Source organism: Drosophila persimilis, unplaced genomic scaffold (genome assembly GCF_003286085.1).
Source record: "Drosophila persimilis strain 14011-0111.01,24,50 unplaced genomic scaffold, DperRS2 tig00000652-arrow-arrow-pilon, whole genome shotgun sequence".
Classification (NCBI taxonomy): domain Eukaryota; kingdom Metazoa; phylum Arthropoda; class Insecta; order Diptera; family Drosophilidae; genus Drosophila; species Drosophila persimilis.
The window spans coordinates 1603834-1718595 of NW_020825329.1; the positions used below are offsets into that span (position 1 = coordinate 1603834).

Consider the following 114762-nt stretch of genomic DNA (forward strand, 5'->3'; position numbering starts at 1 on the left):
TACCGCAATTCTGGACTCTCGAGCCTCAGCACCGTCGAAGCGGTGGTCGCGAATCGCCGATGTCTTTGGAGCGGCACAGTGGGACCTTTGGCCGTCTCAGCTTGCTAAATTAGTTAGTGAATATGAGTTCAATAAATATTTGCACGCTGAAAAAATGTTAAACTTTGAGTGCTTATATCTTCTAAACTGAAACTATCTTGAAAATTCGATTGGAAAATTCTCTATTAGATGCGTACATTAAATTTATCTAAAGCACTCATACATACACACCGACTCGACGCTGACCGAGGCATTGACGAAGCCGAGTAGCATTTCGGAGGCGAAGGTAGCGTAAAAGAGAATTGAAGTAATAGACCTGCGCGCCCGTACCATGAAGCGTCAAATGAAAAAGAATTTGTTCCTCATGCAACATCTTGCAACATGCATTGTATTTGATTTTAGTCACACTACAGTATTGCACATTCACATATGAAAAAATGCCGAAACGTCTTATAATCAAAATTTCCACAATTTCTGGTTAAATTTTTATGAATTTAAGGAGTGTCTACGCAATGTGCCAACTGACCCCACAAAATCGTACTGCAGCTCTTATAAAGCAAAAATTTGGGCCAAGTTGTGCGAATTACGGCTGTCGAATAAAAATTACACAAGAAAAGTTTATCGACAAAATTAAAGTATCCATTATTTTGATATGTGTGTTTATGGCTAGCTTATTTTTAAACTTTTTTTTTATTTTTAGCTTATTCTAGCTTATTTTTTTCAATCTAGCTTATGGTGACTCTATCGAGCTTTTATCTACTTTGATTTTGAAAAGTGCAGTGGTGTCAACTTAAGCCAACTCATTGCGAAAGGGTCTAGGTGTTATTGTAACTAGCTGCAACCCGGAGCGCAGAGAACGTTTCACAATGATGGCGAAAGCCATTTCTCTCCAAGATAATGCAGCAAAATGAATTAGTTATTTTGATTTAGAGTTGTCAAACCATCGATGGCACTATCGATAGTATTGATGGTTTTGCTACTATTCATGATACTATCGAGCTCTTATAGGTCGCTTCCCCTTCTCTACTTTGATTTTGAAAAGTGCAGTGGTGTCAACCGAAAAACTTGAAGATCCCTTTAGCCAACTCATTACAAAAGGTTCTGGTTAAGTGGGTGTTATTGTAACTGACAATGCGCATGCCATGTTTAAGGCATGTGACATTCTTCAAAAACGACACCTACTGCTTAAATTTAGCGGTGCAAGACTGCTTGAGCCAAGAAAATTTGAAGTTAGGGCTGAGAAGATGGAAGCGCATGGTTACCTGTTTTAAAAGTAGCACGATCGCATATAAATAGTTCAACGTTCAAATGCTGGCAGGCAGGTCTGCTTTTTTTTGGTTTTGATATTTAAACATCGCTCAGCAATCAGCCTTGCCACCATATATGATACCCGATATAAAAAACAATTATTTATTTAACTTAGCTTGAACTCGAATTTCTACAAGATCTGCGTAGTTTAGGGACTCCTTGCTATTGGACTGTGTTTAAAGCAAGGTTTAAGTAAAAAAGTTCAACAAAATGTACAAGAAAATGATCGGTAACAGAGCGGTAAATTAACTTTATTGTGAAATTGAGCCGATTTTGTGATTGCCATTTTGAAATAACAATCACACACGGAATAGCCGTGAAACATCGGTTGTTTTTAGGAGTACCCTGTGCCATCTGGATTTACCGTCATTTGAAGCCACTGTAGGCAGACGCACAAGGCCCTTTTGCTCAAACAACAGTAGCCTAAGCAAACGAGTATCGTTCCAATTGCTCAATTTAGATAGAACTACCCAAGCGAGCACCATATGGAGGTTCCCCGTAAGGCTCTTCTTGCCACTTACGCGGACGATATATCACTGCTATACAGCTCCAAATGCCGCCTTGAGACAGCAGATGGACTCCAGAGTGCGTCCACTCCTTGGAAGCTTGGTGAAGGAGATGGAATTTAAAAGTCAATCCACTGAAGACCACCAATCCATGCTTCACCCTGAAAGCGGCCATAGACCACACCTCACCCATAAAGTTTGAAGGCATAACTTTGGACCAACCAGAGCAAGCAAAATATCTCGGAATCACCCTTGATAAGCGTCTCATATTTGGTCCACACCTGAACGCTACGGCTCGTAAATGTGGGCAAAGAATGCAGCAACTGCGGTGGCTGATTAACAGAAGAAGCACCATGTCAGCAAAAAGAGCGGTTTATGTACACTGTGTAGCCCCGATCTGGCTCTACGGTTTGCAGACTTGGGGTATTGCTGCAAAATCTAACTATAAACGGATACAGGTCCTGCAGGTCCTTTGCCATGCTCCCATAATTTTATACGATTAATAAATAAATTTTCTATTTGACTGGCTTACTTTAAATAATTTCTATTATTGCATTTTGCATAAAAAAGGCTTTAGCGAAATAGGTCAACCAAAAAAAAAACGGGTTTAGCGAAATAGGTCAAAACAAAAATTTCTACAAAATTGGTTAGATTTTTAGTCCTTGCTTTTATTGTATTTTGACTAAAACAAGGCTTGAACAAAATATTTCGTTAATTTTCTATGAAGATAAAACGTAATTTATAAAGACCTTTTCTCAAATTGATATGTTTATATGTTTATATTTATGTATTTTATTAGTATCTTGTATATATTTATCTCGATCCTGATAGAGATAGAGATATACAATTTTCTCAATTCTATAACATCCGTTTCCCTAGGGTATGAAAATCGGTGTATATTTGCTGTCGGCTTGTGATATAATAGAGACTCTTGCCACCTTTTATTTTTTCATTATTCTGAGCCCATTAATGGTATTCCTAAAAGCGAGGTGGACTTGTGTAATTAATATCTGTGACTGTTTTAGGCGTAGAAAATATATAAAACTCGAACGAAACTAAACTAACTAAAAACGAAAATTCGTAAACTAAGGAGTAGGCGAAATCAATGGTGTAAACAGCTGACTGGGTTGCCACCCAAAGTATTTTAATTTGTATAGACGATTTAATTATGATTTAATCAAGTGTGTCATATTATTCCACACTCCCCTCTCTTGGCTTGGTTTGTTTTGGTGCAGCCAAAGTTGAGGAGCGATAAGAAAAAAATTTGTTATCAGGCAGGCTCCGGTTTTCACTTTCTCCGGATTTTACAAAAGGCAAGATTTTCCCGTTTTCAAAATGGAAATATTTGGTCATAGCAACAAAACTATGAGTTTTCGTGCTAACAGCTGACGCAGGCCAATTTGGTTAACGGAACGCTGGCAAGAAATACCGCGTGTTCCGCTGCTGTAGCTAAAGACGTCCCCGGCAGCAGGCACGGCCCCGGGGACATTACTGCGGCTCGTTGAATGACTTGGAAAAATAGTTGGGGGCCATCCGGATGGGAAGGGTGTTTGATATTATTGTCAATACTGTATATCCATATAATTAAGGAACTCTTCATGAGTCCCGCGAAATGCCTTTCGCGAGTCGTACACATTTTTCTTGACCCAAATTCGCAGAAGCTTCGAATTCAAATCTTATTTACTTCTGTATTTACGTATATTTTGGCTATTAACTTTACGCTTTGCCCAACTCACTAGTCAATATACTCTTTGGATATAAAATATAAAATTCGTTGGTAACTTATCTGGCACACAAACTCACTCAAAGTCTCTCTACTTACCCACACCAAATGGAAGCGATGAGACGTTAGAGACACGTTACCGTGACGTCAAGAAAGTGCCCGCGGTCTCACGGCTTCAAAATTTACCCAAGAAACTGACGTTTGCAAGAAAATTAATTCAATCTCCTACGCACGTCGTTCACTTGACCTATGCTGAGGTCCGCACGAGCGGACTGATGCAAAACCGAACAAAAGCTTACAGGTCGATGTATGTACATATGTAGCTTTATCCACTTAAAATATGAGTAGAAGGCATAACCTAAATTGCCCTGTTAAATGTAACAACAAACAGTAAAAAACATCAATCAGTCATCTGTTGTGTACCTTTTACAGTTATGATTTGGTTTGTTGTATAAAAAGCCGTTAACTTTTCATTTCGGCGATGAAATGCGTTTTGTGAAAACGAGATCACTATTTTTGGCGTTTTCAAAAGTAACTGGATAATTTATGCGAAAGTGAAAACCGCGTCCTGGCTGAATGACTTCTAAGGATGTTAAAAATGCGCTGCTAGAAGTCTGCAGTCCAGGCTGCCCGCCATCGATTTTAAATTACTGCAGGAAATTCGACGTAGTGGTGAATTGCTTGGCTGCTAGCTCGAGGATAGATCCATGCAAATGTCACGGAGCCCAAATTATAGTTTAGTCCAATTTTACATCGCCCTGGCGTGGAGAAGCCGGCGGAGAAACAAAGAACGGACTAGGCTGAGGTCCAACGTAAACGGCTGAGAGACTATAAGTAGTCGGTTATGTGTCTGCAAACCATCGATTAAAAAGCGGTTTCAAGAAGCTATCCAGCGCAGATGCAGGTGTTAACCCAGTTACCAGCGAGTTGCCTGGTAAAAAATAGTGTACGGTGGCCTTTGCTAATGCAAAATCCTCGGGTTTCTTAAGCCAACAATCCAAGACTTTGTCGAAGTTGGCCCATGACCTGCACTCAGTGTCGCCCCTGCGCTCGACGTTTCTAGGAGGTTCCTATGTCCAACCAGAGAGAACACTTCATCGACCGAAAAGCCATGCTAAATACTATCGCAGCTGCAAGGACATGGAGGAAAGGAGCATTCCTGAGAAGGCGACACCGGATACTCGGTGGATTCCGGATACTCTTTTTAAGAAAATGTATCTTAAAATGCAAAATTGTTCTTTATAAAATACAAGAAATTATCGGTCCAAATCGACCAAACTCGTGCAATTAAGGTAAATAAAAATGTTTAAACTATTGAAATTAGGCAAGTTAGATATTTATTGCAATGCTTTCGTTAATACCTCTTTTATTACAATAGAAAAAAATAATGATTCACATGGACTTTTTGTGCATGTGAAGTATCTTTAACAAATATTTCAGAATTACCAATTTATATTTATACAGGTACTTATTTACATAAATAGGAATGTGCGTGTGAGTGTAATTCAAATGTACAGATGATTATGAAGCCATTAACAGTTGTTAACACATATGTATTTATATCAGCAGATTTGCCGCATTGTCATAAATATATATGTTATATATATGTATAGGGTAGTGGGCTCCGTCCCCTGCTCAGTTTCGCTCTACACCCCTCAACAACTCTCAAACAACATTTTTATATCAAAACATACATGTATGTATGTATTTGGCCATCGAATTGAATCAGCATTGGCTGCAAAGTGTAATTTTTTTTTATATTTCTTTTCTCTTCTTTCTTTTATTCTAACATAACATAAATTATGTCATCTGATAACAAAGTCTAATTTAAATATTTGAGTGATGTTGGTTTCTGAGGTTAGGGGAACGACAGTGAGTGGCGTTGTGGAGTCTCATAGGTATATATATACATATAATGTACGTGAATGTATGTATGTAGTGTATGCTGGTTTTTTAGGTTTAAAACATAATTTCGGTCTGCAGAAATGTTAAGTACATTTTGTATGCCACAGAGTAAATAAAATGCAGTTGAATTGTTCTTGTACGCTCGTACTATTTCCATTTGTTGTATGTAATTTTTGTGAATTCGATAGATAATTCAATAACGATCACTTATAATATCATATCATTTAGAGAAATATTTATATTTGTAATGTATTTTCTTGTATATGATGGGTTATATTTGCGATTGATAGGTATGCAGGTATTATTATGTTCTGTATTTCTGTAGTTTTACGAAATTATATGGACTTCTTTAAACTAAGGAAATTATTATTATAAGGTCCATTTATAGAGATGTATGTATATATGTTTGTATTTATATGTGTAGAGTTGATTCTTAGCCAGTCTGGATACTTAAGTACCCACTGTTGGTTCCTGACGTATTTCTGATTTCAGCTTAACAAATTCCTTGGCGACTTCATCATTATTACGTTGTGATAGAATCCGTAAAATTGTCCAACCCGTCTCGTCCATTTCTATGCGTCTCTGCAAAGGTAACCAACAGGCGACAGATCCCTAAAAAGAGTAATAGTTTGGATATTTAATACAATCATGTATTTATATATATATTATAACGCATTATGAAAACCTTTTCCGATATGTCTTTGAGCGGGATAACTGCCACGCCGACAAGTCGATCATCACGGGCAAAACAATAGTCCTTAACGCAAATATGCAACTCGAAAAAGTCCAGCTGTTCCTCATTACCAATAGCGCTAGTGTTATAGACAAAGTTACAAAATTGTTGATCAGCTGATTTAAAAGCGCTTACAAGCTAAATGATTCATTGTATTTAGGCGACCAGTTATTTGACTTTGACTTGGTTGCAAACTTCCTCTTCTTTTCCTGTAGATGCGGCCCAATCAAGTTGATCTCAACAAATGGTCGGAACATTCCAGATGGTATTTGCCATTTCAGATCATTAGCAGCCACCACTACGCGAAGAAATACAAATATTTGTGTAAGAAGTGTTCAAATATAGAATCTTACATTTAGTTATTTACCTTTCACATTCACCTTGTGTTCACCTGTGCCTGGGTGGGAAAATAAGTCTATTTGTACTGAAATTTCGCCGACACTTTCCTCTGCATTTTCAGGATCAACTACACAATAAAATGTCAGTTTAAATATATTTATGTAGTAAAGATTATTAACCGGTTACACAATGAAATCAGAATAATAAAAAATGTTATATATAAGAAATTGTGTATACTAGATTTTTAAACTTGCAAAGAAGATGTGATGCTTTCTTTTGGTGAAAAATTAGTTCTATCTCAGCAAAAAATCTCTTTTAAGTATCAAAAGTATCGGTAAAACCAAACAATGACTTACCTTCGTGAACTTGACTAGATATAAAGGTTTTGATAAGTGTGTCGGTCATTTGCGTATACAAACTGAGTGCGTATCGTAGACTTTGAAGCTCTGAAGATTTCTCAAGAAACGTCTTTTTCAGTCCATTGCCACCGGCGTGGAAATATTGTTTTATAGTATCTAAGGCAACATCGAGTACAGCACATTGTTTAGGCGATAAATTTTTTTCCACTTCCTTTGATATGTCCATGACACCGCTAAGCGCACTTTTAACATCCTGTTTTCCAGCCATATGAGACTTAAACAAACGACCCATATCTTCTATTTTTGCGTTGGATGCAAGGTTTTTTGCATTGTCAGTAAGATGCTTAAACATCATCTAATTGGAAATGAGTTTAGAAGAGATTCATTAGAATGAACGGGATGCAATGCTTACAGTTTTATCAGTCATTGGTGGCAAAACAATAGTTTTTTCCAATATTCGCATTACGATTTTCCAGAGTTCTTTTAAAAGTCGTTTTAGTACCGTCTTTTCACAAGACTGCGCATAAAGTGTCAATGAACCATCAAGCAAGTCCATAAGCGGCCTCAAAACGTCATCGGCCTCAACGGCGACAGCGTTACGCTGTGCGGCTTGGTTACCAGCTGTCAGATTTCCACAGCCTCCTTTAATAGACAGCAGCATGTCACCTAGTTCACGCACCGACTGAGTTATTCGAGGCTCCAAACTGAAGCAATTGGTAGAAATGTAGCAACAATACAGTATTAGAATGCTATAACATACCTAATGGCAAACTGTGAGGCCAAATCGTCCAGTGCAGAATTAAGATTCTGTTGAAGCTCTTTTAGTATATTGGCTGCGTCCTCTTCCAGCTTATCCCCACCCATAGACTCAAACATTTTCTCCAACTGTACTCTTAATTGCTGTATGTTGTTCATAAGTATGCAGGCCTATTTATAGTGTAAAATTTTGAATATGGAGGAGAGGCAGACAAGAAAACAGCAGAATAAGGGCGAATCAAGAGTAAATTTATTAAAAATTCCGATCTAATGAGTTTCCTAACTCGAAGAAGCTCGTTAGGTCGTAAATTTTTAGTACTCACAATTCTTTCATCCCTCATATGCTCTGGAAACTCAATTTTCACAATATCTGCATAGGCTATTAGCACTTTTACGATTGTTTTAGCAAAACGCCTCATGTAACGTTTCCAAATTTCTGGATCAGGACACTCGAGCTTGCTAACAACATCGAAACATTGCGTCAATTGCGTGAAAACGTCGACTACCGAATTTGAAAACAAAGCGTGCTCGCTGCTCTTCGTAAACTGTACCATTAGGGCGCAATGAAAAAAGTGAGTGGTTTACGATTAATAAATTAAAAAAGGATAACATATATTTATATTTTATATTTTAGGGATAAGCCTGTTAAACCTTTGGCTTCGGCACGCCGAGGTTAATGTTTTAACCATATGAGTTAAGGATTAAAATGTAAAGAGATTGATACACGGACATGCATATAGCGTCCGTCAAAAGAAAAGTATGGGTACACACAAATAAATAATATGTACATGGGTAATTCAAGATTCCATGCCTAAGGTCATTTGCATTAAACATACATTTTAGTTCCAAAAGATTTAGTATACAAATTTGGTAAAATTATATTCAATCATGAACAGCTACATACAACATTTGCATAGAACCCCATCTTCGAGTTGACTAGACGGCTTAGTTCGGACAGACATTTAACAGTGAAATAACAGTTGTTCGGTTCGAAATGGACAGACGATGATGATAAAAAATATAAATAGCACAGTACAGTACAAGATCCTCCCGCCGGAGCAGAAGTAAATAAATAATATTTAATTTAATAACAAAAAGAAACTTTAAAAAGCATGCTTCTTATCTAACTTAGCCCTTGTATGCTTACCCCGTCCTTTTTATCCCGATTGAACGCCCCGTGAAGGTATTCCAATGAAACATCATCGTTCTCATTTAACCACTGCATCACAAAAGGCTCGAACCATGCTGGATAGTCAGGTACGGCGCCTTTGTAGGGCGGAACCTCCTTGACATAGTTGCTATACAGCCATTTAACGCGAAAATGGAGATTCATGTACGCCGAAGACTTGCAGAGACGATGTTGTTCGTGCTCCTCCAATGCGTACTTCATGTCCACAGCAAAAAGATGCCACATTGACGATGCAGACAGCTAAAATCGTTCAAAAATATACATATTTTAATTTTGAAAGGACACTTACTTAATTTATTTGTATTATTAATGTATGGATTTTGTATATATTTTATGAAAAAGTTTAAACTTATTATTATTGCGCTAGTACAATATAATTTAAAAATCTGTTGTGCGGAAGCCGTTATTCTTACTGATCAAGAATATACGTATGGTGGCGGAAACTCTATGAGTACCGGGTATAAAAAACAAAATTTAATAAGTAGGATTATTGGGTTGACATATAGCACATGCACTGTTAATCTTACCTGTCCAATATTAAGTTCCTGGGGAAATTGATTTAGCACAGTGCCATAGCTGTTTTTGTCCTCATCGATGACCGATACAATAAGTGCAATTAGCTTGTGCCAGAAGTCTACGCTGTCCAGTTTTGGCTCATGGTCGTCTGGAGCACGCTTTGCTTCGTTTGGATCCACCTAAGATGGAAAGAATGAATAGGTTCGGAAAAAACAACATAAATCGACTCTTACCTGGAACTCTCTGTTGTAAAGTTCGTAGCAGTTTTCAAACAGGAATTGATACGTGGATCTTAGACAAGCCTTCACACAATCTTTAACAACAGTACTCGCTCTCGGTGGGCTGGACAACTCTTGTACCTTGGTGATTATATTCGTAATTTGATATCAAATTCTAATTGAAACACATACCTTCATGCGGAAAAATGTTATGCTGGTCAGTAGATCGACAGTAGACTTAAGGTCCATTAACTTTTCAGGACTCGAGGCAGGAAAGTTATTTCTATACATCGACAGGTCAATTCTGAGAGAATTATGTAGTTGGTCCAACAATTTGACAAATTTCTCTTTCTGAAATGAGCGACACGAATATAATTTGTCTACGATATGACCTTTTAATATATATGTACCCCAAAATTGCTAGCTGCAAACCGATCACTAGCAGAGACAGCAGAAGAAGCTGTGGTATGAGCGTAATACGCATTGATGTTGGCCAACAGTGTGCTCATCACGGCGGGTACACCAGGGCAAAGATACTTCGCAGAAAGGCAATGAAAATGCGTCATTCCTTGATAGATATTTTCGATACCGTAGCGCATTGAAAACTCATCGACAATTTCCTCGGGGATCTCATCGAAATAGAGTTTCCATGCATCGTCACCCTTTTGCGTTGGCAATTTAACCTACAATGATAAATTTATATACATATAAATATGTACGTATTTATCTAAAAGACAAAAAGGATTCGTAAGAAACTTACCATTCCGCTATTTTCTTCACACAGATAATGAAACAGGTTCTCGTGCAGACATGTATATTGGACATGGTATGGAGCAACCTTTTCTTCACCCTTTATTTCAACGGATATGTGAAGTCTAATTGCACCTGAAACTGCTGACTTATCCGTTCGTTTTTCTAAATTATACCAAACATCCATTTCCCCGGAGAGCGTACGAACTTCAATTATGGTTTGTCCCAAAAAATCGTCTGATTCTCGAGTCAATTTTTGACGAAGTTTCGATTTAAGGTCATTGTCTTCATCCCAAACGCGAACTTTTATGCGGTCAGAGGAATTATGGCACTCGCTGCATATCCATCCAATCAACAATTTTGACATCATTAACATATTAATAAAATTATTCTACGAGCGAACACAATAAGACATGCACATGTACCTCCATACATTTGCAGTTTATATTAAAGTATCATTGAGCTGAAACACTAAACCCATTTTCGAATAGCGTTTTGGTTCGCATGGAATCGGTTAATATGGTACCAAGAAGTAAGTAATGGCAGATTTTATTATGTGATTTTTTCTTCAAATTTATGATTTGATAATCATCATTACCTTTCCAGATTATTTAATCGACATGTAAACTTATTTGTCATTTACGATCTGATCATCGGAAAAGTTGTAGCCTTTATTATTTAATAGATTTTTTACTAGTTGTGGAAAAAAGTGGTTTTTATTTACTGCGTTTAAGCGTATTTAGTGCTTCAGCTCGGTGCATTGAGTTACGCTTAAGTGCATACAACAGCTTATCAAAATGATAGAGACAATTTCGCGGATAATAGAATGAACAATTTAAAAGATTTATCCGAAAGAGAAATAGTGATAGAGAAAGAGAGAACCATTCTACAGTGGAACATAAATAAGTATATTTTTGCATATACAAATCTTATGCAAACAGATTAGGCAGGCACTTTGTTCTCAGCTACATCTTAGCTGCAACCAAAACAGAAACATAATGTCTGGGAAAAGTGAAGAGTTTTTTCATCAGAATTATCGCATTGTAGCTCTGATGGTTCCGTCATTTTTAAACAGATGTACATATTTTGAAGTAAAACGGATGGAAATATATTTAATATATTTTATATATATTTAACCAAAAGAAAATATGTACATATGTATTGATTTGAAATTAGTGAAATTTGTATTAATATAATATCGAATTTAATGGGTCTAGATAGATTATTTGAAAACTTAAGTGTATACAGAAGGAGCATTAAGTCAAGCAAGCCGGATTGTGCGCTTTTCATGTGCTTGATTTATGAGAAATAGCACACGGTTCAACAAGTCCCCGACTAGTCCCCCAAGTAGGTTTCAAATAAACTAGAGGTAACATTTTTTATAAGCTATAGCAAAAACGTGGCTTAATAATAGGCTCTTGCCCAGGAAAATAACCAATACAAATGAGAATGTTACCTCAGAAAACATAACAAATTGGCGTAAAATGATCAAAAAATAAAAGTAATTCAAATAGAAGAGACCTCAAGGATGTCCAGATTTTTCTTTAAAATTGTACACAATCATTTTGGCATTTAAACGTTTAGGAGCGCTGTATACATCTTTTGGTGTTTCTCAAGTTCATAGCAAAAAGGGATAAATTAAATGTGGAAATGCTAAGAACACGTTTGACCACAGGAATCACTCAGAATAGATCTATGTTTAAAAGTTTACCTGTTTAAATTTATATTTTAACCAAAGTCGGCAGAAGTCGGGGGACTTTTTGAACCATGTGGTACGCATTTAAACGTTTACATATTAAATCGCTAAATACGTATTTCAAAAACATTTTTCATTCAGCAATAAGATAAAGGAATCTTGGGGACAAGTACTCACAAGTGAAACTTCTCGTTCCACACAGGGTTAAGTTCCTGCGGCATTGTTCGCGTTCGTTTTTTCACCTTGCTAACCTGCACCGTCACATATGGATCACTGGTACCGCTTTTATCCTTCGCTATCAGGCCTTGAGCACAAATCACTGCATCATATCAGGTCAAATAAGTATATATATGGCAATTCGTTCGTTTCCAACACCACATTCCACAAATTTCCCACAATTTCGGGTGTTTGTTAATCCGATTTTGGACCGATTTTATCATTATAATGTTGCAGGTAATTTGTAGAATTATTTAATTTATAATTTTTTGTAGTGTTTAGGATTTTTTGTTTTTTTTTTTTGTTTATTGGGAAGTTTTTGATGATATTGAGGTTGTAATTTGGTTTTTGAATAATTTTGGTTTTCAAATTAATTTTTTGGGGTTTGAAACGAAGAAAATCGTTTGAGATTTACATTATGTGCATTTGAAAATTTATTTCCAATTTTTTTTTCAGTGTTTAGTATTGATTTTCAAGGGAGAAAGAAGAAGAGAAAAAACGGAAGTTTTTAAATACATATACGATTTTATAAAATCAGTTCAGCAGTAAGAATGCCGTGCTGCTGACTCCACTGTATTTGTATATGTACATATATGCATGTACATACATTACGCTCCATCAGTTAATATAAGTATATACAAATATGTACATAAGGTTACTAGTCAGTAAGATGCAAGTGACAACGGTATAGTGTTTGTGGTAAATACTGATCACAATAAAATATTTAGTTCTGTACATAAGTACTATACATATATGCAAAGTAAATATAAAGTCCAAAACGATGTACAGAATAGAATAGAAAGTGTTTGGTTTGTCATCAATTATGTATACATACTTACACATAAATATGTCAACCAAAGGATAGACCAAGTAAACTGTGTAGTTTTTGATTGGCTTTCCATATTAAGCATGTATATTTTTATCTATAAATATAGTACATACATACTCGTACGAATGGTTATAGTGCAGGGATCAGGCAGGATAAGTTATATTATTCAAAACTTAAAAAACTACGGCTTCAGTCCCTAAACCGCCTTTCCACGAACATATGTCGTAAACATTTCATCGCTCAAATCATCAAATATTATTTTGTGAAAGCTAAGCAGTGCGTACGACAGAGAGAAAGAGCGTCTAATGAGTTCCTAAATGTTTTTAACTACCTAAAAGAAAAGATGACCTTTTTAAAAAATATCTCCCTATTCTAAAACTAAACTAAATTTAAACAACATTTTTAGCAGTTCACTGTTGAATAGATGTTAAGTAGAAATTTCAACAAAACTTTGCGTACATTATTTCTTTCCTGAATAAATGGGAAGAAATTGGAAATTGTAGTAGTTTACATTGTATATAGTAAAGCTGCAATAAAAGAGTACACGGAGCTGAAGGGTCAGCTAAACTATGAAATTTACCTTATTTGCTATAGTTATTGGGAATGTCGACATACAAGACAAGATCATTCTTTATGATTACAGCTAATTGATTTACGGGTTTCTCATAACTTCAAAAAGAGACGAATGGGGGAAGTGGCAAAAATGTGAAGTACACTCAGCCAAATGATACAAACTGGATCACTACTATATCATATTAAAAAAACGGTCCAAAACGATTCAGAACGTTTCAAAAGAACGGTGCTATACTAACTAAAGCTTTGGCTAACGGTGCTACACATTTTTTCATGTTTTACGTTTTTTGCCACTTATTATAATATGTTCTTTTGCTGGTCTGATTTTCTTGTACCATTTATACTACAAAATTAAAAAATTTAATTTAGATTACAGATTACGAATACATAAACACGTCAAGCAAAAAACGGTTTGTATTACCTTCCTGAAGCATTATTAATAAATATTAAATACATTTTTTTTTGAGCCCAGCTTAAATCAGATTAGTAGTCAGATTTTTGGCTTGTAAAAGGAGATTTTTCGGTCGTCAAACTGCCAGATTTGTACATTTAGGCACTACTTCCCGCCGAAGACAGCTTTCATGCAATAACTTAATCAGACTAACGCTTCACTATCAGAGCATTTTTATACCCGATACTCAAAATGAGTATTGGGGTATATTAGATTTGTGGTAAAAGTGGATGTGTGTAACGTCCAGAAGGAATCGTTTCCGACCCCATAAAGTATATATATTCTTGATCAGCATCAATAGCCGAGTCGATTAAGCCATGTCTGTCTGTCCGTCTGTCCGTCCGTCCGTCTGTCCGTCCCCTTCAGCGCCTAATGCTCAAAGACTATAAGAGCTAGAGCAACGATGTTTTGGATCCAGACTTCTGTGATATGTCACTGCTACAAAAATATTTCAAAACTTTGCCCCGCCCACTTCCGCCTCCACAAAGGGCGAAAATCTGTGGCATCCACAATTTTAAAGATACGAGAAAACAAAAAACGCAGAATCGTAGAGAATGACCATATCTTTTAGACTGCAGAATTTGAATTGGATCGTATTACTATTATAGCCACCATCAAGAAAACAATTTCATTTTTTCTCGCCCTGTCTCTCTCTAACACACAGGTAGCATAGGCGGCTTTGCTTAGAGTAAAACATTAGCGCCTAGATCTCAGAGACTAAAAAAGCTAGAGCAACTAAATTTGGTATCCACACTCCTAATATATCGGACCGAGACGAGTTTGTTTCAAAATTTCGACACACCCCCTTCCGCCCCCGCAAAGGATGCAAATCTGGGGATATTCACAAATCTCAGAGACTATTAAAGCTAGAGTAACCAAATTTGGTATCCGCACTTCTGTTAGATCTCACTATAAAACCTTTATCTCAAAATTTCGCCCCACCCCCTTCCGCCCACACAAAGGACGAAAATCTGTTGCATCCACAATATTGCAGATTTGAGAAAACTAAAAACGCAGAATCATAGATAACGACCATATCTATCAGATTGCTGAGTCTGAATCAGATCAGATCATTTTTATAGCCAAAGGAAACAAATCAATTTGCAGTGGCTACACAGCGCGTGACGTCACGCTCAGACTGATTTTCTGTCTCTCTCGCACGCACTCTTTGTCGTGTCGTTTAATATTAGCGGCCTCTGCCGGAGGAGAGCCATACTGACTTAGTATCGGGTATAACTCTAGAGTTGCGGTGTCCGCAGCAACTCACAACGTTCCCCCTCGTTATTATTAAAAGTATTAACCAGACCACCGAATTTTATTTTCAAAAACTATTCATGCAAAATAAAGTTAAAAAATAAACTAATTTGTATTTTAAAATATCTGTGCGTATAGCAGGCCTTTAATCGCTTTGTGAATCAGTGTAATTTCGAAACGGAAGTACTTGGAAGAAGATTCAAAACATGCGCCGTGCTGGATTCTTAGATTCTGTGTGGAATATAAAATTTGAGTAGGAAGATACTATTTTCCGGTCTAATGTTTGATTTATAATATCTTTGGGGTTTGTTTTTAGATACGTAATTACACTTTTTCTATCTATGTGCAACTGATCTTCGATTATAAGTAGTTTCAGTTTCGAAGCTTCAGATCTGATATATAACTTTGACAGAGAAAATATGTACAGAGAAATATGTATTTTGTATCTTCTTTAAATTGTATTATAATCCGTACATATACATATAGTTCTTATGATATTCTCATTTTTTTTTAAAGTTTTTTTTTGCTCTTAGGTCCAAACGAACTTAAAACAAAATTTGATCCAAGGGGAAACACACATAAAATGTATTTGAACGACTGAGTCTACAGTTATCAAGACTTTTGAACTTTGTTAGCATAGAAAGGACAGATTTTATTAGGATGCAACAAATAGGATCCATGCATGAACCAGAGCTTCAGAGCAAATCAAATACTCATGAGCACTGGTACCCCTATGAAGACACTTCATGTCGTAACTATGTAAGAAACATCTGAAAGGGATACATAGCAACTATCTAGATAGGAGTATGTGGAGAGCCATCGATCGTTAATAGTTAATCGGCTGCGAAAGTTATATAGGCATTGCGAATAGTGCAAGAAATTTATTTAAATATTTACATATTGTATATATACATTATTATGTTTAATCAATGAATTAAGTATGTATATATGTTCTGTGCAAAATTGTGAATGATAGCTTGAAACTAATATTATCTTTTCACTTAGTAAATTCAGTACATTGTACTATGAAAAATGCTGTTTAATAAACATATTAAAGCAGTTCTTCCTTCGAAAGATATTGCTTTGGCTATAATTTTACTTAATTCATAACTCGATCTAAATCGGATAACTACATTATATTGACTGGAGGATCGATTAGAGGTTTCACAGCTTTGGTTTAAAAATAAAACCAGAAAGGTACAAATGGTACTTTCACAACTTCAAAGATTGTTAAAAATACGAGAAATATAGGGGAGCACAAAATAAAAGCCTCCCTGATACACACGTACTCGGACCTACAACATTTTAAATATTGTATGAATTAAGTTACATATATTTAGTCATATATAGTATATGACGTACAAAATTCAAATCTTCCATTTGGTCTGAACTTAAATCTAATTTAAGCAGGAATACTCTTTCATCAGTTAGATCTAAGAACGATCTTTAGTTGTAAAAAAAAACTAAAGACGGACAACTACAATAAAGACGGACAAATGTTTCAGTGTCGAAGAATTTAAATTTTTCTTTTATTCCCAATGGAGTATGAACAAATGGGTATGGGTCCAATTGAAAGTGGCGAAAAAAAAAATATTTATTACTAAATGAAAAACATAAATTGTTGTTTAAAAGCGAAATGGCTTTAAAAGTGTACCTGTAATTGTTAGTTTGCATGACCATTTAGATGTTCCCTCAACAGTTGCGTGCTCAGCCTGTTCTAATGAATCTATGTGTGTATCTGGATCCACACCGAATGTCATCCTTAAATTAAAATCGATTACATATATATGATTCGTTAAATTCGGCATTAAAAATATCAACACGTTAAGTGATTTATTGGTTTGGCTATTGGCTAGGCGGGTCATTTCATATTTAAAGTAATGATGATTTACGATAATCAGAAGCGGTACTGGTACTGGTGCTGGTTCTTCCTTATTCAGTTTCTTACTATAACCCAATGAACATCAAATTCGATCTAATTAAAAAGTCTATTTGTCCTTTATGGTGTTCTCACTCTGATCCCAATAGTTCTATAGGTCGGGTATTAGCGACCTGTACAATATTTAAATGTCTGTGTGTGACGAGTACAGTCGCTGAGTATTCTTTTGTAACATTAAGCCGTGTTCCCAAAGTCAAAATGTACCTAACTTAGGTGGGTCTTAGCACAGGCAGAAGAGAAAACAGTATTCTTCATTTAAGTCATATAAATATTGTATATATATATATATAAATATACATAAATAATACATAATATATATATATATATATTTTTTTTTTTTTTCACATACATATACATATAAATGATCTATACAAATATGTATATTTATTTTGCGTACATGCATGTTACACATTTTGCACATACATAATAAAACACAGTTAAATACAATCACACGTACATTATTAGTCATTACAGTAATAGTAACACAGCTGTGTCATTCGAATGCAAAATGCGACTGCAAATAAATTCACATACATTTAAATTTAATTTGAAACAGAAAAGGATGACGTTTATCAGTTTTATTTTGTGTAGAATCTATCTCAAACCTGTGATTGCTATTTTGGCCGACCATTTGCTTGTGCCATCCAGGACGCTCTGTTTTACAGCCTTCATATGACCGGTGTGACTCTTTTCCTCAACGCTGAATACGGCTCTGGTGGATGAACGCCAGGGTAGAGTTTACTATCTTTTTTTTTAAAATAGGTTTGCCCGCTTAAATAATTTCGCGTTTCCGCTTACATAGAAATACATAAATGTAATTCTACCCCCTTTGAAGCTAAAAAAGTCTTTCGAGTAGTGAAGGTAAACTAGACACTTGTGAGTGAGTCCGTGTCCCCACTACACATATCCGCACTAGTCAAAACCATTTTTTAGGGAAAACCTTACCTAATCAACTCAAAAATTTCGGGCTTTTCTCGCTCGCGTTGCTTCATGCGCTCTTTCATAGCGGTAATAATGGAATTGGCTTTATCTTCGGCACCGTGTTTTGAACTCTTCTCGGCAGCACCTATGCAAAATTTTACCTTCATTTTACTCTCATCGCTATTATAAGAAACACTTACGCTGAAGACAGTCGGCATTTAACAGGTCTTTACATTTCTCATGGCACTTCACACCACATTCTGTGCATCGCACTCCCTGACGTGCTATTCCCCAAAGAAGGCCTTCACACTCGTAGCAATATGTTGGTGACGTGGCCGTCCATAGTAAAAAGTTGTGCGGTGTTGTAGATGATATGGGATAGATCAGAGCCTGAAGTGCTTTTTTGTACACGTGCATTTTCTGTATCGAAATTGAAAACAGATCCGATTAAAATGAAAAATTGTATTCTTGATCTGTATTTTTGTATACCAAAACATTTGATAAACAAAATTATATCAGTAATAATAGCAGTCGTAGTATGACTACTTACCAGCTCTTCATCATTAAGCGTTGCCCGGGGAACAGCTGATGTGAGTCCGGCATTTCGTTTTGTGGCAGCCATAGTCTGCAGTCGGGCAATACAGAAAATTCAAATTAGGATTTTATGAGTGCACAGGATTTTTGATATTTGCATCAAGCTGAAAGTTTGTGTAGAACTATTGCGCTTTAAAACATTCAAAACAAAGGTATCAATGCTACTTCAGCCGATATCTACTACATATACTTAGGTAAGTATAAGTGAAAGTCTGTGTATTTAATTATAAGATCCAAGAAGAATACGAAGCTTTAACAGGCAGAATGCAAATTCAAACAAAATTAAATGAAAATGCTCATTTAATCAGTTTAATATTATTTAAGTATTAATGTAATTTGTATTCATATGTATCAGAATAACTATTTCGATACTAATCTATTTTTCAAGACTTTTTTGTTTCATTTTATTTTTCTGTTTTTCTTAATGCGGGCTTATCTGTTGCATGTGTGTATTTTTGTGTTCTACCAACCGTGTTCTGGTTATATTTATGCAAATTCAATAGAATACATTTCTCCTTTACTGTATGCGTCTGCTGTTGCTGATAACAATAACAGTTGATCAGAAGAGTCAAAAATCAATTATTTCATACGTTTCTTAAGTATCGCACTTTCAGCAGAAAGACTATGGTCTAAATAATACACCCCGATTCGCTATTTCCACATTCCAGTAACAATTATAACAAAATACACCTTGCAGAGTTTTGAATACATTTATAAGCACAGCCGCACAAAAAAAATTCATCATGCGCGTTTTCAAAAATTCTAAATGTCGGATTCACTTAAAACGAATAACTCTCCGACCTTGCTGCATCTAAATCTACGTCTTCCTCCTTTAAATAGATATTTTCACGAGAAAAGAACTCGAGACATCTCGAAACAGGAAAGTTGACTTCAAATTTGTAATCAGCGACCCCAAAAACAGGCAATGTGAGTGCTATTTTAAGTTGTAGTATTTTACACAAAAAGAAGCTTTCGTAATCGTTTTATCCATTATCTATACTAGAGAGCGATCGTGTCTCTTCGTGCGTGCTCGCCTAATTAAATGAATATTTTCGAAAGCACACACTATAGATCAACAAATATTTTTTCATAGGATGTACATATGTATATTTTTCGTGTATAGTAATATATGGGATGCTTTCTAACGCTGCAAACACAGCTATGAAATTAAATACATATCAAGAATGGGAAATCTCTGGAAATAGCCAATAGGGGTTCATGAATTGTTATGTATTAAAAATTGTAATATTAATAGATACAAGTTGGTTTGATAGTATAGATACTATTATATACTGATCGTTTCTAATATTATATACTATATATAGACCCGTATAGTTCTCAAATATAATATAAGATATGCGAGTCGAGTTGAGTTGCTAAACGAAATTCCCATAAGTCCTTTGATACGAGTAACTATGTTATTTTTACGATGTAATATTTGCAAATTCAATACACATCTTCATAAATCATAAAGTGATCTAAGCGTTAAAGAAACAAATGTATGATATTTGATATCATGATATTCACAATTTTTTTACTCTTTCGTTCTTTTCTTCAATATCTTATGAGTGGACTTCAAGTTCAGTCTATAACCTTCCTTACCCAGTATATCACCGGTTTTTAAATTTCAATACAAAATTATAGATCTACTGTTTTTAAGTCTGGTTTGTAGCTTAGTGTTGTAGTGAAGTCTTAGGAGTAGCTCATGATCTACTGTGCATAACTACATTAAAAAACAAACAACAACAAATTCTCCACTTTGTGATTTTTTTATTTGTATGTGTGAATTGCAAATACTTTTAAATTTAATAACTGCTAGTGGGAACTTGTTAAAATCTAATTTGAAACAAAAGTCTGTAGTTCTATACCTTGAGCACCTGCATTCCATCATATCATTGTCGAAAGAAAATGAGATTTATTTGTAAATAACAGTATTTAAAGTGGCATTAGTGGTAAGTAATTTTTAATTTGTTTTCTGGATTTTCATCATTAGGAAGGATCCAAAAAACCCTACAAACATATCCACATATCTACATGTATGCATTGTATGTCATACATTTGATAAGAGTGGTACAAGTACTCACCAATTCAGAAACAAGGGGAATAGACTTTCGACGGGGCCGTATATCTGGCATACTGTCGATATTGCTATAGAAAGGGTTATCGCCGGGATGTCCATTGGCACGTATTCCAACATCTCCAGTTCCACCACCATTCTGTAAAAGATATTTTTGTATTATAATATTTTTTGTTTATTATATATACATATTTATTATATTTCCAAAATAGAAAGCTGTACACATACATTTTTCTTAACATGGGAACATTATTTTCATAAACCTAAACAGGAAACATTGGTAAAGCATCGAAGGGCTTAGTCTGTTTTACACCCCTGGGCATAGTAAGCATATATCGATCGATATTGTATTGTTTTTAAGGCTTTAGGAATGTTTATAACAATAATAACAACATTTGTAAAATAATTTAAAAAAACCAAAAACTTATCAAATAAAAGTATCTGCTAGCTTAAAAAAATTCGACTTTATATACGTATAAAAAATATATATTGAAGATATTATAGATGGGTGTGTATTTGAATTAAGGAAAATATTTCAAAGGTGAAAGATTACCTCTTATATTCAAAACATTGAAAATTGAGAACATTATTTGAGATATAACAATGTGTATTACGGTTAGCATTACCTTCTCCCGGTCTTTGGTCATTTCTTCTTCTTTAATTTTGTCCTGATTGTTTTTCTCCTCGATCTTACGCTCCTTTAAAGTTTTAAGCAACTTCCACTTACTGCTGCCAAGACCTGCCGTGGCGCCATTACTGCCTATCACCTGGGATCCCTCGACACTTGATTCTTGACTTATTAACTTCATTGGGCGCGGCTGAGACGAAAATGATCCCCGATCACTCTGAGGAGACGATGTCTGTTTGTTGCATTGATCAATTGGTTGAGCAAGTATGGTTGTGGTTACTGACACTGGGTCATGTTCATTTGGGGACATAGTATTGAACATGTCCCCCGATTGTCGGTGTTCTATTGTAAATACACCCTTTCCAGACATACCACTGCTTCTGTTATGACTCTCTCCTTCAATGATCAAGTCCTTTTCCATGTCATCACTCAACTCTGCTGGCGTATCGGGCCCTGATGTCGCGCTAGATGCCGATGATCCTTGAAATATTTCTATGGAAATATGTTTGTCTGATACTGATACCGCGTCAGTGATATATCGTTGATTCTGCTCGGACTCATTTTCGGAAGCAGAGGATGAACTTGTGTTGGCCTTATTATCATGTTTATTTGTTTTTGGGACACGTTTCCGCTTCTTTAATCGCTTCAATTGCTGTGTTTTTTCTTTTTCACGAATCAAAGTTGCCACTTCCCCTTCCTTAGCAGCCATCTCGGTATCCTCTTGAGATTCCATATCAGATGTTGCTTGCTGAAAATCACCGTTGACATCCTGCCAAGCGCTGTGCATGTCACAGACAATTTCGAACCTGTCCCGTACTGGTTTTGACTTTGTTAATGCTTCCCCTGTGTTGGCTGCTGTATTCAAATAACTGCCATAATTAATTTCTGGCTCTAATTTAACTGAGTACTTCAGTTCATCTAATACTTTAGACATCCGCAGCTTTACACTTTCATCTGGTGAATAAATATGGGATACCTCCGCTTCTGCAAAGTCAAAATGTTCCCCGGGCACTTCGCTATCCAACAGCTGTCCAATCTGCGAGAAAACCACTTGATTGTCGGCACTTTGCTTGCTGGTTATGTTATCAGCATGCGCTGTTCGTTGATGCTCCAGTTGCTCGAGCTGGCGAAGCTCATAGCAAAAGTATTCATCGTCTGTGTCGATGCTATCTTCGGTGCTTTGGCGACGAGAAGACGAGAGTGTGCGACCGGAATGCTGACTACGACAGTCGTCATCTTCTCGTGACCCATAACCTAGATTGCTTGGAATGTCCAAGGATTGCTGTGCAACCCAGACTCCCCCACCTCGGCTGTTAGTCGCTGTGGTTTTGGTAGGCGTGCCTGCTGTAGAAGCTAGTGTAGTTTCGATTTTGGCCATTTTCGAGGTTGGGACATTTGTTTCAGTATTATCGGATACTTCGATAAAGGGAGAAACGTCGTAGATCTCATCATCAATATAGATTGAGCTTATTTTCTGAAGGCTTGCCTGTGGCTGAGCTGTTGAATATTTGTCTGTTGAAGTGCATATTGGCATCTCACTGGTTTCCAAGAGAATCTCTGGCATCTTTATAAATATTTCCACATTATTACGCATTTTGTCACGTTCTAAAAGCTTAGACGACGTGGATGGGGTGGCCTCCGTTGGTGTAAGCTGTAACTTTTTGAGGTTCCCAACGACAGCGAACAGATTGGGACTATCAATTTCAATTCCGAGGCCAACATCATAGATGCCAGAGTGTTGGGGTGGCACATCAAAATCATCATCAAAATCTTTATGGCATTCAGTTTGATTTGTTCTCGGATTAACCCCAATCCCCTTAGATATATCTTGTTGATTCATTTGACACTCATATAAAGAACAATCCTCGTTATCCGATGAAGTAAAGCCTGGCACATCTAGTTCGGTATCTGACATATTAGAGCCGCGGCGCAGGACACTGCTGTTCCGTTTATAAGTCTTTGCTTTTTGCATTAAATTGTTCATCTTAGATGAAAATGAGCGCTTCTTCGGTGCTCCAGTACTAGCGTCAGCTGCACCTTCAGCTGAGTCGGAGTCTGACAAACGCACAGAGTGCGTAGCCGCCGCTTTTTGCATAAGACGCATCGGGAGCTTCTGTAAACGTTTGGATAGCTGTCTGTGACTTCCGTTTCCAGTAGGACGCTTATATGAAATTAACGGATACGAGCCTGCCTGGCCACGGGCTTGTCTCTGATTGCCTTGACTTTGTACATCACCGGGTAATGACTGTGATCGATTGTACTTAGCTGAGCGCTTGAACTTTAGATTTTCTGGCAAAAATGTATTTAATTTATGCCATACCCTCGGTGACTTTATGGTGACAGGTGGGACTGCCGAGATTTCCTCACATTCGAACCGTTTCGCACCATTAATCTGCGCTAAAGCACGCTGACTGACAGTATAATCAACTGCTGGAACAGGAGCAGGAACTGTAACTGAAGAGGATTGAAGCTTGGGAAGGGGAAAATTGGTAGCTCTATGCTGCGTCATATATTGTGATTGGTCTTGCTGCTGATGTCCTAAGTAGTCTAAATTGTTGCTGCTGTTGTAGTCGGTGATACTGTTCGAGGATGGATAGTAGACAAGTCTATCTGTCAAGTGTGGCTTGCGGGATTGTTCTTGCATTTCCACACGATCTGTACCATTTCTTTCAAAACTATACTTAGATCCATTCCCATTTATACTACTGTTTATTTCGGAGTCCGTTCTTGAATTCTTCCTGAAGGTTGACTTGGGCGTAGTACTCGGAGTTTGGTTAGTTAACAGGTCCGGCATACGGTCATTATTAAGTAATTGTTGCGTAGAAACTTCCTGTTCATCCCGTTGATTTTTTTGGTCCCATTCTAGCATTTCATCAACAGTGGAAAATTTTCCGACTTGTTTAGCAGCCTCATTAATATTGAATATGGATTGGTTTTCATATGCAGAGCAAATCGGAATATTTTTTGAAAGCTCGTGAATATAATTCAAGTTCTCTTCGGAAAATTTATAATCACATTGTTTTGGGCTTAAATTGTCGTCAGTGCTATTAAAATTGGAATCTGTTGCTGAGGCCTTTATAGGATATGTTAACTGGAAAGTTTCCGAACTTCTTTCACTACTTTTGTTAGCAAACAGATTACAGTTCTGGATGCCAACGGTTACTGGGGAATTCGGCGACCAGCCGCTCATCGAAGATAGCCCTGAATCGGATTTGGCCTGTTTCTGTTGATGGGCTTCAATTCCTCCTCGAAATGTATTCTCTGTCACCGACGCATGGATCCCCAGACTATCGTTCGGTGCTGGTGGTGGAGGACTGGGACTCGATCGACTTTGGTCCGTTAATATATCGGTAAACTCAGCCGTAACCTTATGTTTATCAGGATTTTGCAAATGAAGTAGAAACAGCATACTATTGTGACGTTCCAGGCTTTTCTTTAAGGACTGGATGTACTCATCCTGATTGTAAATATTTCTCGATGAATTGGACAAATTCTCATTTTCTCCATGAGCAACACTTAAATCCCAATTGCTGTTATGCTGTAAGTGCTTGTCGATATGGTCCTTTTCCACTTCCGCTCCATGACTCTGAACTATTTTAACTATTTTTTTCTTTCGATTAATTTCAATCTCTTGCGTCTCCAAAAGCTTAAGTTGTTCGTCAAGATCAGAATTATTTCGGAGCAGCTGTGCACTAACATTGCCCACATTTAGTTTTGCTGTGAGATCTTGAATGGACGATGTTGAAATTTTATCTACCTTGTCCTTTTCATCGTCCAATGAGTTGCCAACTAGTTTTTTGAGTGTGTCAATATTTTTATTGAATTTCTTCATTACAAGAATAAACTTTTTATCGGCATCAGTGATGCGAAGGCGTCGCATCTCCTCAGCCAAGGTGACGGGGTTGAGTAGCAGTAGAGTCAACTTCTTATCGACGTGGTTAAGCCTTTGGAAAAAAGTTTCCTCTGCCCAAATAGTCTGCCGTATTTGACCGATTTGTAAAGCACTTAGTGACTGAAGATCAGAAATTTTATTGATTTCCCCTATCAAGGTCTCAGTTATGCTGTCTAAAATAGTTACATTGTCCTCAAAGAAGCAGCCAAAGCTGTTTGTCTCACGCCGATTGTCACTTGCACTTTGAGTTGTATTCTTATCCGACTCCTCTCTAACTGTATCGTTCAATGCACAGATTTTGTCGAATTTAGTCGAAAAGGTGGTATGGATACTTCTTGTTGATTGGGACTGCGCAAGAATGCACTTTAAATTATTTATCATTTCCATTTCATTCTTATGATGCTTCTTTTTCCGATGCTTCCTCGAGTCTCTATTAATATGAATGGTTGATTGAGTATTGGAGTCAGTTGTCGCTTCCTTTATTGCGGCTTTAATGGTGCATGTGACAACGTCCTTCTTACCATCGTTGATCATCATTAAGGAAGATGTTGAGTGCTCGTGAGCCTCGGAATTTTGTAATAATGAGTCCATCTTGGAAATCTCTGAACTCAAGTCATTGTCGCGATATGCTTCATTGAGTGTTTTATAAAAGGTTTCATTCATTTCATTGTTAGCTGTTGTTAGCAGAATCTGTGTTCCTCCAGTATCCTCAATAGGTAGGACTTGGTTTCCCCCTTCCCCTGTTTTAGAGGCTGCCAACCGAAAAAACTCAACTTCCTCTATAAGATCATCGAGTTCGTTGGAAACATTGGTGGTCTGTCTGATGGGTTCGCCTTCCTGAACTCTTTGGCTATATGAATGGGTCTTTTGGGGCCCCTCCGTATTAACCATTTGTGGTAAATTGAGAAAGCTGTTCGGAGTGGATAATACTGCTGATGATGAGGCCGATGCAACCTCAGTTAAAACACGTTGTCCATTGAGAAATTCTTGTAGTAATTCTGCACGTGCGTTGTTTGCTAGTGTTTGCTGTTGCTCATAAAGTATTAAATCCGAATCAGAATAAAGTTTCTTTCGGGGTTTTTTGCGGTGAATGTCAACATCCGATAGCCAAACGTTTGCGGCTCTGTCGGTTTTCACGAAATTGATTGCCATTTGTTCGATATCCAGATTTTGGTCATCCAATGGTCCACTGTCGTAGCTAAGAAAAAGTTCATCTTGATTGTGTTCTAATGCGCAAGCTGCATTCATAAATATATTCGAGTCACGATGTCCTATCAAAGCTGTAGGATGAAGTGCATCCAAGCTGATCATTTTGTCATAGTCATGGTTAGAAGGCAGCGCTCTCATTTCCATTTCAATATTGACATTTTCGTCCATTTCCAATGGCAGTGAAAGCAACTGCTCATCTGCGAGAAACGTTTCTGGCCCTTCCATGTCCTCCTGATGCTGAAGCTGTTGTTGCTTTGCGGCTCTGATCAAACCCATCAAATTACTAACCACCGACTGATGTTCTACTGATATGTTTTCAAGCTTCTCCAAACGAATCCAAATTTTGCCATATTCTGTAGAAAGTAAATCCAATGCCCGCCACGCGAACTTCAACTCTGTCTCGAGCAAACTAATGCGCGTTGAAATTTTATCCATATAATCGGAGATTATATAATCCGAGTGTTGCTGCGAGTTATATATCTGACACAGCTGCTGCTCACTTCTAATTGACAGCATGCTGCCAATTCCAGTGGGGTGAGATTGAGATGCCCCCAGGCTTAGCGGCGACTTGCTGCACTGTTGCTGTAATTGAGGTTGAGCGGTGCCCAAGATTAGATGATTTTGACGGTACTTTGACATTTGATCTACCTTTTGCAGTAGCTGGCTCTGGTCCTGTCCCTCAGATTGCGAATGCGAGTGCGAGTGGGAGTGGGACTGAGGTCGGGATGGCGATTGCGACTGAGATTCTGTCAGGTGCGGCATCGCATACTTCGTAGATTGATGGTTCTGATCTCTCAGTTGTTGTTTTATCTGGAACTGACTCTTAAGAGCATTTTCTGCTACAGTGTGCTGAAGCTTTTCAATGGCCATCTCAGATATCGTATTCTGGACTTGATGTTGGTAGTGACTAAATTTGTCCGGGACCCCAGCATAGTTTTCAGCTAATGGCGTCACTTTTTGAGATGCATTCATCATATTGGTCCGAGATGCGAATTTAATATTCGACGTTGGCGATTTTGATTGTGTTCGATTCAAAGACATAATGGAAACGAAACTAGTAGTCAAAATCCACCTAAATTATTATAACTTTAAAAGACTTCGATCTTGGATATATTACATAATACATACGTTGATTCCAGAATTCAATGTCGACTTAGCTGAAAGTCGTAATCCATATACATATCTACAGTAAGGACAGTAAGACTTAAAGTAAATACACATACATATTTTTGCATGTACATATGTATGGACTTTTACAGATCTAAATCATGTAGCTATGGGATTGAATTCACTTGAAAGTGACAGCAACTTAATTTTTCATTTTCTTTTTAAAGTATATTGTAGTACAAACTGTGTGTATTGGAACACAAGTATGGGACAGTAGAAAGGTCAATATATGTATAATTCAGTACAAAATTTGGTTTATCTTTTTGAATATGCAATTTGCGGCATTTCTATTTCTAAGTTGTCTAAGATAGCCGTATAGAAGGATTCACACGACCATTATTGTTGCTCGTCGCACGTTGCTGACTGAAAGTATAAATGCTCTGTTCTCCTCTTCCGAATAGGGAATTTAAAGCTTTTCTAAGGATGCACTGCACAGAAGGATTCACCCTACTAAACATGATTTGTAATTTTGAAAACTAATTTTAAGAATTATAAGGGGATAGGTAGGTAGATTATTTTAACAGCATTTTCAGCTGAGAAAGAAGTCTTTTATTTTTTCGAGTCTTATATTGGACTCATTTCATCTTTTGCACAAAATTCTGTATACGCATATCGTTGATTATTTGTATCCCATCCTATTGTTGCATGTTAGTTGGGTAAAGTTAGTTGCCAGAGAATATCATTTAATATTCGAACAAAATTTGGATTTTAATGCCATTAGTCCTAGCACACACTTTTGAAAGGGAAAAAGCAATTTACTGCGCACAAATTTGTGTGTCCCGATGCGAATTGAAAAGCGTTAAAATGTGTACTACAATTTTGTAAATTGTTCTATGTTGGTGCGTTTCAGTTCACCGTATTGATGGAGTTGCTGCTACTAACTAAGGTAGTGTGCGTGTTCACGCACGTATACTCTCTTGTAAGTGTGTGTAAAACACCCTTAGAACTTTGTTTTTAGTACACATACAAAAGGCAAAATGCCAAAATACTTGTGTATACTGACGAAGCACACATGCTCAGAGAGCGAGATTGACAGCAAAAACGAGAGAATGAGAATTAAGTAGAAGTGTCTACTGCGCATGACAGGTTATAAACCATTCATTTCCTAAAAGTATTTACAAAGATAAGATATGAAGTATTTGTGGGAGAGTTGTTTAGTTACCCCTGCAGCTCGACAGCGTGAACATTTGTTAATCTAATTAAAGTTAAAATGAGTATATTAGCCCGCTTTTCAATGAACTCTGCTGAAAAGCAGATTTATAGATGGCGCCACGAACCAGCACATAGTTTTCTATTCCAATACCCTTGCAGAGGTTATCATTTATACAATTTTTGCCATATGTTAGCCTATAAGTAAATAAATTCCTGATCAGAATGACTTGCGCATTCCGTATAGTATGTCTGCCTCTTTCTCTATACAAACTTTTATCGAAACCCTTGCCAAATATTGGCAGTCAAACAAGTTGACAAATTAAATACCATTTATTTTCCGAGGAGTGTGCTAAGTCCTAAAACTTTGATTCTTTTTATACCCGATACTCAAAATGAGTATTGTGATATATTAGATTTGTGGTGAAAATAGATGTGTGTAACGCCCAGAAGGAATCGTTTCCGACCCCAGAAAGTATATATATTCTTGATCACCATCAATAGCCGGGTCCATTGAGACCTGTCTGTCTGTCCGTCTGTCCGTCCGTCCGTCTTTCCGTCCCCTTCAGCGCCTAGTGCTCAAAGACTATAAGAGCTAGAGCAACGATGTTTTGGATCCAAGCTTCTGTGATATGTCACTGCTACAAGAATATTTCAAAACTTCGCCCCGCCCACTTCCGCCCCCACAAAGGACGAAAATCTGTGGCATCCACATTTTTAAAGATACGATAAAACCAAAAACGCAGAATCGTAGAGGATGACTATATGTTCTAGATTGTAAAATCTTAACCAGATCGTATAATTATTATAGCCAGAAACAAGAAAACAATTTCATTCTTTCTCGCTCTGTCTCTCTCTAACACATAGGTTTCATGGTCGGTTTTGCAAATTGCAAAATATGAGTTCAAGGATCTCAGAACCCATAAGAGCTAGAGCAACGAAATTTGGTATCCACACTCCTGTGATATCGGACCTAGACCGTTTTGTGTCAAAATTTCGCCACACCCCCCGCAAAGGACGAAAATCTGGGGCATCCACAAATCTCAAAGACTATTAAAGCCATAGCAACCAAATTTGATATCCACACTCCTGTTAGATCTCACTATAAAACGTATACCTCAAAATTTCGCCCCACCCCCTTCCGCCACCACAAAGGACGAAAATCTGTTGCATCCACAATATTGAAGATTCGAGAAAACTAAAAGCGCTCAATCATAGAGAATGACCATATTTATCAGATTCAGATCGGATCACTTTATAGCCAAAAGGAACAAATCAATTTGCAGTGGCTACGCAGACTACGCAGACTGCGTTTAATATTAGCGGCGTCTGCCGGAAGAGAGCCATACTGACTAAGTATCGGGTATAAATGTAGAGTTGCGGTCTCCGCAGCAACTCACAACGTTCCGCCTCGTTTATTTTTGAGTATATTTCAGTTCATTATAGTTCACTGTGTTTCTTGATAGATAATATCTATAAAAATTATGTGACGTGACTGTTCATAAATATAGAGACAGGAATGATTCATCTATCGAGCTTAAAATGTAATCATAAAATATCTCTCTATTTCCACATACAGACTCACCTGTGACGCTTGACTTTGATATTTCAAAAGTATGCTTAACTTGCGGGTCCGTTCCGCCACAGATGGACTCATGTTTATGTAGTTTGAATAAACCAAATTTTCTACACTTTTTTTCTTTCGAGTACATATCATCTTGATTGAAATTCGTTTAGCGTGTTGAAAGTGTAGCGCAGAACTGTGAAAGCCGCCACTACTAAATTGTTCCTACTCAATTGCGGTATCAGTGTTATTTGTAATGGGCTCATGCTCGCATGGGCTGCTTTTGGGGTAACATGACATACAAACGGTGCAACATCAACTCACCGATGTGTGTGTTAGATTATAAACAGGTTACATTACCCTAAATTACGAATAAATTACGAAGAAGCGGGTAACCGAGCGCTCACATATTACGACTATTACAAGTAGAAAAGTGGTCGACATTTCGACTAAATAATTCCATCTACTCAGATACCTTTCTCTGTGGGGGGGGAGTTGTCAAGGTGTTATTTTATACCGATTATGGTGTACCCATAAAGCTCGTATAATCTTCCTGCTAATCACACCGGGCCATCTATATTTCGACTGTATCTTTATAAACAAACAGATTTCCTGCAACGAGATGTTTTTTTACCAATCATTTCTACAGCAACTATATAATATAGTGGTCCGATTTCCGATTCTGATAATGGATTTTCTTTAATAGACAAGTTTCATATAAACAGACGGATATCACTGCGTCGACTTGGCTTGTAATCCTGGTCAAGAATACGTATATGTATGTATCTTACTTATGAGGTCGAAGGTGCTATCCTCTGCTACCCTCTTTAAGGGTAAACAAAATAATGAATAACATTTAAACTTATATTCACATTTGACATTGATTTCAGATAAATTATCAGCGAGCAAAACCGGAGGTGGTTAAATAATTCTTGTTTATACAATATTATGTAAAAATAAAGGATATAAGAATTTATATTTATTTTTTACTTACATTAAGCTGCATGATAATTTTGTTGTAAGCCCAATGCCAACGTTGCCGAGCTGTTATTTCGGCCTGTCGTATCACTTGCATATGACCACCAACTACTTCCTCGGTTTCACCCCGCATGAGTGGCTTTCTCTTCAGGGACTTCAGTCTTTTTAAGTCAGCGAGATCAGACAATTGATCATTTATATCTTCATCTCCTGTGACTAGGTCAGGTGACACCTGTTCTTCACATCCAATTAAAATTGATTCTGATTCTTGAAGAATGCTGTCCTGCTTTTGAACCGGACGATGTGCTGGCGTCAGTTGCAACGAAATATACTCCTGTCTAAATTTGTCTGTTTTTTGTGTCTGATTAATAGCCTCTTCGGTGGTGTCTTGTCGGGCTCCGACGCCAGTAAGGTCGATTTTATTAGCCTTGCTCCCTTCGACGATACCAACGCTCCCACTAGAGCTTTCATCTAGATAATTGCCACTGTCTTCTTCACTTTGGTAGTGTTCGTAAAGAAAGTCATCGTCCTGTCCTTCGTCAATGAAATCTAATGATGATTGATTGTTCGATAGCATCATTTTGGTTTGGTGCTGCTGTCTTTTGTTGCTGTTGCTTGGTTGCTGTTGTTGCTCTTGCTGTCTCTGTTGTTCAAGATACTTATATTCATCCTCCTCATTAAAATAGTCCTCCCGATAGTCATAACCACAATTGACGTGTTCATAATAACCATTCGGCTGACTTGACGGTGTCGTCTGCTGATGACCCATGTAGTAATCACCCTGCTCACTATCAATGCAATAACTCGGATCTTTACCGATCGGTATATCCATATCATCTATATCGGATTCATCATCAAAGATCTCAGTAGGCATTTGTTTGATTAGCAGCCCCGACTTACCATTGATGGTGGGCAGTTTTTTGCCGGTGGATCCTGCTGGCGGCACCGTCGGCAATATTTTTGCCCCATTTCCAACAATTTGGGATTGCCCGGCTCTTACCATATCTTCACGCTGGCCTTGATTACCATTCGAATATAAGTTAGCAAATAACTTGTTATTGTCAGGGCTGAAGTCATGCACTTTGATATTACTATTCTCATAATCTTCGCCAGTATTTGAGTAATGGCTTGACAGTAACTCCTGATTAGTCAGCTGATTGTTGTAATCGCTATTCACGATTGCATCAAATCCTGCGGATCCCATTTCAGTCTTCGGTGGATTACTTGCATTAGGCGAGGACATAGCAGACACGTCACTCATATTATTGGGACGTGTCGCTGAAGGTGGCACTAATGATTTTTGTGTTACAGCTGATGCTACCGAAGAGGCGCCTTGGTTAACTGCTTGTGTTGCTGATTGCACAGCAGCCGCAGCTTTTCCGAAAATGGATCCAAGCATTCCACCACCGCCAGCTGTACCAGAAGACGCACTTGTTTTTGTCGGAGCCTCATTGGGATGTGATGGGATAACAGAATCGGTGATTTTCGATTTTGAAGCCAAGTAATGAAATGCTTCGGAAGCTCTTCCGAGCTTCATATCACTGGGTATGTCTTTATATGACTCATTGTAGCTGTAACTAACGTCGCTGTTACCTTCGACTGATGTTGGGTACGAATAGGGATGCTCTGTGAAGCCATACTCTTCATCATGGTCCAGCATTACCACGCTCACTACTTCGTCAGTTAAATTGATCTCATCATAGGTTTCCACATAACCATAACCAGGATTAGTATATGTTGTTGAGCTGGGTGCAACGATTGCATTATTGTATACATGAGACTCGTTTATGGGGGTTAGTGTCGTACTACCGGCTGTGTATGGCTCCCCTAGCTTATATTCGTAAAGATTCTCTTCAAAGTTAGTTCCCATACAGACAGCACTAACTTCCAAAACGTTTTCTGTTGTTGTGGGCGTTGGTAAAGCAGCAGCCACACATGTTTCAGGTTGTGTTTGCTTGCTGGAGCTGGGGCTGGAGCTGGAAAGTAACCCACCCACAGCCGGTACAAACTTAGATGCTAGGCCAAATCCAAAACCCTTTTTACTGGTTATGTTAGCCTGCTGCTGTGTTGTTTCCACGGTTGAACTGACACCACTAAAAACGCCATCTAGTCCTCCCTTGAGACCTTTGGATAGGCCGCCTAGCACACTCGTTGCCGCTGAAGCAACAACTTTGGCCTTTTGTTGCGTAGGCGTGGGTGACTTTTGGACAGGCTTATAATATCCACCCTGACCAGAGTTCAGGTTTGGTTCAATTAAGCCAACGTGATCCAACTTTTCGTTTGTTTTGCTTATAGAAATCTCCTTTTCTTCTCCGATGGTCATTTCTAAGCTATTGTCTCTGTTTGACTTTGGCGCGGCAGTTGAGCAGGTTTCACTTTCAATATGGGATATGGCTGCAGTCAGTACTGTTACGTCGACATTGAAGCTGTCGTAAAAAGTATCATCGAACTCAGTAGCTATGAACACTGTTTCCGCGGGTTCGACGCTATTGATGGGTCGAAATTGAGTGTCTACTGAACATTCTGTGGTGGCAGTCGGTGCTAATGTTATTGAATTGTCCGAATCGTCAATTTTGACGACACTTTCCGATATAACAAAATCTGTTTTAGATTCCTGGCATACTACAGGATAACTGAAATCTTTATATGTGTCAAAGTTAGACGGTGTTAATTCGGTTAAATAAGACTGCGATGGAAGCGTGCTTGTGATTGTGACCTTTCTTGAAATATCAAATTCTGTATTTTCAGTCGGAACAATGACATCGTTAGCCACGGAAATGTTGGCCTCAGTTCCAGTGACACTGACAGATGAGTTACTGTTACAAATCTCTAGAATGGGTTGCGGCAGTTCGGGTAACTCAAATTTCTTCATATAATCGGTGTAGGATAATATTGGGGCTGTTGATGATGTCGAAGTTAACGTTGATGGTGAAGGTGAAGCTGAAGCTTCGCGGCTAGTGATAATTGGTTTTACTGTAGAGCTAGATGCGAAAACAGTTTTTGTGAACAAATCGTCAGAGTGACTCCAACTCGAAGTTGTGAATAAGTCGTGAGAAAAATTTTTCGTTGGGGATATTGCTTCGGTTGCATGTTCTAAATTGGTAGTCTCGGTCGGTTTGCTGAATAAATGCGAATATGTAGAGAGGGGTGAGGGTGAGTCACTCAAATTGAAATTAATCGGTAGTGGTGGCGTTGAAGTCGAGTCTGCAGGCTCAGCCTGAGGTGGTTGATAATTGACGGAGCTACTCCTTGCAACAGAATATGGATTGTGTGCGTTCAATGATGTCCCAGATAAGTTTAATGAATCAAAGAAATCATCATTTTTTAGGTTTTCATGGCCGTATGAGGGATCTATTGTTTTGGTGGTGCTGACAGCAATGGTGATATGATCTTCTTCATGTTCTCTGGAATAACTAATTGCATCTAATGTATAAGGCTTTAGATATTCAGATATGTCAAAAATGGTTGCATCGGGCTTGCTAATGTGGGAGGATGATTCAGTTATGGTCGCAGCTAAAATCTCTGAGCTTGGTACTGGTTTTATCAATGATGGCTCCATTTTTAAATTCAGGTAGGAATCAGTCGATTCTTTTTCAGGAGTGCCGGCTATTGGCGAATTCTTCAGCTGCATCTGCAGACTAACACTGCAAGGCAGCTCCCTTGACGGACAAGGATGGGGTTCTAAGGGTACTGGAGGTGATACTGCCCAAGATTTCAGCACTATATCATTTTCGGACGATGTCAAATCTACTTCATTGGTTTCGTTTTCCTTACTAACAACAGCATAATAAGGTTGTGGGCTTTGGCTAGTGTGGCTTAGTAAGTTGGTGGTTGTAAGCATCGAAAAGCTTTCCGCTTCAGCTTCCGGTGATGAGCGAAAGGCTGCTGTGTCGTCTAAAGAACTAAATGGTAATGATGCCACTGATGCAGGAGCAGTCGACGCGTTCAAATTGGAAAGTAACTTGGAATGTTTTTTGGCCTGGAATTGGGAAGTTGGCAACTTTGGGAGCTGCTTTGGACGATGATTTTTCTCTACGATGGGTGCTGAAGATTGTAATGAGGAACCTGATGTTTCATCTGAGGCTAAGGAGGCGGTTGTATACAATGTTGATGATTTGTACTGTGGCGTTGGTAGAAGTTTTGGCAATTTTCTAGTTGTCGTCGATGTCATCGTCATAGCAGTGATGGGAGTACTAGTAAGAACTTCCCCACTGCAAAACTTTGTCTCTGACCACCATCCTGAAGCTATTGCAGTGGCATTGGTACTGGTACTGGCGCCTAGTAGAGACTCCGTAGCTGTAGTTCTCTCCTCTGGTTTACTAGAGTTTTGAACTGGTACCCTAGTCTCACCAGATGCTATTACAGACGCCGTTGTCATTGCCATCATCAGAGAAATTTTACGCTGCTGCTGTAATTTATGTTGTGCGTTAGCTGTCGTGTTTGGCGGTGTATCGCTGTACGTTGACAGACTGTCCGCATTGTAGTTGCTCTCTTGGTAATGAGTGTAGTCTAATGGCAACATAGAAGTGTAAGGCCTTGCCATTTGTCCGAATGCGTCGTAGGTGATGGTCCCAGTGGCCTCTGTAGGTGGGGCCATACAAAGTGCTGTCATGGTTAGGTCACCTATAGATGGATCTTCTGCGTATGTTGAATCTGCATTTAAATCAAATAAATTTTGACTTAAACTTGAGCGCTGAACTCGTCGTGCTCGTGTTCTCGGCAAGACACGCAATGGTGCTGCTGGCACCCTATTATCTGTAATTGTTGGTGCATAGCCAGTATGTCCATTGAGATTATTTTCGTAGACATTCTGGTAGGCGCCTGACCCATGGTCTTTTGCACTGTCATGATTGGGCAAGCAGGCACCATGGTGGCTGGTGTTTTCTCTTTGCGGGTACATATACATACCTTCCAGATCCATCTCCATTCCAATGTCACCTCGAACAGTCGACCCGTTCGCGACACCGTTACTACTATCATTTTGATTGGCCGGCAGCAAAGGCAATAATTTTGTTGAGGTACATTTTTGATTTCCATATTCAAAGCCATATTCAGCTGTGATAACCGTATTATTTCCATCCCAGTTGTCGGCAGCTTCTCCTTTCACACCTTGTTGGTCTTCCTTACTATAGTAATCTACATAGTCGTTATTATAGCTGCTATCTACATGTGTAAGTTCTGTTTCACTGGTCCAAATCCGCTCACTACCATAATTTAGCGGATGGTTTAGTGGGTTTCTTAGATCACTGTACTCATCGTAGTACTCCGAGTTATCATTTACCCTATAGGGATTATTGCTGTTGTTTGGTTGATGACTGTTTGTTGATAAGGCATCATTTTTTTCATTATAGAAGTAGTCGTGCGGTACATAATGCTGGAAGAAAACCATCCGATTATAGTTTGTTCACCATCTTTATAGTTCTGTACTTTACCGTCATATTTTAAGATGTTTTTGTTGCCAGAAGCGTAATCTGGTATCGTTTTCCAAAAGTCTCTGCTCAAAACTGATCCTATAACTGTGTGGCATTGTAGCGTCACCCTACCATCAGAAAATACACATAAATACCTATGGATAGATTACGATGGAAATATCATTATTTAAAAAAATTGTATGCGTGCTTTGCAAGAAAAAAGAAATTGTAACTAACAAGACACTTTTAAAGGACTATCAGGACTATTGAGATACATTTATTAGAAACCACAGAAGCCGGCCACTTCATTCATACACATATATACATACATATGTATGTACCAATTTGTTTAGCATAGATCCCGGTTTCCGAAACATTTCCACGATTTGCTTTGTTGTATACACTTTACTAAGCAACACCAACACGATACAGAAACATGTGCATGTTCAGATGTGCATTAGTCGTACATATGTTGTTGATAATCAGAAATCATAAGATAACACAAAATACACTTGGTATAACCTGTCTGCATTTTATTTAATCAAGTGCATTCAAATTGGCACATCCATATGTACATATGCATGCACGTACCGTACCACTAGGCTGGGCTGCACACCCACACATTCAGTTATTCACATTCAATTCTAGTTATGTTTTTGTTATGCATCTGCATATGTACTTATATATATGTATGTATGTACTTTTTTAGAACATATTGCATGTAATAGGTTATTCATTTTTATTTATTTACTTGCATTTTTCAAGAATTTTCACATTTGGTTTGATTTATTAATTTCTAATGGATTAAAATTTAACCATTTGTGGTTTTGTTTTTTATAGAATTTTGTTTCATTATAATATTCATTTCAAACGCACCGTTAAGAACATTTGTAAGCATCTTATTTAAAAGCTTTTGCGCTGTTTAGCTTATGCGTTAATTAAGTAATCTTCCCACCATTTTGAAATTCTTTATGTTTAGCTTCGTTTTTCTTTGTACAGAGCAACTGAAAAATGATTATTTTGTATTGTATAATTCGGATTGAGTAAAAAAAAACACCGGACATGCGCACAAGAGAAAGAGAATGACAGTAGCTGAGAGCTTAGATGTCAACGCTATTCGAAGAGAATTGGACTATAGCTGTCAGTTGTTGAATGTTGCCACATATCTGATATGTCAGATGAGTAACAGGCATGACATACTAGTACTTGAGCCCCCCCCCCCCCCCCCAACACAAAACCGTTATGACCAAGCATTCCGAATAATTTCTAAAACTATTTTAAGATATCGTTGGCCCATTAAAGATTTCTATGCTGCCACTGCTCCTCAAAAACCAAGCACGTACCCGAATTTATTATTCTATATACTATTGACCCTGCAAACGTTGTTTTGCCATGTATATTATTTCTAGGAAACATTTTTTAAGTTCAATAAAAATAACTATAAGTATTTGGGGATTTTTTAAAATCTATTAGATTCGTTTGGCATTGGCAGCAATGAGCCCACTTTGTGATTTGTGGCCTTTGATTTTGAACGAGGAATTAAATTGTTGACCGTTTGCAGCAATATTGTTAACTACTTCTGTTGCTCCAAATGATGTCATTTGGAATCATGAATTGAATGTGTGAATTGAGTTCAAAAACATGCTAGAATCTGGATCTGTACCAATAAGTAAACCGTGCAATGGTTCAGGTGGTGTTTAATTTTTGGTTATTTGTACTTTTCCTGATGAGCAACACATCCCAACATAAATTTGAGTGCATGACAATACGGGCATTCCACTTTAGAATGAGCATAATATTTAACATCAGGCTCATACTGGAATGCTAGTCGTAGAAATAAATTTGATGTAAATGCTCGATGAAATTGTTCGCGTTATTGGTCAATTCCTCTACGTCTATTTTCGACTATGTATCTCCGCGTTACTCTCCGTTCTAGTTGCCTTTGTTGATTTCGTTCATCTCGGGCATCTTGCTATTGTGATTCACGAATCTGCGCCAGCTCACCTTAGATTCGTACTCTAGAGTGGTCTCATCGGGATAAAAAATATATGTGGGCCGATGCGCACCTAACCGATAAGCACACAAATTTTCACAAAAATTGGTCCAGCCATTTCGGAGGAATTTAGCAAAAAAGTTTGGGAAACGAGAATTTTATATATTACATAATGATTGAGTATAGGGATATATTGGTTTTTTTTTAGGTGCTTGTTACACTCAGAAGAAAGCGTTTCCGACCCCATAAGTATATATATTCCTATCAGCATCCAGATCCGAGATAATATACATACGTGGGAGATAATAGTAGAGAAAAACAAGACTATAAAAATACCAAAAAAGTGAACTTTTGCTTATTTTAATGTTTTCTGATCAAAGGTAATGTGTATTGTGGACTTTTTGTCGGAAATGCCCATGTGTAATGTTAAAATATTTGTGTATCCCACAGATCACATCCCTTTTTGGGCAAAATTTAAAACATACATATTTGATGTTCGTCAGTAGCGACTCCAAATTTATCAGAGTAAGTGGGTCTTGGAAATGTTTGGCTGTTGCAAAGCCAATTGCCAATTTTAGACTCAGAAGAATCTATTCCGCAGGGTTATCTACCTCTGGGGTTGTAGACCACTTTGACAGAATCTGATAACCTGTTTTGTGTTGATGACATTCAAAGGATAATTCTGGCTGTTATATGATCCCTCTCAACCTTAATAGATTAATCGCGTCTTTTATGAAGTGGTTTTTAATGTGCTTACCTCAAGCCTAATTTAAAAGTAATGTTTCTTTGTCGAGCTTTTAATACCCGATACTCTAAAAGAGTATAGCGGTGTATTCGATTGTGCGGGGGATGTGTGTTATGCCCAGAAGGAAGCGTTTCCGACCCCGTTTCTTGATCAGCATCAATAGTCGATTGAGCCATGTCTGTATGTCTAGTTCTCAGAGACTATAAGAGTTAGAGCAACGAAATTTTGTGTCCCGACTCCTTTGATATCACACTGAATCAAGTTTATTTCGAAATTTTCACACGCCCTCATAAAGAACGAAAATCTGTGGCAATTTCAAAGATACGAGAAAATAAAAATCGTATAATCATTCTTAATGACCCTACCTTGCAGACAGCAAAATCTAAATCAGATCGGATCATTATTGTAGACACACTCTTTGTCGTGCATCATGGAACAGTCATACTGATTACTGATATACTATATTAAAATATTTCGGTTGTTACCTACCTTTTAACTTGTTAATCTGAGTGATGAGTTACATGTAAATCTGAGTTACATGTGAGTATTTTTGCATCTGAAAAAGTGTTTTCGAAGTAATTTTTAAACGGTCGGATTATGATGTCCTTGGAGCCTCTAGACGTTCTATTTTTTTTTTTACTGGATTGGCACTGCTAGTTTCCTTTTTAAATTTATTTGATTTTTCAGCACTTTATTTATTCCCGAAACAAAGAGCTCGCCAATGTTATAAGGATGTATTTAAAATTTATATGAAACGGATTACAAATATGTAATTTTTAAAGTAAAATACGCATGTAAAATTTATCCGTTTGTCGTTTTTCACCATTAAAAACATTATATTTAAAACTTTATCGTTCTGTTCAAGTTACAAATAGATGGATAATCTCTTAGAGATAGAAACATAATCAATTATTCAGTTAAATCTATAAGCTGTACTGGGAAATTCTATTTTCACTTTAATTTTTTTTTGCACTTCCAAATTGGGATTGGTATAAATTTTCTAAATTCGCCTTTGCGTACATTTTGTAGCTGTCTATTTAGTCGTATTGGCGAACTAGACTAGCCAAAGCATTTCTTGTCCCTTTTTGTGGTGTTCTATAGCTATATTGTAAGAGCAACCATCTATAACTAGAAATTTCCTCTGGGTTTGCTTTATTTTACATATGTTATACACTTTCATATTATTGCATGTACTCGTAATGCAAGAACCGCAATATCTATATTGAGATAAGTCCATATCGAATCATAGGTATATTTTTAAAGAGCTCTCTTCACAAACCAGCTTTCTGTTTAATTAATTTTATTACAAATTTAAATATATTGTTTTTGTTTTTTATTCCCCTAAGTCGCTGTCTATGTCAGCTCTCCGAGTACTGTGCTGTTTAGTTGGTTTCATCATTGAATAATGAGTTAAAGAAGGGATTAAGACTTTTAACAGCAACGCCTAATAACGAAAAAAAAGGAAAATTAATGAATGACAAAGCGTGTATATTTGTAAATCTTCTTAAACTGCATCTTACCCTTTCCTGCTGATTGATCCTTTGAATCACGCCACTTACATAGCGACTCCTTCTGTATAACATAGGCATCATATAGCTCACCAATTAGTTCACTTAATAGTCCTAAGCCAATCAAAAAATTATGAAAATGATAAAGCTATGTGCTCATATATGTATTTATTTTCATACCTCTGGGATGCTCTAAGCTATGCACCAATAGTTGCATAGCATAGAGGCATTCCAATTGATGATCTTCATGCGAGTCGATGTATCGCTGCAAAACTGGTATGCAAAACTTTTGGAAGATTTCGGGCTCTAGTTTGTAACTGTTGTCCTTGTACACAATTGCAAAATTACTCAACGTTTCAGTCAAGCCTCTAATAAACAGTTTATCAGCCACCAAAATATTTCCCTGAGAGCAACATTCAATAAGGAATTATTTTCATTATTAAATTAAACTACTTCAAACAATTTCGAGCCTTACGTTACTGTAATCGATGATGCAGTCTGCCGTCGCTCCTTCCTTTAGCAAATGCTCTATATGTTCTATCACATTTTTAACGTGCTTCTCTGGTGTTTCGCGCTGCTCAATCACTGGCGGTTTCGACTCGTTTTCCACATACTCTAGTCTCTGTTTCAAATTACATATAAATAATTGAGATTACATGTTATTGCATAACAAACTTACATTGGATTCAATGAAATCGATAACTTCGTTGTCAGGCATAAAGTCGGACCAGTGCAGGTTGAACTTGATCCACATACTACGAGTGAAACTCGGTCCTACTTCTCGTGTACAGTATGTCAAATAGGTTTTGAGGAACTTTTTACCCACATTTGATGGGCTGTTGTCTTTCAGATTTTTGTTCCACAGATCTGATACCGTCAATATTTTCTTCACAATTAGTGGTCCTACGAAGGAATCGATTAGTGATCTATTAGAACTGGAGGTCATCCTTTTATATTACCGGCAAATTGCAGAATATACAGCCAAAGTTCTGGAATATCAAAAATTAAATCGTTTGCGCACTCGGCAAATTCTTTGTACGCCAGTCTAAAGTGATCCACGGAGATGTAGTTCTGTTGTATTAGATGCGCCACGGTAATGGCCAGGTACCGCCTGTACTGTTTGCCCACATTGGCCAGATGTAAATAATCCGTTAATATGTAGTACAAGAAACCACAACGCATGTCCTCCGGTACCCGTTTCATACACGCAACTACCGTCGGATTTACACCCTTGGAGGCTGCGGAAAGCTCTATCATTTCCGAGACAACCGCCTTGATCAGCTTCATGTCGGCATCACTGGGCTCGCTGAACACGGCCACAGGGGCCATAGGTCGATTTATCTGAACTGACGTTGCAGCGGCACTGGAACTGGACGCAGCCGACTGCTGATCACCACCTCTGTAAAGGCCTCCAACGTTGACAGCGGAACTTCCTAGTGAGCTTTGTGCCTATTTGTAAATTAAATATTTATAAAATTATTCAGTGGAGACCAAGCATACAATATCATTCATGGCGTCTGAATCTTTTCCATTTTATTAGATTTGAAAAATTAATTAAGAATGTTTTACTTACCTTGCCAGTAACTCGAACTGATGGAGCCTGTTGTGTATATTTTGAGTGACTAGCAGACTTTTGAACTGAAGAGTTTATCAATCCGCGACTCTGCTGTCCAGCGCGAGAGGATGAATTCTCACGCGATCCCTGTGATGATCCAGTTCTCGAGTTGAGACCTAAATAATTGGCATTTACTTTGAGTTAAATTTTACGAAAAAACAAACCTCTATCGCCATAACGATCACGCTCCATAGATCCCTTGTTGTATGATCCCTTGTTTCTGGGGCCACTGCGGTCACGGTCACGATCCCGATCCCGTTCGCTGCTATTCTTATCCACTAGGGACGACAACAATGCAAAGGGATTGGATGGCGTAGTTGTGGGAGCAGAAGATTGTCTCGCAGCTTCAAAATTCCAAATAAATTGAGTTAGACCACCCATTTTTTTGTTCTCTATGTTTTGGCTTATGTGTAAACTCTGAAAAGAAGAAAGCAAATAAATTAACAACCAAACTAATGGACTGTGTAACTTAACAAATTTAAAACAAGAAAGGAATGCAATGTCCACTTGGACTTTTTTGACACCAAACGAACAGAGCAAGGCGAACCTTTATCGACTGTAGTTCTGATTCTGGCCGATTGTTACAACTATTGATGACATAAGTGAAAAAAACGTGTCTTACCAGACCCTCCAGTTTATTGCTATCAAGAGCTTGAGAGCGGCTGCCCTTGCTTGTTTGTACATGCCATGTGTCATCGTTGTTTCCGTTAGAATGACCAGCACCACTGGAGCCACTGCCTCCGCCTCCGTTGTTTTGCTGCTGGTGTCGCAGGTTTCCATTGTCCCCGCGCTGACTGTGACTGCCGGAATAGCCGCTGCCAGAACGAGAATCTCCGAATCGAGCATTGCTGCGATCGTCTCGTTTTCCCGATCCTCCCTGGGACCCAACGGGGGTAGTGCCGGAGAGCGGACCAAAATATTGCGCTGATAGCTGCTCGTTCTTGGTCTCCTTTTCGATTTGTCCCATGGTTTTCGGTGCTTCGTTGCGTGTCGATTGCCATTTGTTCTTGCGCAGATCTATCACGTCTTGGAGCATAAACCGCACGCGGGAGCTTACTTTGGCGCCGTCTTTGTCGGTCTTGGAAGCGATTGCCTGCATTCTGGCTATGGACTTCTCCAGCGAATAGCATCGTGACGGTTCCTTAGAGCTGACGGGGGTCTGCTCAAACTTGGCCCCGACGGTTGTCAGCAGCTTGCAGAGGCACTCAAGCATATCCTCCGAGTGCGGATTCAGCAGAGTATCAATGCAGGAGTATATGATTTTACCAGTCAGCATAGATATCTTAAAGAGCTCCCCAATAAATCGAACCGTGCCTCCGGAGCGTCTGCGTATTTTTCGCTCTTCCTCCTCCAGAAGTGCTTCAAGCTCGGCTTTTTCGTTCGGATCGTTGCACTTTTTTATCTTGTCTACAACTGGCTGCAGTTTCTTCTCCTTTGCGGTACTTTGTGAGACGTTCTGCGTGAACTCGCGCTCCGTTTTGTCCAACAAGGCATTCCGGAAGTGTGCTAGATTTGATTTAGTGCCGCTCTCCATACGCTCGTCGCGAGCTTTCACTTCACTTATAAGGCGATGGCACAGCCTGGCGTACGAAACCGAGAAGTTTGGTTCGTCAATGGCCTTCTCAAACACTAAGACAATAACCTCGTCCATCTTTTCGGGCGTATCAATCTTCAATTTGATTATCTCCTCGACCAGCGTATCGAAACGCTCGGGGGTAAGCTTGTTCAGAATACCCCTGACCCGTCTCACCAACTCATCCTTCTCTTGAGTGGCCTTAACGTCTGCACTACTATCAGACTTGTTTACGCCTCGAGGACGCCAGGCATTCTCGTTCTGATTCAGTTTCACGTCCTGATTCAGTGACAGGTTGACATGTATCATACCCTTCATGCTGCTCCTACCACCTCCACTTTGCACACCCGACATCGACACCTGTTTGCCAATGAAACCCCCTCCCGACTCGCTGTTGCGACCTCCAATCACACCAACCATCGACTGCACTCGCTTGTTGTTGTTGTTGTTGCGGATGAACGACGGCATTAGGTTTGGCTGGGGCAGTATCGAAACGTTCTTTACTTCCGGCTGTATACGCGAGGCCTTTGCCTCGCGCAGCTGCAGCAACTGCTCGCGATCATATTGTTTCTTGCCACTGGGATTGCTGGGTGACCATTGACCCTCATTGTAATTAATCAACGATGATAAAACACTTTCTGAGACTGTGGCTGTGCCAGTGGCTTCTGGTTCCTGTTGCAGTTTAATATCTTCTTGGAGTTGAGGATCGGCAAAAGACTCAGGCTCCGTCTCTGGCTCTGGACCTGTCTCAGGTTGACGCTCTGGATCTTCTGCGGCAACACTGGACTGCGACTCTAGTGCCAGCTCAGAGAAAGGCGTCGTATCCATTGCACCTTTTGATAAAAGTTCTTTAGTCGTTATTTCTTCTACTGTTTTGGATGGTCGGGTCTCGCCACAAATCTCTTCTGCTAATGCCATCGGCGCTTCATCAGTCTCATCAGGGGAACTTTCGAAGATTTGTTCTGGCTGTGTTTGCTGTATTTCACTCTGGTGGGTCTGGGTTTCCTCAGCTGCGGCCTCTGATATTTCGGTTGAAGAGGTGTTCTGTGAGATGGCTTGGACTGTGTGAATCGACTTGGCTTCGACGGAACCCACCGAAGCGGTATCAATGCTCGCCGTCTCCGACAGTTCAACAACGTCAACAGACAGATTTGTTGATATCTCCAATTTTAGCAAATCGGATGAAAGGTTCTCAGTGGGCAGCACAGCAGCTGAGGTAACAATGTTGGTTCCCTCCGTTGCGGCGACTGGCACTTCCGCTGTGATCTGTGGCGGTGGCTCCTGCTTCTTCTGCTGGGAAGTGGATGCAGTCTGATACGATAGGTTTTGCTGAGTAGCCTCCTTGGTTGTTTTGGTTGCAGCGTCTGGCTTTGCAGCTGCATCATCCGCATCAGCTGGAGAAAATAAATGACAAAGTAGACATTTGATTTGTTAATTGTGTTTACTGTGCAAAATGTAAATATTGAATCTTAATTTTGATTTCTTTCGTATTTGTTTAGATCCGGAAGTGAAACAGTTTGTAACTGACAGGAAGCATAATATTAACTCAACTGGGTTTGTGTTTAAATTTCGACGATTGCTTTCTCCTAGGAGACACCTTAAGGAGCAATACCTTAAGTGACACACAGTTAATATTTGGTTAGCGAGTCTGATTATGTCAATTTTAGCGTGGACAAGAATAAAATTATCCTCTGAACCATATACCTTGGCACCAACCAAATTGAACCAACTCTGAAATATGCGGTTTCAGAGGTATTTACATACATAGTTTACGAATGCAAGTTTCTGACTTCGAGTTCAGGTTTCGTTTAGGTGTCGGTCCAAAAAGGATCACGAACAGTTAAACTTTTCGAACTTTTCTCTGCGTAGCCACTAAAAATTGATTTCTTCCTTTTAGTTATAATAATTATTCGATCTGATCTCTATGATAGTGCGTTTTTAATTTTTTCGTATCTTCAAAATTGTGCATGCCACAGATTTTCGTCCTTTGTAGGGGAACACTTGCAGCAGTGACATATCACAGAAGTCTGGATACAAAATGTCGTTGCTCTAGCATTTAGTCTTTGAGCACTAGGCGCTCATAGGGACGGACAGACAGACATGGCTCAATTGACTCGGCTATTGATGCTGATCAAGAATATATATACTTTATGGGGTCGGAAACGCTTGCATCTGGACGTTACACACATTCAATTTCACCACAAATCTAATATACCCCTATACTCATTTTGAGTATCCGGTATAAAAACAGGGTGCTGTTAAACGTAAATATGTGTTCAGCCCGGAATGGTCTATACAGCTCAAAACACTGGATTAAATTATTGCATCAACTTTTTATTCTTTGTTTCCTTTCGTTCGTGAAGGAAGCGGCTTTCCGAAAAATTTGCTGCACAAACTAGAACAATTCGCCCCTGGAAAAGTCTCAAAGACAAAGACATTTAAAAAAAAAACCCCTCGAAGTGAATTTGCTGCATATCCGTTTTCAAATAAGCTAGATCTAGCCTTAAATAGGCTAAAATGGCAACACTGACTGGCAGTCGGCCGCCGTTTAAATGTTAACTCTCACATGACCCCTTGAGAAATTAATTTTCGTTTGCGGACACTTTTTCGGTCTTTTGGGTCTTCTATGAAAAGGCACAACAAAATCCAATACTTACCACAGAAAATTGGAGAATGGCTTAGATCGTAGAAAAATGATTTCTTTTAGGGTTATGTAAAATTGCACAGATGAAAATAATTGAGTGTGCGTAAGACTGTACGCCTTTTGATGTTTGTCAATTCGGTTTCAAATAGTTTCAAATACATAACGGTGCATATCTATTATGTATATAATGGATGAAACCCAACTGAAAGGGATGATATAGGACAACGATAAAGCTTTCTCTCTATGCAGTAATATGCAGAGTATGCAGTAGAGATATACTTGGTTCTCTTAATAGAATGCATTCGAATTGGACTGAATGAGTTATACGAGCAAGCATTAAGGATTGTGCAAAAACGAACCGAAATTAAAGAAATAGCATTGCCGGAAACATTTGAATTACTCCAATGGTTTTATGCCAACTTTGTGTACTTCATTGCTACATTGTTTTTCTTAAATTTTCTTTCTCCTTTTCCTTACGCACAGCAAAACTTCAACAATTAAAAGACCCTGTGTTCTTTTGTAAATATGAGTAAGCACAGGCAGAGAAACAATAATTCAGACTCATTCTTTTCCTCTTCATTCGAATATTGTGCGTCCGAGTAATCGGTCAAACTTTTCGTAGTGGCATTCGTTCATTTTGAGCATTGTTGATTCAAATGCCGGCTTATTGCAGTATATTTTAGACGTCATTAAATGCATATAGGACCGCAACCTTTGTGAGGGTTCACGACCTGTGTAACATATTGTATTCCCCTAAAAGTAGATTTATATTTTCCTTACAGCGAACAGAACGTTCTGACTAAACGATGCTCCTTTAAAAACTTGAATAGTTTGATATTTTTGTGAATGTTGTAGGTTCTTCCTGTGGTAGCTGTTCTTAGAGCCATTCATTTGTATACAATTCGGCATAACTATGAAAAAAGGAGGCAAATGTAGAGATATGTAGATCTGTCGAGCTAGTCTAATTGGGATTGTTTTTTATATCTACAGCTCTAAGTACTAAGCAGGAATATAAATATACACTTTATGCGTGGATAAAGGTCGAAGGGTACAACAATTGCACAAATTCACGGTGGTTTCATCTAGTGTTTTATACTATATAATATATGTCATTCATATACAAATCTGAGGTACTAATTTACTCTTGTATTTCACCTTTATACCTAGTGGAGATCCTCAGTGCTTTCAAATAATCTTATTTTTAAATGAATATATGCCACGATTGACCAAACCCAATTGCAAAATATAATAAAAAAAAAAATACAGATACAAATTAAAGGAAAAATATGCAATGTAGTCATAATCTACAGGGCGGTACTAGCGTCACCCCAAAAATTAAACATTATATATATGTTCATATGCATATAAATACGATTGTATATATGTATTTTAATCACATACTTATATACACGCATATAAGTATACTCATACTTATTCACGTTAGACGTGCGTTGTCTTACCGACCAACTGTCGCGTTGTTGCCTAGGCGCTATAGATAGACACAGATGATATCGACTCGCACTAACACTCAGGCACCCAGAAGTGATCACATCGAACCAATTTGCTACGAACTGAATTGCGAACGGAGCAACAGAGAAAGACGTCCGCCGACCGACTGCCACTATTCGCTAGCAATCTAAAAAGAAAAGGTCTAAACACACTAGCATCAATTATTATTCGGCTACGCACAGCGATCGGACATGTGTGCGGACTAATGAATGAACTAACCCACACAGAAGTGACCAGAACTGACCAGAAGTGACGATGCTAAAAGTTTATTATTCCTCGGCAGAGCAGTATACAAATCAGTAAGGCAAAATTGTGATTAGAGCCAAAGAAAAAACAAATGAAATTAAATCTTGAAATGACACCAATTGTCATTAATATCATACAATGTCGGAAAAAATTGTATTTCCTTGTCACCTGAACACCCAAGTTCAACTTATTCATCCAATAATGTTGCGACGACGTTGTCTTGTTTAAACTACTTTAAATCATTTTCGCCCTCGAATAATGATAAATTTCATTTTGTGTTCTGATAACACGATTTCGAGTGAGGTACCATTATTATAATGAAGGGTGGGGGGTTTCCATTTGACGGACCTTGAGCAAGGGGTACTAACCTTTCTAGGTTTCAAGTCTTCAATTTACTTGAATAAGGTTGTCATTGGGCATAGAGGCGTAATGCCAATTCAGCTTCCACTTTGTTTATACACTACTGGTCAAAATAATAAGTAGATGTTTTTGAGCTTTTTTTCACGACTCAAACAACTTTTATAGTAAACACAATGAAAAAATTAAATTTACTTTTAGTTTTCTAACCTACCGTCGATTATAAAATATTTGACATAAGCATTTATCACCTCAAATAGTATATAGTTTGTGATCGATAAAATGTAAAAAAAAAAAAAACAAGGGATGATCGAAAAATTAAGTACAGAAATTCTACAAAGCCGAAAACGCGAAGCGTATCAACATTTGTTCATTGTTTTCGTATTATAAGTAATCGTACATATGCTAGCATACGGGGTAAAGCAACCTTATTTTTGTATTAATTTAGCGATTGTTTTTGGCATACAAGTAAAAAGTAGGCGGCCAGTCTCCACTGAAATCTCATAACACGTGCTTAACCATTTTCCTTGTGTACCGGACGTCGAATTCCCTGCCTTTGGGCCGCCGTACATATCTTCCGGAGTCAAAAGTTTTATTTTTGTTTAGTCCCTCCATAATATATTATCTATATCAATATCAATCTGAACAAAATATATCGAGCGCCCTAAACTTTTCGCAGCTTCCCGAAGACTTCCCTTATTTTTGAAGATTCCAGGCAATCTTCTTTTCGGCCCATCTAAAGAACTAGTATTAACTTTCATGTACTTAAATATGCATATACTTACATTTTGAGTCGGACGCGCCTATGATCTCGCGGGAAAAACTAAGTCGTTAACTGCTTTTAATAAAAACTTATTTAATGAAATATCGCTGTGAAAGATATAAGTTTTGGGACAGCGAATTTGAAAAGGTAATTTTTAGCGATGATAAAAACTTTAATTTATACGGTCTGTGACAGATCTCCTGGAAAACGAACTTATGTCATTTGCAGAAGAGTTGAACGAATTGAACGTTTCAGCAGGACAACGCTCCTAAAAATGTTGCACGATATAAGATGCCGTTTCTGAAGTCGAAAAATATTCAGGGCATAATTTCAGGCGAAGTTTTTGGGGATAGAGGACAATTCAACCCCTTAAAAAATTTAGAAAAAGCTTTAGCCGCCTTCCAAGACTTGTTAAACACGATGCCCCGACGGTTGTTAACAAAACAAACAAAAAAATTTATTTGAAAAGCTAAAATTATTCTGATGGCTTGTTTCAGGATGCGATTTTCGACGTTGATTTTCAAGGCAATAATGCTCCAATCAACTTACTCCGATTATTGACGATGTAGCACCATGCATTGCCACTACGAAAAACTGGTACGAGTTCAATCGTGGACATCCATTGCTGCAGGATGAGTCACGTGACTGTCGTCCAAAAGCTATTGTTGATTTCAATTTAAATGTATACTGTGAGTTAGGGACCGCAAGGTCACCATGGGACATACCGTGACAAATGCAGGCATCTTTGGGCATTAAAGAGACCAGCATAGATTCAATATTGCATGATACGACATAATTTAACAATAGCCCGCAGAAAAGACTATCGTCAATTGGTCTGAAGAAATGCGAATCAACTAGTCATGTCGAATTTTGTTCGATTGACAAATTTAGTAAGATATTCTAAGTGGTTCACAAAGAAAACCAACCTCCAAATACGGATTGTTGTTTACTACGAAAATTCACGTAACGTAACAAATCGTTTTAGCACCCAAAACATTTACGTCGGCATAAAAAAGCTATTACAAGAAGCTCAATTAATTTTGTTGTACAGATTCTATTTTGGTTAATTGGTTAAAACGTTTTAAAATAATTAAAAGCAATAAATTCATTTTTAATGATATGAACGTAACTTAAAGTTCCTATGAATGATACCGAGTTTTTGGCCGTCGAACTTCAGTGATATAAATATGTACATATGTAAAGGCATAGCATCAGAGGTGCAGCAACGGTTTGCAAATGATATTCCGGCTCAAGCTATTCAACGTCGATGTCTTTAATAGCAGGGACACTTTACAATTCACTTCTGAATAGTCGAATAAGAAAAATTGCTCTATTGCCACCGTAAAGCATCCGCCTTATGTTATGATATGGAGAGGTTTCCGATCGCACCGATTTAGAGAATCTACTAAATAAGGATCCTTCTTATGATTCTGCAGTTTTCTTGTATCCTCCAAATTGTAGATTATAAACGATCTTCTTCGGTTTTATGTGGGAAAAGGAGCGGGCAATAATAGTATTCAAAATTTATTCAAGTGTCCATCAATACAAACGACACGTGCTGTTCATTTCACGATTTGCGAGGGAGCTAGGGGCCGTAGGAACTATTTTTTGGTGTCTAGAACTAAAAATTAGACTAAAAATAGAATTGGCTTGACATCGAGGAGTTCGAAAGCCAAATATTGTACAAAGGATGATGCACCAGATGATGTTGGATTTCAAGGGTCACGGTGACCAACAGCAACACATTACATTATCTGAAGATCAGTCAAAAGATCAAATGCAAGCGATGAAGTATCAAGGTGAAGCCCAATTACAGAGATTGGGAGAGAAATGGATTGGCTCCGGTATATCACAGCAGCACTGATAAAGCAATATAGATAGTTTCCGTCAATTGGAATATCCGCTAGATGGCGCAATTCAAGGGATTTTTAGCAGGGATTTGGAACGTTTGAACGTTTAACATACAAAAAAACGAGGGGGAACGTTGTGAGTTTCTGCGGAGACCGCAACTCTACATTTATACCCAATACTTAGTCAGTATGGCTCTCCTCCGGCAGACGCCGCTCATTTGAACGAATCGACAAAGAGTGCGTGCGAGAGAGATAGAAAATCAGTCTGAGCGTGACGTCGGGCGCTGCGTAGCCACTGCAAATTGATATTTTGCTTTTGGCTACAAAAATGATCAGATCTGATCCAGATTCAGCAATCTGATAGATATGGTTATTCTCTATGATTGTGCGTGTTTAGTTTTCTCGAATGTGCAATATTGTGGATGCAACAGATTTTCGTCCTTTCTGGGGGCGGAAGGGGCTGGGGCAAAATTCTGAGATATACGTTTTATAGTGAGATCTAACAGAAGTGCGGATACCAAATTTGGTTACTCTAGCCTTAATAGTCTCTGAGATTTGTGGATACCCCAGATTTTCGTCCTTTGCGAGGGCGGAAGGGGGTGTGGCGAAATTTTGACACGAAACGGTCAAGGTCCGATATCACAGGAGTGTGGATACCAAATTTGGTTGCTCTGGCTCTTATAGGTTCTGAGATCCTTGAACTCATATTTTTCAATTGGCAAAACCGACCATGAAACCTGAGTGTTAGAGAGAGACAGAGCGAGAAAGAATGAAATTGTTTTCTTGTTTCTGGCTATAATAATTATACGATCTGGTTAAGATTTTACAATCTAGAACATATAGTCATCCTCTACGATTCTGCGTTTTTGGTTTTATCGTATCTTTAAAAATGTGGATGCCACAGATTTTCGTCCTTTGTGGGGGCGAAAGTGGGCGGGGCGAAGTTTTGAAATATTCTTGTAGCAGTGACATATCACAGAAGCTTGGATTTAAAACATCGTTGCTCTAGCTCTTATAGTCTTTGAGCACTAGGCGCTGAAGGGGACGGACGGACAGACGGAGAGACAGACAGGGCTCAATCGACTCGGCTATTGATGCTGACCAAGAATATATATACTTTATGGTGTCGGAAACGATTCCTTCAGGATGTTACACACATCCATTTTCACCACAAATCTAATATACCCCAATACTCATTTTGAGTATCGGGTATAAAAAGTTAATTTTTGTCATATTTTTAATTTTTGTTATACCCGATACTCAAAATGAGTATTGGGGTATATTAGATTTGTGGTAAAAGTGGATGTGTGTAACGTCCATAAGGTATATATATTCTTGATCAGCATCAATAGCCGAGTCGATTGAGCCCTGTCTGTCTCTCCGTCTGTCCGTCCGTCCCCTTCAGCGCCTAGTGCTCAAAGACTGCCAGCATACATAGCCAAGTTGATATAGTCATGTCTCTCTGTCCGTGTTCCCGTCCGTCCGTCTGTCCGTTCCGTTGAGCGCATAGATCTCAGGGACTATAAGAACTAGAGCAACAAAATTTTGTATGCAGACTCCTGTGATAGACATACGCACTGCTAAAAGTTTATTTCAAAAATTTTGACGCGCCCCTTTTCGCCCGCACAAGGACGAAAATCTGTGGCATCCACAATTTTGACATTTGTTTTGATATTTTCAAAAACTACATGGAAGTAGATAATTTATGTATTCCTTGATTATAGCCATTGAATCCACCTTGTAAGCAAGGGGAAATGTGTTTTTAATTATTATATTTATGTATATATTGTCGTCTGCCTATCTTTCCTATTTCTGTACTTTGTGTTGGTGAGTTTTCGCGTATTGAGCGTCTGACTCGCTCAGAGAGGAGGTTTGGGCTTCGCAAGGGAGGAAGTCAGACAGTTCCAATAGAAGAAACGATGGCTGATGAAATCGATTCCTCTTACAATCATTACGGAAACCAATTAAATATTCCCCTGTACAAAAAACCCTATACTGTAGTAAAATGACTTTAATATTCCCTAGAACATTCCTGGGCACATCGTAAAAATCTATGAGATTTGGTTTTTGTATTGTAGATTTGCATTAAAATTATTATATGATAATACTAGTGTCGTTTACTTACAAGTGGTAGAGACATGGGGGTCAGAGGCGTTTTTAGGAGACACTATGGGAATTCTAAAAGAAGGTAATAGCTATAGAATATTAGCTGAATTTAGTTCATTTCATAGACGTACTTTTTGCTTCTTCCCTTTTGAGGCGTTGGCAATATTTCAACAGATGGTGCATCGGACATGGCAGATACGATTGGAGTCTGACCCACGATGTCTTGGCGCTGTACAGGCAATTGCTCTGAAAAGTAAAAGAGAGCAAGAATTAAAATTGTATGTAGCCAGATACGTAACGCATTCTCACCTATAGTATAAGGAGCGTTGGTTCTCGAGTCTGGAGCCTGCAGTGTTACGTTATTGGAAATATTTATACCAACCGAATCCTGTATTGGAATACAAATGGGAGTTTCGGACAGAACGTCAGGAGCTGTTACTGTTGCTGAAGACGCTGTTTGCTCTGTGAAGTCATTGTCCGCAGTCGAGTTGCTCTGTTATAACAATAAATTTAAACAATATCGTAAAGATTTAAAGGTTCCAGCCGGTCAATGATAAATAACTTGCCTTATCGAAATCGTCTAATATATTTTTTTTAGTTGCCGGATCGATGATCTGTAGGCGATGCTGATGTCGACGCCTACTCGCTGGCTGCACTTGAACTGATTGCGGTTGCACGCTGGTTGGCATCACACCGACTCCGACCATTGGAGCCACACCAACCTGCCCCACACCACTGCCAGGACCACCCACACCCATGACAGTATTTGCTCCCTGTTGGACAGTGCCTGTAAGCAGCTGCAGCTGTGTCGAGGAGGCACCGGGACCAGCCAGCGGCCCATTGGGTCCGGACTGTACCGGTTGCATTGTGTTGCCCACATTTGTATTAACTGTCACGGCGCTACGTGTATGCGGCGGCGGCTGCTGCTGGAGAGTCGGCACGTACTGGTACTGGTAGTAGGGCATTGGAGCAGGTGCATATTGCAGGTGAGAAGTTGGAAATGTTTGCTGTCGCGGGTTGTATTGAGTGTACGGCTGCAACACCATATTCTGGTGTATTGCCTGCTGATACATAGGTTGCACATGGACGTGACGGGTTCCGCCGGCGCCACCGCCACGCGGAGCATTAGACGCCGGGGGTGGTCCTCGAAATATGCCTCCACTTTGTTGATTTGAACGGGTGTTTCCTGAACTGTTGTTTCCCGTTGACACGTACTGTAAAAGAATATGTAAAATGAGTTTAAAAAAAATGTAATATATTTAACGACAAAGCTTAAATTTTAAATCTAATTTTTCGTACTATTATCCGTGGTTGGCATACATAATTTGTTTGATTTGTTTAATTTTTTTTTATTAAATAAATAAATATTAAATAATAAAAGCACCTTAAATATGGTTCTAATATGTGTTTTTTACGAATTCGTAAAAGGTTTTATTTTCAAGTATCTTTATTTGTATACCAATATTGAAAAATGTTGAGGAGAAATGTATATCAAAACGGAGCTAGTTTGAGCACAAGAATCCAATCTCATGTATCTCACTTGTTCTAGTTTTAAATAGTTTTCGTGTACATTAAATTACTCTCGACAAAGACAGCATAAAAATGAAAATGTCCAATCGTAAAGCAAAAGAAGAAGGCTTGCTTCTGGGGCAGATAGCTTTGAAAGTGAAGGACCAGTTTTACTCGCACTCGGACATACGACACACTTCGATGCGCCGAAGATTAAGAGTCCTTGCAGTTTAGCAATAATACGTCGTTTAGTTGATTTTTAAACCTTTTCAAGTATACAACCTATATTATTGAACAACCTATATTATATGCTGGGTGTGGTGTCAGAATAAATGATAAGTTGAAGACCCAAGGAGATAGGGTCTACAGTGCTTTTTCCGTTGGATTACCTCTGCCGGCGCTGTTTGGAAGCTATTGCTTGACAACAGATTGCTGTTTTTGAAATCGAACTTTCTATTAGTATCAACACAACTGACGCCGACTTTTACGCCGACACCAACAAGATTCTTTTCGTGCATGTATGTCCCAGCGGTTGAACCAATAGCGACACCAATGCTGCTTCCAGTACTGGAACCGTTGCACACTCCGGCGGGAGAGTTGTTACTAGCCGCTACTGTACCGCTGCCGACGCAGTTGCCATTTTTATTCATGTCTGGAACGCTCATGAATCGAAGGTTTCCATCAAGGTTGCCAGGTAACGCCCTGTGGCTTGCTATATTGTAAATAGCGGCTGAATTCAATTCCCCAGAGTTCAACGGACAGCTGTTCACAGTCATTATGTTAGCGCCGTTGCACAGTACAGTAGACTGCTGGGATCCTGCTGGTCCTGCTCCAGCCATGGGCCTGTTCACAACGTTAGCGTAGCTCTGTTGCTGCTGCTGTGTGTGCTGAAGGTGATGGGGCTGTGGTTGCTGCTGCGTCAGGTGGGCTGACTGGTGAGTGGTCGGCGTTGAAGTCTTTAGTATTGAAACCACATTGTAAGCCTTATTTATCGGATACTGTGGCTGTGACGCTGTGTGGCTGTGCTGCTGTTGCAGGGACTGCTGAAGAGGCTGTGGCTTTGTGGGCGGCACCTGTGGAGCATACTTTTTGGACTTTTTATTGGCTGGCAATATCTACAACAGATCACAAGAGTTGACATTGTTTTCTAGACTCTTAAATTAAAACCAAATAAAATTTTTTTTTTAAATAAGGGCGAAAAAGTATCGAAATCCAAAAAGGAAAATTTAAAAAACATCAACTAATCAGAATGCCAAGAAAGTCGACCATTCCGACTATATGCTATTCCGATTTGGTTTCTTTGTTGAACAGATAATTATACTCGATACTCAAAATGAGTATAGAAGGGAGCGTTTCCGACCTCATAAAGTATATACATATATTCTTGATCAACACCAATAGCCGAGTCGATAGAGCCATATCTGTCTGTCCGTCCGTCAGTCTTTCCGTCTCTATGAGCGCCTAGCGCCCACAAAGGACGAAAATCTGTGGCATCCACAATTTTAAAGATACGAAAAACCCAAAAACGCAGGGTCGTAGAGAATCTATCTATCTTTCAGACGGCCAGAATGAAGAAAACAATTTCATTCTCTCCCGCTCTGTCTCTCTGTAACACACACGTTTCATGGTCGGCTTTGCCAATCGCTAAGTGAGCGCTTAGATCTCAGAGACTATAAGAGCTAGAGCAACAACAGTGATATCCAATCTGCACAAGTGCATTTAAAAATTTGGCCCCACCCCCTTCCGCCACCACAAAGGACGAAAATCTGTGGCATCCACAATTTTGAAGATATGGGAAAATTTAAAATGCACAATCATAGAGAATGACCATATCTACCAGCCGAATCTTGATCAGATCGGATTACTATTATAGCCAAAAATTATACGACACGTTCAGACTGATTTTCAGTCACTCTTGCACTCTTTTTCGTTCAATGCTAGCGCCGTCTGCCAGAGAAGAGCCTTACTGACTAATTATCGGGTATAAATTTAGAGTTGCGGTCGCAGCATGACGAAGGACCGAGCCTAGATCTTGACGCTCAGCGCAGAAGTCTACTGTGCGCACTAGAGCCAATCACTGTGTGTATTGTGTTAATGAATTCGGGGTTTGAAAGCGATCACCAGCGGCGACTTCGGGCAATTTTCTTTCAAAGCATTTACTTTTAGCTAGATAATGTGCTATTTGCTTTCCACTGATATATAGCATTAGATTAAACACTTAGCGGCATCCCAAACTTTTTAATTATTTCCAAGATGACATTTTGAAACATGCTTTCGCCATTAAACTACAAATTCATAAGAATCATGATCTTATTTAGGAATATGTCGGCCGTAGAAAAATACTTGGAATGCTTGGAATTGCATCGCCTCTTGTAAGATGTAGTCATTGCATGACAACTTCCAAGCGCAGAAAAAAAAATTCATCAGAATTTTGTAAGTTGTAAATTGTAGGTAGTTTAACCCAGTATAAATACAGTTCTCTATTAGAATGGTGTTTCCATCAATTACATCAGACTTATGCTATATGCCCTATGATCTGGCCAAAAATATAAATGTCCAACAGCACAAACAAAACAAATCTGGATAGAGTGACTTGGCTTGCTTCACTGATCAAAATAATATGACCATTAAAGGTTTAAATAAATAAATAAACTTCAGACTTTACCTATAAAAACAAAGTTTTTTCTAACAAAAATGCAAGACGTACACCAGGTATAACAATAAATGATTTTCTTCTTTTGCTAGTAATATTTTAACGACATTTCAGCCAGGGAAACATTCAAATTAAAATCACAATTGAACAAAATCATAGAATAGAACAAATATTCGATTGATCCGAATATTATAACACTTATTACTGGCAGATAAGATTTATGGCAATTAAAAAATAATGTTTTTTAAATTTTAAATATTATAAAAATATCAATATGTATGTACACATAAGCGTAGACGTCCATTAAAAAAAATTTTGTATATTGTTAAGCTACCTTTTTAGGTAAGGTAAGGTACCAAGTGCCTTGATATATGAGAAAATTATAAAATATAACCTATTTACATAGTATTATCAAAACTTCTCCATCATCTTAAGTCAGGAGCGGTTAACGGATTTTGCCATATTTCGCATCACTCAGCGTTTTTTAAAGTCAAAGTTAGATAAAAGCTGGGAATGGAATTCTTTGTCGCCAGCCATCTACATCTACCGCAATAAAGTGTGTCTGTGGATCTGCTTGAGGTTTCACTTACCATATTTTGTGCTGAATGAGGCTGCATGGCTTTAGCTATATCGGATTGTGTTGATAAATTTGGCGTAGCTTGTTGCATTACGAATAATCCTAAAAGTGTGATTGTATCTGAAATCGCCAAACGGTTAATCTAGCCGCTATGCTGACGATTTCTGTGGCGATCTCTGTCCCACTGCAATGTGTCGTCACACAACCATCTGACTCTGGGAGAGTATGCATCAAATTCAAATGACCGATTTAATAATACCGCATAGCTGTAACCTTCTTACCTGTAAATGGATCAAGCTGTTACTTCCAGAAATGTTTGATCTGCAAGTGTCAACTAAAAAAGACATTCAAATATATATGTAAGTACCAAGTTCAGAGATATATAGAAATGTGTACGTATATGTATATGTACATATGTACGTAAATATATACAATGTTGTTCGAGCTTAACTAAGGAAAATTTCAAGTGTCCAAACGCGCATCCATACACATACATACACATATGTATGTACGTATGCACATAGGTCTCGACCAGTTTACTTCTCTTAGATTCTTGTCTTAAATCTTTACAACAATTTAGCTCTAAATATTTGCCGACGTTGCCGTTTGCTGATGAGACGCAAGACGCAAGCAAGATGAGCAAGAACCTCTTACAAAGGCACCCTATTGTACAAAAAAACGTGCATCTGGCTTTAATAGTTTATTTAATTCTACAAAGGGAAATACCTTTTAACAAAATAAAAGTGGCCGATATATACATTAAGAGTATGTTTTTAAATACCCGAAAACGTCGACTTGGCTTAATATGTCATGTAATTTTAGTTCGCAAGTCCTCGTCTTACCCTTTGATTTACCTGGAGCATATGTACGTTCCGTACCGAAGCAATTATGTACAAAAAAACAAAAGTCTCCACCCAAAGTGTATTATTGAACAGCAAAAAACTAAATTCTATTTCTAGTAATGTTTTTATAATCCAAAATCTACTTTTTTTTTTATTAATTTCCACATGCAATGTGTTCAGCAGTGTGACCGCGAATTTTTCGATAAAATATACCGTCCGACCCTCAGAAATATACCGAAACATACCGCCTCTTTTTCAAAATATACCGTAAATATACTGTCGAATTAAAGTTCTATTTTACATATACCTCGTTTTTGATATTCCGACGAATATTACTAGCTATATAGAACATTTGGCCATGCCATCATAATTTTATACGATTGGTGAATCTATTTCCTACTTGATTGGCCATTTTCATATTTTAATTCATTGTTGAAATCTTTTATTTGTCCCAATGTATACCAGAAATGGCCAGGACTTTTGGGTGTTTTTAATAAACTAAAGAACCTCATCATTTTTTAAGAGGACAAATTCACTATCGATTCCCTGCGGATCTTTAATAAGTTGAGGAAATCTTTTATACAGGTCATGCAAATTGGCCATTGACTATGTCTTCAGGGTTTAGGAATGAGAGAAATTTAAAAACCTTCTCGTTAAAAGGCAACTTTTTCTTTAATTGTATACTCAACTCGATCAAAAATGACTGTGCTCTTTGAAAAAATTCATATTTTTCATTTCTTTCTAATTTTGACACTTCGAGGCTTACAATAATGCACAAGTTCATTTTTTGGAATTCTACGAAATTTAAGTCAGTATTCCTTATATATAAGTCTTTCAAATAACAGCTTAACATTAACTTATAAGTTTCAGACACATTTTTATATATTATGTGTGTTAAAGCTTTGCTAGACTGAAAAATGATATTAAATCTATTTATTATAGGCAAAATATAGTCTTGAAAGTAGAAATATAATTTGACTGAAACGCTTTTTAAATTTGAGAGAGTGTATTCTGCAGATAAATTTTTACCATCTTAAATATACCGTAATATACCGAGAAGTGCTTAATATACCGAAATATACCGATATACCGTAAATATACCGTCGGCTCATTTTGGACCCCAAAAAATACCGAAAAGTATCAAAAATACCGTAAACGGTCACCTTGGTGTTCAGTGTAGAGATGTCAAACCATCGATGGCACTATCGATAGTATCAATGTTTTGGTGCTATTGCTACTGCTTTTTTTCGCTTTTGATATTTGAAGATCGCTCAGCATTCAGCCTTGCAACCATATAAGATCCCCGATTTATACAAATAAGGATTTATTTAATTTTGCTTGAAAAATGCCTCTAATAGACTTCCAATCTTAGTTAAATAAGCCCGATACTATCGATACAGTCAGAAATTTATATTTATATAAATTTATATACCGTCTCATTTTCAAAATATACCGTAAATATACTGACGAGCTCTAGTTATATTATACATATTCCTCGATTTTGATATTCCGTTGATTATTACTAGATATATAGAACATTTAGCCATGCCCACATAATTTTATCCGATTATAAAATAAATTTTCTAGAAAACTGGGTAAATTTAAACTTTAATATTTATTGCATTGCTTACAACAAAAAAAGGTTTAAATTAGAAGCTCAACAACAATTTCCACTAAATTCATTTCTTTACATGATACTTACACTCAAACTACACATTACCTACATATTTATTACCAAAGGCGTCACCAGAAGGGAAATTGTGTACGTTTCAAACAGTTTTGCCCGTTTTTTTCGACACTTTTGAAAAAATTGAGATTTTGATTGAAAACGATCAGGAATTCGATGCTGATGCTTTCTGCCGAGGGTGAGGTCAAACCGCATCTTTAAATATACTGGAATATACTAGAAAATGTTATGAAAAGTATAAAATTTGCAAGGTGTGTGAGGTAGACATGGTGGCAAGAAAATCAGAAAATCACCTATCGTTAAAATATACGTTCTGACCTTCAGAAATATACCAAAATATACCGTCTCATTATCAAAATATACCGATGAAAAAACGAACTTGGCCCACTTCATGATTTACGCCAAAATCTTTATTTTTTGTACAATGGCCGCCATGATATTAAAGGTTCTTCTTTTTTAAGGTTTAACCCAGTGATCATCATTAGTTTTGAGTAATTTGATGAAATTTAGACTTAATCATTATTTTTGATAAAAAAAAAAAATTAACTCAAATATAATGATCATACATATATTATAATAATTTCGCTCAAACTAAAACTTAACGGGAATTTACGGCTTCTATGTTAGAATTTTCGCAAATATTCTTGCATAGCCTTGTGTAGGGAGCACAAACGCTACCCTTTGTGCTAAAATGTTCCTTAAATAAAAGATTTATGGTTTAAACCCTGATTTTGCTTGCTTACACTTTTTTCGGATACTATTCCATAAGATGGTAAGGTCACCGACTTTGATAGTATAAAGTCATTGTACGATAAAATGCTCAAATGGGAAAATTCCGACAATTCTATTAAGTTTTGCTATTCAAATGCTGACTCTCCCATCGTGAAATGCTGATGTGGAACGGGTGTTCAGACAAAACTATGTATAGTCAAAACTTTGCATATAAAAACGTTAAATTTAATTTTCGGCATAAGATTTGTTTTTTAATTTTAAAATTTTTGAATACATCTTAACCCTGTCTAAAATTGTATATGGTGGTGCAGACAAGTAAAATGTTGCCAAATATTATAACAGTGAAGAGGAGGATGCTGAGGTGAACGATATACTTAGTTAATTGTTTTAACTTTCTTTAATTCTAAAACCGAATTGCTAATTATTGTAGAAATTAGCCTACGAATGTAGGCTAAGATCTTCCACTTGTATTTCCTCCACTTTATCGAGTACAGAAAAACTAATGGATCCTTTCGAGGAGCTACAGAGTTGTGACTGGTGCATGGTAGAATGCCGATGAAACTGCGGCGCTCGGTGCAATCGTTGTAGTTGAACTGTTCAGCACGTTCTTCGACCAGACTGAAGACGCACGATTCGCCGGGTGATACGGGCCAGAGTAGCAAGATACGGCGGGTGCACACATGGGTAAATTAGAAAAGTTAGCTGACATAAGCGTATATTACAATATTATATTATATCCTTCTAATTCAGTGGAAGAAATCGACGATCCTGAATAATTGTACGATATGGTGGAAATGGAAATAGAACGTAATGGTGAGGAAGAGAAGGATTCGCACATTGGTGAGTAATTTAGTAAAACTAGTAAACTTCTATAATAACTTCTTCCCCTGAAGGTTTTGTGGCTGCAAGCCCTGCCCCAGCGAGTTCAGCTGAGCAGCCAGTAGCTATTTCCGATAGTAGCGTCCAGCCAACTCCTCGCAGAAGATCAGAATGCACCATGCTCGGGAGATGCAGAATTAAAGAATGTTCAGATTGTTGAAATATTAAAAAGATTTTGCAAAGAACAGCCATTGCGCTGCCAATTCTGCAGTTTATTTCCCAGTACACGAAGCAATTTAGTGTACCAATTTGTCAACGTCATTACCCTGAAGTATTTGAAATGGTCCGAAAAGATCCACAAATATTGTAATCAATCAAAGCAGCCTTCCGAAAGAAAACGAGGGAGAACGTAATGAGTTGATGCGGACACCGCAACTCTACATTTATACCCGATACTTAGTCAGTATGGCTCTCCTCCGGCAGACGCCGCTAATATTAAACGACACGACAAAGAGTGCGTGCGAGAGAGACAGAAAACCAGTCTGAGCTTGACGTCGGGCGCTGCGTAGCCACTGCAAATCGATTTGTTCCTTTTGGCTATAAAAATGATCTGATCCAGATTATACTCTATGACTGTGCGTTTTTAGTTTTCTCGTATCTGCAATATTGTGGATGCAACAGATTTTCGTCTTTTGTGGGGGCGAAAGGGGGTGCGTCGAAATTTTGACACAAAACGGTCAAGGTCCGATATCACAGGAGTGTGGATACCAAATTTGGTTGCTCTGGCTCTTATAGGTTCTGAGATCCTTGAACTCATATTTTGCAATCGGCAAAACCGACCATGAAACCTATGTGTTAGAGAGTGACAGAGCGAGAAAGAATGAAATTGTTTTCTTGATTCTGGCTAGAATAATTATACGATCTGGTCCAGATTTTGCACTCTAGAAGATATAGTCATCTTCTGCGTTTTTAGTTTTCTCGTATAGTCGAAATTGTGCATGCCACAGACAGACGGACGGACGGACAGACAGACAGGGCTCAATCGACTCGGCTATTGATGCTGATCAAGAATATATATACTTTATGGGGTCGAAAACGATTCCATCTGGACGTTACACACATCCATTTTCACCACAAATCTAATATACCCCAATACTCATTTTGAGTATCCGATTCTTGAAGATTTGAGAAAACTAAAAACGCACAATCATAGAAAATGACCATATCTATCAGATTGCTGAATCTGGATCAGATAGGATCATTTGTATAGCCAAAAGGAACAAATCAATTCGAAGTGGCTACGCAGCGCCCGACGTCACGCTCAGACTGATTGTCTGTCTCTCTCGTACTCATTCTTTATCGTGTCATTTAATATTAGCGGCGTTTGCCGGAGGAGAGCCATACTGACTAAGTATCGGGTATAAATGTTGAGTTGCGGTCTCCGTAGCAACTCACTACGTTCCTCCTCGTTGTATATGTAATTGTAATTACAGACATTTAAACAATTGAGACATATAAGGGCATGTGGTGCGTGCATATGTCCGAAAATGTTGTCTTTATCTTTGGTGAAGGTGCGTATGAGCAATAGAGAAAAAAGCTTTACAGTGAGAGAGAGCTTTGACCGAATCCTGCTCTCTTAAGCTACCGCTATTTGCAACTTCAGTAAGAGATTAAGCTGGTCTGTATTTTTATAGTTGTTGTCGTTTCTCTTCAGGATGCTACTGACGGTGCTTTTGCTCCTGAAAAATGCTTCGAGAGAGATGGACGGGCAGCTAGAAGGAGGCCATCGATGGTGTTGTAGATGGTTGCTTCTTTTCCTTGGAACCACCGCTACGAATGCTGCTTCGTTGGTTGTTGTTGTGCTGCTGCTGCTGGTAATACAAGAACTGATTTTGTTTTGGCTTATCATGTGTAAATCAGTTTATCTACTGGTAATGAAAAGAACAGAAGTGCGCGTGGTTCGCTTTTAACGGTTAGTACAGCTCAAGAAAAGTGAATGCTTAGTTTTTTAAAATAAATTGTGACTCAAGTAATTAATAACAAAAATAGTGAGTTTTTACGTATCGAAATTTTTACGTTGAAAAATATACACATACATGTGTATGTATGTTAAATTCTATATAATAAAATAATTTGTATAATTATAAACTAAAATCGAAAGGAGTGTATATGAACAAAAGTATCCCTTGAGAGAAAGTGAATGCATTTCGTGAACAAGACTAATGTTATTTTGCACAATAATACCACTTATATGCACAGAACATTAACTTTGATTAAATAAACATATTGACGTCTCAATAGACTAAGTTAGTTTCTTATCAGTTAAAGTATAATAATATTATATACAAAAATTAATAATATAGCTATACATAAAATACATAGAAATGTAACACTGTATAGTATATACATATATATACATATTTACATGGTACGCTTTCTATATTGCACAAATTTTACAATAGGTCCCAATTTGCTGCGCATACTGATACCATTAACATCGTGTATATTTGTATGTATGTATGTATGGATTTGGCGCTGTGCTGGTGCTTTTGCTAACAAATCTCATATTGTCCGCAGCTCCGAAACAACGCCATCCTCAAATGTACCATTCTTGCTGTTGTTGGTACTTCTTTAAGTTCTTGCATTCAAAGCTTTTTGTGGGTCGCTTTTCACACTTATACAAACACACATATCGGGGTGTAAAAAGGGTCTCTTAGTTTCTTGGCTCTCTTCTCATCCATCCATATCTTCTTAATTTTCATCTCTTAATATACTAAAACATCCATTTCTCTCTCATCTGGCCCAAATGTGCAAGCTCAAAATGAAGCACTAACTTTAACAGTGGCACAGCACATGATCGAAAAACAATAATAATACTATTTATTGAATATATTGATATATGTGTTTGTACGTACATATGTACATATGCATGCATGTATACATACATATGTAAAGATACTGAGCTAGTCGAAACTTTGTCCAACGTAAAACTTTAATCTAACGTAAATGTTTGAGTGGTATATCAGTTTAATATGGGTTTTCAAATTGACCTATAAATCCTAAATGTTTTACATGTTTTGTATATGTATTCTCTACTTTCAGCGTATGTTTAGGGTGAATTCAATCATTGAATTAGACGCAATGGTAAACGAAAGAGTTCAGATGCATCTGAGGTTCTAAAAGGAAACGAAACACACATTCTACAAAGGTTCACTCGTAAAGATGCGGCAGGAGGAAAGTTTATTTGTCAATCGGATCGGTAGTAATATAACTCTTGTTGTCTTGGTGGTTTTGTGTTGGAGTCCAGTGGCGCAGCTGAAGGGACCGAGCACAACGCATGCCCAGGACACTGTCTCGGTTTCACTACCGGGAGACATAATTCTTGGTGGTCTTTTTCCCGTCCACGAGAAGGGCGATGGTGCTCCATGTGGACCAAAAGTGTACAATAGAGGAGTTCAGCGCCTGGAGGCCATGCTGTATGCAATAGATCGCGTAAACAATGATACCAACATACTTCCGGGTATTACCCTAGGTGTTCACATACTGGATACCTGCTCCAGAGACACCTATGCTCTGAACCAGTCGCTGCAATTCGTGCGGGCCTCCCTTAACAACTTGGATACCTCTGTTTTTGAATGTTCTGACACATCAAGCCCGCAGCTAAGAAAAAATGCATCATCGGGTCCTGTTTTTGGAGTTATTGGCGGTTCCTACAGCTCAGTGTCATTACAAGTAGCCAATCTGCTGCGTCTTTTTCATATACCGCAAATCTCACCTGCATCAACCGCTAAAACGCTTTCAGATAAATCACGCTTTGATCTGTTTGCTCGAACAGTGCCACCAGATACCTTTCAATCCGTCGCCCTGGTAGATATAATCAAGAACTTTAACTGGTCCTATGTATCCACTATTCATTCAGAAGGCTCTTACGGTAAGTGTAAAAATTCAAATTACATATGTACATACATAAATATGTATATGCAAATATACGATAACCGATCAAAAAACTATACTGCGTTCGTGTAGAGAAAATGCTAGCAAAACATTCAAAGATACCCTTTTAGTGGAAATAGGAGGCAAGCCCGACTAATTTTTTCCTCTCATTTTCGACCTTTTCTCTTTACAGGGGAATACGGGATTGAAGCATTTCATAAGGAAGCAACCGAGCGGCACGTGTGTATAGCTGCTGCCGAAAAGGTGCCCAGTGCTGCAGATGACAAAGTTTTCGACTCCATTATTAGTAAGCTGCAAAAGAAGCCGAACGCTCGGGGTGTTGTGCTTTTTACGCGGGCTGAAGATGCGCGCGGTATTCTGCAAGCAGCAAAGCGGGCCAAATTGACACAACAGTTTCATTGGATTGCTAGTGACGGCTGGGGAAAGCAGCAGAAACTACTGGAGGGCTTGGAGGAGATAGCGGAAGGGGCTATTACCGTAGAGCTGCAGTCGGAGATCATCGAGGACTTCGATCGTTATATGATGCAGCTCACGCCACGGACGAATCAGCGCAATCCCTGGTTTGCTGAGTACTGGGAAGATACATTTAATTGTGCATTGACACAAGTTTCGACCGGACTTGATGCACCCGATATCAATGCAAGTGCTATACAGAACGAAGGCAAGATTAAACAAACTTGCGACAAAAGCCTACGGCTGTCAGAGAAAGTCGGGTAAGTTCTACGACGATTGTGCAATCTATTTCTAGTTAAAAAATTCTAGAGAATATTGATTAGGTGAGGTCTCCAAAAAAAAAAATAGCATAATCATTTTTCCATCGGAGCGATTGTTACTAACTTAACAGTGTCATGAGCTTCAGTCCTGCATTTCAAAATTGGATTTCACGTTTTTATTTTACATTACGTGTCAAAATTTGCACATTTAGAAATTTACAATTACAATGTCTCACTCAAGTTTGCTTTGATAGTCTCCTGACCAGACTCGGTTTGGACAGCACTTTAGAGGATGTTATGACTTTGATCAGATATTTCAAACACACAGACCGAGGCATCTCTGCCCAGGAGCAAATTATATTGTATACGAAACTTTATTATTTTCTTAGTCAGGATGAAAAATTTAGTCTATCTACAATCTACACGGATAGAGCTAAATACATCAAAATATTTAGGGTAAATAACTGTTTACAATAATACTATACATAAAAAATCTGGTGTAAAAATCAAAATAAACATTAAAAACGAGGGGGAACGTTGCGAGTTGAGGTGGACGTCTCTATATATTAGGAGCGTGGGTACCAAATTTGGTTGCTCTAGCTTTTATAGTCTCTGAGATCTAGGCGCTAATGTTTTACTCTAAGCAAAGCCGGCTATGCTACGTGTGTGTTAGGGAGAGACAGGGCGAGAAAAAATGAAATTGTTTTCTTGATGCTGGCTATATACGATCCAATTCAGATTCTGCAGTCTAAAAGATATGGTCATTCTCTACGATTCTGAGTTTTTGGTTTTATCGTATCTTTAAAAATGTGGATGCCACAGATTTTCGTCTTTTGCGGGGGCGGAAGTGGGCGGGGCGAAGTTTTGAAATATTTTTGTAGCAGTGACATATCACAGAAGTCTGGATCCAAAACATCGTTGCTCTAGCTCTTATAGTCTTTGAGCACTAGGCGCTGAAGGGGACGGACAGACGGACAGACAGACATGGCTCAATCGACTCGGCTGCTGATCAAGAATATATATACTTTATGGGGTCGGAAACGATTCCTTCTGGACGTTACACACATCCACTTTTACCACAAATCTAATATACCCCAATACTCATTTTGAGTATCGGGTATAAAAACATGCTACAATTTATACCCGTTGGGTACATGTTTTTGGAAGAATCATAGCTTTGAAGCTACAGGTCCAAGTTGTTCCTTTATGGTTATCTGTATTGTGGTAAATGACCAGCCTGGTGATTTGTAAATCTATTTTAAATTTCGTTTCAGATACGAGCAGGAGTCAAAGACCCAATTCGTAGTGGATGCAGTGTATGCATTTGCCTACGCACTTCATAATCTACACAACGACCGGTGCAATACACAAAGCGATCAAACTACAGAGCAGCAAAAGCACCAACACAGTGAATCTGTGTGGTACAGGAAGCCGATTGACAGCAAGTCCCAGGCATGCCCCGAAATGGCCAGCTATGACGGAAAGGATTTTTATAACAATTACCTGCTGAACGTGTCATTTATAGGTAAAGTATTATGTAGTTCAAATTGCGTAGTTTAATTTTATACTTTTTCGATAACTGATAACCAATGTCCCTGTTTCCGTCATCTCATCTGAGAAGATCTTGCTGGTAGCGAAGTAAAGTTTGATCGCCAAGGTGATGGACTGGCCAGATACGATATTTTAAATTATCAACGCCTTGAAAACTCTTCAGGATATCACTATAAGGTATAATACCCATTGATGAGTGTCATCACCGCCCTTTGCTGTTGGTTTAAGTTCAATGAAAATAATGAAATATATGATTTTGTAGGTTATCGGCAAATGGTTCAATAGTCTCCAACTGAATTCGCAAACTGTTGTATGGAATAAGGCCGCTGATCAACCAACATCAGCTTGTTCCTTGCCATGCGAGGTGGGAATGATTAAAAAACAACAGGTATGACCAACTCATAAAACCCCAATCCCATACAATTTCACCCAGGCCTTAACAATTTTGAAAAAACTTTTCCAGGGAGATACTTGTTGCTGGATATGCGACAGCTGCGAGTCATACGAGTATGTGTTTGATGATTTTACATGCAAAGACTGCGGCCCAGGCCTGTGGCCGTACCCCGACAAACTTTCCTGCTTTCCTTTGGACATTGAGTATATGCGATGGAACTCCCTATTCGCCCTCATTCCCATGGCCATTGCTTTATTAGGCATAGCACTGACCATCATTGTCATAGTTCTGTTCGCCAAAAACCACGACACGCCCCTGGTGAGAGCATCCGGTCGGGAGCTTAGTTACACGCTTCTGTTCGGCATATTGGTGTGCTACTGTAACACTTTTGCTCTGGTCGCTAAGCCCACTATTGTGTCCTGCGTGCTTCAGCGGTTTGGTATCGGTGTTGGGTTTTCTATTATTTATAGTGCACTGCTTACGAAAACAAATCGTATTTCTCGCATTTTCCACTCTGCATCCAAGTCAGCCCAACGCCTCAAGTACATTAGCCCACAGTCGCAGGTGGTCATAACAGCATCCTTGATCGGTAAGAAACGTATTTCTATAAATCCAGTGACTACAAAACTTAAACAATAATGAGATATGTTGTGTACAGCAATACAAATTCTGATCACAATGATCTGGATGGTAGTGGAGCCACCTGGAACACGTTTTTACTATCCAGATAGGACGGAGGTGATACTAAAATGCAAAATACAGGATATGTCCTTTTTGTTTTCGCAGCTATACAATATGATTCTCATTACAATCTGCACCGTTTATGCAATTAAAACTAGAAAAATACCAGAAAATTTCAACGAATCAAAGTTTATTGGATTCACTATGTATACCACTTGCATTATCTGGCTAGCCTTTGTGCCCATTTACTTCGGCACTGGAAACTCCTACGAGGTATGTATTTCCTAACAATTTTATAGACTGCTACCGGTATTGTCTGATTGGTAATCTACATACTGACTAATCCAGGAATTGGCTAAAATTGGGGTTTTAACGCATCATTTTGTTAAAGCTAATTGTGTGAAAATTTGCGTGCTCGAGCTAGGCAAGTAGCATTCGCTTTGGGAGCGGTTCTCCCAAAGTTTTTGGGAGATTGTTTTATTACAACAGCAATATGTCGGTTAGTGGAATTAAACTAAAAAGTTTTCACGAATCTATATGTACGTTCTTGCTATAATTTGTACACCATGGACACCAAGACACAAAGAACGAGGGGGAACGTTGTGCGACCGCAACTCTACATTTATACCCGATACTTAGTCAGTATGGTAGGCGGAGCTTAAATTGTACGAAAAGGGTGGGTGCGCAGAGCGTGGTGCGCAGCGTAGCCACTGAAAATCGACTGTTTCGTTTTAGTTGTAATAATTATCCGATCTGATCGGCAATCTGGAAGATATGGTCATTCTCTATGGGCGTTTTTAGTTTTCTCGTATCTTCAATATTGTGGATGCCACAGATTTTCGTCCTTTGTGGTGGCGGAAGGGGGTGGGGCGAAATTTTGAAATACAATTGTAACAGTCACATTTCACAGAAGTCTGCTCTAGCTCGTACAGTCTCTAAGCACTAGGCGCTCATAGGGACGGACAGATAGAAATGGCTCAATTGACTCGGCTATTTATGCTGATCAAGAATATATGTACTTTATGGGGTCGGAAACACTTCCTTCTGGACTTTACACACTGATTTTGAGTGTAACATAAATAACATAAAAACTAAATCAAAACCAAAGCTATAAATAATATCGCATTAATTGTTTCAGATACAAATTACCACCTTGTGCATTTCAATAAGTCTTAGTGCTTCAGTGGCACTAGTATGTCTCTACTCACCAAAGGTATACATCCTAGTCTTCCATCCGGACAAAAACGTGCGAAAGTTGACAATGAACAGCACCGTCTATAGACGATCGGCCGCAGCTGGGGCCCAGGGTCCGCCAACTAGTTCCGGATACAGTCGCACGCAAGCTCCGGGAATACCATTGCCAACGGCTGGTACAGCAGGTACTACGGCAACTTCTAGTGACCGGCCATCGCAAAACAGCCCGAGGCCAGGACTGGACCTAGACCTGGACCAGAGTCAAACGAACATTGTCCACAGAGGCAGTACCAGCAAAAATAGCGATCCAGATTCAGAGGAATGCGACAACATTGAGCCATCCTGTATCCGTGTTAAGGACTAAAACTCTAGTCCTGGAATCTGGAACTCGCGTCCTTTTGATCAACGATTAATACATTCAAATATATATCGATAGCCTAATTCAAAAATTATACAGCTTTATCTGTGGGAAATGTTAAATTTGAATTAGATTTGAGTTTGCTACATACATACATATGTTTTCAGAAATATCATACGATCCAAACACAGACGAGTGGGCTAATATCTAATGACCCATGCATCTAGTCGAACTAGTATTACCAATACAATTTAAGAATCTTGTTACCGCAGAACTTGTTTTAGTTAAGTTTCTATAAATTTATTACTTTACATTAAAATTGATTATGTCTTATTGTGACATATGTTAGTCGTATAAGATTATATAATAGTGTTATTGATCCTCAATATTTTTTAAGAATAAATTGGTAGATTTTGGCTATTTCGCTAAATGAATAAACACACGGATGTTTACATATGCTGTGAAACCCAATTAAACCCTCAATACGATCTGTCTTACCCTGTATTAGTCGATCCGATTTAATGAATTGCTAAATGTAGTAAGACAATTATTATGAAGTAATTATGGAATTACGTTGGATACTAACGTCGAACCATTCTGAAATAGTGCGCGATGATATCGAGTTCGTAAAGTGTCCTGGTAAGAGATCGGAAACATACGAATGCTTACATCAAGTGCTATTTATCATGTAACAACAAATCAAAAACTCGTAAATATTGAAAAATGGAGCAACAAATTTACTTACAGCTCCAAATATATCCTTGCAGTGGATAGATTCCTCACTGCAAAGACTCCAACATAGAATAGCCAAAAGCTTGTTAGCCGTAGCTTAGGCAACCATCCGACCGAGGGGTGAAGCCGCATGACGCGTGACGTAGGGAAGAATATGAATTAGACTAATTAACGAGGGACTAATAAATCAGTACTCCATTGTGAAAAACCCAACTCACCCTAAATGATCCAATTAAAGAACTATTAAAACGCCTATTAAAAATACTTCATGCAGCTTGTCAGCTGGGATTAGCATTGACATCAGCGAACCTTATTAAATATTTCTGCTCTCCGCCTATCTTCTTTTTTCAAAATAACCTTTTGACGATGATGATCAAGAATCTGCATATTTGCATGTTGCAAATATGACTAGGAGGTAATATGTTTCAGAAGACAAAAAAGAGGCATTACATTCCGAAAAACTTATTCGGCAGGCCACATATACAGAGATCAGACTAAAAGTATATCGGCAGTTGTATGTATAACATAATAAAAACGAATAATTTGCGTCGAGTGAGTGTATTTCACTAAATTTGAGACACCATTCTTGCTTTGTTTATTTTGTTTAGGTTCAAACCAGTATTTGATAGTCTTACATAATTAATTTAGTATATTATTTACAGTAAAATATATTTTACAATATGATTAACTACAATCAATAACTACATTAAACAGTTTAGTTTCTTTATATAATTTATATGAAGTTACCAGAGTGTACGTGTACCCGAAGTTTAGTGGCTTAAGGAATTATTTTGGTGACAGTACGTGTCCTCTTCTCTATGTCACTATACACAATAGTATGCGTAAACATAAGAATTAAATAAAAGAAAAACTGATGATTGAACCCTTCAACTAAATGTGCTTTCTAGTAAAGCGTTCTTCTGCAGCTGGCGCTGCGTTACACGCCTAGTTATGCACTACGGCCGAGGAATGTTGGATGCTACGTTCAAATTCTTCCAAACTAAGGGTTTGATTCATATTTAAAAGCGGCAATTTTCCGGCAGAAGCTCTGGCAAGAAGTTCTGGAGAAAACCACTGAGCCAATTGATTATTTGTTGGAGATGGCAACCGATCGTCTCTGTGGTAATTACTTTTGATTAAGTTTCCAGATTCCGAGATGTCGGGACAAGCTGAATTTATATAGGGCAAGCGATTCAAGTTAAACGATTAAAAAGATGAAAAATATCGCCTTTCCTACCTGGAATTGACGATGATATCTGTGCTCCGTGAATTACTCTATGTCTCAGTGGTTGATGTGACTGCTGCTGCAGTTGCAGGTAATGGTGATGCTGCATTTGCGAGATTCCGTCAGAATAAGGAATATTCTGATTCACATTTTCAGTGTTCAAAACTGAGTCCGTTGGCTGCATTGGTTTAAACCTTTGCTGGAGCTGATGTTGTTGCTGTTGCAGCTCTGCTTTTGATCCAAACGGCACTGCAGTCAGTTGGTGCGGTACTGTGTTTAGACTTCCCTTTAGAATAGGACGGCCTAAAAAATACAATAAGTGCGTCAAAGTTAGCTTATTTAACTTTCGGACTCTCCACGATATTTACCAAATGATTTTCCTTGTGGCATTTGAACCGTACCATGAGCCCATTTCATCGGTGGCAGATTACGAGACTGCTGCAGTTTTGGGGACATTTGCGGGCTGTTTGGACTAATAGAATAGTTTCCTCCACCTAGTATCATGCGAGGTTGAGCGGACATTGCCTGTGGCTCATTTCCAATTGGGTTTGGAGCAAGCAGCTTAGTGTTCTGTGGATGCATTTGGTATTGCTGGTGTGTCTGATTGTAAGGCGTATCCTTATCAGCTGTCATCTTCCGTAGCACAGACGTAGGTGTGAACGCCAGAGGAGTGGGCGAATTGCTGTGTCGAATATGCTGACTTATACCATGGTTGCTCGAGTTTTGTGGGAATAGGTCTGGAAGTTTAGGGAATTATTTCAGAACTTATTAATCCGTCAGTAATTACATACCATCAGAATAGTTCTGATGTTGCGGCTGAGCTTGATGAAACGATAGGTGGGCCAAGCTGTGGTGATCCATTTCGTTCGGGTATGCTGGCTTATAGGCTAAAGAATTTCTTCTACTACTTGAGTATTCCCGAAGAACGGTTGCAATGACATCTTTTGTGTGAGGCACAGTGCTGGGATTGCTCAATTCCTTCTCCAAAAACTCAACCGAAACATCCCCTCGAGCAATGCCTGCAATCAGTACAGTTTACCAGTACATTATAGCCAAAGAGAAATACTACGCACACTCTAACAAACTTGAATTCAAGAAAAGTATGAAGCATCTTACCTTGAATTAAATGGTGAACTTCCATTCGCTTCTGTGCCAGTGCTATATTTGGCGTGTGGACACCTTGGATGGTGTGCTGCTGCTGCACCATGGCCTCATTTATCCTCTTTGGCATGCAGTCACTATGCTTAAAGCGTTGCTGAAATAACTCCGTGTCTTCTTCCTTAATTTGAGGACTGTGATCCCGCAGTATGTTTTGTTGAGGATCGATCAAATGAGGCCGATGTGTATTTTGATTGGCGCACTGGTGAGCATTCGAAGTATTTATCATATGATAAACGTCATTTCCCAGCTGATGCTGGTTGCTTTGGGAGCCCAGTTGCTGCAGGAGTTTCCTAAAGGCCTCAGTATCCCTAGCTACTGGCTTTTCCACTTGAGCTTGCTGACCTCCATAAGCCACGGCTATTGGGTTCGTGTACTCGGAACGCAGGTTCACTTTAGTCATTTGTGCTTCCAAGTCCTTAACACTGGGTATATCTGGAATAGAAAAGGAGTTGCAGTGAGCAATCCTTGCTTATGTTGTTTGAAATTTATGTTGAAGACCCACCGTGAGTTTCTTGAGCTCCTGACTCCCGAAGTCCAGATGGCTCATTATTATTTGCAGCTTCTTTGGGTCGAAACCACCGGCTAAAGCGAGACGTTCCCTTGGTTTCATCTTGCTCATCGCCATCATTACTCTAAGGTTATTGAAAATGCACATATATATATATTTATTTTTATGAAACTAATTAGTTATATTGATACTCAGAAATATATGTCGGATTATAATTTAATTCTCAGTGTATTATGCTCGGTTGGCTATGAATGAATTAACTACGAAATTTTTAATAGTCCAGTTCTCTGCTGTTGCCCGGGTATTTCCCACTTTCTATCAGTCTCGTCTTCTTCTTATCCATTATTTCTTTCCGTTATTCTTGTTCCTTGTCTATTGGGTTGGTGTACTCGTGTTGTTAAGGCAAACTGTATTGAGAGACTTGTTTAGAGAGGCTCGTAGGAAGGATAATCATAACAATCCCAATCACTCTCTATTCACCTATTCATCTTTGACGCGAGAGTAAGTCGCTGAGAGTCAAATTGCTAATCATTTCAATATAATATAATAACATCAAAGTGAACCTTTATCTTTAGTCCGATTAGGTTATCAATACATCAGATGTATTTTGTGCAATATGTACACTAAATTGTGTTTTTAAAAGGACAAGAGAAAAGGTGACAAAAATTTGCGAAAACTGGAGCACTTAAAAACGGAACAATTTGGCTGAAAACACAATCGAAGTCCTATTAGAAAAGGGTATATTACTTCTGCAGGGTCTGAGTAAATATTGTAGTGGTGACGACAATTGTTGGTCTACGAAATCCGCGTGACATACTATAAAAAACTAAGTGGGCTAAATTGGCTCGTCTGTTACATAAAAGCCGATACAAAAAAAAACAACGACTATAGGAAATGGTTATATTTACCATAAGTGTAGGATCCAGGGGGTGCATGTTGAGAAATGCATCGAAGTTGAATTCACCCTCGGAGTTTGAGGTACAGGGTAAACGGCCTGATTGCTGATGGTTTTTGCTTTGTTGGGTAGGTTCCAGTTGGGGCTGAATGACACTTTCCCCAGTGTCTTTGTTGTCGTCCTTGGTCTTCACATCGACTACGTTTAGGCTGGACATGCTGCTACTTGTTGAAGCACCGTCGACTACAATTGGTTCAGCAAGTTGACTTGGCTTTGACGGAAATCGATTCGCCTTGTCTTCAAACTCTGAGCGCTCATCATTGTGATCGTGATCGTCGAATCCGTGCAAATCTATTGTTTCTAGCTGAGACGTCGGACCAGCACTGAACCACTCGGGTTCTTCGTGCCTGTCATGCTGATGGTACATGTTTGTGCGCTTTCCCCGACCTTGGATACATCCAGAATCCTTGTTTGATGACCGGCGGGAGCTCACTCCTTGCCTGTCGACAGATCTTTTGTTGTCGTATTGAAACCGTCTATCTCCTATATGCTCAGTAAGTCGATCGCCATGTCTTCCACTAAACGTCCGCGGGCGCTGTTGGTTCTGGTTCTGGCTTTGATTTTGTTGGTTAATACTTCCACTTCCATTCTGAGATCTTTCCTTTTCCTTTTCAATACCAGATGATGACTGCTGTTGGCCTTTGTAGTCCCAATTATCGGCTCTGGGCAAAAGTCGACCACTCCCAATGCGCCTTTCCTGACGAGTCGTCGAAAACGTCGGAGAAGATGCCAGAGATTGGTCATGATCTTGTTGGACATTGTTGGAACGTCTCTCACAGCTCTCCCCCCATTCACTGGCTTTTCTGATTGGGGAGCTCATGCCTTTGCTCTGGCTTTGGTTGTGCGTGGGAGTGGATACATGGGTATGGTCTAGCTCTACAGTCACATTCTCCCCGACTGCAATATCGTCACAATTGGTGTTTATCGGTTCATTTTCAGTGCCGTTACCGCAATTGACTACAGCGAAGCGTCTTTTGGCAAATGCCGGCATTAAATGCGATGAAGATATGCTCCGATGATCGATGATTGACGATTTGAACGGTGGACCACCCAGAACGCTTTGCGTCGATTGTGTATCTTTATCCTTGTCTTCGATACACATTGAGTGGGAATCACTGGGTGCAAAGCGCTGATAATAGTTATTGGCTCGCTCCCGATTTCGCATGGCGCGCCGCGAGCTTATTAATCCATTATTGGAGCTGCTTAGACTGGAGTTATCAGTCTCTGGGGACAGGCTGATTTTATTTGGATTTGCATAGTTGCTGGGGACATTTGCACTAGCGTTAACTTTCCAAAAATTTAAAGTCTGCAGTTCATTTCGATTAGCACATTGGGGGCGCTGGCGACTACTTCCTTCATAACGTAGTGCCAACAAATCTGCTCTTGAGTACCTTAAAAAAGGGGGTAACAAAACAATTTTTTATTAAACAGATATAGGTATTTCCACAGGCATGTGCAAGAACTTGGGAACTGGTCAAAATATTTATCAGGAAATTAAATTGGAAACAGCTTTCACTAGACATCCGCATTAATACATACACGTATGCATATGTATGTATATTTATTTGTAATAATTACATATATACGTAAATAAATTCGTCGCTTACAAGTGCAGAAAGTTTTGAACAATACACTTGGGCCTAACGCTTGACTTATTAATCATAGGATAAATAGTATTATAGTAATAGTCGAATAAATAATTCTTACCTCGCTTGATCTTTTCTTATATCCATTTTTTACGAAGTTGAGTATTTCAGCCGGATTCCGTCCAGGTTAATTTAATTTGAGTTAAAGCTACTATTTTTGAAAATGTTAGCTATGCGCATACAGTTCAAAATAACAAGAGTACTCAATTACAAAAACGCGTTTATGTCTCCTGACGAGCAAAAATGTATACATACATACATATGTAATATTTAAGTTAGAAATTCTGCACACGATGTAATAGGTCTCTTCTTGCAAAACAGAATATTGTACGGTATTATTTACGATTTAAGTAAAACTATCAAAATACACACAGTGACATTTGTTCGTAACATATATAATTTAAATAAAATAATTTTGTGAAAATCACGACAAACTATGGATGGAAAAAATAGTGCAAATCATCGATTAATATTTCATAAAATACGAGTGGAGTACGAGAAAATGTTCTCCTAAAGTTTGTTTTGGATTTTGGAACATGGGAAAGAAACACGTCCGTGACAAATAGCCTCCATAGCAAACAATAATACACACGCAAAGTACGGCATGTGCACCCACAAATTAAAAAAAGCTGGGAGCACAACATAAAACAGAAACACAGAACTCTAAAAAACCAAAAAGATCATATAATCCCAAATGTTTGTGAAACAATTTTGCGCGTGTTGTACTAACACATGAAAATCGTTGCTAACGACAGAGCCGAAGACCCTGAGATTTAGTTTTCTGTGTTCGCTGTGCGACACATTCGTTGTATGAACTGGCACATCTACATATATACTGTATGGTTTATGGCTCCATCCACAAAAAAATAAATTAGCGATCAGCTATTGCAATATTGTTTATAGCCTTTTCCCACACAGCTCATCTATGGGGAGCGGTGGGATTTCTTAACAGAAGTGAAACCTCGATTCCCACTAGCACCATCCACCACCAGCCATCTTCCATCCATAAAAAAAAAAATTGTCTCTGAAAATTTAACATTCCTTCAATACCACTTCTGGCGTTAGCTGTTACGTTTTTGGTTTGACGAATTTCAATAATTAATTGTTCTCTTTCATTATGCTGTCCAGTTCACAGACTATGCGCCTGGTTTTAGTAAATTGAGATTATACCAGCAACGTGCACCGTGTTTTGCAATGTGCGTTGGTAGTTTACACGATTCATATCTTTGTTTGGCATTGGCATCTGGTCTGAAGAGCTTGTGAAGTGGCTCTAAAGTGGGAACGGCCTACCTATGGAGAGTACCGAAAATAAGCAGCCCCGGACAGCCAGCGGGTGTTCGCGAAGCAGCAACACTGACGATGCGCTTGTTGTGCCGCCTCACACACTTCTCTATCCCTACACATTACACATCCCAACCCCCAACACTCACCTCACACAGGGCCGGACTAAGTGGTTTATTCTTCCCGTGCCTAGAGTCAGCCTGGTTTGGGGGCCGGTGTAGAAAACTGGCCCAAGCGGGAGAGTTCAGGGACTTGGCAACCCCCTGTTCTACGGATGACTTATCCCGACAATGTGGATCTCTGCCCGGACGTACCAGACCCCTTTTTTTGCTGTTCGTAGGAATAGAATGGAATATTGAAAGCAAATAAAAAACATAGATGAGTTTGGCACTCTCCAAATGCTAAAAGGGAGCAATCCCAAACAGGGAAAGGCAGCGGCCTAAAGGCCTGGCCCAACGCTAAACATAGCGGAAAAAACCTGCGCTGCGAAAGACGGTAGGGCGAACCCAAAGAGTCCATCCCGGATACAGGGCGGGTGGTAAATCGCCTCCCAAAACCGAGTGGCAGAGTGGTTATGCAATTCTGCGGCTGCTCTACCTGCTGGTAAAGTGGTGGGGGGCGAGACGCCATCGACTAACGTCTAAGCCAAAACGTGCTGGCAACATATTTCGTCGGCAAGATGCAAGCCAGATCCAGCCAAACGGACAACTGGCTGAAAAAGGTTAAGTGGGCTTCGAAGGTGCGGGCGAAATATGACACAGAAGCGCCGAAGAAGGGAGCCTCTCAGCCAAAGACGCAACGCTCGCAGGAGACTCCTGGGCTGGCACCGAAGCGCTCCATAGTACTGCCAAACACCTCGTTCGCGCAGATAGCCAGAGAGAGGACGCTGATTGGCGTCCCAAGGAACCAGTGGAAGTGGCTAGAAGCGGTACCGGCCGACCGCTGCTTGTCTTGGAAATCTAAGCACCCGACGATAAGATGGAGACAGACCTGGAAGGTTACTCGACCGACAGCACTCTGAGGCATGACTTCGAGGCGATATGTCGTGACGACGAAGTCGAAGACGGCCTAGACGCTCACATTACAGTGGCGGAGAACTCTAAAGATGTCCTCTAAAGGCTCCTCCAGATCAATCTCCACCATTTTAAAGCAGCATCCAGAGCTCGGGGGAAGCCCGGACACAAATGTAAGGAGTGAGCCACTTTTCAGCTTCATCGGTAATAGGTTACTGACCTTATACAAACTGTTAGACATAGTCAAGAGTTTGAAAGTCCGACTAAAGCAAACTGGGAAAAATATAGTACAACCCTGGAGGACTTACTCCTTCACTGCAGTGTGCCCCTCTAACAAACCTAGGGGGGAAAAGAAAACAAATAGACATTCTACAAAATCAGTCTGGGCAAAAATGGCTGTGGGTACATTCCCGCCAGCTTGGCTTAAGACATAGTAAGTCTTCATCTCCAAGGCTCTCTGCATCTCAATGAATACTCACTAATAGCCTTGAAATTGTGGAGCCTTCAGTGACATCATCGATGGGATCGTCCGCCCAGTCAAGGTATGTCAACAGAGGCACCCCGCAAGGTGTCGTCCTGTCTTCTTTTCTGTAGAACATAGCAGTCAATCAGATTCTATGCGACCTGGAAGGGAGGGGACGTGGCTTACGCGACCTTGCAATTATCTCCTCGGGGAAATACCCCCAAACACTCTGCAACTTAATGACCGCAAAGCTAGCGCAACTGTTGGTATGGACAGAACCGCGCGGCTTGGGAGTAAATCCCTCAAAAACGGAACTCGTATTATTCGCAAACAAATACAAGGTCCCTTCCCCAATCCACCAATATTACATGGATGCACGCTCTTCTTTGGCGACAGTTCCAGTTAGTTAGGGTTGGTAATTGAGAAAAAGCTTAATTAAATCTTCAATGTCATAGATAGAGTGAAGAAGGCCACGACTGCGCTCTACACATGGATCCAATGGATATACAGTAGACTCCGGTTATAACGACACTCAAGGGACCGACAATTTTACGTCGTTATACCCGGAAGACGCTCTAACCGAAAGTAGAAAAAAAATTAGTTTTTCTTTATTTTATGGTTGCAATGTTCGTAATAGGTTTTAAAATAGAAAAAATTAATTTTTTAATAAAAAAAAGTAACAAATTTAATTCAATAACAATGTTTTTTTTCATAAAAACTCGTATACATACACATAATTCATAATATAACAAGATTAATTTTTATGTTTGGTTTTTCTTTTAATTCTTATTTTTAATAATCAGTAATTTTTTTTTATTGTTTAGCAGTAGTTTTTGACATATAACAACAATCGCGCACAGCATTATTTAAACGTGATATGCTGTGCGTTAAGCTCTCGTCATTAAAATTTAAATGGAATCTATTCAAAATTTCTGCAGCCTTAAATCGCCAAACCATTGTCAATAAGAAAATTTTCATCCAGTTCTTCCTTTAAAATCGGTGTCGGTAATTGATAAATACATATGTACATTTACTTTGTCCAACAGCTGCTGCTCTTGTTTTTTTTTTGCTGCTCCTCAGTTTCCCCAATAGCAGTCCATAACTCCATCATTCGTCTTGTATATCCTCCGCTGAGCACTTGTTGGGGACGTTTCTGCTGCGGAGCACTAATTTCACCGGCTCCCGGTGTAGGGTGGTGCGACGGTGCGTGCGTATGTCCGCAACAATAATAATAATTAATATTATTTGTCAAAAAAACAAATGGAAAAACACAAATAAAACTGGGGGAAAACAGTTTTTTTTCGTACAAACTACAATGTGACCGTATAATTGCTGTGCGTAGAAAAGTGCCTTTTTTATACTTTTAAGTTTTTTTGATATGCCAAAGGTTTTTTTTGTTTTTATGTTTAAAATTATTATTAGTAACATGGATCTTCATAATGGAATACTAGATTGAAAAAAAATAAGCTAGAATAAGCTAAAAATATCTTAAAACATAAAAACACATAAAAATCATGGATACTTTAATATTGTCGATATACTTTTTTTATTTTTATTTATTATTAAAGTAATGGCATGATTTCTTCCACTTCATTATGCTATGGCCGAGTGCTCAGCAAGGTACAAACAAACCGCAGCCTCCTGCTCCTCTGCTTCTTGAGAGCTTTTTAATAAAATGTATTTTGTTAGTTTGTGCCATGCTTGCATTGGACGTTTTTTAGCGACAGCATGCTGCCATAATTCGCACAAATTTAACCCTATTTTTGCATTATAAAAGCAGCTGTACGATTTTGTGGGGTCAGTTAGCACATTGCGTAGACACTCCTTAAATTCTTCAAAGTTTAACCAGAAATTGTGTAAATTTTGATAAGACACTTTCGTCATTTTCTCTTATGTAAAAGTGCAAACAATACTGTAGTGTGTCTATAATTTATCAACGAAAAATTACTATACATTTATACACAAAATGATGTACCCAAAAATGAACAAGAAATTTCTCGCTAAAAATTAACAAAAATTACAAAAAAAATAAAAAAAAAAAACAGAAATTTTGTTGTACTAATTGTTTTAAATAAGCTAGATTTCAAGCTATAAGCATTTCAAATATTTTTCAAGCTATTTGGTTTTAAAATAAGCCAAATCTAGCTTAAAATAAGCTAAAATGTCAACACTGTACTAGGGGCCTCGCTCGTACGCCACAAAATACCGTCGACAGACCGCGATTTATTAAAAAATGTACGTACAAAAACTATTTGGCGGTCAGACATTTGCATAAAATATAAGGCAACGACACAGAATAAAATTTCGGCCGAAGACGACCGAAAACTATTTTTATATAATAGAGAGATATTTATGTTTTTTTAATAAAAATATATGTACATACATATATTAGTGTTGAGCGAGCAAAAAATAATTATTACTGCAGTGAACGAACTGAATAAGTTCGCCTTAACCTTAACTTACCACGGATTATAAAAAAACCAAACTTTGATCCCTTGCTCGAGTCTCTGATAACACAATCCCTCTCTCTCTCTCTAACAAGTACATCAATGGGATAGACAGGCAACCAGAACAATCTTTTAACGGATTCTTAGATAGCAGAAAGACTAAAAATACACTGAGTCATATGTGTATAAACTTCATCAGCAAATATGTTTATAGTTTTTTCACACGCATTCAAATTTCTATTTATGTTCTACATATGTATGTGGATTTCATTTTGAAATTCGCAAGCTCATTTGAAACCGTTTTTAAAACATAAGTGTAATACGACTTGGGAAAAAACGTGCAAGTACAATCGCTCTCTTCGGCACGCTTATGGCGATTATTATTAAAATGTCTTTGGTATTGTCTGTCAAAATATATTTGTTATACCATTGAGCTGTTGACTTTTTTAAATAAAACGAGGGGGAACGTTGTGAGTTGCTGCGGACACCGCAACTCTACATTTATACCCGATACTTAGTCAGTATGGCTCTCCTCCGGCAGACGCCGCTAATATTAAACGACACAAAAAAGACACGACAAAATTGATTTATTCCTTTTGGCTATAAAAATGATCTGATCTGATCCAGATTCAGCAATCTGATAGATATGGTCATTATCTATGATTCTGCGTTTTTAGTTTTCTCGAATCTGCAATATTGTGGATGCAACAGATTTTCGTCCTTTGTGGGGGCGGAAGGGGGTGGGGCGAAATTTTGAGATATACGTTTTATAGTGAGATCTAAAAGGAGTGCGGATACCAAATTTGGTTACTTTAGCCTTAATAGTCTCTGCGATTTGTGGATGCCCCAGATTTTCGTCCTTTGCGGGGGCGGAAGGGGGTGTGTCGATTTTGACACAAAACGGTCAAGGTCCGATATCACAGGAGTGTGGATACCAAATTTGGTTGCTCTGGCTCTTATAGGTTCTGAGATCCTTGAACTCATATTTTGCAATTGGCAAAACCGACCATTAAACTTGTGTGTTAGAGAGAGAGAGCGAGAAAGAATGAAATTGTTTTCTTGATTCTGGCTATAATAATTATACGATCTGGTTCAGATTTTACACTCTAGAACATATAGTCATCCTCTACGATTCTGCGCTTTCAGTTTTCTCGTATCTTTGAATTTGTGGATGCCACAGATTTTCGCCCTTTGGAAGGAGGGGCGGAAGGGGGCGGGGCAAAGTTTTGAAATATACTTGTAGCAGTGACATATCACAGAAGTCCGGATATAAAACGTCGTTGCTCTAGCTCTTATAGTCTTTGCGCACTAGGCGCTGATAGGGACGGACAGACAGACAGGGCTCAATCGACTCGGCTATTGATGCTGATCAAGAATATATATACTTTATGGGGTCGGAAACGAAACCTTCTGGACGTTACACACATCCACTTTTACCAAAAATCTAATATACCCCAATACTCATTTTGAGTATCGGGTATAAAAAGTCGAGCGTTTCAGTTAAACTTATGTCCAATTTATTGTTACATATATGTACATATGTAGAGCTTATGGCTTATGCAGGTTGCAGGTTGCAACCAGCCAATTTAAGTTAGGAGTATGTTACTGATACGGCGACGATAAAAAAACTCTTTAATATAATAGAGAGATGTAGACAAAGTCAAATTCCTAAAATATCCTATTTTATAATGAAAGATACCTTACCTGCATTGCATTTAAATAACCACGAGACATTTTAATTTTAATAGACTTTTATATTTTGTTAGGCTTACTTAAAATCAACACAATTTTTATTGGCTGTTGGGCTACTTTCATAACAATATAGCTGCCGAATATTACCAAGTGGATAGCTCCATGCGTTAGATGAGTCCGAAAGAGAGTTAGGGCTCAGTGTCGTTGGTCGTGGATGATGCTCATTAAACGGGTTTACTTGCGATTTAAAGAATACTGGAAAGGCAACTCTGTGCTGTACTTGTGATTGAGCAGATTTAATGGCCACAGATTTCGAGTAAAATTTCTTTTTCGTAAATGTAGTTGTTGCCTTTTTTGAACTATTTCGTTCCGGTTGGTGCTTAAAACTCTTTCCTCGAGTGAAAATTCTTAAATGACCATTGAACCCTTTCGTCTCCTAGAATGAATTTTAAAATAGTGATTACATATTAAATTGACAAATGAATTTATATTGGTGGGACTACGCGTATAAGTATATGGAAGGTACCCTAATAGCTTGAAACCAGTTACATACATACATATGTATGTATGTGTGGATCTTATAGTCTTCGAAATGTAGGTATTAGGTTTCATCAGTAAACTCGAAGGAAATGTCTTTATCGACATAGATGCTAAATGTACATTCTACATGAAACTGAAACTGCTTGTAAACTCAGTAAGCGTAAGATATCTGAAAACGTTGCTGACTGCAGCGTAAGTGGTTCCAGTGGTTCCCTCTGGCTAGTGAGGTCTGTGCGGAAATCCATGAGAGAAATTGAAATTCGAACCAAAAATGATGTTGGGAGTATCGGTGATAAAACAAAAACTTCTTGTTTATAGGTACTAAGGTCTCCTTAATCGAAAACAAGAGATTAAGTGTAAAAATTGTGATAAGCAAGATAGGTAGGCTAACTTCGTCAGAAAAACTAGCTGACAGATCCATCGATTATTTTGATTCAGTATGTATATTCTTGACACCGATCCATCAGTATGATGTGGTATTCGAATTCCGCACATTAAGAGCATTGTTCGGACCAATCGTTAAATTTAATTTGAAAGAAGGCATATCTAGAAAGTTTCAATCTGTCATTAAATGGGTCAAAACTTTATTTATTGTCAAAAGTGTATATTTGTGTGTATATTTCCACGAGCAGCATTATCAAAACAAAAAGCTTAAGAGAAAGATATCGCAATAAAAAAATTTGTATACCTCATTACATTTATAGCCTTCCTCGCAAATTTCGGGTTCCGCATTCAAGGAAGTCCCAGCCATTTTTACTTTTCCATTTGAGTTTGATATGGAGCGGTTAGTATTATCGAGCAAACAAACATTTGATTTCAACTCAAGTTGATCCTCGGCATCCGTTGTAATACCATCCACATCCACATCAGCATCAGCATCTACATCAATATTTGTACTTGGTGTCTGAGAATGACTTGAACTTTCACTTTCAGATGATATATCAGCTGCTGAATGTGGACACTCTGCGAAATGCTCATTAAGAACTTCGTCTTCCGTTGTTTCGATATCCACAACCTCATCGTCGTCGTCATCATTATCATATAAATGTCTTTCTCTTCCGTAAGCCGATTCTGATGAAATTGATTTATCCGAGCTGTTTTTGTTGTGAATGGATAATGAAGTCGAAAAATTGATTCTCTCACTTTCAATATTGGATTGGATAGTGTCTAATATTGGCGAAAAACCTTCTCCTGTTGGTAAGCGGTGCGAGGCAGTTGTAATACTGTTATGCGTTAGAACTGTTGTTGTTCGGGCCGTTTGAGTTGGGGTAATGTAAACGTTGCTATTCGAATCACTAGACCTAGTGTATAATGAAGTAGATACAATTGCTGCTGAAGCGACAACTGGTTTAAATGCAGAGCAGCTTAATATCGATGGAATGTTATAATCAGAAAACGTTAGACCACTGCTGCCGACATCAGACAGCTTTCGATTTTTAATAATGCCACAAATAGAAGTAGACGAAGTTTCGTTTCTCATATTAAATTGATGACGCTCCCGCTCCCCCAAGCGAACGGCATTAGATGTCGTTGATGGCATATTCGTTTCTGCCCTAGCCCATGGCATTGGGCATGATTCGAAGTCAAGAGCCGATTCGCAAGGCTCGGCGCCGCAGATTTTCGAATTTTTCGATTGCTGCTGCTGATGAATTCCGTCCTGTTGCTGCCACATATAGTCCACAACAAAATTTCTTGAAAGGGGCATTATTGCTAGGTCGTGGTCGTTGCGAAGCGAGTGAAGGGGTGAAAGGACCGAAGAGTGATGTAAATTGAAAGGTACTCCAACCGTAGCAGCAGCTACAGCCGTAACGCCGACCACAGCGGCGGCTGCAGCCACGGTACTGTAATTATATTGGTGATCAACGGATCGCTTTGATAGTGGGGCCTCCTTGCATGCTATGTTTTTAGTATCTAGTATCTCACAGTCAGTTGGTGAGCTACAAGTACTTCCACCTATTATTGTAGTAGCTGACGATGACGTTGGTGAGCTTTGATTTCGATTGCGATTAACATTACTATTGCTACTAACAAGTCTTTTCCTGGTGCCACCATTAAACATTGCCTTGACATCTTCCCATGCATAGATAATTTTTTCGTCGTGGGCGTTTCCACTTAGCGTCATATGCCGTCGCCAGGAATTAAAGTTGGCAGCATCAGGCTGAACGTACCTGTCGTTTGTTGTGATGCGATGTGAATGAAAAATGAATTTATTCGGCGAGAAGAACATTCCACAGAATGCACATTTGATGCATTTGGCTCGTGATGAGTTATACCGAGATGGTAAGAATGACCCACGACATCCCCATGCACATTTATGCTGCACATTAAATGCAAAGTCGTCAGGCAATCGAGGTGGTGAGTTGTCGCCCAAGAAACTCTTACAAAGACGCTCAGCTTCTCTTCTAGTTATCATTCCGCATCGCCGTGAACTTACCGGCATGGCACCTGCTCTTCTCAGAATCTCCAACTGTACTGGTGTACATTGGACGCAGGTAATGCCAAGCGCCACACGTCTATTATGTATTTCATTGTAGCTGAACTGTTTTAGAAGAGTATTTGAGATTTGCGCCAAGCAGAGTCGCTCTTGACCCTCAATGTACAAAGACACAATTGGTATTCCATAAAGCAGAACCGAGCTAACCTAAAAATAATAAACGTACATTAATTGAGGCAATATAATCTTCGTATGGTAGAGCGAATGTATGTAACGGGCAGAAAGAATCGTCTCAGACACCATCATGTATAGGAATACTAAATGTAATTATATTTATAGAACAGCATCAAAAGTGAAGTTGATATGGTCTGATTTTACGCAAACTGGTCTCTCAGTGTTAAGTATTTGATCTATCTCAATGACTCATTGCCAATAGTTGACAAAATGCTGTAAAATGCTGCTGTTATACAACACTATGTGGTTAACCTTATCTAATGACTTTGATAAACTATGGCTCAGCTATAAAAACAACAATTAAAACGAGGGGGAACGTTGTGAGTTGCTGCGGACACCGCAACTCTACAGTTAAACCCGATACTAAGTCAGTATGGCTCTCCTCCGGCAGACGCCGCTAATATTAAACGACACGACCAAGAGTGCGTGCGAGAGAGACAGAAAATCAGTCTGAGCGTGACGTCGGGCGCTGCGTAATAGTCTCTGAGATTTGTGGAATACCCAGATTTTCGTCCTTTGCGGGGGCGAAAGAGGGTGTGGCGAAATTTTGATACAAAACGGTCAAGGTCCGATATCACAGGAGTGTGGATACCAAATTTCGTTGCTCTAGCTTTTATGGGTTCTGAGATCCTTGAACTCATATTTTGCAATTGGCAAAACCGACCATGAAACCTATGTGTTAGAGAGAGACAGAGCGAGAAAGAATGAAATTGTTTTCTTGATTCTGGCTATAATATTTATACGATCTGGTTCAGATTTTGCACTCTAGAAGATATAGACGATTCTGCGTTTTTATTTTTCTCGTATCGTCGAAATTGTGGATGCCACAGATTTTCGCTCTATGTGGGGGCGGAAGTGGGCGGGGCGAAGTTTTGATATATTCTTGTAGCAGTGACATATCACAGAAGTCTGGATCCAAAACATCGTTGCTCTATCTCTTATAGTCTTTGAGCACTAGGCGCTAATAGGGACGGACAGACGGATGGACGGACAGACAGACAGGGCTCAATCGACTCGGCTTGTGATGCTGATCCAGAATATATATACTTTATGGGGTCGGAAACGATTCCTTCTGGACGTTACACACATCCACTTTTACCACAAATCTAATATACCCCAATACTCATTTTGAGTATCGGGTATAAAAATTGTATGGGATTACCACGAGTTTTTCGTATTTATTATTATTTTTGTCATTTGGGGGACTCAATTTAAAATTTTAATCCACAAGACTACACATTTTTTGCTGAATTATATTTAGAAAAAAACAATTTTCTTACATTTTACTTTTAATTGATATAGGTATGTTAGCGCTTTGTTAGTGAAATGAGATCTATTTATAAATTACCGTCATTAGACACTAATACATATATAATATCAACCATCTTAACTTAAACAGAATTTATATGCACGCTACGTGTGCCATTTTTCTTCTTGGCATTCATCATCAAGTTAACAATAAAATCGTATTTTAAACTCAAAAAAGTTTTTCACCGCTCTGGACTTCCAATCTTTATAAGCCATGAAAAAGTAAAGAAAAAAAAAATGAAAGCACGTAGCTAATGATACCACAAGGGAATCATTTGTTTACTTTGGTTTTCTTTTAGTAAGAGAAATTGACGCACCCTTAAAAAAGATTTCCAAATTGTCTCCTTATGGCAGCTGACTATTCATTGTTAATGTAAACTTGCGCAGCTTTAGAAGAGACACGTATGCAAACCTCAAATAGCCTCAAATAGATGTAAAATGTACATTTTATAGCTAGTCATGCAGCTGAAGCAAATATATTAGAAAACATTCATGTCTTAAAATGAAAAAGAAAAACTACAAATTTCTTGGAAATTTTTCTGCCGAATTTTCTATTAAATATTTATATTTTCGCCATAAATTAATTAATTGATACATAGTTTTCTAAGTGTTCTTGTTCCGTAGATTAAAATAAAAACGAAAAAATTTATAAAAAACGGAATATTAAAAAAAAAAAAATACATAACACAAGATACATGTGTACTATTACACTGATACATCAAAATATACGGTATAAATATAATAATATATAAATATATATAAATATATGGCCGTAACTACATAAAGTGGAACTATAAATGTCAAAGTAATCGTAATCTGTTCTGCCCGTAATATATATTTTCATTAACGAATAGCCGTGCTGGCAGTACTTGTACGTTCAATAGTGTCTTTTTACGTACATGATTTGATCTTTGAGATGTCTGACTGTTTTCCATTCCATTAGGTGGATTCGATGATGTTTCAGTTTTTTGTACGGTTTCCGGAAACGCCATTTACTAAAGAACTAAAATAAATATACAGATTGAAAAAGGCAGTAAATTTAATATTATTCATCAAAAAAGTCTAAAATAAGAATAATAATAATAAGTCTAAAGAATAATAACTGTTGAGAGAATTAAATATTTGTATGCCGTTCTTCTAGTCTAAATATTACAAAGTACAGCGCATACCCTGTAATAAAAGAATACAGCGTTATAATTATACCCCATACTCAAAATGATTATAGGGGTATATTAGATTTGTGGTGAAAATGGATGTGTGTGTCCCCATAACGTATATATATTCTTTATCAGCATCCATAGCCGCGTCGATTGAGCCATGTCTTTCTGTCCGTCCCTATGAGCGCCTAGAGCTCAGAGACTATAAGAGCTAGAGCAAAGACATTTTGTATCCAGACATCTGTAATATGTCACTGTTACAAGTGTATTTGAAAATTTCGCCCTGCTCCCTTCCGCTCCAAAGCACGAAAATCTGTGACATCCACAATTTCAAAGATACGTGAAAACCAAAAACGTAGAGAACGACTATACCTTTTAGACTGCAGAATCTGAATCAGATCGTATTATTATTATAGCCAGAATGCAGAAGAAAACAATTTCATTTTCTCTTGCTCTGTCTCTTTCTAACTCACACGTTTCATGGTCGGCTATGCCTATCGCAAAAAGTGAGCGCCTAGATCTCAGAGACTATAAAAGCTAGAGCAACCAAATTTGGCATCCACACTCCAGTGATATCCAACCTGCACAAGTGGATTTCAAAATTTCGTCCTACCCCTTTCCGCCCCCGCAAAGGAAGAAAATCTTTGGCATCCACAAATCGCAAAGACTATTAGAGCTAGAGAAACCAAATTTTGTATCCATACTCCTCTTAGATCTCATTGTTATAGGTGTATTTAAAAATTTCGCCCCATCCCCTTACGCCCCCACAAAGGACGAAAATCTGTGGAATCCACAATATTGAAGATACGAGAAAACTAAAAACAACCATAAAGAATGACCATATCTAGCAGATTGCCGAGTCAGGATCAGATCAGATTATTTGTATAGCCAAAAGGGATGCAAATACATAAATATGTATCAACGTATATGCATATAATAAATTTTGTTTTATATTTTGCGATATTGGACTTGCACTTTTTACCCATCTCTCAGAGACTATAGGATATTCAGCAATTTGTTTGAATATCTTATGAACAACTTGGAAAACAAAATTGTTGATTTTTGTTTTTTGTATAATACATCCAATCATTTTCGTTTATGTAACTACATATATACATGTACATAAATGTCAGTAAATACTGTTTTTTCGCTTTTTTTGTGTAAATAATTAAAAAATATGTTTATGCAGAAGTCAGAAATATTATTTTGAAATTTTAAAATTTTGAAATATACTTGTAAAAGAGAGATCTAACAGGAGTATGAAAACAAAATTTGGTTGCTCTAGCTCTAATAGTCTTTGCGATTTGTGAATGCCAAAGATTTTCGACCTTTGTGGAGGCGGAAAGGGGAGGGGCGAAATTTTGAAATCCACTTGTGCAGGCTCGATATCACAGGAGTGTGGATGACAAATTTGGTTGCTCTAGCTCTTATAGTCTCTGAGATCTAGGCGCTCAATTAGCAATAGGCAAAGCCGACCATGATTCGTGTGTGTTAGAGAGACAGACCGAGAGAAAATGAAATTGTTTTCATCATTCTGGCTATATTAATTATCTGGCTCAGATTCTGCAGTCTAAAAGATATTGTCATTCTCTTCGTTTCTGCGTTTTTGGTTTTCACGTATCTTTAAAATTATGGATGCCACAGATTTTCGTCCTTTGTGAGGGCGGAAGGGGACGGGGCGAAGTTTTGAAATACAATTGTAACAGTGACATATCACATAAGTCTGGATACAAATTGTCGTTGCTCTAGCTCTTATAGTCTTTGAGCACTAGGCGCTTATTGGGACGGACAGACAGACATGGCTCAATCGACTCGGCTATTGATGCTGATCAGGAATATATATACTTTATGGGGTCGGAAACGTTTCCTTTTGGACTTTAAACACATCCATTTTCACCACAACTCTAATATACCCCTATAATCATTTTGAGTATAGGGTATAAAATGGCGAACTATATGGAGTATATGGAAATGAGTTTTTATAGACTTTTTATATGTTGGCCTCGCTTGACATTTCCTCGGATATGCCCATTTCTAGCCTGGGAGGCGCGACGAACTAAAGTTCACTTGAAGTTCGACGACCATTCTAATCCCAATTGGCTCTTGCTTGGATCAGTAATTATACAGTAGAAAGTCTTGTTGTTAGGCTGTAAGAACGAATAAAATTCATATGTATACACAATTGGGCAAATACTTGAGGTCTTTCAAAATCAGAAAAAAGCATATTAGCTGGGGAATTGAAAAGATTCTGGTCAGGAATGGGACTAATAACAATTTATGTTACAAATTTGTTTCATATAAAATAATCAGGCGTTTGCGCATCGCATCCCTTATGCCAAAACTCCCTCATTCAATTATAGAATGCGTGTGAATGGCATAATTGAAAAGGAGACTGGTCCCTAGAGTACATTCGTTAAAGATAATAAGGTTAGCAAAAAAGTTATACAGTACAGATTGTTAAGCTTAATGCCATTGTTATTACATACCCACGCTTAAATCGCTAACGAAAGGCGAAACAAATGATTAGAACAGGACGGACTCCTTAACTCGAGAAGGGAGACGGTAGAACCGGAACCCCAGTCACCCACTAGAAGACCAGAGGGTTGAACGAATTACAAACCAGTGAGGTAAATAATGACAAAATTATGTTAGTATTTAGAAAAAACAGCAGATTGTTAACAATCTGGCAGATGTACTTAGATAAGCGGGGTGGGATGATGGTGATTCCCTGAGGCTATTGAATTTTCCATAGGGTTGTTTGTAATCATCAGTTCCACTACGACTAGGTGTGTTTTAAATCCATATATATGCAAGCTATGCTCTTGTCCATAGTCAAGAAACAAGTCAAAATATAACCTGAAAATAAATTAAACTCCTAAAATAAACTTAAATGGTTGCTCCTAACTGTTCCTAGTATGTAAACATCCTGATCCCATAACACTTTGCCCAATTAAAATAGTAACATCCACACATGTGCTATACAAATTCAATTATCTCCAATTAATTTGAGTGCTTTGTTTATACGAGGCGTGGGCGTGCCTCACACTAACACTTGTGTTGTCCATTCAGTGAGCTCTCATATTTCAAAGTTTGGGTACAAAAATGAGCCCACTCGTCGGTCGTGTCGTCATACAATCTCTCGATTTTACATGCCCGATGGACTATTGAAATCGAAAACGATTACGTTTCGGTTCGGTTTGGGTCTCAGACTGGGTCTGAGGGTTGAAGCACGAAAGCATATGCCTTTTGACGAGTACGAATACAAATACAGATACTGGGGTAGATAAAGACTAAAATACCCACTGATGAGTTGGCAATAATTCGCTTGAGTGGTTGCTGTCAACAGGCAAATAATAGGTGTTCTATTTGAGGGCGGCGGAGAGACATTACACAGGACACAGGCTGCCATGCCATTGCCGTGCTGAAGTCGTGCTGGTGGCAGTGATGGCCTTTTGTTTACACGTACAACATCATGCATATTTAATTGGGTTAAATTGCTTGACGATTAACGTTTGTATGTGAAATGCGCGGATAATTGAGTTTACTTTGTCTAATTACAACGGTTTTTATATGTACAGAACGCGTATCCATGGAAATATTGAATATGCGGAACTAACGTTGTGATTAATATGTACAGGACAGGTCCCGCCATATATTTTGCAATACATGTATTTTAACCCGCTTAGATTAAGAAAAACATTTTTTTAGGGGCAATCCATCAACGTTAAAAATCCATAAAAGTTTACAGGTAGATCGTTCTCATGACTCCTGTTCGAGAAAAGTGTATTTTCTCATTAAAATTTCCTCAATCCAATCGCAAGTTATTTGAGTAAATACGATTATCATTGATGATTATGCGATAGTGGCAGTCTTATATTTTGCAAAAGTTCGGCTCCACCTATCATTCAGGTTTAGGAGGTCGAAAATTTGAAGCAAACTTGATCCTAGTGTGTAATCACACACTACATTATCCAGTTTCAATAGTCTCGGCGATCTATGCACGGACAGATTAATGACTGTCGATACGGATATTGATGCTGATCAAGAAGGTAATCGGTTATATTTTATGGGATAATTTGGAAATTATGGAAATGAATTATTCTGGATCTAGCCCATTTGTAATTTAAATACATCTCTGGGTACACCCGTTGAGAAGTGATATAAAAACGTATTAGGTTCGGCTCTACTTCCTTGTTTAAAGACGATTTTCTGTACTCAAATCGACACAATATGTTGATAGTATAGTAAGTTATTCTGCGACAGAATGTGACCAAGCAACATCCACTGTATTCATAGTTCAATAGTCTATACATATTTTTGGATCATTCATAATTTGCTGAAGATATTTCCTCAACGGCTGCCAGCCCCTATTTTCCCAACCCAACTCTTATGGAGATTTGGGGCTCGCTGAATATTTTGTCGATATGTGTACTAAGCTAAGTCAATAGTTTATTCTGTTTTCCAATTATCAACGTTATCAACGGACGTCACTGAAAATCAGAATTTATTCATTTCTAGACTGCGCCAAATAACATACGTTATAAAATATACGCTATATAATAAAGGAAATTTAGATTGATTGAGATTTGACCCTTGGTTTATAAACGTTTTTTCTAAATGGTAGTATACGATTATATAAGATAAAATGCTAGATTTGTATAACTTTAGATTTCACTATGTACAAACAGGACGGGAAGAAAATAAGTTTAAGAAACAAAAGGAATGTAGTCCTTTCATTCGATTATTCTTATTGCCGCTATATGATATATATATATATATAATATAGATAATTTGGTCTGATCCGACCGCCAATAATTTTCCTATACAAGGGAAAAAACTATGTTAAAAATATAATCATAATAGTTGAGTTTTGTAGCACTAGGAAAGAAAATAAATAAATAAATAAAAATAAAATAAATTTAGCGCACTCATACGAACAGGTTAATGGACAGTATTTTAAGAAGATGAATGGAGTTAGTAGAAAATCCTAATCGGACCATGCAAGAAATAATTAGATCTACAACGCAGAAGTAACAATGGTATAAAGTTTCTGGTGAATACGATATGGAGAGTGGCTCAACAAGTCAGAACTAACTACATCGCATTTGATCAAGGTATGCATAAAAATCTCACCATTATCTATAAGGGCAAAATGGTTAAATACAAATTTTCATCAGAGCTAATTTGCAGCAAAGAAAACTTTTTCGGACTGATTCTATACGGGTCTGGTGACTTATAACTGAGGGCCTTATTCTTAAGTGGGATATACATATATATGTGGTGTTTTAAAGGTGTCTGTTTTTTATTTATTTTGACTAAATCTTTGTAAAGCCAAGCACGGCCACACCTAGGACCTTATTTCCTCTGGTAGAAATGTGTTCAGAAAAAATTATTTTGTGATCTCTAAAATTCTGTCAAGAGAACTTTCACCGAGGGAGAAAGGGGCCAACAAGGGGCTGGGACCATAAAATGATAACAATTTGCATTTAATAGGATCTTTCCTATATAAGCTATAACATAAGGTCATCTAGTTTGGTCATCTCAAAATGTCCAAGCACCATTAACTAAAGTTTATTAATTTTTTTGAGATTTTGTAAAAAGCAAATATGGTTATCTCAAGGAACGTAAAATCGCAACTATTGATATATTCCGCGTCATCAGCTCAGGAAGCCCCATCAGCTGAATATATTTTTCTCTCTCACACCCAGAGTAGCTTAGCAGCAAAAAGTGATGCCTGGAATGCTCCCAATGACACCGCCTCTCTCTTTCTCTCTCTCTCTATCTTTATCGTCAGTACCAAATTCTGTAAGCAGTATTTACTATATAATATATGTATATTTACATACATATATGTATATTAGCAACGGGAACTTGGGGAATCATTTAATAACGTTATATCTAACTATATCCTATAAAAATTAAATGCATAATAATGCAATAATGCATGTAAAAAACTTGAAAATTGTCAATTTGAATATTTAAATACAATACCCGTTTTCATCTAATTACAAAATTACTTCGCCGACCATGTTTAATCCTATTATATAATTTCTTAACCTACTAGAACATCCAAATGCTATTATGTCGGATTAAGGAAGCCTTCTTTCCGTTATCAAAAGGCTTGCTGTAAAGATTAGTGAGATACTATATCTACAATCGATATATACGAATACAAATGTAGCGCGATTTTATTATGACAAAACTTGTTCAGTTATTTAAAGCCGGCGATGTACACCTATGGGTTTCAAAGATTATACACCGTTGTATAGATGCATGTATATATACATATATATGTATTTATTTGTTTGCATTGTAATGCCGAGAAAAATCAGGGCTCTGAGCACTCGAATATCACGCCACGAAATGTCATCGAAAACTGAATGCGAAAAACAGTTTTTGGTTGACATTGAGACGAACTGCACTTGCACCTCATGAAAAATCCTAAAAGGGGAAGGAAATTCCGCAAGCTTCGGGAAACTTCCCAGCCAATAAGACACTTTTACCACTAGATACAAGTCCATTAAATGTTAAATCCAACCAATTGGAAGAGGATATTAAGGGGCGTTAGCGATTTCACGCGTCTGCGCTCTTTGTACCATAAAAGTCCAAAACATACAAAGCGGTCATGTTGTATAGTACATAGCACATACATTTTTTTTTTGTATTTCGAATTCATCGAACTGTGAATATTGCTTTTAATTTAATTAACTGTCCCAACCAAATTTTGGCATGAAAATTAAATTAAGCTGGCTATCGGAGCTATAGGAGGGTCAGGAGTCAAAAATGTGTGCGGTTTATTCCACAATATCGTAGAAGCTGAGAGCATCACATCATACCTCGAATGCGTTAATGATATTATAGTTAAAGACTTATATTAGTTTGAATGGAATACTTTATCACCAGGTAGTCGAAATATATAAGTGTGAGTTTTGCGTTGCGTTGGCATATTAATAAAACTATAACTATACAACTTTTTAGTAGCCTTAATGAATTAATTGTGTGTGTTTTAAAAAGGCAATCAAATGTATTTCCTGGCTTTTATTGTAGCAATAAAAAGAAGAGTTGCTCTAAATGTAACACAATTATAAGTCATTTCCTCTTTTGATACTTGTAGAGTAGTCATAAAAGAGTTCTTTAGTAGCTTCGTTTAAGAATACTTTTTATAACCGGTACTCCGAGAGTATAGTGATATTTTAGTTATATTATCATTTCAGTCTCGGTTTATGTGCAGTGAAGACTTAAATCTCGTAGTTAATACAAATATAGTAAAATAAAATATGGTAAAACAATTAAAAACGGCGAATGTTGTCTCGCCCTAATTTAACGCCTTCAGATAAACGCTTAATAGCGTGACATTTCTGAATAGAGTAAATTCATTCAAACGGATCGCTTTCGCATGTCTTTGCGCTCGGAAATGAAAACGGCCGCAAAATTGCCTCGTCACAACTCACTTAACGTCCAATTAAACTTCGTCACCTCTTCGTTGGGATCGGCGTATTTGATGGAGTTGCAGTTCTTTAAATTGCAATGGTTGGGAACGTTTTTGACAAAAGTGGACCTTTTATCACGATTATTATGATCTGCGTTTTTATCTGGTGAGCGACGCCGATTCCACTGATTGTGTCACTCACCAACAGACAGGTAAAACGCTTTGTGCAATTCAAAGCAGAATGTGTGTATGTGGTAAGTCACGCTTCTGCTATTCAACCAACGGAAATCACCAAAACATGAGTACTCTTATTTTTTTTTTTAAATACTCGTGCAATGGTGTCAGTCAATCCGTGGATGTTTGGCCTGTCAGCAAAAGATTCGTAATTTCGGGCCATTTAGGATTGCAAGTAAACATGATGAATATCATTGCATCTTGAGCGTACTCATGCCCTCAATGTACGCTTCGCGCATAAGTAGATGGGAGAATGACCAAACAACCCATGTTTGGAGATAATGTTTTTTATCCCCAATCGGCCGACTAATTATTCGAATTAAATAAAACTCGGCGCAGAAATAAAATTGCGATATGTTCTTTAATGCGTGACATCCAAATTGCAAGTGAGGCTTGCCTGCCCTTTACATTGCCGCTCCGATCGCTAAGCGCAGCTTCGCTCGGCCGACGTCGGTAGGCAGACGCAAAGCGGAGATAGCGAAGAGCGAGCTGGCAGAGAGCGTTTAGCAGGGCAAGCACGCGCAAAGCTTTAACAAACAAATGAGTGACATAGACATAAGTAACAAACAAAATAAGCGGCTGAGGGCCAACAATTAGGTGCTGTTTGGCAAGCAGCTAATTCTGCTCCGAGCACCATGTTTGCGGCGTTTCCCTCACTCATGAAAGTGGTTGTATTCGTGTGATCTTAACTTCGACTGATTGAAACGAATGAAGTTGAGACGCCCAGTTTCGACCTCTACGTACATTTCGACGCAGCACTGCTCAACCAATTGGCGATATCTCAACAAGTGATTGTCAAAAGCTTGCCGAATCATCAATCAATACGCATACGAATTCATTGAACTGACCGGTTCATTGAACGGTTCTTCTCCTGATAGGTAATTCTTTAATTGAATTATCATCATCTTCTCTTCTTTTGGGTCACTAAGGTCACTGTTTTAAACTTTATTTAAAGAGCCAAATAGCAAGGCGAGCATACGAGAATGGTTGAGGTCTCGGAATCATAGATGTGCTAAAGACTAAAGACTAAAGACGCCGCTAATATTAAACGACACGACAAAGAGTGCGTGCGAGAGACACAGAAAATCAGTCTGAGCGTGACGTCGGGCGCTGCGTAGCCACTGCAAATTGATTTGTTCCTTTTGGCTATAAAAATTGTCCGATCTGATCCAGATTCATCAATCTGATAGATATGGTCGTTATCTATGATTCGCGTTTTAAGTTTTCTCGAATCTGCAATGTTGTGGATGCAACAGATTTTCGTCCTTTGTGTGGGCGGAAGGGGTGGGAATATTCTTGTAACAGTGGCATATCACAGAAGTCTGGATCCCAAACATCGTTGCTCTAGCGCTTATAGTCTTGGAGCACTAGGCGCTGAAGGGGATGGACAGACGGACGGACGGACAGACGGACGGACAGACGGACGGACAGACAGACGGACAGACAGACATGGTTCAATCGACTCGGCTATTGATGCTGATCAAGAATATATATACTTTATGAGGTCGGAAACGATTCCTTCTGGACGTTACACACACATTTTACCACAAATCTAATATACCCCAATACTCATTTTGAGTATCGGGTATAAAAATGAAATGTAAAAGAACCCTTTGTAATACTGAGCGATAATTGCATTGCTCGTAATAGAGTATGGCCTGTGAAGCCATACGAAACATTAGACAGGAGATCACTGCGTTGATCGAATACGAATAAACTGATATAAAATGAAAATACAATTTTTTAAGTTATTACTAATACAAACAAATCGAAAAAAAAAATTATTTCCTTCTCTAAAAAAAAAATAAATACATTTAATGGCCATACATTTGGCTATAAAAATGATCTGATCTGATGCAAATTCAGCAGCCTGATAGATATGATCATTATCTATGATTCTGCGTTTTTAGTTTTCTCGTATCTTCAAAATTGTGGATGCCACAGATTTTCGTCTTTTGGGGAGGCGGAAGGGGGTGAGGCGAAATTTTGAGATATACGTTTTATAGTGAGATCTAACAGGAGTGCGGATACCAAATTTGGTTACTCTAGCGTTAAAAGTCTCTGAGATTTGTGAATATCCCCAGATTTTCGTCCTTTGCGGGGGCGGAAGGGAGTGTGGCGAAATTTTGAAACAAACTCGTCTCGGTCCGCTATCTTAGGAGTGTGGATACCAAATTTGGTTGCTCTAGCTTTTATAGTCTCTGAGATCTAGGCGCTAATGTTTTACTCTAAGCAAAGCCGCCTATGCTACGTGTGTGTTAGAGAGAGACAGGGCGAGAAAAAATGAAATTGTTTTCTTGATGCTGGCTATAATAATAATACGATCTAATTCAGATACTGCAGTCTAAAAGATATAGTCATTCTCTACGTATCTGCGTTTTTGGTTTTCTCGTATCTTTAAAATGGTGGATGCCACAGATTTTCGTCCTTTGTGGGGGCGGAAGTGGGCGGGGCGAAGTTTTGAAATATTTTTGTAGCAGTGACATATCACAGAAGTCTGGATCCAAAACATCGTTGCTCTAGCTCTTATAGTCTTTGGGCACTAGGCGCTAATAGGGACGGGCAGACGGACGGACGGACAGACAGACAGGGCTCTATCGACTCGGCTATTGATGCTGATCAAGAATATATATACTTTATGGGTCGGAAACGATTCCTTCTGGACGTTACACACATCCACTTTTACCACAAATCTAATATACCCCAATACTCATTTTGAGTATCGGGTATAATTATAGATCATAAATATGAGGAAGCCAGTTTACTCTTATCTCAACTGCTGAGATCAGAGCCATTCCCAGCTGTGTTTTTTATACCCGATACTCAAAATGAGTATTGGGGTATATTAGATTTGTGGTAAAAGTGGATGTGTGTAACGTCCAGAAGGAATCGTTTCCGACCCTATAAAGTATATATATTCTTGATCAGCATCAATAGCCGAGTCGATTGAGCCCTGTCTGTCTGTCCGTCCGTCCGTCTGTCCGTCCCCTTCAGCGCCTAATGCTCAAAGACTATAAGAGCTAGAGCAACGATGTTTTGGATCCAGACTTCTGTGATATGTCACTGCTACAAAAATATTTCAAAACTTCGCCCCGCCCACTTCCGCCCCCACAAAGGACGAAAATCTGTGGCATCCACCATTTTAAAGATACGAGAAAACCAAAAACGCAGATACGTAGAGAATGACCATATCTTTTAGACTGCGGAATCTGAATTGGATCGTATTATTATTATAGCCAGCATCAAGAAAACAATTTCATTTTTTCTCGCCCTGTCTCTCTCTAACACACACGTAGCATAGGCGGCTTTGCTTAGAGTAAAACATTAGCGCCTAGATCTCAGAGACTATAAAAGCTAGTGCAACCAAATTTGGTATCCACACTCCTAATATATCGGACCGAGACGAGTTTGTTTCAAAATTTCGCCACACCCCCTTCCGCCCCCGCAAAGGATGCAAGTCTGGGGATATTCACAAATCTCAGAGACTATTAAAGCTAGAGTAACCAAATTTAGTATCCGCACTCCTGTTAGATCTCACTATAAAACGTATATCTCAAAATTTCGCCCCACCCCCTTCCGCCCCCACAAAGGGCGAAAATCTGTTGCATCCACAATATTGCAGATTTGAGAAAACTAAAAACGCAGAATCATAGATAATGACCATATCTATCAGATTACTGAATCTGGATCAGATCAGATCATTTTTATAGCCAAAAGGAACAAATCAATTTGCAGTGGCTACGCAGCGCCCGACGTCACGCTCAGACTGATTTTCTGTCTCTCTCGCACGCACTCTTTGTCGTGTCGTTTAATATTAGACGCCGCCTGCTGGAGGAGAGCCATACTGACTTAGTATCGGGTATAACCGTAGAGTTGCGGTCTCCGAAGCAACTCACAACGTTCCCCCTCGTTTTGATCTACAATTATTCATTAGAGCGTGGGCAGGTCTCAAAGTATAGAGTTGAGAAGAACTGTGATTAATGCGACTAGCTCTTTGTATTATAAACCATTTTCTATCTTATAAATATTTTGCATTTAAATCCAGGGTTTTGCAGTACGTGCAATATATAAACGCCATTTCATATTTTCAAAAATATCTTGGAAGATGCTTTTTGTTTTGAATCTCCAAAACTGTAGGTAGTAGTAGTATTATTCTTATTGGGGCGAAATTCTGAGATATACGTTTTATAGTGAGATCTAACAGGAGTGCGGATACCAAATTTGGTTACTCCAGTGTTAATAGTCTCTGAGATTTGTGGATACCCCCAGATTTACGTCGTTTGCGGGGGCGGAAGGGTGTGTGGTGAAATTTTGAAACAAACTCGTCAAGGTCCGATGTCTCAGGAGTGTGGATCAAAAATTTGGTTGCTTTGGTAAGCAAAGCCGGTTATGCTACGTGTGTGTTAAGAGAGACAGGGCGAGAACAAATTAAATTGTTTTCTTGATGCTGGCTATAATAATGATACGATCCAATTCAGATTCTGCAGTCTAAAAGATATGGTCGTTCTCTACGATTCTGCGTTTTTGGTTTTATCGTATCTTTAAAAATGTGGATGCCACAGATTTTCGTCTTTTGTGGGGACGGAAGTGGGCGGGGCGAAGTTTTGAGTCGTAAAGTCAGTCATCAGCTGAACAGCTGATTTTTCAGCTGGAGATTGGAGATTCTGTAGTTTGGAAATTCCGGAAATGCGACCGTTCCGAAATATACCTTAGGAAATAATATAATGTCAATGTGAATTTGAATAAATAAAAATATTTTCATCTCTATGAATTTTTGGGGGTCCTGAAGAGGACCGATTTGTTAATGCACTGGTAACTGTTATTTTCTATGTATTGTATATGTATATGTTCTATTAAAAATAGTAAAATAGAGACCGCGGTTCGATTCCCCGTCGGTATGTAAAGAATTGTATGTATTTTTATTTTTGGTTTCATAATTATTTATTAATAAATTTTGTTTTCATATAATTTAATAAAATATCTTCATATGTATATGATTTACTATTCTATTACTATTATTATTAAATATTAAATATACTACTTTTAATAAATATATTAAATAACTATACTACTGACGTTGTGCCATAGCCGTGGGAAAACGGTCAATATACCACAATATACGGTCTCATTTCCAAAATATACCGTGAAAATACTGACGGTATTTTCGGTATTTTTTTGTATTTTAAAAATTACAATATCGATATTATTTTGCTAATATGTCTTGACATGGTAACTACACGTTAACTACACATTTGCTACATGTAATTTGAATGTAATTAACAAAAACGGCACCTGAAGGGCTAATGTGTGCGCTTGAAAAATTGTTGGCCGTTTTTTTACATAAGCGACAGTGTGTAATACCTCCGTTGTCTTATCTACTTTTTCACATGCCATTATACTTACATACACACGTACCATACATGCAAGCAATTTGCAGGGCAAACCAAGTCATGTAGGTGGCGTTGTTTTTCTCCCTTTCAGCGCTGTTCAGGCGCTCAGTTTACGGAATTGCGGTCTTCCGTTAGACTTTTGTGTAACCCTGGCACATTACATAGTTAGTTAGGAGACAATTGCTCTCAAACAGTGCTCGATTCGCGCTATGCCGCCACCTGGAAAAAACAGATGTTGAACACATGTTCAACGTTGCCAGCCTGGCTGGAACGAACGGATGTATGAAGTTCATGATCGTCGTTTCCCTTTCCGTTATTGTGCGTTATAAATAATATAAATTAAAATAGCGACAGCCCGGTAAAGAACGTAGTCAAGCTGTAGAACAGAACGTCTGGATGTGGCCAACAAAAAGAGCCGCGATGTCCTCACAGAAAACGGCAAGACTGGTGACACGTTGCGGTGTATTGTATTGTGTTTAATTTTTACGAATTTAAATTGTTATTTGATCTTGATAATCCGCTTGGTAATCTAATTGTCAGTATTAAAAAACAGAGACAGATGAAAAAAATGTTATATATGTACATACATATGTATATCTAATATAAACGAAGGGGGAACGTTGTGAGTTGCTGCGGACACCGCAACTCTACAGCTATACCCGATACTAAGTCAGTATGGCTCTACTCCGGCAGTCGCCGCGAATATTAAACGACACGACAAAGAATGCGTGCGAGAGAGACAGAAAATCAGTCAGAGCGTGACGTCGGGCGCTGCGTAGCCACTGCAAATTGATTTGTTCCTTTTGGCTATAAAAATTGTCTGATCTGATCCAGATTCATCAATCTGATAGATATGGTCGTTATCTATGATTCTGCGTTTTTAGTTTTCTTTAACCTGCAATATTGTGGATGCAACAGATTTTGCAAATTTGGTTACTCTAGCGTTAATAGTCTCTGAGATTTGTGGATGCCCCAGATTTTCGTCCTTTGCGGGGGCGGAAGGGGGTGTGGCGAAATTTTGACATAAAACGGTCCAGGTCCGATACTCATTTTGAGTATCGGGTATAAAAATATTAAATTGAATACAACTTTTTTTTACACATATGAAATCCCAGTAGGCGGAAACAAAAATTCGGTCCTGGGGTTTGATTATTGTTTATGAAATCATTATTCGTTTCATCTCCAAAGCGAAAACATCTATCGAAAGCACATAAAAATTTCAAGAAAATCGGTCGATCCATTTAGAAGAATTTCAATAGCAAACATAATATAGTAATATAACCCAAGAATTTAATATATTTGAGCAATGCCAATAAGACGCAGAGGGGCCAATTTTGAGTCGACAAACGATCAAGTCTAGACCCATGCGAGATATAAGAGTACGAATTTCAAGTGAACAAATCCAAGAAAACATAGTCGACAGACGTAGAGGAATTGACCAACAACGCCAACCATTTCATCGAGCCTTTAAATAAAATTTATTTCTTCGACTAGCAAAACAACGTTTGCCGGGTATTATATGAAAATCTCCCAAACGTATATAATATTTAATGCGCTATAATATGGCCGCACTCTAATGCCAATCGAATTTAGTAGCCAAAGCTCCTTGGAAATCCACTTGTGACGGTGCGAAATCACATGAGTGTGGATATTAAATTTTGTTTATGTATGTAGCTCTTATAGCATCTAAAGATCTACATCTTTAAATGTTAATACTCTAAATGTAGAGTTACGGTATCCGCAGCAACTCACAACGTTCCCCCTCGTTTAGTATCGGATATAAGGGAAGGTCAGGCCTGCGCTGCTTTTGATGGAAAGCAGCGAACTTAATTTCCAATTAAATTACAAATGTTTTTATATTTTTTATTTTTTTTTGTATATATTAATTCTATTTCTATTTGAAAATATAAATTTTAAATTTATTCAGCCAACAATAAATACATATGTTACCGATACAGTAGTAGTCATGTGGACATGTGGAATCATGTGTAAAATGTTGACAGTACACAACAAGTGACTATTTTTGTTTTTGTTAAGTTTTGGTATTTTTATCAGGAAAAAACCTTATTAAAGTAACTAATGAATATAATAAGCAAAAGAAAAAATACAAATTTGAGCCGAAATGTACTTGTTTTCAAAAATCAGTCAAAAAATTCATTCTATATTTTTGGTCAGGTCAAAAAAAATTGTTTAATTGTATGAGTATTGAAGAGATCACGAAATAGTTTAATATTTTTTTAATCTCCTCTGTGTTTTACAACTAGTTTTATACGTGAAGACTTGGAATCTACTAAATTTTCCATTGTTTCGATTTTTTAAATTTATTTTTATAGCGTTTTCCGACCCTCCGACGATCATTCGTAATAATATCCAAAGCAAAAAAGTGTATCTTACATTCAATAAAATATAACTTTTCTCAATCATTATAAAAGGGCCAAAACTAAAGGCTTCAGTAAATTTAATTTTTTACATTTTTACTTTTTTCAAAGACAGCTTTTAACAGTTGTTAGTTAACAGCAAATTAATGTATACTATATTGATTTGTAGAGTGGAAGCGACGCGTGTGAAAACTCTGCTGAACTATGCACCCAATCTAACTCAAGAGTCAATAGTTGCTTCTCTTTCGCTGTCGCGATCCTGTCATCCTCACTCTCTGTTCAAGTGCGACTTCTAACCAACAATATGACCAAAGCCAAGGCAAGTGCAGAAATTCCCATGCAAAATTGTGATAACCATGAAATGTGTATATTAATGGGGTTATTGTTTGCTATTGTTTCAGTAGCAGCAGGGGTGCAGCAGAAGAACAAGCTTTAGTAGCTTGCTGATGGTGATATACATATGTATATATGAAGGTACTTCAACTTTGAAAGAATTCTGCTACCTCTGTTATAGCAAAGGCAAGGAAATGTCAACGACAATGAGAATTAAACATATTGATCCCACCACTATGCTGAAGCGGAGGCATCGAGATTTATCTGAAAAATTCTTATCACATGTCACAATTTAGTTCCAGTCGAGGAGTCGAACAAGCATGTCGAGAGAAAAAAAAAACAAAGCCAAGAGGGATCAGCTGTTATTTTTCCCAATGCGGTTGCTCCGACTCCAAAATTAATGACACAAAATGAAATGTGGAAAGTGATGCTGTCAACAACACTTGTTGGATTGGATTGGATTGGATTGAAGACACAAGCCACTGAGAGGTGAGCTCAAAAAAACAAAAACAAGGCAGACCCGAGCCATATAGTCGGGTGCAGTGACAAAGAGAGACAGATGCCCAGTACTTAGTGGATGCCATTGAATTTTGTATAACGATATCTATAACTGGGCGAAAGGTTTTTCTCGATTTAAAAAAATTTCGTTGTACAATTCTAGCGTTTTGCGAGTATATGGCGATCTGACTGCCGCTCGCTATAAAGATGTCCGATATAGTCATACCACTTTATGAGTATTTAAACTAAGGCAAAAAGGTATATATGTACATATACTATATATGTATATATGTATGTATGTATAATACTCGTGTGTTAATAGTTGCTATAGATTTGTTCTCGTCTACTGAATTGTTATAATGAACAGGACGGGTCGAGGGAAGGCCGTCTGCACCATCAATCTGCTATCTGAGATGGAGATGCCATTCGCAGTGAAATTGAACAAGCGGCAGTACGACACGGGCACTGGCGAAATGTCTGGCGTTAATACGGCTATTGGTAAGGCTCAACTCAGGCTAGGGTTCGTTCAGAACTCACAAATTTATTTTGAGCAGCTTTGCTCGATGCTGTTGCTGAAGCTCCCCTTTTCCTTTTCCGGGCGAGTGGCTAATTGCCCAGTGAAGTGGCAGCTCCGGCTACAACAAAGCCAAACCGAGTTGTGCTCAGTTGGGCCCCTGATGATGACGACGACCATCCACCGCAGCCGCGGCTAAATTCTCATTGTAATTGTCATCATCGCATTGAGTCTTCATCTTTCACTGGGGGCGCATCGTATTGTTACTTAAATGATTTCTGTGTTGTTCATTATTGCATCCGCAGTAAAAATAATGAAACAACGCATTTGTTCATTTCAGCTCACAGAACAATTTATAAAATCCAAGTACAACAGGAGTGGGCGTGGACCTTATAATATGATAGTTGTAAGTATGCAATGCAACATAAATATATAATATAAAATTATACAACTATATAATATAGAGCTAGATTCTATATAGAAAAGATTAATATTACCTATGCAAATATTTATGTATGTATTAGGCAAACTATTACTTTACGTTACGCCAACAACTTCGGAATCGTTACATTCGACCAGACTTTAAGATAAGTCGGGGAGAATCGCAGCGGTAGAGCAGCGGCAGAATTGTACTTTGAAAGTACAAGTTGGCTAGACTTGCTATTTTTGGTGGAAACCATATTTGACTGATAGCACTATGGATTCGACTACCAACACTAATTGATCGTTGTGTCACATGCTATGCTATCCACATGCTAAAGTCTAGATTGGACTTGAAGGTGGGTCAACTGGGCGTGCTAATATAACTTTATCAAGAGAGAAACGCCTACTTTTCATATTAATGCTGAAGTGACGCAAATGTGTGTGGCTCACCAACAAACACGCACGCGTCCGCAGACGATAGCACCCCGAACGTAAGTCAAACACACAAAAAGGGTCAGGCAGTGCCGAAACGAAAACGAAATTGGTAGTGCAAGAGATGTAAAAACGTAGTGAAAAGCAGGAAGGGTGGTCGGGTCTGCTTGCACCAGGGGTAAAGTTTCGGGTTTGGATATCCCTTTGATTGTTTTTTGGGATTTTCATTATTACATCTCAATGATTTTGAATTCATGAAAATTGCCGAAACATTTGTTATACAATAATTTAATTTGCTGCCTATGACGAGGGACAGACAAGATTTAAATTTGCGTCGGACCGGGATGTTGAAGCATATAAAAATGTAAGCACAAATTTATATGTGTATTTAAATATCATAACTGAATATGAAAAGCCTGATTCTACATCTATGGATGTATATAATAATTTTTTTTATACCGAATATTTCTAGAGTAAAAAGTGTCTCGTTTTCGACTCATTACCCCATAAGACTATATTTTCTTGATCAGGGCATATAACTGATTTATTTCCATTTATCCGCGCATCAGACGACAATTGCTGATTCGATATACTCAGACTAGCTTTTTCCATGCAAAACTAGTCCCACAGTTTTCAACTTCAACTCTTAGCGACTCTTAACTTTCCTTTACTGCAAAGCTGCACTGGAAAAAAGATTTGAGTTAAGCCTGGAGTTTTTTTTCCTCATTACCGCTATAATAATGATCCCAACGTATCGATTTGTATTTATTATTCTTTACAATCTTAATCAGTGTGGAAATGCATAAGGAAGTTTGACACTTTAATATACTATCCGAGATATAGGCATCATGTGTATTTTGAATCACCCATTGATTTAACATAGTCGTTTATGTTAATTCTTACTGTTACACATAAGTACTCTACGTATCAGGTACATGCATTCACATGCTGATACACCTAATTGAAGATGTTGCGACATGCCTCCAGTGAGTGGCTATCTGGTTATCTTATTGTCGACTTGACCCACTCCACTATGATGTTGTACGTGCACACTTTTTTACGCATAAGATTACAAAAGACATCTTACGAGCATAGATGATAGTTATCTGGTAGTGAACTTTAATCAATTATAACGGCCACAGCCAACCGACCAAAGGATATACGATAGATGCATTTTTTCAATGATTATAAATGATGGATGGATGATGTGATGGTCTCTCATGAGTTACATCCAGATGATGTGATCTTTGCCATCAGTCAAGTCAATTGAATGCCGGAGGGACAGGTGCTCGACTCTAAATACATACATATGTATGAATGTATATTCTTGCTAAGGATCAGAAGTCAGGCGAGTTGCTCCAGGCATCTTGCCAGTCTGCCCGTCGGTCTTTGTGTACAGACGTATAGTGTACTATTCGTAACAAGCACATGCCCTTTTTCCATTATTTTCTAGGTGCATAGATTGTACTCCATTTAAGTCATCTCGAGAACCATCAGTTGCGAATTTTCGATCACAAAGGACAATTAAATGAAAATGAAAAAGATTTTCAAATGCAAAGGGTTGAGCCTTTATATTTAAGGTAAATTGGAAATTGACATTTACAGTAACAGCTCTTGTAATCCTTCATTTGACGCAAACCTAAATTCAACTGGGCTTAGCTTTGCTGACCACCACCACCTACCTACTAATCCCTTTTTACACGGTTATATCTACATGTTTTTCTAAACGTAAGTGTTTATGTACATACTTGAATGGTCGATGGTATAGGGTCAAGTCAAGCCAAGGCCGAGCAAAACGAACGCAAAGGTTTTCTCCGTCGTCCATATACATTTGTTTAAGGTACATCCTAAAAACCGCAATGATAATTTCGCCGTCGCGACGTTAGCTTTTTTCAGATTTCCCGTGGCAGTCAAAGTTAAGGTTCCTCTCCGTCAGATCTTTACCCGCCTGTCGGATTGATGCACAATTGGTGCTTGTCTGGTCCACCACTTGGTAATTGGCAGCCAGGCGACCAGACCACCGATCGATAACAATAAAATTGTTAAAAGCGCAAAATGCCGCAAAGAGTGTAATTTGTCGAGCACATGAACAGGGAGAGGAACGACCCAGGTCCAAAAACCAGGCGTATTTGAATTCATCAATGGCGTGTTTAAGCAGTTTGTCAGCGACACGTGGCAGAGCGGCTGTTGGCCTTTCGAGTTTGCTGGCAACAGCAGGCGGTGACGGTGACGTTGGCTGTGCTAAAGGAACGATTACAAACGAGGAAGAGGATAAGAACGAGGGCCGGGCCGTGTGTCGATGCTGATGATGATGTAAAACGTCAGTACTATTCAAAAACAGCCACCACCACAACCCCACCCTCACGACTCACAGCTGGATACGAGGTGCAGTAAATAGAGATTTAAACGCCCATACTGGCTGGCTGGCCACTTTGCCGCTTGGCGTTGTCAACGCAACGCCACGCCACGCAGCGACAATGGCTCAGTTGTAATACCCATTCGTTCCCACTCATTGTTATAAACTAAATTGCTAAAATTCGTATACCGTACAGCACGGCTTGTAAAAATCAAACGACGCCTTAACTTAAGGGTATGCTTCTTTGATTTGTCCTTTGGGAATCGTCATTTTTTTCCTCTCACATTAGTACATAGTTAACCCTTTAACATCAAAAACTTACTGAATCAATTTTTTTCTTCAAATTATCACTTTCTTACTTGCGGTACCCTGATTGTCGGCGCGGTACAGTTCTAAATAAGATATTTTTATACAGGGTATATTATATGTTTTTAAACACTTCATCTTAGAGAATTAAAATTAGAATTAAATCAGCTATTCTGTCACAATAGCAAAACATAATTTAAAAAACACAAAATAAATTAAAGAAATATATAAAAAATAAATTTAAGAATAATTAGCAAAAAACCAAGATCTAATTTAATTTTATCAATATATTGTATATTGTGTCTATACAAATCGCAAAGAATGGTTCCATTTTTTCAGCAGCTTCCTTTTTATATTTCCATGTATTAAACAGTGAAAAGGAAGCGCTACCGACCCCATAAAGTAAATTCTTGATTAACTAAAGCTGACCCAATACAGCCATATCTGTCTCGTTTGTCGCCTAGTTCTCAGAAACCATAAGAGGTAGAGCAACCTTTTTGTTCAGACTCCTGTGATATCACACTAAATTTCAAAATATTAATTGGGGGTGGGAAGAGAGAGACAGAGAAGGATGTATCGTAAGGTGCGGTATGAAAATAGCTAGGGTAATATCATTTATTAAGTAGACGGGATAGATGGAATGAAAAAATATACATATTAGATAAGCTACATACTTAAATCATAAGATTACATATGTATATACAAACTGAGTACCGGCTGGAAAACTTTCGCGGGCGCACTCACCGTCAAGACTGCCTATTATTGAACAATTTACCACTCCGACTCGTAAAATATAACGACTCGGCTGACTCTGACTTTCTCTTAGTAAGGGAACGAATTAAAATGTATAATCTCATTTCTTATATAACTCAAAACTTGACAAGTGTAAGTATAAACTGATACGATTTATATCTGAGAAGTAATAAATTCATTATCAAGGCAATCCTCTGTCTTCTTCTCCACTGCAGTTCAGAGGTATTTTTGGGAGGAACGCACGATACGATTCTATAAACTCGAACAATAAATTAATAAACGATGGTAGCTTTTGGTAAGCAAATATTACGAATCAGATTCTGCACGCTCCTTTGTTAATTTCCCGTGCACACGCTCACTCACACTCGCCCTCTCCTCTTACCTCATACCAATGCCACTTAATAAGCGCAATAGCAGTTAAGAACGATACGATGATATCGATGTACCCTCAGATCCAGTCCCTTGAATAACCCACAGCCGGCGCATTAACTTTCCATGCCTTGCTTTGCGCCTTGCCCTGCCTTGATTTGTCCTTCGTGATGGTACGCAGTTATTTAAAATAATATTTCCGCATCCGGCAAATAATACGAAACGCGTGCTGCTGCCAGCCAGCGCTTTGCTGAGCTGTGCTGTTCACAACCCAGCCCCGGTCCAGGTCCAGGTCGTCCCGGTCGCATCCAACAAGTACTGCCGACTTTATCACTGTAATTGGACGCTATCAATAATTTTCCCCTACAGGAAGAGTGATTTTAAGTCTATATCAATGAGATGAGATAACTTTTAGTTTTAATTATAATATAAACGTTCGTTAGAAATATCAAAAAGAAAAATTTCCATACATATTCCATTATGAAAATGCTTTCAGAAAACCGTTAACCAAAAAAATCAGTTTATTTTTTTGAAGATTAGTGATGTGGGATGTAAAAGTGTATTGATTTTTGTCGAGTTTTTATTGAGTCTATCCCACTTTTCGATGATAACGAAGTATTTGGATTTATTGTCCCGTCACAACAAGTTTCTGTTTGGCTGAATAATTGTTCTTGCCAACGATATGCCGAACCCAAAAGAAATACTTCATATCTATGTACGTATTTTACAGGTATCATAATTTGAGATTGTTTTACTATTTTCTCTTTTCGCCAAGCCTGCCAGTTTTTATGCACATACATTCAAATATATTTACATAGTTATTCGATGTAGTTGTTAACATACATATGGATATGTTAATATTATCTCTTCAAATGTGTACATATGTATAACTTACATACGAGTGTGTACATATGTATTACATACAAAGATATATCGCGCCCTTTAAAAACAAAAACAACAACCACAACGGCGGGACCATGCAGTTTTATTCAAGCGCAAATCCACACACAATGCATCATTTTATTTAATTGTTTACTTCAAGGGTAGGCTCAGCGCAGCGTATAGCACAGGGCAGGCACCCCTAAGTAGGGTTGACTGTCAAAATGTTCGTGCTCTTCTATTTGTCTAACAAACTCTTGGATGGGACGGGAGTCGGCCGGCAGGCCAAGCACTCGTATTTGTTCGTCTGTTTAGTGTAGCAACTTTGACCTCCTTTGTTCGTTACAAAACCTTGTCGGCATCGGCTGCGGTTTTTTTTTTTGGTTTTGGTCTTGTCTCTCCGATTCTTTGTTATCTAAGCTAAATTACACTCTCGTCCTTTTGCTCTTCTCTTCAATTGTTGTCTGTCCCATGCTCGGTTTTTGTTCGACTCTTCGACTGCGAGGGAATCTGTGGCTGACGACTTTTTGTGAGCCAACTTGGGCATTCTTAACAGGCTCAGGTATTAGAAGAGATCGCAAAACATCGAGAGTTGTGTTAGTGCCGGCTGTTTTTGTTTCAGCAATGTTCCGCCCATCAACATTGTTGTCGACACACGCCTAATGAAAATATAATGGACAGTACGAGTACATTTTTCATTTTATAGCCTCAGCACGAAAAAATATATTAACAGATTTAGTCAATTAGCCAGCCGATTGGAACTCACATCTTTTCTCACCTTCTCACGGCAGTAACAGCCTTCTCTCAATTCACAGGGTATACATTATAAAATAAAAATATATAAAAATTATATATGTATTATATATTTTCTAAGCTTGTTTGATGACTATATAAAATTGATTGATTAAAATAACATGTTCGGTAATACTTATTACATTTTTCTTATCGTGTTTCGCTTAGAAAATAACAAGACGATATATCCTATTATATTATGAATGGAAAAGTCACTAAAATGTATCATCATTTGTTTCCAGTCCTTTTCTGCGCATAGGAAATTCTACATATGTATATATGTATAGAGATATCTATCTATGTATGTACATAGTGTAAATGTGCCTTAAAACTAATTTCAAAAGTAGTCACTGAAGGAATATAAAATGATGACGGATGCAAATGTGGTAACCAGACTAAACGTTTTCCGACTGACCGTTTCTCTGTTTTAATGTAAAACCCGGTAACACATACATATAAATCCCATATTGAACATGACATTCCATGGGCGGGAGGTGTTCAAATTTTTATAATGTACGCCGGGGCAACAGAATATGAAATAAATTAACGTTTATTCACACATTCCAGAAAAATCAGATTCGTCACCTCCACAATGCTCCATGAAATTTTTGGCACACGCAGAAGGAATTACAAAAAGTCGAACCGGGAATAAGTATTTCCCTTTGAAGAACAAGCACCCTACACAGATGCCGTCAGTGAGAGAATGGGCCAAAGGTTGTGTGATTGGTGGCTTGTGGGTGGCGGGGGTTGACGGGGGACACAGGGTAAGGGGCTTATCCGGTGGTGCGTGTGACTTCAAAAATCCCAAAAACGTGTCGGGCGGCATGTTGAGTGCCAGTAGGCTTGAATGCTGCTTGAATCTTTGGGGATGGTTGTAAGTTCTTGGATGATACTAGTTACTGTTCTGCTGGTGCTTGCTTGGTGGTGGAAATTGTGTAACTGACATATACGGCAATTTGCAAACTCAAAGCCTTGTCTCTGAGATGTGAAGTAAACGAGTTTCAAATTGTATTTTCTAAAATTTCTAGATTTAAAAATCCTATCCGAAAATATGGATGAATGAATTAAATGAATTATTTTTCTATTGAAAAATCTGAACTGTTTCATTACCATTTACATATGTACGTATGTATATATAATGTGTGAGATTTTTTAAAAGTTTTAAAAGTTGTTTTAAAAGTTGATTTTCGTTAGTTATTTATTTTGAAATATCTTTATTTTTTATACATAAACATGAATTGTGACGCACTCCTCGCCACCTAGTGGCTCTGAGATTGAGGTGGTTTCTGCTTTTCAACAAAACAAAATATTATAATGGAAATGTGCAAAAGCCTTTAACATAAGGTATGTCTCTGTCCAAGTACATACAAGTGTGTATGTAAGCAAAAAAGCTTACAAAAACGAAACTTTTACATACG

General features: G+C 38.3%; 6 protein-coding genes across 14 annotated transcripts; 1 reads left to right on the forward strand and 5 right to left on the reverse strand.

The window, feature by feature from the left end:
• Positions 1 to 4925: 4925 nt before the first annotated feature.
• Positions 4926 to 34407, reverse strand: LOC6603482 (protein unc-13 homolog B). 8 transcript variants are annotated; one of them, XM_026991082.1, is made up of 23 exons: positions 32379 to 34407; positions 31495 to 32315; positions 20899 to 21030; positions 20683 to 20691; positions 18771 to 18845; positions 18421 to 18640; positions 18245 to 18365; positions 17015 to 17121; positions 12215 to 12356; positions 10352 to 10676; positions 10002 to 10274; positions 9784 to 9942; positions 9607 to 9732; positions 9385 to 9552; positions 8816 to 9097; positions 7992 to 8213; positions 7673 to 7839; positions 7325 to 7616; positions 6910 to 7267; positions 6582 to 6680; positions 6350 to 6512; positions 6167 to 6293; positions 4926 to 6093 (listed from the first exon to the last, which is right to left on the reverse strand). In XM_026991082.1, exons 1-23 carry the CDS (start codon positions 34348 to 34350, stop codon positions 5932 to 5934), a joined length of 6522 nt encoding a protein of 2173 aa, XP_026846883.1. In that variant the 5' UTR covers positions 34351 to 34407; the 3' UTR covers positions 4926 to 5931. The 8 variants fall into 8 exon arrangements, with proteins under 8 accessions (XP_026846883.1, XP_026846876.1, XP_026846877.1 ...); XM_026991075.1 differs by lacking the exons at positions 31495 to 32315; positions 32379 to 34407 and adding exons at positions 21518 to 27202; positions 27269 to 27620; XM_026991076.1 differs by lacking the exons at positions 17015 to 17121; positions 31495 to 32315; positions 32379 to 34407 and adding exons at positions 17905 to 18011; positions 21518 to 27202; positions 27269 to 27620.
• Positions 34408 to 34448: 41 nt separating this feature from the next.
• Positions 34449 to 37781, reverse strand: LOC113566250 (uncharacterized protein PB18E9.04c-like). Its single transcript, XM_026991035.1, has 5 exons — positions 37766 to 37781; positions 36911 to 37044; positions 36387 to 36852; positions 34641 to 36131; positions 34449 to 34459 (listed from the first exon to the last, which is right to left on the reverse strand). The coding sequence occupies exons 2-5, from the start codon at positions 36914 to 36916 to the stop codon at positions 34449 to 34451; spliced, it is 1974 nt and encodes a 657-aa protein (XP_026846836.1). The 5' UTR covers positions 36917 to 37044; positions 37766 to 37781.
• A 3078-nt stretch (positions 37782 to 40859) lies between these two features.
• Positions 40860 to 59458, reverse strand: LOC6603486 (eukaryotic translation initiation factor 4 gamma 3). 2 transcript variants are annotated; one of them, XM_026991028.1, is made up of 17 exons: positions 59392 to 59458; positions 58819 to 58871; positions 58551 to 58752; positions 55697 to 56422; positions 54365 to 55012; positions 54108 to 54291; positions 53930 to 54044; positions 53818 to 53870; positions 43373 to 45717; positions 42915 to 43167; positions 42709 to 42866; positions 42095 to 42584; positions 41815 to 42038; positions 41611 to 41757; positions 41316 to 41538; positions 41148 to 41249; positions 40860 to 41071 (listed from the first exon to the last, which is right to left on the reverse strand). In XM_026991028.1, the coding sequence occupies exons 3-17, from the start codon at positions 58626 to 58628 to the stop codon at positions 41010 to 41012; spliced, it is 5808 nt and encodes a 1935-aa protein (XP_026846829.1). In that variant the 5' UTR covers positions 58629 to 58752; positions 58819 to 58871; positions 59392 to 59458; the 3' UTR covers positions 40860 to 41009. The 2 variants fall into 2 exon arrangements, with proteins under 2 accessions (XP_026846829.1, XP_026846828.1); XM_026991027.1 differs by lacking the exon at positions 55697 to 56422 and having other exon boundaries at positions 59392 to 59455.
• Positions 59459 to 64494: 5036 nt separating this feature from the next.
• Positions 64495 to 71733, forward strand: LOC6603494 (metabotropic glutamate receptor). Its single transcript, XM_026991004.1, has 9 exons — positions 64495 to 64589; positions 65720 to 66548; positions 66744 to 67284; positions 68559 to 68809; positions 68906 to 69012; positions 69098 to 69223; positions 69299 to 69818; positions 69888 to 70183; positions 71049 to 71733. Exons 2-9 carry the CDS (start codon positions 65840 to 65842, stop codon positions 71466 to 71468), a joined length of 2970 nt encoding a protein of 989 aa, XP_026846805.1. The 5' UTR covers positions 64495 to 64589; positions 65720 to 65839; the 3' UTR covers positions 71469 to 71733.
• Positions 71734 to 72755: 1022 nt separating this feature from the next.
• Positions 72756 to 77836, reverse strand: LOC6603492 (protein cup). The gene is made up of 8 exons (XM_002028434.2): positions 77751 to 77836; positions 75997 to 77434; positions 75083 to 75212; positions 74536 to 75012; positions 74211 to 74438; positions 73788 to 74156; positions 73432 to 73722; positions 72756 to 73363 (listed from the first exon to the last, which is right to left on the reverse strand). The coding sequence occupies exons 1-8, from the start codon at positions 77774 to 77776 to the stop codon at positions 73140 to 73142; spliced, it is 3183 nt and encodes a 1060-aa protein (XP_002028470.1). The 5' UTR covers positions 77777 to 77836; the 3' UTR covers positions 72756 to 73139.
• A 6825-nt stretch (positions 77837 to 84661) lies between these two features.
• Positions 84662 to 90093, reverse strand: LOC113566251. Its single transcript, XM_026991036.1, has 3 exons — positions 90001 to 90093; positions 85814 to 87766; positions 84662 to 85021 (listed from the first exon to the last, which is right to left on the reverse strand). Exons 1-3 carry the CDS (start codon positions 90091 to 90093, stop codon positions 84662 to 84664), a joined length of 2406 nt encoding a protein of 801 aa, XP_026846837.1.
• Positions 90094 to 114762: the final 24669 nt, after the last annotated feature.

Bases quoted from the DNA above. Each gene is read 5' to 3' on its own strand.
- LOC6603494 (XM_026991004.1), top strand. From the start codon at position 65,840: ATGCGGCAGGAGGAAAGTTTATTTGTCAATCGGATCGGTAGTAATATA. The intron at 69,224-69,298 runs GTATGACCAACT...AAACTTTTCCAG, and splicing joins GAATGATTAAAAAACAACAG to GGAGATACTTGTTGCTGGAT. The intron at 69,819-69,887 runs GTAAGAAACGTA...TGTTGTGTACAG, and splicing joins CATAACAGCATCCTTGATCG to CAATACAAATTCTGATCACA.
- LOC6603492 (XM_002028434.2), bottom strand. From the start codon at position 77,776: ATGGATATAAGAAAAGATCAAGCGAG. The intron at 75,213-75,996 runs GTAAATATAACC...CAATAACCTTAG, and splicing joins CCCTGGATCCTACACTTATG to AGTAATGATGGCGATGAGCA. The intron at 74,157-74,210 runs GTATGTAATTAC...CTAAACTTCCAG, and splicing joins ACATCAGAACTATTCTGATG to ACCTATTCCCACAAAACTCG.
- LOC6603482 (XM_026991075.1), bottom strand. From the start codon at position 27,595: ATGATGAATGCATCTCAAAAAGTGACGCCATTAGCTGAAAACTATGCT. The intron at 9,943-10,001 runs GTACATATATAT...CGCTCATTTCAG, and splicing joins TTGCAGCTAGCAATTTTGGG to AAAGAGAAATTTGTCAAATT. The intron at 6,294-6,349 runs GTAAGCGCTTTT...CTATAACACTAG, and splicing joins TACAATGAATCATTTAGCTT to CGCTATTGGTAATGAGGAAC.
- LOC6603486 (XM_026991028.1), bottom strand. From the start codon at position 58,628: ATGCAACAAGCTACGCCAAATTTATCAACACAATCCGATATAGCTAAA. The intron at 56,423-58,550 runs GTAAGTGAAACC...GATCTGTTGTAG, and splicing joins CTCATTCAGCACAAAATATG to ATATTGCCAGCCAATAAAAA. The intron at 42,867-42,914 runs GTTTGTTTTTTC...CCAATTATTTAG, and splicing joins TGATCGTTATGGCGATAGAG to GTCTCAACTCGAGAACTGGA.
- LOC113566250 (XM_026991035.1), bottom strand. The intron at 36,132-36,386 runs GTATGTATATGT...ATTTAAATGCAG, and splicing joins AATGGAGATGGATCTGGAAG to ATTCAACATACGCAGAAGAT.
- LOC113566251 (XM_026991036.1), bottom strand. From the start codon at position 90,093: ATGGCGTTTCCGGAAACCGTACAAAAAACTGAAACATCATCGAATCCA. The intron at 87,767-90,000 runs GTACGTAAAAAG...TATTATTTTTAG, and splicing joins CATCTCAAAGATCAAATCAT to GTTAGCTCGGTTCTGCTTTA. The intron at 85,022-85,813 runs GTATACAAATTT...AATTCATTCTAG, and splicing joins AAGGCTATAAATGTAATGAG to GAGACGAAAGGGTTCAATGG.